General features: G+C 46.8%; 1 protein-coding gene across 6 annotated transcripts; it reads right to left on the bottom strand.

Moving 5' to 3' along the window:
- Nucleotides 1–3,056: 3,056 nt before the first annotated feature.
- Nucleotides 3,057–91,630, bottom strand: NFATC2 (nuclear factor of activated T cells 2). 6 transcript variants are annotated; one of them, XM_031616020.2, is made up of 11 exons: nt 83,557–84,042; nt 75,336–76,347; nt 74,806–74,974; nt 61,637–61,839; nt 60,113–60,285; nt 50,444–50,584; nt 35,975–36,030; nt 34,954–35,080; nt 32,690–33,385; nt 12,223–12,308; nt 3,057–8,314 (listed from the first exon to the last, which is right to left on the bottom strand). In XM_031616020.2, the coding sequence occupies exons 1-10, from the start codon at nt 83,705–83,707 to the stop codon at nt 12,265–12,267; spliced, it is 2,772 nt and encodes a 923-aa protein (XP_031471880.1). In that variant the 5' UTR covers nt 83,708–84,042; the 3' UTR covers nt 3,057–8,314; nt 12,223–12,264. The 6 variants fall into 6 exon arrangements, with proteins under 6 accessions (XP_031471880.1, XP_031471890.1, XP_090008374.1 ...); XM_031616030.2 differs by lacking the exons at nt 12,223–12,308; nt 83,557–84,042 and adding an exon at nt 91,282–91,630 and having other exon boundaries at nt 75,336–75,830; XM_090152248.1 differs by lacking the exons at nt 12,223–12,308; nt 83,557–84,042 and adding an exon at nt 91,282–91,358.
- Between the last annotated feature and the right edge of the window lie 13,612 nt (nt 91,631–105,242).

The following is a 105,242-nucleotide window of genomic DNA, read 5'->3' as shown; positions in this document are numbered from 1 at the left end:
GCCCTTGTGAGGCCCCATCTGGAGCACTGTGTCCAGGCCTGGGCCCCCAGCGCAGAGAGATGTGGGGCTGCTGCAGCAGGGCTGGAGGAGGGCATGGGGATGCTCAAAGGCTGGAGTTCTTCTGCCATGGAGACAGGTTGAGGGAACTGGGGGTGTTCAATCTGTGGAAGGGAAGCTTCCAGTGAGACCTCACTGCAGCCTTCCACTGCTTAAAAGGAGGGAGACTGACTTTTTACAAGGGCTGATGGTGACAGGACAGCAGAGGGGCCGTTGTCTGCACCCATCCTTCCCATGCTGGCGTTCAGCAGCTGCAGTGGTGCCTGGCAGTGCCCCCAGCTGCTGCTGGTACAGTTTTCCCATCTGTGAAATGGGGCTGTTGGCTGATGGGAGTGTGAGTGCTGGGAAAGTTGGGATGTCACCCACTGCCACAGCAGCTGTGCAAACACCGGTTTAATAAAGAGCTGCTGCAGCTCTTAATTCCTATTTTATAATAGGAGAGGCATCACCCACTGTGATGGCTGGCTGTACGAAACACAGCAGCAGAGCTCAGCCCGGGGAAGCCCTCAGTTTTCTTAGCAGGGAACCGAGCGGTGCGCGGCGGTCCGAGCTGCGCGGAGGGCAGAAAAACGCGGCTTTGCACACAACATAGCGGGCACAGCCACGACCTTCTGCTCCTGGCAGTGCGAGAGCCGGGGAAGGAGGGCTGGGAACCGCGGCGGGGCCACGGGAGCGGAGCGGGGCGGTGCGGGAGCTGCCCTGCAGGTGGCAGCGAGGCTCCGCTCCGCACGCGGCCGCCGCAGCGCCCCGTGTTCTCTTCTCGCTTAGAAGCAGCACCTTGAAGAGCCGCTTTGGCGCAGGCAGCGCTTCGGCCCCCGCCCGCGGCGCAGAGGGAGCGGTGCCGTTGTGAGGCGCAGCGTTAGCGATCCCTTCCCGTAAGGAAGAGTAGAAAATGTAAGATGTGTGGGCACGGCTCAGTTGCGTGTATTCCTCCCATTTATTTCTTATGTTATGTGGCCTTTTTTAAAGGTAAGTGAAGCCAAAATGCTTTCTTGCAGTGCTGTGTGTAGGTGGGCAGTGAGGATCCTGATTTGCAGAATTGTTTTAGAATTGGAAAACTGAAAAACAGTAGGAAAGGCACTTTGCTGCTAATGCCAGTCTGAGCTGCATGGCGGCCACTGCAACTCAAAGGAAAGGCTCTCTGTGTCCTTCGCCTTCCCTTCAGCAAATCCTAACGTGAAAGCCAAGAAATTAAACAGCTGCTGGCCTCGGATTTCAGCGCTCCTCCGTGCCGTCCCCATCAGCCTCCCAGGGAGGTCTTCGTGGCTCTCACAGCTTCCAGCAGCGTTACAAAAAGCGACCATGAGAAATTTTCTTGGGCAGACAGAAAGCCTCTGGACCCTTCATGTCAGCAGCTTCCATCCCCAGCACACACCTGGGGGAGGGTCACAGCAGGGAGCTCGGTATCACCGAGTGCCAAAAGGAACCGCCACTTCTGCCCTTTTAGCTGGGTTTCTCTGGAAACTGACACGCTCTGAGTCTCAGCCCCACTCAATAAGCTCAGGCCTCTGAGCCTGCTTCATTCAAAAGCCACGGTAAGCTCTGGGTGTTGAGGCCATCAGGCTGCAGTGCACAAACAGATCAGTGTCCGTGCATCTGCAAAGCACAGGCAATGCCTGTGCTCCATGCACTGCTGTGTGCTGCCTGGCTGAGCAGGGCCAGGGGCAGGACAGGTGGATGGCTGCGCACTGCTTCCCAGCAGCCACCTGAAGGAGACAGTGGTGATGCTTTTAGAAAAGAATCTGGCATGAAGCTGAAGGGCAGCTTCTAAAATTGAGTAAATTGCATCCGTATTTAAAAAAACAAAGGAACCTACTTGTAAATCGTGTATTTACACAATTGAGCACGCGAACAAGCGAGTCCTCGTACGAAACCCAGATGTTCATTAGAAACGTGAGTTGGTCTCCTTTGCTGCTACCACAAGAAGTAAAATGGGAAAAAAGTCAGCTGTGTTGAAGGGGCATAAAGGAGTGAGTAAAACCTACAAAATCCAGGAAATTTCCTGTTGAGGCTAAAAATCTGGGGTACCATTGCAGTCTTTTTCATTTGGACCCAAGATATAAATTAAAGCCAGAGCATCAGCTCAGGTGCTCAAGTTCTCAGCCCTTAGCTGTGGAATTTCCAGGTTAAGTTACTTAAATTTTCCTGTTGCTGAATAAAGCTAAAATCCTGTGTGCTGTATATTTGCTCATCATAAAATGTTCTCCCCCAGCCAGTAACAGCTTCTTTGCTGGCAAAGCCTTCCTGGTTTATGAGCTTCCCAGCCTTTGTATGGAGCACTGCGAGTTAAGAACTTCCACATGGCTCTTTCTCTGAGGCTTCTGTGAATAAGCAAAGCAAAGTACTTGCTCCATGTCCAACAAATGCATCAAATATGGTTTGAAATCTCTGTTTTTAAATGCAAAGGATAATATTGATTTTGTTAAGGTAAATGTCTTTAATTGTATGCTGTATAAACTCAACTCTTACTGAGACATAATGGGCTCTGGGCATCCTTCCAGAGGTACGAAAATGCATCTTTAAGTGTCTCCAGTAGAGAAATGCGGAACAAAGATTTAGATGAAGAAAAATTAAAGAGAGCACATCCCTGTCTCCAAAAACCATATACTGCTGGGGAAGGGCATTTACTCGTTATTATGAATGAATGCTGTAATGAGAGGGAAGCCCTGCAGAGTGCCTGTTGGTGGGGATTGTCTGCTGCTTTTTGCTGGGGTGGCAGTGAGGGATAGGGAATGAAATGAGGGAAAGCAGACAATACCAGCAAATGAAGAAGTTCATTGAGGTATCGCTGTGCGAATTAAACTCGTCTGCAGAAATGGAATGGGATCTCAATTCAAGGGGGTGCCAGGCATCTCATTTCCAAGGAAGCACTGCGTGCTCTGAGAGCCTTACGTGTCATTGTATTCTGGGGGGAGATGGGGACACGTCTGGGGATCACCCCCTCAGTATTTGTTTGTCAAGGGAGAGAAAGGTGTTTAAGAACACACCAAACGCTCGTGCAGCAGATGATATCCTCTCATTTATTGCTAAACTACCACAGTACAGGCAATATATAAAAATATTTTACAGACGATAGCAAAAAATTACATTGGAGGTTAACCATGTTGTTGTAGGAATGTAAATGATATGAACTCTTTTTCAGTTCTTAAAGTTAGGCTTTTGAACAAACAATTTGATTGAAAAGACATCTGCTAGAATGATCTGAGAGATGATTGCTTTCTTACATGTATATCTGCTCACAGGGCTTTGCCTGGGCACAGAGAGTGTCTGCAAGGAGACCTGGGTGTCCTGAGCCAGGGGAACACAGCATCATCTCACACACACACAGGTCCCAGCCAGGACAGCAGTGCCCCTGTCTGGTACCTGGCTGTGCCTCCCAGCTCTCACCACGCTGCTGTGCACAGGGGCTGGCAGCACTGCCACAACAGCAGCACTTCAGTCCTTGCAGCTCTGGAGGAACGGCTGCTCATCCCACCAGCACACAGCTGGTGACACGGAACGTTATTCATTTGGTGACTCAGCCATTCTAGAGCTTTCTTCCCCATTTGGCTGTTTTAAGTGAGTTACTGGAAAGAAACACAAACTTTTTCCCCAGGTTCCACTCATTTGATCTATTAGAATGTCAGCATCTTCACTTCCAGTTTGCACTGCGATGCTGGTTTGGTCCCAATTTATTTATTTCTGTATACCAGGAACAAGGAAAATGGCAAAACAAACGGCCCTTAGACCAGATGGGTTTGATACTGAGTGGTTGTTAAAGGAATTCCTACCGACTGTCACCTGCTGCACTGATAAAAGTAGCAGATGAGAAAGACAGATGCCAGCGTCCAAAAAGCTGGATTACTCATTTGAACTGAGATGAATGAAGGGTTGTCACCCCCGTGTCACAGCGGGCACTGTGGGATGGAATCAGCGTGATGTAAACAATGAGGAAAACAGTCAATTTCTGGGGAATCTGCAGTTCACCCAAATGTCATGTGAATAACCCAGAGAACTGCAGGTAAATGGGAACACCAGGTGATTTCATGTGGTGTAAGCTTTATGAAGATGTGAATCAATTCAAAATCTGAAAATAAGATGAGAGTCATTTTCTTGAATCCCACCTGGCAGATAATTGTTCTCTATTAGAGAGCAATTTGGACAGATATGGGGACAAAAAGATTGAAATATTTAGAAACACGCTTTGAAAGTGTTTAAAGCTGTCTTTGAAGTCTTTGGAAAATGGATCAAATACGACTTTTGGGGGCAATAACAATTCCACAACAATTGCATAGAAAATTAATGCACATCAACAAATGAAGATCCATCCTTTATAAATACGATCCTTAATCCAAAAGGCGTTGCATATTTGGCCAGACCAAAAGCATAGACACTTTTTTTGGTAAAGATACGGATTACAAAATACATTTTAAAAACATGCTAGCTAGTTTGAGAACTGTTTTAGATACGTTATCAAGCAGCAGCATTTTATACAATAGAGAATAACATAGTGCTGTTTTTGGAAATATTCTACATTCAGAAAATGCTGTATCCCTACAAGAAGAATGGAAGTGATACATATTTACATGGATACAAATAAAGCAAGTGCAAAACCCATGGCTCTTCTACATTCTTTCTCCCAGTAACAACACGTACATTAGACACCTCCATCCCACCGCAGCTCAGATCTTCCACTTTGCTTATTCTCACGGAGAAAAACAAAACCGGGACCTCGTATTTCATTGCAAGTATCTTCACGAGCAATTCCTCTCCTGGCAAACTGTGCTTCCAACACTCGTAACTGACACAAAAACATCTCCCTGGTATCTGTCCACTCCCATTCCACTCTTAGACTGTTTACACATCGTGAACGATGGTTTTATTTTACGCATTCATATATTTGATGCAGACGTTTATAGAAGCTCATCCTGTACTTGCAGCCAAAGCTCGGATGGAAAAAACGAAGTAAAAAAATGCACACGCACAGAAAAAAAAAAAAAAAGAGATGAACTTTGAGTTCCAATGAGCCCCACGTACTTCACATGGTATAACTTTGATGGAAAACGCATTAGAGTTGTACACCCTGCACACAAGGAGGCCTTTGGTACAATGGCAGGAAGGCACTGTGGTGAAACATTCAGATAACTGAGGAAAGACAGAATTTCCTCATGTGCAAATATGGCTATCTTCCAGATAAAGTGAGAACAAATTGCTCACAGAATGGCATTAACTCTTCCGAGGTTAATCTAATGCTTCTACAGAAAGAGAGCGAGGCGTGTTATGCCACAAGTATTAATACTGGAGGAACACTGCTCAGCGAGAACAGGAAATAATTTATACTGCATATTCTGAAGTTCTTCAGCCTAGCTATATATCTGTAACATATCTGTTTTCTTTTTAAAAAGAGACAACAACGTATATCGCTATGTCTGAGGATACTCCTTCTCTCCAGAAATAAATATAAAGTGGTTAAAGCTGTTCTATGTAACTAATTTGATGTAGAAGCAGGTAAGAGTAGCACAGCCTGACCTGACGTAGCTGTAAATAAAACCACTAAAATTTAGTCTATATTATATACATCATAGGAACCCTCGCTCCAGCAGCTGGCTTTGTGTGGCAGCAGGTCTGCGTGGCTGCAGCCAGCTGTAGGACTGGTGTGTGTGGTCAGAGAGGAGCACAGATGGATGTGTACACATATATATATAACCATCTACACTCATGTGGTTACAGTATATAGGCAGACATGTATATGCCCCTACACTAACACACGTCCAGATTAGTATCTATGCCTTTAAAAAGGAGGAGGAGATACAGCTAGTGCAAGCATGAGTAAAGCACGTGTAGCATATATTAAATATATATATATAAACCCCTCTCCTGCTCTCCAAAGCAAACTGCAAAAAGAACAGCCCAGAGCAGCATCTGCCCTTCCCGTTCATGCTCAGGTAAGGGCACATCCTGCTCAGGAGCCCTGCAGGGCTCAGCTCAGCCTGCGTGGCTCCTGCTGTGGGCTCGCTGCCTTCTGTCAGGCTCCGTGCCTTCTTGTCTGCTTTACACGGTTATCCCTCAGAGCAACGAGGGGAGAAAGATATTTAAATGGTCACTGGGAGACAAAAAATGGCAATTAAAATCAGTCATCAGCACAAACACACGTAGTGCAACTCACGCTGCAGGGAGGGGGGATTCGGTGTGTGGGGTGTGAGTGAGGGCACGGCCATGGCCAGCTGCACTGACAGCCACCAGCAGAGCAGCAAGAGCTCCAGACTTGGAAAGAAGCTCACATTCTTTCGTATTTCATTTGAGATCCAGCAAAAGAAATGTCTCTGTCAGTTATTTGGGGACTTTGGTTTGCTCTGAATGGATTTTTGTTTTTACTTTTTCATTTCTCCTGTCTTACCCTTACAGGCTGGATCAGGGAAAACAAAATGGCCATTTCTGGTACTTCCAAGCCAAGAGACCCGTTTGGGCTCTCCTTTTGCTCAGCTGCAGTAAAGAATTTCTGACAGGCAACTGTTGGCATTAGCAAGTTTTCAAAATGAAAAATCCATTAAAACGCATTAAAAACACATAATGGATGGTAGATTCCAACAATATGGCAGGTAAAAACAATTGAAAAAGTAGCTCATCTGAGGTGTGTGAACCAGCCGAAGTGCTGTGCAGTATAAATGCTGTTTAACAATAACTGAACTATGCAGAAGGCACCGCAGCCTCTGTTTTATTCCTGCAGAAGTCTGGGATTGGTGCAAGCATCCTTCTTGCAGTACTGGGGAACAAACCAGGCAGCTGCTCTGCTGGTCTTCAATATTCATATGACCCAGAGGCTGCTGTGACACGTGGGCACACTGCTGAAGTCTGCTGTGAAGCAGCTGAGAACAGGGCAGGTTTGCTGTGTTTTGTACAACGAGCTCAGGCTCAGTGCCCGTAACAGCGCAGCTTTCCTCACTCACAAACCACTGCTGCCCACGGTGCGGCAGCCTCTTACTGCAGAGATCAGCCCCTCCAGGTGTGCTTTCGTCCCACCGGGGCACCACAGATGCACTGATACGTTACGAACTTGCCAGCTGTACGGCTGCAGGCTGCAGGTAGCTCTTATCATGACAAGCATTTGTCAGTACACTGCACTCAAACACACAAAGCAAAGCACTACATGCTATCTCACATGGAATTTTAACCTTCCCAGAAGCTGCTGGTAGCTTTGCAGTGCCAAAGAGACAGACTACCTACAAGTGTATACTTTTTCTGGAACATACAGCTTCTGTGAAATGCAATTATTTTCCTCTGCAGCTTGTGTGGTTAAACATTACAGCTGCTATGAGACAAGGTACCAGCCAACAGCGGGCTCTGCGTGAGAAGGAGAAACAGCAGCAATTTATTATGGAGAAAATATGTAAGATGCGTTCGTACACTGCCTAAATGAGGATGGGTCATAGAATATTTGGGTTTACTGTGACTCCTATACATTCATCTCTGTTTACGTGGGTTTCATTACCTTGAGATAGGTGTAACAGCTGCTGAACTGCTCTTTTCACTGGCTCTCCAGAGCATCCTTCTCCATCAAATCCCTGTTCATTCTGACAAGAAAAAATGGAGAAAACTCCCGGATTCTGTTGACATCTACTGCTTGAAATACTGATCACGGTGCTCAGGGTCAGAAAATACAACTTCTGCTCCCAGACTGGATAAAGGCAGAGTGAGCTTGAGCTGCCTCAGTTTCCTACAACAGAATTTTTCAGAAGGGCTTTGCGACCTGGAAGGCAAGTCACTGTTAGTGAGCTGCACAGCGCTGCTGCTCCTTCACGGAATATATTACTCTTTCTTCCCTTGTTCCCCACCCCACCCCAATAAAGACTAATATATAACCTCCCCTGCTTTGCGTGGCGTTCAGGAGTGCCATCTTACTTCTCCCTTATTCTGAGATAGATGCATCGATACACAGCTAGATTTTTGCAGCAGGCTTGAAGTGTTTCCTCAGACAGATGCTCTGTTACATGAGAACAATGCGATCTTTGGACGAAAGGAAGGGTGCCCTTTTCCATGTTTACAGAGAGAGGTGGCGAGTTGCTTAGTCAAGGCTGTCAGCTTGATGCCAATACATTGTTCCTTGCATTGAACTGGTGCCTTGAGATGAACAGTTAAGGAAGCAGGAGGTTGCAGGGGCACTGGAAGGATCTAAGAGGTCAGTTATGGAAGGATTTGGTAGAAGCTGTCTCACAAATCTTCTTCTATGTCTGATTTCTGGCAGGGAGTCCAGAAAATTCCTTCCTGATAATTTCGTTAACTGTGAAATAAAAGAAAGAGGAAGAGATGTTAAGAGCACTTCAAAGTCACGAGAAGTAAAAGCAGTCCTTGGGCAGTCCGCCGCTAATTCAGAACATCCTCTCTCTATTCTCACTGTAACTTTTTGATTGAAACTAAAAAAAAATGTTGGCCAAATAATCCATGCCGCGCACTTTTGGTAAGCAAGAGGGAAGGAGAGGAGAGAGGGGGCTGAGGCGGTGTTCAGCATGCTTCAAGTGCCACGAACACACAGCTGACAACCTGTCCCATGGCCCTGGCACACACTGCATCATCCCCTGTGCAGCACAGCCCTCCTTCACAGACAGCTCCAACCGAAATCCAGGTGTAAGCATCTGAACGTTTAGCATTGCTCTCTAGGATGAGATGAGAATATTCTGAGAAGGGCCTGACTTGGCGGAAATAAAGTGGGTAGTGCTGAAAAGACAGAGGCTGCAATTCAGCTGTTGGCTTTTTTGTGTTTCTTTTCGTTTGAAACACCTCACTGGTGTCTCTGTTTGGTCCACATTTTTGTTCTTGTTTGTTTGCAGGCTGCAGCAGAAACAAATTTCAATGCACTGCTCTAACAGTCTGAGAGGCTGGGACAGGCTTGTCAGTAAGGCTCAACAGAAGACACCGAATCACTTCATTCTCTGTTTAAAACAACCTGAACAACAGTGCCAGGTCCCTCGTAGCACCACCTTTCTATCTAGGCAGCAACTGTGTTAGGAGAGACCTAAAAGATGAGTGCTTTGGTGCCAAACTCCAGAACTGCCTGTTCTGGGGCTCTGTTTCCATGCAGCTCCTCAGTGCTGTATATATGGGGATCCTCCATTTGGAAACTGCTTATTTTCTCTGACAAATTTGTCTTAAAAAAATGAAAACAAAACCAACCAAACAAAAAAGGCCAAATTTTCTAAGGCTTCAGACTCCAAATCTAAATTATTTTTCCCATTGTTATTTCAATGCTAAGCCACAGACTAATTCAAAACAAAGCAACTTCTCGTCCAAGCCTGACTGACAGGTATGCAGCTGTCAGACTCCACAATTCTACAAATAAACAAGAAATGTTTATGCAAAGTGATAATTTATCACTAATATTGTGCCCAATCTCTTACTATCTCTGGGAGAGCACATGCAATAATTTGTAAGAGGTATGACTATTAGTTTGAAATCTCTCCATAAGCAATGGAACTTATCCCAGAAAAAAATAAAACATCTGCTTAATGTGAAGCTCCATGTTGCTGCTGTACACGTCTGCTGTGGCTGCCTGTACTCCTCACAGTCTGAGAGCTGCCCTGGTTTCTGCTGCACGCTGTGACACAAGGACGGCACCTTCCACCCTCTGCGCTCAAAAATCCCTGTGCAAACAGCCTGGACTTCAGCTCTTTCTCATTCCAGCCACGAGATGCCTGATTCCAACTAGTTGGTGCCTGCAGCAGAGCACACGTGCCAAGAACAGCCTGCCCTCTCCTCTGCCCAGCTTTCTGCTCCGCCCCAGCCGGCGGCGTGCAGCCGTGCGCACGAAGCACATCGCAGCAGTGCTCCGTGTGCTGCAGTGCAAGCGAGCAACCAGGGGGAGGTGAGGTTGGTCTACTTTCGGGCCCTCCTGCGGCTCAGTCAGCAGGGCTTCCTGTTTGCTCTACCCAGGAAATGAGAGGAGCAGGTCTTCAATGGAAATTTTTCAGCGTCTCAGCTAAAAATAGCAGTGAGGTAAAAGAAGTGGGCACCCACTCTCACAGGGTCATTTCCTTTCTAAAAACGAGTGGGCTGAGACTGCAGGGCGATTTATTTATTGACACGCCAGCGTTCCAAAAATGCTGTGCAAGTTTCCTTTCTTTCAATGCAGCCACGACTAATGGAAACATCAGAGCCAACAGTCATCTTGGTCTAAGAAGGGTTAAATATTAGATGAAGGTGCAGGTAATTAAGTGGCTTGCTAAGCCTTCCGCGGGGTCCCTTTTTGGTTCTGCTTCCCAGCCTGAGCGTGGTGTGAAGTGAAAGCAGCAGCAGCAGACCACGAGCCTGCTGAGTGCGGTCCAGCTCGCAGCCCCAGGCAGTGGGATGGTGCAGTGATGGCTGACCCAGCCTGCAGGCTTCACTTTCCCTCCTGCGTGCTGCACTGGGGGTCAGCGGCAGGTTTTGTGGGCTGAGGTTATAGAGGGACAGCAATCTGAAAAGAGCTCCAGTTGCAGCAGGACGGTGTGGAATGCAAACTCTGTGGATGTGCTGCAGGACCATGCTCAAGTGCACAGCTGGGTTCCTTCTGAGGGAGCTGTTGCAAGTTGCAAATGGGATTTTTGTTGTTTCTGAATGATAAGGCCAGTCCCTGTTATCAGTTGGCCTCAATGTCCTGTAGGCACCCTGAATTCCTGCTAAATCCATGTGGCATGGGAAAGAGGGGCAGTTAAGGCTGGGCAATGCTAGAGCTCCAAGGGAAGGCTGTGTAAATCCAGCAAGGAAAGTCCTGATTTACAACCAGAGCCCCTTAATCTAATGAATATATGCATGTTTGGAGAAATGTATTCCAAGACTGCTTGGAGTCACTACCACACAGTCTGGTGGCATCACCCATCTTCAGATTTTGGGAGCACATGGATCCAGACTGAGGTGTAATCTTAGTGACTTGGGTTTCAATAGCAGGGTAAACAAAACGAGCAAACTGAGATGTATCTACATTTCAGAGGAAGCTGAGATCATGCACTGGACTTGCTATTCTGAGATCCCATAGATCTCTTTTCAGTAGCATGGTTAAAATGTCTCTCAAGTGTAAGTTAGAATCACAGAATTTCTTGGGTTGGAAGGGACGTTAAAGCCCATCCATCCAGTTCCAATCTCTTGCCACAGGCTGGCAGCCACTGACCAGATCAGGCTGCTTAGGGCCCCATCCAGGCTGGCCTTGAATGCCTCCAGGGATGGGGCATCCACAGCTTCCCTGGGCAGCAGTGCCAGGGCCTCACTACCCTCTGAGTAATTTCCTCTTTACACGTAACCTAAACCTCCTCTCTTTTACTTAAAAACTGTTCCCCCTTGTCCTAAGCACTCAGCTTTGATGGGTTAGAGTCAGTCTCTCAGGCTCCAGTCCTCAGAGATGTTTAAGACTCTAATTTGCATCTTCTCAGATAGAAATCTGGAGAGTATTCACTTGCGGGATGATAGTGGGTTGTATTAAATCCGAGCTTCAACTAGTAGTCCAGAGACAGAGAACAGTCTCCAATTTTAGCTGGCAACGAGTCAGGCTCCTAGTAATTGATTATACATGCACACACACTCATATGCATGCGTGCACACACATCCACAAACACATTGGAATAACAACCTTACTGTGTCATTCCGCATGTGTCTGGAATAACACCAGTGGAGGCAGCACTGTCACTGCACTGTGTCCGTGGCAGTGTCTGGGGCTTTAGGATCCTGCAGCAGTGAGGGTCCCATCAGGGGCAAAGCTGACCTCCATGGGTTCCACCCTGCACACACTGCTGGGCAGCCATCCCAGCTATTCCACATTTGCTCTGCTGATAGTCATGAAGCGTTTTACATGCGTGCAGCACGAGACACGTGGAGAAGGCCTGATGGCATTTCAGGGACCGGAGAGTCGGACCCTGAGCTTTTAGTGTGCCATGAAGACGTGAGCAGGCAAACCACGTCCTGCTGCCTGGGAGCAGCAGGATGCTTCAGCCCCGCATGCACAGCCCCCTCTCTCCTTCCCTGCCCACCAAGGCCCAGCTAATTCAGGACAGCTCCGTGGTACGCATGTGGGGAAGAAAAAGAGTGAGAAAAAAATTAAATGAAGTGAGATTTTAAACTCTCTACGCCAAATAAAAAGGGGCATGACTTTTTAATTGAAAAAATAAATAAATAAAGGTTAAGAGAAACACACAGCTGGAGAAAAGGCAGAAAAATACCAATTACCTTTCTTTTTGATTGCTTGGATCAAAGATCAGTCATTCTTTTTCATATAATGTTTTGTATCCAGCTAAGGTGTGTATCTATCAGCTCTGAAAAAGATTTGCAAAACCATTTTTGAGAAAAAAAAGTAACCTTTGACCTACGTTGCAAGGCCAAATGCTAGCGTTCAGCTACTCTTTCATTTTGTATTTTAATTTATTAAAAGGACATTTCAGCATATACAATACATAAGGCAGAACTTAACCGCTGACCTTTCTGTTTGCTCAGATCCAGCACGAGGTTTTACCTTTTTCCCCTCTTTTCTCAACTGATATTATCCAAAAATAAGTATGCCAAAAAATACAGACCTGCACTGATCACAATACAGAAGAGCAATGCTGGCCGTTTGGCCCGAGGCCCCAGGAGTGCAGGAGGTCGGAGTGTCTCCTAAGCCAAGTCAGAGAGCAGTCGCTGCCTTTGGCACAACTCACTGATGGGATCATCCTCGTGGCCAAATAAAACGTGACACGTTTATGCCAGACCAAAAGTCAGTCCCTTCTTTCAAATAAGAGATCTAAGGCTGTGTAAATTACACCTTGCTTTGATTGGAAAGAGCAGGAAAGATATGCCTAAAGAAAGGAAAGTTATGGTCTTTCCTTCAAACACAAATAAAAGTGATTTTTCTTCTCATCAAATGGCAACATTAAAAATTCTGATGCTTTTTTCTGTCTAGTCTTTTTAGATTTAAATTTATCATGAAAGCATTTGGCACTTCCTCCAAAACCATGTGGAAATTAAAAAAATATTCCAATAATGAGGAGGAAAAAGTACATGTTAAGAAGTAAGCTAGCCTTGAGTACAGGTCTCAGATGTGTCTTTGCTGCTGGATTTCAGGTGACTATATATAGAAGAGGAATATTTTAGTTGGCTCCCTCAGACTGTGCAGCCACGTATCAGACGCTGGAACCTCTACGCAGTACACAGCCTATTTTATACTCTGTGTGCTGGAAAATCAGCCTCTGCACATGCAAGCAGAGCAACTAATTGACTGGTAAATACAAACTTAGGTGTATCAGGCACAAGGAGCCCAAATCCTACAAACTGGGGAAAAATAGGAGGGTGGGGAGGTGTCTTCATAAATCAATAGCAATGAAAGGCTTTTTCTGGAAAACTGGAACGTGGAACTGCCCAGGGGTGCTCAGCTGTGAGGTTTAACCTTCATTACATGTCTGCCACTCTAACGATTTTCATTCCTTATTAAAATAATGTCAGTAGAAGCATCCTGGAACTTTTCTGTCCTGTTTGCAATCTGTGATATCTGTGTAAACTATTAACTGCTTTAGCACCATCTGGTTCAACAGCAATCGTGCCATCTCTGTTACTAATGAAGATGGAAGAAGTTGGAAGAAGTTACTGATACCAAACTAGGAGGGCTCCAAATTGATTTGAGTCCTATGATGGATGCATGCTATAAGAGTTTCAATAGACTCAAAACTCACTGGCATCCTTCCATGAATTTAACATCATAATATAGATATCTGATGAAAAACAGGATCTAAATAAAATACATACTTTTGGCTGAAGCCTGTCTGAACTGAAATCAACAGCTAAACTCTCTGTGATTTGCAGGATCTAGATCACACTCACAACATTAAAAAATCCTTCCCTTATATTTCAGTGTGGTTCCAGAGTGAGATGCTGTAGTGGAAATGCTGAGTCACAGCCTGAAGCAGTGATGGAGCACCTGGAGGGAAGGCAGGGCCAGCCCAGGGCAGCTCAGCTGCACGCAATGTACTGAGTGATGGAAGGGCTGGAGCCAGGATCCACCCCTTGCCAGCCCTCATTTAAGGGTTGGCAGTGGAGGTGAGGGGATCTCCCAGGAAATCCCTGTGTACTGGAGGCCTTCAAAAGGTAAGCAGTTTTTTTTCCTTTGTTTCTGTATCCAGAGCTGCTGTATTTGGGCTTGTTCTCATTTGCTGAAGCCAAGGGTTGTGCCACTCTGCTATTATTGCTTTGCTTTTCACGTTATAGCATTACTGATGCAAAAAGATCAGTATCTATGATACCCAAAATCTTTAACAGGAAGTTGGGTGCGTCTGCAGCAGAAGAGCATTTAGCATTTCTGCTAAAAATAACCACCCAGTGTCCTAAATGCACTGTACACCAGAAGTATCAAGAAGGAAATACTCAGTGCACAGATCTGTCTTGGCACCACCCCAGAGATCTTACAGATCTTGAGTGCTTTCACTGTACAGTTTCTTTTCCAGAAAAGATCAAAAGCCAATTTCTATGCTATGTCTCTGTTAAAACTGAGCAAAAAGCATGACTTAGTGGTTAGTACGTGGTGGGACAGCAGGATTTCACTGCTGGAAGCACTGCAGTGCCCCCACCTTGCTGTAGGGCCCTGGTCATGCCCAGCATACCCCCAGAGGATCAGATCTAGTCCAGGTCTACTTGAGGCTGAAGAATGCAAGAAGACTGTGAAGGTCACACTTAGAACTTAAACACAACATGCCTAGCTAATAGAAAAAAGAGCTTGAAGTGATGATGACCTGCCAGAATGAGCCTACACTGAGAGTGTGGATATAACAGAGTGTTAAAGGGGTGTTTTAAAGCCCTTAGGTAGCTTGAATCCCAATCTACAAAAGGCATGAGGTGCTGAGCTCCCTGAACATCCTAATAGGCACCAGAGTCAGACACCAACATAACATCTTTAAACCCATAATCAAGGTTGGAGCACTCTAAAAACCTTGAGTATTTCAAAGAATGATAGAACCATAGAATGGTTTGGGTTGGAAAGGGCCTTAAGACCATCTAATTTCACCTCCCTGCTATAGGCAGGGACACCTCCCTCTAGACCAGGTTACTCACAGACCAGGCTGGATTTCTATTAGCATGATCAAAGTTGAACCAACCAAGAGCACTTGAAAAATCATGATGTATTCTGACTTATTTTATGACACCCAAAGCCAGCAGACTGAGGAGCAGCCCTACCCTGGGGATGCTGTGTCCTGAATACGCTGAGTACCGCTGGGAGGAGCAGGCAGCCACCCCAGGAGCACAGGCAGCCCGAGAAGTCCTTTCAGACAGACATCCCTCTGCATTTGTTTATTCACACACAATCCTTGGGCAGAAATTGTTACTCTGCAAACTGCTCCCTCCAGGAAACTTTTCCTCAGCAATACAAAGCAAAGGGGGGTGCATGGGTGGAGGTAATGGGAAACCCATGCTGCTCTCCCTGTGCCACATGCCATGCATTGCACTGTAGGGTTCCTGTCCTGTTCTGCCATGCTTCACTTCAGCTTGTTACACAAATGATTACAATCTTGCAAATCAGTAATAAATTGCACCTGAACCTGTAAGTCATCAGTAAAAAACTACTATACTTCCATGGCCAAAGGACTTTCACACAATTAATCAGTAAGGAGAGAACTGGGTGTTAACAGGTTGTTGAATTCCCTGCTAGACCAGTTTATGGAGACCCCCATAATAAAGGGGCTGAAACCAGAAGTGCAGGAAGTGCACAAATGAGACACTGTCCTGGAGAACAGGTGCCAGACATCGTGTTATGGTGAGCTGAAGGAAGGGACTGTAAGGTTCATCAGGTGCCATGCAGGTTTCTGCTGTTTAATTCAATGGAATCCCTGTGCCAATCTATAGAAACCATGGAGCTGAGCTTCCTGGGCACTGTCTCCAGGGAGCAGGTTGTGTGATATTTGGAGGACATAGGCACACAATGCCCTGGCTTTCTCATTCTGTGACTCACTGTGGACTGGAGCTGCAAGAGAAAGAACTAATCGTGCTCCCAAGTGTGATTTCCTGTTTGCTTGATGGATTTCAGTACCCAAATATCATTGTTTTTAATCTGAAGGTAGTAAGATAGGTGCAAACCCTGTCTATGTTACAGAGGAAGAATCTGTACAGCTGCCTATGAGAAAAGTATACCTCCAGGTATTAAATTTGCTAAGAGGATGATAGATAATCTATTTAGTTACTAGGTCAAGCCTTTGTCTGCTCAGTCACTAAGTAAAGCACCACGGGGCTGCAGCAGGGCCTGACAGCTTTGTGCAGCTCTTCTGTGTCAGCAGCCACTTTGGGAAGCGTACCTTGATAGTGGAAAACTAGATCAGCCTGGGTGTGATGAGGAACTCCAGGCCACCGTGGGTTTGGTTTGTAGTAGCTTTCCATAACAAAGTCTTTTTTTAACTGACTTTCTTTCTGCTCACATATATTTAGATATGACTTTCATTCTGCAGTACTCCAATGCCAGAGAGTTTTGGCTGAAATCGTAAGGGAAGGACACGTGTTTGAGTCATGCAGTTGGCTCTCTCAGTTGATAGTAACTTACTGAGAGAAGATGAAGTTTGTATTTAGTTTGAGTTAATGTGCAATGAGACCGAGCAAAGTATTCCAAGCAGAAGACTCGCATCATAAATAAATATACAAAAACTGGTACCAGAAGGAGATGAAGTTCATTTTCTTAAACCATACTAGTTGGCTAGTGAATACAGAAATACTACACTGATGGACTGAGCCTTAAGAAATACCAGGCAGCAGTCTCTGCTTGCTCACTCCTACCTCCTGAGCTCACTCTGGCTGCTGCGAAGCTCCAGGCTGAGCTGTGCTCACATCTATTCTGTCTGTGCACGCTGGAGCTCGTGAATTTGCTACATAACTGCTGAGGAAAGCAGTGCCACTTGGTACTAACATACATTTCTTCTAGATTAGAAACAGCAAAACCAAAGGAGCTTGGTGATGAATTTTTCCTACGGCAGCTCACGCCTCATGGTCTGAACGCTAATGAAATCTTAACAGATACCACAGTGCCTCTAAATAGTAACTGCTGGCAGGAAGGGCCTGCGAGCAATAGCACTGCTTATTCACATGTCACTTTGCAGTTTCATCATTCTCCTGGATTTAACCTATTTACTGAGAGGTGATGTGAGTCATTCAGTGAAATGTTTAAAAAACAGAGAAAAAAAGAATGGATGGGAGAAAGCTGTATTTTTATTTTTAAACAGGAAATAAAAGGGGAGTAGGAACCAAAGAACAGTTTCAGCATGGTCAGGATTAGCTGAAAGTAACAGGAATAGGCAGTGCTGCTGCTTTTCATATTTCTGTCATAAAGGAACTACCAGAACAAATATTTAATTGAAGGGAAACAAGCCATTTAACAAATATTTAATTGAGGGGAAACAAAGTGCGCTACCCTTCCCTGCAGGCAGTTTTGTAGAGGATGAACAGTCAATAATGTAATCTATTTTCCTCCCTTGAGCACTAGTGCTTATGTCTATTAATCCAGAGAACTATTTACTGGCTCTGGTTCTCTGACATCTTATCTTTGGTGTGCCTTAACTGTGCAGGGCTTGTGGATGCTTGCAGAATCTGCTTCTGTCCAGCAAACCAGGTTTCCCTGTGAATGTGTCTGAATGTTGAAGCTGGTTCTAAGGAGAAAATAGCGGAGAGCCACTGTCCCAAGGTAGCAGGAGAGATGCACATGTGGCCCATGAACAATTTGGAGAGGCACTAAGCTTTCCCATGCAACAAGCACGCAAATATCCTTCTGCTTGCAATTACTTTGCTTTCACAAACCACTTAGGAACACTGAGTGTGAAGAAGGCATATGTTTTTGTACCTTATTTTTAAAGAGGATTTTTGGGCAGTAGGAACCCTTATTGAAAAAAACTGAGAATGGGAACATGAAATTACTTTTATGTACTACTACATATTACATATTTTTCTATCACAACTCCACATCCTTCAAGTGCCTGCTTGGAGGCAGGACCTTTTCCCTTTGCATGGAGGGGTGAGTTCTGTTCAGAGTGCTGCTCTGCAGGAGATAGAATGGTGTGGGCATGGCCAGAGGCTGGGGGGTCTTCATGGTGCCACTCCAGGACAACAGAACAAATAACTTTTTAAAGCTACAAGCCCCAAGTTCACTGGAAAGACCATTCAATATATTTAAGTGGTTACTGACAGAGTTACAATTCACATCAGAGTGTTAAGGAGGTGCCACACACAAGATGCTGCCTGCCTGCACACATCCATCTGTTAGCTTTTATTCTGGGCTTTGACTGCAAGCCCTGAGAGGCAGAACTTTTTCTCCTTTGGAGTCAAGGCAGTGTCTGTCACAATGGAGATCTCATCCATGAGGGGTTTTTACCATACCAAAATCTAATAATAAAAATAACAGATAATACTGTGGAGTGTATTCACAGTTCAGACTGATGAACTGAAAGGGAGAACTACTTTTAAGAGACACTATAACTAAAAGGAGTGCAAAAGAGTATGTGGAGCAGATGCTGTAACTGACTTTGCATCTCACCTCAAGAAGGCCAGGAGCCTCTGACGGGAAATAGCCTGAGAGCATCAGAAAAATGTGTCTGCATCATCCATAGACTTACAACTTTCAATCTGAGTCAATCGCGTGAGTGATAAATCTTTTGTTTTCAGTATGAGAAGAAAAAAAGGAGGAGAGGAGAACAGAGGGGTTATAAGTTACCAGAAATACTCAGAGAACTGAGTTCCTCCATATTCAGTGGCTGCTGAAGTGATTATCTTTAGTTGAGGTGCAGCCAGGGCTGTTCCTATTCTTAACACGATAACCTACACTTGTTCAAAAATGAGCCCTCAGTTATTGCAGACCTCCATCCTAATTCTAGATCAAGATGTAGGAACAACCACCCAATGAAACTGCCCTTGGGAATCCTTTCTGAGATCTAATTTCAATTGTGAGGTCTCTGAGCTGTGTGCATCCTCACACAACCCAGCCAGGATGCAAAATGCTTTGCTCAGTGCAACATCTCAGGAGCATGCTGCAAGTACCTAGCAAGACTGTCCTAATCCTTCCCAAGTTCTCATCAGCTGTATGACAACATTCTCCTCTACGCACGAGTCTGCACAGCCAGCTCATGAGCTCTGCGTCTGTAGCTCATATTGAACCTATTAGTTTGCATTCAACCACCCATTGCTACACTTCCTGGGTGAATTCCAAGCCAACGACGAAGGCTTTGGAACCGCACTATGATAAAACACCCTCTTGCCTAAAATAAAGATAAAACTTTCTTATGTGTGATGTGATCTCATCGGGCTACAGAACACATTCAAAAGCAATTGGCAGGCCATTCCTTCAGCTAGGAACACAGACTGAATGGGAACACTGTCTTGCAGTTGGCGAACTAGCCACAGACAGCTGGAAGACACAGCAGTAGCAAATCTGAAGGCCAAGATCACTGCACGTCTTTCTGAGTGGTGTCAGAAGGAGAGTGACTGCCAACGTGTATGAAATGCCCCAGCTAATACATACACAGCGTAATGAAACCAATATGAAGCCACGGGTATCTTCTGCAAAGCCAGATCTAAAAAGGTATTTTGTAGCTTACTCTCAACTAAATCACTGTGGATGAGGTATCTGCCCAATTTAAAAATTACACAAAGACACAAGGAGACATCACCTCTCAGAATCTGGCCTGGGCTGTACTGGCATTTCTCTGACACAGAAGGTAGAAAAAAGTTTGGCAACCAACAACAAAGGGAGTCTTACAAAAGGCATCAGGGGTTGTCTTTTGGGATGCCCAGAGCTGGGATGGTGCAAGGGCTGATTTGTTGGTGGGGTGGTCGTGCTGCCTTCTGCATCACCATGCGAAGGGCTCCCAGTGCATCTGTACAGCACCATGATGTGACCTTCCTGCTGTCACCACTCAGTGACACTGCATCATGCTGCCAGCCTGAGCCCAGCATCAGGAAAACACACAGGTACTCAGTAAAGGGGAGAGAAGATTTTATGTGCTACAAAACATCCCCTCAAGAGACCTAAAAATGAAAATGATCTACTCAAGAGGTTGGGTCCTTCCCCTTCACAGCCAAGAAGATAAATCTTGTTCAAGTTTAAGCAGGCAAAGCCATGACCACTTCAGAGTAGGCTCAGGCTGCAGTGGGTTCTGGAAGAGGGCAAAAGGAGCCTTGCAGAGCTGACAACTGCCCCATGCCTGCTGACAGCCCTGGGAGCAGATCCATCCCATGCCCCAGCCAGGTGCCAGCAACCCAGAGGGGCTGTGGGCATGGAGGCTGCTCCCCTGCCTTGACACTGTGGGCTATCTTCCCTGGGTTCCTCCAGGTACTGCTGCAAACAGCACTGAGAATAAAAGCACAGCTCATACTTGGGCTGTAAATCACCACTGAATTAGCAACAGCCAGCTGACGCTGCAGGGAGGGTTTGGTCACTGCTGACCCTGTCGGAGATTGGAAGGGTCTGAAGATACAAAGGGCTGCAGCCTTATGTCAGCTGACAGAAGCAGTTTTCATGGTTTCAGGGGCTGGCCATCTCTGGTGGGGATTTCCCCTCCCCCAAAGGGCACCCCAGAAACACCCCCTGACTGCATTTCTTGCTCACTGCCTGTACAAGGCACTTGATCTGGCCCCACTGCTGCACAGGGGCAGCATCAGAACAGGGAGAGAATAACACGAGAGTGGTTGGTTTGGTTGTGTTTTGTTGTTTTTTGTTTTTGTTTTTTTTTTTAAATTCTGTAATGTCATCTGCATCCAGCTGTTAGTATTTTGGAAATCGCATGGGTTTTGTTTTCCTTGCGTGGTTCAGCATGCTGATGCTCCAGCTGCAAAACCTCAGTGAGTCTGCTTAAAGTGGGACAGTCCATGTCCTGGCCAGCACCTTCCCCCCTTGGGGTCCTGAAGGCAGCTTCCTCATCACCCTTCTGGGAATTCCATCATAACCTCACCAGAGGAGAGTGTGGTGGTCAGGACCTGCACAGGCATCTAAATAATGTGGCAGACAAAACATCTTAGTTGCAGCCAACTGCATCATCTTGACTCCAACATGCTCCAACTGCTTTTTCTGAAAGTATGGCAATGCCTACACCACTGCCTTAAAGGTTAGGAGCAAGTGCTGAGGCTTACCTCCAAGGAAAGAACTTTTAACAGGGTCTGGATTTTACAATGATATTAACTGTGGTTAACAGATAGTGCTTTACTTCTTAAACCATTCTTCCATTTGACAGCTGAATCCCACGTCTCCAATTCTTGTCCTCACAACTCTAATTCCATACTCAGTAAGTTGGACAAAATCTTCCATGACTGAACAGTCAGACAGAACCACTGCTCAGTGCAGTAACTGGCACTGCCAAGCAACGAGGGAAACAGTGATAGGTGATTAATAACCCCAGTGAGCTACAAAAGAAAGCATAAGCTCTACAGAAGTGCATTTGTTGCAGAAGGGATGTTTAGAAGAATGCCAGGGAAAGGCTTGGTGGAGGGAGAAAAGGGAAGGATGGAGGGGCAGGGAGCTGGGATTCTGGACACAGCTCCTTGGCCACTCATAACCACAGGATCTGTGAGGGGCTACAAAACTCACACAGTCCTACAAACCAGCATGAGAAATACTGGGAAAAGAGCAAAGAAAAAGATCAAAGTCTGTGGGGAAAAGGAGCAGACAAAAACACTCTTTAGAGAATCCCAGAATCCTACAGATGATAAGTATATCATAGCTGAAGATACACAAAGCTGAAAGTAAATGCACAAATATACAGCGTGGGCTGCTTGGAAGGTCACTAAACCAGAGGAGAAGGGATTACTTTAATTTCCCCTTTTACCTGGAAACAAAAATAAACCAAGAAAACAAAATAATCACACTATCTCTTTAAGGGGTTGGAAAAAACCCGTCTGAGAAGGGGGGAGGCTGGGAATGCCTGGCTGAAGGCTTGCTCTTCTCCACCCCCAGCAGCAGCACCTCGTGTGTCTGTTACCAGGCTGCTGGATGCATGCACAGTGTGGGAGAGGCGGGCTGAGGAGAAGAGGATGTGAAGTTTGCTGTGCTGTCCAGAAGACGAAAACACTAGTGCTGTTTATAGAGGGAAACCCAATTCGTCAGCCCAAATGAATTCCTGTGCTAATCCATGCAGGCTTCATGTTTTCCACCAGCCCCAGCCACTGTAAAGACTATCTTTAGGAGGCACAGTGTGTTTGGAAAGGAGCAGCTGGAAAGAGGGGACGCTTATGCCATCTTGGAAGGCTTTCTGGTATGGAAAAAGAGGAATGCTCTCTTGGGTCTCCCCACAAAATTAAAGCATCTTCATCCAGAGCAAAACGGTGCCAAGCACAACAAACAAAAGCGGCTTTCCCCAATTCTCCTGGGCAGCCTCACTGCAGGGTTCACAATGGTTTCCATAGAACTTGTTTTGCTATCAAAACAAATTCCATCCATCCAGGCATGATGGCTGGATGCTTTCTGAAGACAAGAAAGTTAATTTTCTCATTTCTTTGTCTGCCAAAGCATTTTTGCCTGTGTGCCACAGCCAGGGAGTCCCTGGATCACTGTGCATCAGCGTGCGTCCTGAACAGAGACATCCTCGAGAGGTTCTGGTGAGGACACACAACGAGCAGAGCGACCTCTGCAGCGAGGCTGGGGCACACACAGCCCTTGGCTGCCGCTCCCATTCCTCAGCCCAGAGCCACCTGGGTGCAGTGTGGCTGTGTGTGGCAGCAGGAGGCTCCTGCAAGAGCCCAGCCATCGGCTGCACACACCTCTCATTGCATGCATGGGAGGAACTGAATGTCTTCCTATTGACCACAACCTGACAAAAGGCTTGTAAATATTACAGTCTAACTGGGATTAATGGCTACTTGGTTTGCACTGCTGGGGGATGCTGCCTATTGAGAATGTTGCATGCAGAAGAGGTTTCTTCCAGCCTTGTGCACAGCCACTTGCCCTCGATGGTGGTTTCTGAAGAGCAGAGATGCTGTTCTGCATGACAGAATTGGTCAGAGGAGCACTAAAAGCTACTCCTCCTCCACGCCAATCCTCCTCACTAACAGCCCCCTTGGCTTGTCTGCTGGCTGACAGGACCTTGGTACTCCTTCCAAGAAGGAAGACAGCACTCCACTCAAAGCCAATGCATACGTGTAACGAAGAAACCAGATAAGGAAAAACTAATGCAATTTTAAAGAAAAAAGACACACAAGACATAATGTAATTAAAAACTATAAATCTCAGAAGTCTTCTCTGACTTGCCCTGCTCCTCTGATTCAAGCCATGCCAGTCTGCTCTGTGGACCTGCCCAGTGCCCACGTTTTCAGACAATTTCCAGCCTTTAGCAAATATCAATTTGTACAAATACACAGTTACACCATATCCAAGGGCTTGAAGTGAGGGACACACCTAAGCCAACAGGACAGCTAGACAGTGACCGTTACCTACAGAAATGCCAAGCCTTACTCTGGGGTGATGGGGCAGAGCTGTGACTCGTGTGACTGCAGCTCTGCACACAACATCCGAGGGCAGGAACTGCTCAGCACCAGCACCTCCATGGACACCTTCAGAGCCCGCTCCCTCCACATAGGAATGGGAAACCCCAGGGGGCTGTGAGCATCCCCCAGGCAGCAGGAGGGATCTGGCCAGGCAGGAGAGCAGTGCCGGGTGCATCACTTTGCCTCCTCTGGCCCTGGGGCTACTGAGCCTCCTGGAGCTGGGCTCTGACAACATCTCCAATGCTGCATTGCTCATAATGACAGCTACTGAACCCAGGGGGGTTTAACTGTCACAATACTTTCACCATTGACTCCCCTTCTTTTGAAGTGGCTCCCCCCTCATTTAGTCATTCTCACTCTTTCCTAAGAAACTTAGAAACCACCTAAATAAATCAGCACCGATTGAGACACTGCAAATGTCATAAGAGTCATTCATGTGTCTCACTATTTGTCCTACGTTTGACTTGATTCATTCATGAATGATGAAGTCATTCATCATTAAGAAACTGCACCAAACCACACCACCCTTTGGGAATCTCTGACTTGGCTCCCCTGGCACAGATAATCAGAGGGAATGATTGCAAGCTCACACTCCTCTAATTTAGTGCTTTTGCGCTGCTCCAAATTATCCTCTGCATGTTAAAAACAAAGGCTCAGCATCCTCGCACGAAGGAAGAGCAAGTCAACACAGAAGCCCTGAAAAAGGATGAAGCCATACAGTGTCAGCTGCGAGATCTCCCTGCCATGTGGTGCAACCTGGTGCACACCAGATCTGCCGATGCCTCCCTGCCAGGAGCCAAAGCGTGCCCAGAGTGCAGGATGGGATGCTGTGCCCTGTTCTCCCCTGTCACACCTGCCAGTTATCCACGTGGGAAATTCTCCCTCAGATGCAAACCTATCACTCCAGTGTCCATGGGCAGAAGCCAATAATATTCTTCTCACTAAATCTAGTTCAATGACAATTTCACTCTAAATAAATGGTGTTTGTTCAGCTGAGGGCAGATTTTATTCCGTTTTGGAGTGCAAACAGTTTCCAAATTAAAAAACCACAAAAAGACGTGTCTTGATTAAAATGGGAACTGTGTGGATTAAGAGAACCTGCAGGGAGATGGAGAGTATTAGACCAGTTTCTCACTTAGTGAATTAGTGCTGCTCTGCTGAGTCACATGGGCAGCACCCCCGAAGTCCTTTGATCCTCATTGCTTTTGCTCTAGGTTATAGTAGCTGAAGATTTAACTCCTTTATATCTAACATAATCCACTGCTTAAATCTAATTCAGGTCCAAGTTTGTTTTCAAAGTCAATGTTATCAGACCATTAGTCATGTGAATATAGAGAGGTCAGAGTCTTAACTGCCAAGTACACTGCAGAATCTGTAGTAGACAAGCACCTATACTGAAGAATGGGACAGTTTCCAAAGCTGGGAATAACTGGATTTAGGTTTTTGCACAGACCCCTTTAGAGAGAGGATCCATCTGTGAAATTCACAGCTGGATATACGCCCAGACTTCTGTGCTTGCAAAATTGAAGCACGGGGACTTGGAGAGATGATTCAGACACAACTGCATTGTTTACACATTTTAGGCTGGCTTTTACCTTTTTCTGGCTTCTTCTCGGCAAACACAGAAAAAGTTATATTACAAAATGAGGGACTGTGACAGTTAGCAGCTGGCTGAACACTCACATTAGAAGCTAGCATGCTGGGAAGAGAACATTACAGTCTTCGAGCATTTGCTTTCTTTCCCCAATCTCTGACGTCCCTGATGGCGTGACTACAGATGTGCTGCTTGTTTTTCAAATCGCAGAAGTAGGAACGACCTATTGGGTCACTCAGTGCCTCCCATAGCCAATGCAGGGCTGTCTTGTGCATTTGTCCAGTCTGCTCTTACACTTCCTCAAACAGCACACTGCATCCAAGCTAGAGCATACAAGTCTCTGGGAAACTGGTGAGTAACTAGCATTACAAAGTGACTGGGTGCTGCAAGGCCATACCAGCTTCTGCTGGGCAGAAAAGCAGCTCCTGCTGCTCAGAGTTGGTATAAGAACATTGCCTTTGACAGGAAATTCAGATAGTTTGCCCTTTTTATTTTAAATTGCTAGGGGTTTATAAATAATGGCATTTTTTAAGAAATAAAGTATGAAAAGCTAGTGGCAGAAAAATGAATTTTAAATTATTCACCGAAGGGCCTCATTCTTGTGAGAGACAAAAAGCTACAGGGCCACAGGTGTCCCAGCAACTGCTGTGCTGCCTGCCAGCAACTGCCCTCAGCTGCAACAGTGCTGCTGGTGTGAAACATGCTGTTCTTCTACAGCAGAAGGCTTTGCAACTGCCTTTCACTTTGCACCACAAACAGGCTGTGTATCTTCAAGATGGTTACTTTCTCCAGGCATCTTACTTCACACCAGCTAGAGTAAATGTTCAGATACTGTCCCAGCCTTCCAATGCAATGGGGCTCCTTACAGCTGCCCGCAATATTTTGGAAGCGCAGTTTGAAAACTGCCCGAGCTGCCTGCACCCTGACCCGCACAGCAGGATGGCAATCCGATGGCAATCCTCCCATTATACTGGGATTCCAGGGGAGAAAACATCTCTACTCTTTTCTCACTTTCTTGCATTCTTAACACTAACAACATTTGTAACAAATGAAACTGTGAAAAGCATCAACACCAAACACAGGTGCTGAAGGCTCGTGAGTCATTCACCTAATAACCATGAGATTGGTTTTAAAAATGGGCAGTCAATCCCTGCTGCATCCTTTTTGCCGCCCGGATTCTGGAAGACTGAGACACGATCATAGTTTTAATGTTTTGTTGCTTTTCTTGGATCAAACTTGAAAAGATCACTAAGAGAAAAAAACCTCATAGTTTGCTGCAGCTGCCTGCATAGGGACTTTAAATCACTATCAATATTCCAAGACTCACAATGAAATTACAAGAATTAGCAAAACCTTTGAGCTGCCATGTGGACACAATGCAGATCACCGGTTACACTTACACCAACTACAAAGAATTGATCTTAGAGGGGAGATAACCAAATACACCATGAGGACCAAATACACCAGCAGCATGGCTAGCTGCTGGTGTAGCTCCCAGGGGGAACAGTTCCCCCCAACAACACATAACATAACAACAACATAATAAATGAATCCAGCACATCGCGTCAGCTATGCAGGAAGTAATGGCATCAGGATTCATTTTGAGGTGGTAAGCGTACAAAGCTGAGCTCGTGCAATTATTGCCCATGTGAGAATCCATTCTATGACACGGGCTGCAGCTACAAGTCCAGGCAGCTGAGAGGCACTGGTGCTGCTGGTGAAGCCCTTCCTGTGCAGCCTCAGCCATGCTGGTACAGAACCCTTCCGCAAAGCAGCTGGTGGTGCTTCCCACCTTGGCACCAGACGTGCTGATTGCAGCGGTTTTACACCAACAGAGCTGTGCCTGTACAAGGGCTCTCACCAAAATAGCTGTGTTAGCAAAAGAACAAAAATCAGCCACCTCGACCAGCAGAGTTATGTGGTGAGCTGCCTAAGACAAGCCTTGTGAAAGGTTTCCAGAAAGCACTCCTCCAGCTCAATGCAAAGTGGTAACTCTAGGAGTTAACCCCCTTTCCGGCTTTGCACATTTTTGTTATAAGCCATTTCCTATCTTCACATTTCTCATTTCCAACAGCCTCCATTTCAACAAAATGTTGTCAAAACAGTTATGATGTTGACTGAACTGAAAGACTCTGTGCATAACACTCAGTGTCACCCCTAGCTGACAGGAAGACCCCTGACTCATTTTTCTTACACCCTGCACTTGCTTTACGACAGCTTTGCTCTTTCTCTGCACTTTTTAGTGCCGTGCACTAAGAAACGAGGGTGTTTCTAACAGCCACACCTGTTCTCAGAGACGGGCAATGTATCCCTGCCAGCAGTCAATCATTCAGTTCTATAAAATGGATCGTATACTTAGACAAAAACAGTCAAAAAATAGTGAGTTTGCTGCAAAGACAAAAAGGAGAGAGCAGCTCTGCCATTCCTCCTGTTGGCACATGGGAGCTGTGCCTTCACTGTCTCACTGCTACCCCTGTGCCTGCATACAGGACATGGCTCGGGGTCCTGGCAGCCTGGATCCCTCAGGCCAGCTGCTGTTTCACCAGTGGCATTCTGCATCACCTTGGGCAAATCTCTCAGCAGCTCCGTGCTCCATCCATCTGTAAGAGCAGGGGAGAAGCCTTGCCTGCTGCTTTCTGCAGTGGAATTATTTCAGCTTGTTACCGTTCCTCTGCACTGAACGAATAATGTCACTGGACTGAAAAATGTTACTGTTGTTATCCCTTTAAACTGAAAGTGGATGTAGCCTATTTTGGCAGATGTCTTCCAACAGATGGGTGTCTATGGTCTTTATAAGAGCTGTCTGCTGTCTGTGATTCAGACCATCTAAGGAATGCCACGAGCGTGGAGCAAATGGACAGCAAGTCTGGGAAAGGACTTTATTGTGGTTTAGAAGCTCTCAATTCCTAAATGAATGAACAAGTTCTTTTTTTCAAATGACTCTGCCAGCATTTCAAAACTATCGCTGAGAATTGCTTGATGCCTTCTGAAAACTAGGGGCTTTCTGCTGATAACTGCCCACTGGTTAAAGTCTTCAAACAGCAGCAAATCGTGTGGACCAGGGTTTACTGCCTTGGTCATCAGTTCCTGGTGGGACTCTGCCCATCAAGGCACCGAGAGAGCGTCCACACACCCATCCTGACTGTCAGTTCTTGGCAGCTGTGCCCGTGGTCTCCTAATGGAGCCTGCATGTTCTTTTGAACAGGAAACGCTTTGTAACACAACTTGCCTGTGGGCATTTACTGCACCAATTACAGATTACTGAGCTTGAGAACAAAGAGGTGCCAGTGGAACTATGGTTTTAATCACTCGATTCATTTTCTTCCTTCCTCCACTGCTGATTTTAGATGTATGGGTTTTTCTTTTTCTCACTTAGTTTTCCTTTGCATGTTTTTAGGCAGCAGGACAGTCACTCAGAAAGTCTACTGGGAGAGGAGCGGTCTTGAAAAGGGGCTGAATTTTCAAACAGTGACACAACACAGGAGACCTGCCTCTTGATATGGCAATCTTTCTCCTTCCACCTTTTTGTTCTTTTTTCATATCACACCCAGCAAAGCAGGACTCTGGCATGTGACAGCAAGACTTCAATCCTAGCGTGACACAAACACACAACAGCAGCAATCCAAAAACGAAGCATGCAGTGTCCCCTGCGAGTGGTGTAAGGTCCCAGCAGAGAACAGAAAATCTGTAATAAAGTCAGTCAGAGCATCAGGAACGAGTCTGGTGAATACACAGCTCTGCTGGTGTGTTTGAGCAAAACGCTTCACATTTGGTAAAACCCTGTCTGAGCAGAAATGACCACACCTTCTATGAAAAGTAGTTCTAATTAAAAACAGAACATGGCTTTTTATGATGCAAATTGCTGCCCTCACTAAACCGCAGCTCATTTGTAACATGCAAATTCACTCCTGTCTAAAGCATAGGGAAACAGGGACATTTCCCTCCCTGCCTTGGATCACTCTTTTTCTCTGTGCATTTCTCGAGTGCAGACACACAATGAAGACAACTATAAATCAAACTAAAGCACCTCCAACCACCTTTTGTGAAGAGAGAGAAAAGCTGCTCAGGGAAAAATCCTCCTGTCCATGGAGGAAAGAATTGCATTTGATTTCAGACCCTGGATTTTCTAGTAGTTGAATCACAGAACACAAAAAGAAAATGTAGAGGTCTTGCACACTCCCAAGTAAGGGCAGTGGTTACTGTGGTGGGGACGAACGCGTTGCTCATATCACAGGGGAAAGTGCCGGTGAATTACAGGCGTGCCATTGCACACATTCTAAGAACTTTCTTTTGCATGTGAAATTTTCTCTGGAATACATGAGTTCACTATGAAACACCTCTGCCAATCATCAGTCTGATTGCACTACACAAGCATCTGCCTCGCTTCTCCCCATTAAAGATTACTGGTGCACCAAAAATCACTTAACGATGCTATATCAAGCAGACAGCTCTGAGCATCAGATGTGGTTAGATAGTTACCATCTGAATAATGACAACCACTTTTCTTTGTAAAGCAAAAAGCACACAGTGTGACAGCTAAAGCTAAAAGAAGGACTAAATCTGGGGCAGGCAGCTTGATAAAACAACAGCTTTTTGTTGTTTTATCCATTTATTTGTATATGGAAAGACCTAACACCACATTTACACTGAACCTCTACAGGACACTTTCAGACCACGTGGCATCTGAATGCTTTGCCTGTGATACGTTCACCCTCCTCCTGCTCTTCTCACACCATCGCAGTATCTGTGTGGCAGATGGGAGCTGTGGCAGGCAGCTGAGCAGCTTCCCAGGGCTGTGCAGGAAACCCCTGGTTCTGCAGCAGGAGCACAGCCAGTGCCCCAGGCCGCAGCCACTCCTGCTCTCGATCTGCCCTTGTGTGCAAGTCAGCACCAATACGTTCTGGATGGTGTCACAAATAATCCGTTTTTTACAACCTGTTCTGCAGCGGTTGGTTTTGGTGACGAGCTTTACAAAATTGAAGCCTTGGCTTAAACTTGATCTTTCTATGGTCTTCACCTGCATTTGGAACAAATCGCTTCTTGCCAGCATTACCTGATGTCCCCTGAAGGTTTTCCTGACCACTTATCTTCACTCCCAACCTATTTACAAGAGGAATGAATCTGTGAGGCAAAGATTTTGCTGCTCATTTTCCACCTACAGTCCCTTCCTCTGGGGATTCTTCTTTACACTAGTTCATCAGAAAGCTGTGTGTGTCTGTATATACATATATATATGTAAAATAATTGTGTTAAAGTAATTGTGTTATCTCTGAGATGTTCTTCCCTGGTCACATCCAGGAAGGCTCAAACACTGGGACTCTGTACTCCCTCTGAGAGGCGGCAGCTTCAGGAGTGAGAAGTGATGGAGCAGGGCTTGTCCCAAGGCACACAAGTTCACGGCAGAGCTCAGAATAGAAGCAAAGTCCAGAACATTAAGGCTGTGTGTTAGCCATGAAGACAGAGGACAAGAGGTGAGAAGAAGGGGTCAGAGATGCAGGAAGAGTCGAAAGCTGGACTGTCAGCAGAAATATGGAGAAAGAAGAACAAAGAGGAGGGAGGAGGAAGATGGGGGAAGGGAAGAGGACAGAAGGGAAGCGAGAGACACCAGAACAGTCATTGCCTAACATCTGAACATCAGCGACAGGGCAGTGCGCTCGTGCCAGGCCAGGCTGGGGAGCCATCACCTCAGTATCTGCCTGTGAAAGATTGCAAGACTAATGGCTCACTTTATCTCAGAAGAGTTTTCTGGATAAAAGGGATTTGAGGGCAAAGCCTCCATAATCCTTTGGGTTTGGTTTCTTTTAATACTATAAAGCACAAAAATAAACTTTCTAGCTAGGAAAAATATGGCTTTTGTTAAGTTCTGAGTCACTTTTCCCCAGCAGCAAACAAAGTGGCTTTTCAATTCAAGTCCTGAACGTTTCAGAATCAAATGTTTTGCAAAGTCCTAAAGTAAATCCTAAAGTTTTCCAAGTCACACTTCTAACTGATGTAAACTCACTGAAGTCACCTTGCTTGATTTGTGCAGAAGAATTGATATGTTAATCTCTAACTCTCACACAGAAGCCTGGAATTTCATTTCTAACTCGCTGCTATTCTGCCTAATGGCTCCTCTTGGAACAGAGGTCAAGCGCATCCCTTGTGAGCTGTGCTGTATTTACGTGTTTCTGGCCTGATTCAAAATCCATTGAAATTAATGCGGTCTGTTTTGGGAGTTCATTTAAGTGGACTTGGGCTCAACTAAAGTTTGCTAGCTTTAATTTCATCTTTCCTTCTTTCTGTTTCTCTTACAAGGTTTATGCCAAGTATTTCTATATAGAAACCTGGAAGAGCCCCTCAGCTACTCATATTAAAAATGCCTTACAACACAGCATTCATTTTTATCATCAGAAAGATCATCTTGCTTTGCCCCATTCTCTGAACGGGAAGTGGATTTTCTTAGCTGTTTTCATGCAGGTCTAGCAAATTTCCTAAATCATATTCACTATTACAGCCCAACTTGACACTTCTTTTCAGACAAAGAGATTGGTAAAACCTCTACAGATTTTACTGTCACAGCACCAAAACCATATCAGTCACATTTCAAACAGAGATCAGTGGAGTAAATAATACACGTTCTACCCTGTCCACAAAAGCAGCAGAACTGTGTGTGCCACAACCACAGAGCACTCAGTCCCTCAACCTGGGAAAAAAATTCCTTCATGCGCACAATTTTACAACTCTAGTGGGATACTGAAGGAGAAATCTCAAATCATGCATGCAGTTACCTAGACTGTGAGGATAAGAGCAATGAATACATGCAAAAATGAAGTCTTTACTTTGTAGGAACACTCTATATTAGCAGCAATACATCAAGCAATCTCACTCTGCTCCAGTATAATCAGTGTAAGTTTTTTTAATGGCCTTCATAATTGCAGCAGCCAGCAGCTAGTATTAACTTTGCATTGATTTCCTCTTGCAAGGAACAGTCCTACTATTTTAATAAAAGAACCAACCAAGCAGTTTGCCAGTATCTGCCTACCTAAGAAAAAGCAGGATATGTTCAAAGAAAGCTTTACTCTAACTTATATTCATTCCTAAAGGCTAAATCTGCAAAGCTCACAACAAAGAAACAGCATTGTTTTACTTATCAATGTCCTACTGTTCATCTAGAACATCTGCAATAGTTTTGCCTGCAGCACAACCCTATTCATTACAGGCCTTGATAGACTGTTCAATGGGGTTTTTTTGGTACAAAATGTACAAAAGCATTTTACAGAGTGGACTTTGCCCTGATATGAATAATAAAAAATAATTTAAAAGTGCATTTTGTTTCAATTTCTCCATTTTCCAAAGTAATGCTTGGCAAATGGAAACAAAATGGCAACAGCTTGAAACCTCACAACTCGCTCCATGTCACGAAGCAAGACAGAGGGTTTCTGCTGAACGCTGCGTTCTGCACAGCAGCCACAGCACATTGCCATCTACCAAAAACGCAGGGATAAAAGACAAAAAACGTATGAGCAAACAGCAAATACACACACTCATCAGAAGAAGGCCTCGTCATCGCTGTGCCAAGGAACAGGTGGGATTTACAAGCCGTGAACTTCCCCCCTCCCTCCAACCATCAGACCCGTACAAGAGAAGAGTGGTGCTTACCGTCATCCAGGTACGCCTGGTCCAAATTCTGCTCCTGCTTAATAGTGACTCCAGCTGGTAATACTTCTTTCTGGTCGCTGACTGGTTGTCCATTTTTTGCTGCCCGCTGGCCTGAAGCTGTCTGCTGCTGGATCACAGTAGGATATGAACTGGGACTTAATCTTTGTGCTTGACTGACTTGGGGCTGGCTTGGTCTTGCAACACTGGACGTAAAATTTTCACAGCACATAATGTGCTGAAATTCCTGGTGACTTCCACACCTCAGCTGCTGGTTGGTTGGAGAGTAGTGAATCACTGGAGAAGATTGCTGGTTGCCTGGAGAGTGGTGGAGCACTGCTGAAGTTTGGCCTGGGGAACCAGCATGCACTAGCACTGACCTGTGGGCATCTGAAATAGCAACCGGTGCAGCCATCAAACCGGACTGTTGGTAGCCCAGCTGGCTTGGGCTAAGGCTCTTGCTTCTTTGGTATACTACTGCAGCTGGATTCTGCTGATGGTATCGAGAATCAGGAGAAGAAAGGCTCGAGCGCAACTGCTGGCAGGGAGCCATAGTGGCCACAAGACAGGAAGGGGATTCGGTGACCATTGTGTGCTGTGAATAGTACGGCTGTGTTACTGTTCCCAGACCACTGTGTACTGTATTGCAGATTAGGGCTGGATCATAGTCATCAATGGGCTCTGTTTTGATTGATGGTACTACAATAAAGCATGCAAAGGATGTTATTCGTAACAAGCTGATGAGAAACAGAGAAGTTTTCCTTGAAGTAAAAAGAGATTTAAACCGTTTACACGTTCAAGCTCATATCGCACAGGCATTAAGTTTAACAAAACATATATATGCAATTGTGGGAGGCTCTCACTTGAAAGCATTTTGTACTAAGATGTTCCAGAAAGTCTTTAATCAATTATTGAACCAGAAATTTCTGAAAATTGAAAAATACAATATTTTAAGTCACATATTAATTCATTTAAGAGCCATTCTGGAACATAAGCAAAATAAGAAACACCATAGATAGGTGTTCCATGTAATATTTGCATCTGAAAAGAAGAGCGAATGAACAGTCATTCTGTGACACATAGCAGTGCTTCACTTTTCTACCAAACATTTAGCCAGTGACCAAAGGCAGTGCTGAACTGCTTCAGGGCTGTCTTTCAGGTCTTTTGCTACAAGTAACATCCTCAGTAGAAAGACCACCACTTGGGAAAAGTGGCCTGAGTCTTGGTATGAATAAATGATGGTCTTCTGGTCTTCTACAGATAAATTCTGACATTTCTAAGGCTTTTTTTTTTTTTTTTTTTTTTTTTTGGTTTAAACCCTTCCCAAAGCTTACTATAGAAATATCATACAATGGAAACCATATAAAGGTCAAGCAGCAGTGTTATTTCCTTGGGAAGTGTAAGCTTCTCTACTCTGAAGCAGCCTGTTTCAGAGGTTGTGTTTAAATTGTACTTTTCAATATTATTCAATAGGAGAACAATTTAGCACTGCATTAAACCTTTGTGTCAGTGATATCCTACACAGTTCATACATCTAAGGAGAGAATCAACAACTGATAAGTTGGAGCAGATTAAAATAAAACCAGGATGAATGTTTGCTTGCTCTTAGAAACCAGTCAAATTAAGACATCATTTTGAAGCTTGAAAAAATCTGGTACTGTTATTTTATGCTTTTTGGTTTCCACAAGCACAATACTCTGATTTTCTCACAACGTTTTTCTCCCAGCCAAAGCTAAGAAATTCTGGGAATCTCATTAGTAATCCTGTTGCGTTTATTGTGAGATTGCTCACCAATTCCCAAGAGTTGAAACATCACAAAAACACTCATATTTTTCTCAACAACTCCATTCTGAAGACTATATATTACTCTTCTTCCTCCTTACCAAGCCCTGTTTAATTTTCCCAGATCCGATGTTATCTTACTGTTGTACACGTCAGCTGGGGCAGGCAATGCTCATTGTTTTCACAGGGTCAAATCATGTCACAAACTGAGTCTGCTCCCACTGAAGTTGTTGGCAAACTCCCATCAAGTGAATGAGGCAGAATCAGTCCGTGGCCTACGTAGCTGCCCCCTTAAGATTATGGGAAATTCTCAATCTGAAATCACATGCATCCTTCAAACCAAACAGTTGTTGAGCACTTATTTGCAATTAGCTGAATGAAATTAGTAAAATTTAGACCCTCATACACTGGGGAAGCAACATAGTGGAAAATAAAATCTTGCTCGTGAGAACGAGGCAACAACTTGCACTGCCCTTGAGAATTACCTGGGTGATAGGTAAAATGCTGGGGTTGGCTTCTTTTTCTTTTACCATTGATGACATAGAAATTCACCTTCACAGGAGTGCGGATGTGCTTGTTCCGGTACTCCGGTATTTCTACGAAGAGCATGCTCTGCGAAAGGGGATGGTGTAGAATTAGTAACTGAGGCCAGCAGCAGATTGTGGCGTGCATCCCCCCATTCCATGCCCAGGGATCAAGGAAGAGAAACCTTCCAATTCATCCCTATCAAGAAGATTACGTGAGGAAGAAAGGAAAAAAGAGCAGATGGCGAAAAACAGGAAGACTTTAGGTATTAGGAAATCGGTTGGTATGCACTGTATCCTCTCTGGTACTTGATGTTGTCCTCAATTTGCGGACAGAGTTCTCAGCTACAAATAAAAGACACAGAATGGGTGCTTGATAAACAATTAAGTATTGTAGATTTCCCTCTTTGTGTTAGAATAAACTTGGTTATTCTATAGGCTTCTTACTTACAGCCAGATCTTGATTCCACGGAAATTAACAGTGAGTGCCCCATTCTCTTCCACAAGGGCAGGCATGGCCCATGGCAATGCAAGTGCCAGCTGCTAAAAGTGCTGAGCTACTACAGTACAGTCCCAGTAGCAAAGTGAACAATGAGACTCATTCCCTTGAAAGACCAATGTTAATTTTAAATACTGCAGTGCAAATCCTGTCCTGCACAGTACAGTGCACCCAAGACTTCCACACAGGCAAAAGGAAGTCAGGACAGCCAGCATCCTGCCGAGGACTCTTTCAAAACTGTGCTGATACAATAGTGTCTTCTGCAAGAACACAAAATCTAGCAGTTATTCAATTTGCTGTGGGTTACTGCTAAATGAATAGTTTCTTTCTGCAGCACATCTACTACTGAAGCATTTGACATTTGTGCCTCACAGCAGTCAGATAGCAGCTCTTTCTGTTGAGACACTCTTTGGAAACTACCCCTGAATACAAGTGCTGTCTGAGAAGCTCAAGGAGAGGACATCCAATGTTTTGCATACTTACAGGCTGGCTCTTATCTTTATCCACTGTTGCCTCCATTTCCCAGATCTGCTGCCCATCTAGAAGAACATTACAGTATTAACCTAACTGTATTGTTTTTAAATCATAAAGCTGAGGAAAAAAAAAGCAACAAATTAAGGGCAAAGCTCTCAAAATGGACTTAATTTCAACCAAAAGGAACAGCATTTAATTTAAATACATCATTGAACACTTCTCTCGCCAGGAAAAGACTTACATATTAAAATTAAATGTTTATGTCGAAATTAAGCAATGAAATATTCCACACAAGTGCAACATCTGCTTTTTAGCCTACTTGATTTCAGCCAGCTTGACTGAAATCAAGGGGCACCAGGTCAGATACCTCCTTAATGGTCACACTGGGTCAGGGGCGCAGCAAACATTCTGCTGCTTTAAGCTAAAACCACACAGTTCCCCACCAGTGTAATAGGGACAGTGTGGGTGAGGAGGTGAAGGAAAGCCTAAGTAAAAATTCAGCTCTGGTGCACAGAGACTGTAGCATGCAAACCGAGTGACTTCAGGGCTGACTTCTAAAGGTGCTGTACTGTGAAGCTGGCAGATGCTCTGAGCATAGGTTTTTTTCTAGAATTAGTTCATCAGGGACAGATTCTTGATGTAACTGGGAAGTCAGCTATAGAATCGCAGAATCTCAGAAGTTGGAAGGGACCTCTGAAGATTATTGAGTCCAACCTCCCTGTTAAAGCAGGTTCCCCCCAGTAGATTGCACAGGAAGTTATCCAGATCACTTCTGAGTATCTCCACAGAAGGCTCCAGAATCTCTTAGGACAGCTGTTCCAGAGCTCACAGTAAACAAGATTTTTCTTATGTCCAGATGGAACTTCCCGTGTTTCAGTTTGTGCCCACCTACCCTTGTTCTGCTGCTGGGCACTGCTTGAAAGGAGGCTGGTCCCATTCACTTGACTCCAACCCTGTAGATATTTATTAGCATTGCTAAGATCCCTTCTCAGTCTCTTCCAGGATGAACAGTTCCAGTTCTCTCAATCTTTCCTCGTAAGAGAGACACTCCAGGCTCCTAACCATCCTTGCAGCCCTCCACTGGAATCTCCCTAGAAGATTCCCGTCTTTCTTGAAGTGGAGAGTCCAGAACTGGACACAGGACTCCAGGGTGTGCCCTCACCAGGGCAGAGTAGAGTCCCCCGCACCCTGCTGGCCACACTCTGTGCAATGCACCCCAGGGAACCATTGGCCTTCCTGGCCACAAGATCACACTGCTGGCTCACGGGCAGCCTGGTGTGCAGGGCCTTCTCTGAAGAGCTCCTCTCCAGCAGGACAGCCCCTAACCTGCATGAATGCAGGTGTAGGATCCCTACACTTGCCCTTATTGAGCTCTGCCCAGCTCTACAGTTTGTCCAGGTTTCACTGAATGGTAGCACAGCCTTCTGGTGTGTCAGCCACTCCTTCCAGCTTTGCATCATCTGCAGACTTGCAGAGGGTGCATTCTATCCCCTCATCCTGGTCATTGATGAAGATGTTGAACAAGACCAGATGCTATGCAAGATACTTGACTTCTGTTATACATGCCTTCTTACTATACATACTTATTTCTTACACGTGCAAAATAAAACTTCGGCACATGATAATAAGAAACACATCTCCTCTGACAGAGGAACAAGCCGAGTACCTTCAAAAAAAGAGCCTCTTATCTTTCTGAAAGTTTCATTTTAAAATGAGTAGTGATGACATATACAAAATATCATGCTCTGTAATACTGCAGCCATGGGGCTGGCGTCTGCATTAGAGAGGGATGAATTGCAGGGTCCCCTCCTGCATGCCCAGGCCTGGTAGCACAGCACAAAGTCTCATAAAAACACTTCTTCTCAGAGGACTCGTTATTTTTCCTGATTCTTGGAAATGCTGCAAAAGCTGCTTTTGTCCTCTGTTATTTAAGTACTTCTGCTTCTGGCAAAAAGGGAAATGAAAGAGTATTTTTAAATGCGTTTTGCATTTCTTCTGTCGCTTTCTCTTTGTTCTCCCCTCCACAGACATTGAGCTAACAGATGTGTCCAGCTCTCAGGGTATCATCTCCTCGGGAAGGGCTCATGCTGCTGCTGTGCCCCATTGCTTCAGCCCCAGGGTCCCAGCATGCCCCGTGAGCCCGGCAGGACCATGCCTTGCCTAGCACCCCCTATCCAGGAAACCTCAGCTACATTCTGGCCCCTAAACACTCACAAGGAGGAGGAGGGCTTCCCTGGGTGTCCACAATGTGCCCCTTCTTCTCTTTGACCTTGCTGGGTCCCCCTGTGTTTCCCTTGGCTTGCTGCGTTTCTTGCTCTCATGCATACACACACATCAGCGCTGCAACGCAACGTCCAAACGCCTCCCTCCAGCACTTGCCACAGCATTTTGTTGCAAGGAGGAAACACAAAATGTCTCTGGCTTCTTCTCTTTTCAGCATTTCAAGTCCCTCCCCAGCAAGTCAGTTGTCTTCTCCACGCTAGCATGTGGATTAGTGGCGGGTGGCGGGGAGGAGATGGCCAGAACAAGCGGAGTAATTGGAGCAGCAAGCTCTCATCTGGCTGCTGTTAGCCCTGCCATCCCAGAGGACCGCTGTGCAAATGAATGGAAAGTATTCTGATAGTTAATAACAAGCATTTGCTTTGGCCACTGCTCTGGGCTGTTGCAGGTTAAATCTGTGCCCCTATTAATGTAGCTAATGCTTTGCTATGGCTGCAATGGTAAACACATCTGGGGAAGCGGGAGGCTGCGGGTTTAATCCCGCAGATACCAAATGCATCATCTGATGACAAGGCAGTAAATACTTAATGGGGGGATTCCCCTTTGAGGTGACTCTTATGAAAAGAAACCATTGTAATAGGTACTAAGGAACCTTACCACATATGCCAAAACAACTCCAAAAGAGCAATTTTTGTAGCCCTCTGAGGAAAAGAGATGGTAAAAGGAAACAGGAAGATATGAAACAAGAAGATGTGACATAAAATCCTAATAGAGACATGCACTAGGAATAGTCTCAGCAATGCAATGCGAAGATGTCCTGACAAGGCCCACCAAGTGGGAACACTTGACACTGTTTTCCCTCCAGGCAGTGTTTTCATCTTTGTTTCTACACTGTTAAATTTAAACAGCCTGCGCAGATGCAACAGCACTAACTTTGCATAGAAGGCAGATATCAAAAGGATTTGTCAGTCCAAAATGCAAAAATAAAAGAGAAATAATTGCAAAAGTCATCTGCCATATTCATGAGGCCTGTGAAGCATATGTAACCACAACCACAGTTGATTTGATTTAGTAACCCAGCCACTGAAATCGCACTAAAAGCTAATGAAGCCAACCATAAAAATCAAATGATGTTTAGGCTGAGTCCAAAGTCTGAGGAGAGTAAGAGTGAGACAAAGCCCAACTAAAGAAATAACTGTATTTGGGGTTATCATTCTAACGATGATGGATGCATCTGTTTGGATATATTAATGCTTGCAGCAGCTAAACAGGATCCTAACAAATCTGTCAGCAGCATCAATCCCTGTTCCTTAGGCACCAAAACCCTGTTGACAATAAGCACTCCACAGCTCACTTGCTGACCTTAATGCTTAAATTCCAATGATATGGCTCCATCTGTCTAATGTGTCACTTCCATGGTTGTGAATGCATGAACTTTACTTCAAAGTAATCAATATCTGGTTTCCTTTTAACCCCCGTGGACAGGCATACTACAATGAGCTTCTGGCATATGCTATACTGCAATAGTGCAAAAACTGCAATAGTGCAAAAACTGCAACAGTGCAAAACCTGCAGTAGTGTGACAGCATCATTTTTCCTGAAGCATTTTAAAGAGGCAAGGTGCAGAGCTGTGTCAGCAGCGACACGCACCATGCAGAGCTCTGCAGGACATCCCGGTGCGAACACGGCCCATGTGAGAGCTCAGTGTCAGCTCCACGTGTGTGGTGCACCTCAAATTCAACCTCCTCAGTGGGAATTCAATCGGTGGCTCTGAACAGAGTAGTGGTAGTTCCACTCAAGATGATAAAATACTTTTGGATGTAGACCCTGAGGTCTTACCAGCCATGGCTGCCTCATGCAGTATTTTTACTGTTGTGGTTCCCTGCTCATTTAATGGTTTGTCTTAGTTGGCAAGTCTTTAACACCATAGGTCAGTGAAACGTTCAGGAAATAGAGATTTTTGTGCTGCTTCAGGGTTATGAGACATAGCATTAAACCCCGATGAGAGATCTGATTGTGTCAGCACTCTTTGGAGGAATGAATGAGTTGTTGGAAGAAAGTAACTCTACCCTATCTAGCTCAAACTGTGATCATACCAAAAGTCTTGCTTCAAACTTCAGGAAAATCAAAACGTCAGCCTGCATTAGGAACATTTTGGGTGATTCTCTGCAGCCCCTTATAAGGCTTTTTTTAACTAGCCAATTAAAGGTTCTCTGAACCAGTTACAGCCTTTACACATTATTCACAATCCTTTGCTCATGACTTTGGGGTCAGTAACTAGCAGAGAAACAAACTTACTACTTTATTTGAACAAGCATGACTGATGGGCTGAGAGGTTCAGGAAATTTTCTTTGCAGCTCTCTCCAACTGCAGACTAAGTGTACTATTGTGCCGATTCCGTACGGGATCCTGCGCCTGCATGTGATTTTATGCCCGAAAATGTACATTGCTTTTCAGTCAAGCATTACACAAATTACTTAATGAACAACCTGTTACCTTTTTCCCAGGCACCAAACCATGTGAGTTCCCTGCAGAAACTGAGCCTGGTAGCTCGTGGGGCAGCTGCCCTCACCACGCGTTTTTGCAGTGTTCCCTTTGGGCTTGCAATGAATTGTCCCAGTTCAATGTGTTTCTGGGAAACTCTTCCAAAAACACCCAACAATTACCTCTGTCAATTTTTATCAGTACACAACAGGCAACTCTGGAAACAACCAAGGCTTTTTAAGCCACCTCAAGAACAAAGCAAATAACAAGGGCTTTCCAGCAAAACAGTCACTTTTGGGATGTAGAAACCTTACAAATGGGGGAAAACATGCCGAAATCTCCTGCTATTTCTGAGGACGAATTCTGCTTTTAGCCGGGAAGTCATTCTGGTTCATGTCAGAGCAAGTTTGCTCAGTGCTCAGCACCCAGACCTAAGCAGTTGTGGCCTCCTTTTACTTTAGAACAGTTGCAAAACTTTAGAGCAAACACAGCACGAATGAAATTACAACTTGCAAAAGAAGAGCGACTGACTTCTTCACCGAGCTTGATTTTTCTTTCTGAAGCAGGACTGCCCACTGCAGTTAACGGAGCTCTGTTTATAGGGAGCTGAGGCCAGCGCCTTCATTTAACTGAGGACGTGGGTTTGAGTCACCAAGGCCAAAGATACAAGTCAAGGTCTGGGAGGTAAAAGGCCAACGCATTAGTCATCGCCATCCAGCCCAGCCCCACATCTGACATTTTGCACAGTGAGAATGAGTCTAGAGGAGATTTCTCCCCAGCTATTGTTGAGGAATTCAATTCACACTAAAAAGAACCATACAGACAGTAGTTGAGCAGCGAAGCAGCAGAGGCAGCCTGTCATACCAGAGCTCTCCCAAATAACCCCTTATGCCAAGTCATCCAAATAGATTAGTTGTTTTCTTAAGATTATATGTGTGTTTGTATGTGTGTCTGTGTGTGTGTGTGTATAAATTATTAAACAAAAGCTCCTCTCAAAATAAAACCACTGGGAACCTCCATGTAATAAAATGAGTCACACCAGGATGCGATGACTAAGTGGGAGAATAGGGAATTCCACTCCCTGTGCCAGCTTTTTATATGATCGATTTTCTGTCAACAGGTGATGGGAGCTTGTCTCTCTGCCATTTGTTTATTCCCAGAATTATTATTTTTTAATTTTCTCTTTAAACAATTAAGATTCAGAGCTGAATAACAAGGACCAGGCATGCTGCCACCAGGCGCCCCCATAGCAAACAGCGAGCCAGGGAATCCAGGCCAGTAGGGGCTGCCTGTGTTAATAAGGATTTACCAGCTGTAAAATTCCAAAATCTTGTGTCATACGGGGAAACCTTCCAAAACACTGGATTCCACCCTGTCTCGCTGAGCCTCTGACAGCTATGGCAACTCCATTTCTGCAGCCACACACTCTTTTGCATTTTTGTCTGTGTGATCCTTAGATTTTTTCCTGTTTTGCAGTGTTTTTCTGAGATCCCCAGCTTCATGTCTAACAGCCGTCCTGAGGGATTACAAGCACACCTGGCTCCAGCAGCACATTTGGCCACGTGGTAAACCTGTGCACAGAAAGATTTGCTGGGCTCTCGGCAGCTACGGTTGCAAGAAGCAGCAACAGATGTCCTGTCTGAGACACCCCAATCAGCTAAACAAAAAAGGACAAACTCAAATCTGCCTGATTAACACTTGTTACTCTGCAGCGTTCATAAATGATATCTGCTGGATGTCTTTTCTTTTGCTCAGAAAGAACAAATAGAACAGAAGCTCAGAGAAAACAACCCCTCCCCCCCAAACCTTCCTAGTTCTGACTTTTTTTTGCAGCAACAACTACCAAGCAGTCAATACAGTGCACTGCAAGGCATAGTAAGGAGCGGAGATTCATCTGTAAGGTGATCACTTTCAGCTAACATAAAAATCAGACGGGTCTCCTGACACAGAGAGCAATAATGCACAGCCCTGGGTCATCCCATCCATCGCTCCGCAGGTCTGCAGTTGGATATGTGAATGCAGCTTTTAATGCTAAAGTCTAGTCACAAATTGAGCAGAGCAGAAAAAGTGCTAGTAGTGCTAGCGTGCTTTCTACACCATCAGGAAAAGAGAAAGGTAGCAAATTTGTTTCATATACTATCTGCAGAACTTCACACACTGTGAACAAATGGAATTATTTCAAACTACAGTACCACTCTTCGTTTTGCTAACTCCATAAACACCCCCAGAGATTTGTGCTTTCTTCCTTAGCCTTTTCCATAACAAAATAAACAGCAGTTTGTTGGTTTGTTTTCACCATTTTGTCTCAGATTAAGATACCTTACAAACCTACACCGTGATGGACATCAGCAGTGTGTGTGACTGAGTTGTGACCCAGGTTCTAAAGATAAGTTCTGCTCCTCTCAGTTCTCCACCGCTTAAACCTTCTATTTCAGTTCACTGGTTCAGAAATCCAGTGAGAGAGCTGGAGCTGCCAGTTTGCACGATAGCTTTAAGGTTGTTTGCTGAACCAAGATACAAAACATCTCTGTTCAATGCATATGGGGAAAAAAAATGGAAGTTTCAAAATGTTTTGAGTTTCTCTTTTATCTTTGATTTGCTGACTAATTTGCATCAATAATTTTGCATCATTAAGTTCAAAGAGAAACTTGTTGAAAGTCGTCAATGATCAAAAAGACATTTTTTGATCACTGACAAAATCGTCAGACAGATGACTGCCATCCAGTCCCTGGTCTGGGGCAGGAGGAGGTGTTTCAGGCTTGTCACAGCAGAAAAGGAGAACATTGCTCTAGATGATCTTATAATTTCCTTTCACATCTCCCACAAAAGATGCCAATCTTCAGCCCCAGCTCCTCACAGTTACCAATACACAAGCCAACTTCTGTTCACACTTTGTGTCATAATGCCCTCCCATCACAGTTTTCTACAGCAAACTGCACTGCCCAGAAGACTGTCTCACATTTCAAGTTGAGCAGATAAACATCAACTTACACAATTACAACAAGTATGGGCTGCAAAAGGCACTTCCTGCACTTGCAAGAGTGTCAGCCAGTACGTGCCTGGGGATTCACAGATGTGAGGCAACACTGACTCTGGACTCAGCCTCCAAAGGGGCTGCAGCTCAAAAACACATCATCCCTTGTTCAGGCTGCCCTACTGCTCCCTTTGGGGCCTGGCAGCACACAGCTGAGAGATCAGGATTCACCCCATCTCACTGGACATTTTGGATGCTTTTCATAAGCAAGTCCCCCGATCTCTTGCTACAGCTGCAGACCATTCCCAGAAGGGTGGGATGTAAGAAGCTATAAATTCTTAATTTCTTATGTTTTTATTCTATTGTGCATTTTAACTAAATATATATGTAACAAATAATCACTCTTTCCATCAATTTGTAAATATACATCAAGTTGTAAATATAAAACCTTTCTAGGGAGCTGTGATTTCCTTTTAACTTTTGCAGGGAGTGGTGCAGGAAGATTGATAGCATCATTGGGTCTAACTTATTGTGCCTTACAAACAAGAACTTTTCTAGCAAGTGGAAATCTCAGAATCTGCTCCCTCGCAGTACAACAGCAATACTGAAAGCTGAGTTTGAAAGCAAAATCCCTACAGATCCTGCTTGCTTGCTTTTAGAATTGAAAGTAGTCTGTTTCAAAGAAACGTAATGATTTGCTCAGAATTAAAATAAAGTATGTGTCTACAGTAAGAGATGTACAGAAGAGCTGGAAATTGGAGAGAGAGCATAAGTCATACATATTCCATTAGAACAGTTATTGTCATTGCTATTCTAGTGATGGGCAAGTCATTGCAAGGAATGTAAATGTAAGAGACTGAGATAAAACACGGCTGCTTCCGAGCACACAACCCACTGCAGTTAGTATAGCTGGATGTGCAATGAGAGCCTATCTCCTCCAGCCACCTCCCATGGACAGCAGCACAGAAATGTGCACATGAGAAGCACAAAGTGCCCAGCCTTAGGACGGGCACACGCTGGAGGCCAGATGCTTCACCTGAAGCTGCAGATGAAGGCGCGTGCTACTGCTGTGCATGGGCATGGTGGTGACACAACAAACCGTGAACTGTGTTCTAAATGTTTTAGGAAAGCTGTCAGATACGACAGAGGGGGTAGAGGATGGAGCTAGAGGAAGTACAGGATAGAAAAGAGAGAGGAAAGAAGAAAGGCTGATGGGATTTTCCACTCCTGCTGTTCCAAGTGCTGGCACAGGCTCCGTGGCTTGTACCTGGGGTACGGAGCTCAGTGCCTCCATTCACACACAGCATCACAGGCACTGCACAGAAGAAAGATTCAACTCACTGCTGTCACTAATTCCCAGGGCAGACTGGCATGCACACTGAACACAGCAGTCCTGACCCTGCCCTGCAGTGAGCTCTCCTGAAAGCATCAGATGTTCAGGTACGCTCAGATTCATCTGCTCAGATAATAGCATCCTAAGAAACCACTGCCATAAAAATTAAATTACTGAGATAGACACGTAAAAGAACTCAAGGGAAAACAAACCAACAACAACAAAATCCTAGAACTCTATTGCTTGAATCTGGAGGCTGGAAAGATTTATTTTTGTTAAATGGACTTTGAATGTCCATGCTTCAGAGACCTGACAGCTGCATCAGTTCACAGGGCACAGAGAGCACCACCTCCTCTCCCTGCACTGCGCCGCTGAACTGGAAGATTTACGGTGGATCTCCTCCAAAGATGAACGCTTTCTGTTTGGGTTGTTCCTCCACCACCCACATTGTCCTAGCGATGATTCATGATGTCCATGTGGCCACCATAAGAGTTTGGCACGGGAAAGCCAGTTCATTTGCACTTTTCTCCTGGAGAAACACGGAACTTCTCTATCACTCATAGCAGAGCAGCAGTAACCAGTATACAAATGGGAGTAAACAACGCAACCAACAGCATCTGACTTGCAAATTATTACATGATAATTAAAACAAATACAAGGGGGGATTCCCAAACTGTTGTGTGGTTTTTTTAAACTGCATTGTAAGATCTGGGCCATAACCAAACAACAACACCCCTGACCTTTAGCATATTCAAAGCCCTCGATAGCCACAGGATTGCTTTCCCAGCTCTCTCTTCCAGATCACAACTGAAAGAATACACACGCTTCAAAAATTTCTATCTGGATAATCCCACCCAGTAACTTCCCCTGACCTATTTTTATTCAGATAGATAGGCTCAGTTAGGTTTCTTTGAGTTCAGATCTTGAACCCAGCTCTGCTTTGTGTGTGCTGACTGGTTATTTCTAATGCATGAGCTTCCCTGCCCTACAGCAGCTAGAGATTACAATCGCTCATCAGGAAGACGCAACCTTAAAAAGAGCTTAGAACTATAATGCTTGCATGTTGGTAAACCTTAGCATTAAGAAAATGAATTGTATGTAGGCATCAGCGGTTCAAACACAAGCACTTCATCCCCTCCATCACACACAAAGCACTGAGCTCCAGCCTCTTCAGTTTGTTTCCTGCTGCCATTTCCTGTGGCAAGCCTAGAATGAGTCCTTTACAGACTTCTTGGTGGCAAGTTAATTGCACTAGCTTGTAGTTAGCATACAAGAAGGCAGCTAATTTCATAATGAAATCGCAATGTAATTTTGGGAGTATTCTTTATTCTCCAGGTATTTCTAGGGGAAAAATGACATCTATTGTGCTCTGTAACAGAAATGTAAAAACTGTTCATTATTGTTCTCAGAGTCATGTTTCTCTGTGTCACAATAATGAGCGAACAATTGCCTACAAAATCCAGAGGAAATTGAAGAATACTTTAAGTATCCATCTGAAGAGAAAAACCTAACTGACAGCTGTGAGCCCCAAGAGCAAATTACTCCGTTCTGTAAAACTCCAACACCGGCACCTGGCTCGCTGCAGACACCTCCATACCCCAGGCCCTGGGTAGACCCAGCTGGTGGAATGTCTGTGAAACCCTAACAGGAGAACACCTCACTGCACAGATCTACTTGCACAAAAGTTTTTGGGAAAAGAAGGGATCTTGCTACTCTAATCTTAAATCCAGACAAACAAGCCAAACCAAGAACATCAGCAGAGTACAGCACGCCAAAAGCCATTAGATACTTGTCCACACCGCTGTTCTCACCCTTGCTGTTACTGGTAGAGCTAAACCTAGTGGCAAAGGTGGGAAATCAAATAGCGCTTGCTGGCACAGAGAAGGCTTGTGGCTGTTAAATGAAACTCAGAGAAAACTGTGTTTCCCCCGAGAGCTGCTGCATGTTCCTGCCCTCACAAAGGGACTGCTCTTACAGAGGCTCCCCGGGGCAGCATCACGAGCTGGGAGAGGACGCGACAGGCAGGGTCACGCGAGCAGCGAGCAATCCACCCACCTTCATGTTTATTGTGGTTTAGTTTGCTGCTGAGCAGCTTATCAGAGCTCTCTGCACACTGCTGTGCAGACAGAAGCTGCAGCAAGCAAACTCTCCCGGGTGAGTGCAGTATCCACCTCCTCCTTGCACCCAGCGGCATTTCTAATTGAGAAACTCGGCTGCAGAACCGGCCTTTTTTACTGTGTTCATGCAGCCTAACACAACAACAACCAGGCACGGAACTGTAATAATAATTTGAATAGTCCACAGTTCATAAAGGGAGAAGCTGAAAGTCACAGGTGAGTAAGATCCTAACTTTCAGACTGGCTGGGACACACATTAATCTGTACAAGCCCCGCAGAAAGGCTTTATTCTCCATCTACTGCATTCAGCCCCTGCACAATTTGCATATCCAGCTCATTTTCTAAACCTTCCTCATCTTAACGGGTATCAATTAAAGAAAGAAACCTTCACACTAAAAGCACTTCAGGGCATATCTGAAAGAGTTATTGCTGAATTATAAAGCAGTGCATGGACACACGCAGAACTACTGCCAAGCTTGCAGCAGGGCGCAGAGTCCCTCAGACACACTACAAACCACCAAACTGCGTACACACTTCTGATCCAAACAAAAGGTTTAAGTGTAGGCTTCCCAGCCTCCAAACATCCCCTCTGCCAATCATTTCTCCAAAGTCTAGCAGCCCGAGGTTGGCTGCAGAGGTAGCAGGGGAGCAGTGCAGGATATGGAATGCCAGCATGCAAATCCCTGCTCCAGACTGAGCGCTGCTGCTGGGCTAAGTCATGGCTCTCCACTACCAGGAGGTAAAAAAAGAGAAAAAAAAAAAATGCAGTTTCCCCAGTAGTGAAGAAAAGCTTTAGATTTAGTGTGGAAAATGTTGTTGTCCTTCTTACTTTCTAACATCTATTCCAGACAGAGCCTTCTCTACTCTCATACGGAAATAAGGGCTGGGCACTTCAGATGTTTCCTCGAAATGGCATTAAGAGCTACCTCCTTTTTAGTGTATCATCTCCTTTAGTTACTGCACAGCATTCTTGGGACAGGTACCACCGCGGGCTGCCAAGCATGTTCCCATGCACCTTCATGATTCGCTGACATGGACGGAACAGTGGCAGCATAGAAGGAAGGAATTAATACACGGGCTCAAAAGGAAACCAAGAGTGCCAAGAAAACTGCACTGACTGCAGAGGCTCTTCGGAGCCTTCACAGCTCAGAGGCCTACTGACCCTTACTGAGAAACAGCATGCCTTGCAGATGCTGTGAGAAGAAATCGGGCCCCCAAGCAGGCTTTTTGGCCCCCACTTTCACCAGTGGATGCCCATATACATTAATGCTTGGTTTGATTCTTATTTTTTGCCAAAATATTTCCCAGTAAATCACACATATGCAATGAAATTCCTTAAATCCCTTCTTGCCAGTCACTCGATGTAGTGCTTATGCCTTCACTGCCATAGTTCACTGACAGGAAACGTAGGAACAGTGTTTTCTTTGCAGCACAGAGACTGCAAAGTTGACCTAAAACAAACTCCTGCTTTTCAGTACTGCTAATTCCTTTGTCTCACTGAAACCAACAAGAGTAAAGGGTGGCAGAGTCTGGCCTTTCATACTGCTAAGTGCTTTTCTGTTCCCTGGCCACAATACTCGCAGAGCATATTATTCAGAATGCAAAAATCAAGCCTAAGGAAGGGTAACTTAAACAAGTCCAGAACATCTACAAATGAACAAACATCACTTTGTAAAACAGCCTTAGAAAATCCAATAAAATACAAATACTGCTTAGTCAGATGAGATGAAATGCCTGCCAATGCATGATAGAAAAGAAACAATTTCCGCTCCCAGAAAACACGCTACTAACTACGGCAGAATGCTGGATTTCTGCTGCCCCCTGAGCTATCAGACCACACAAGTGTACTTTGTGGGGTAAGGCACTCTTTGAGTCAGAAATCAAGTGATATTACGGCATGCCATTAGGAAAACACAATAACACGAACTCAGCAAAAGCAGCAGAGGTGATGCTAGGCAATTAAATAACTCCCTGTAACCACTCATTATTCTTATTATTTATATTCATCCAACACCAGCCAGGGCTCGGGATCATCTTGTACTGACTCTATGTAAGTCAAGCAAATAAATAGCCAAGATGAAAGGAGAAGAGAGAGAATTTAAAATCTGCAGTCATTCTCCCTTCACGGCTGCCCAAGAGCTAGCAATATCACCTGAAAACTTTGGCAAAACATGATTTAAAACATGCAGCTCTGCTGAAAAAAAAAAAAAATAGTATAGTGCTGTAACAGGTAACTTCTCTCTTTGATTTGTTTTGCTCCAGCCTGAGCAAAACAGGTTTTTGTGGGTTCCTGTCCTGAGGATGCACTTGTGCCCTGCTGTACGTCTGTGTGCAGAACGCAGTGCCAGCCCACCCAGCAGGGCACAGCACGGATGTGCACAGCTGAGATGGTTGCATAATTTAACCCAATGCCTCAGCTTACCACGGTAATGCTGGGGTGATGTAAACCTGCACGCATGGAAGCAGTGCAAATTTCAACTGTCTTGAGGTTAGAGACAAATTCTTCAGAGAGCTCAGCAGCTGCCTGCCTGGAGATAACAAGACCTAAGAGAAAGGCCCTTACAGAAGCAAGCCCTTGGTCAATACAATATATTTTTATGTTTTGCAGCATTTTGGATTATTTTCCATTTAATTTCAGCATATTTCAACAGTCTTGCACTTCATTTGCCCATGGAGGCACTGTTGCCCTTCACACTGGGGAAATATGTGTTTTTGCTTATGCTTAAAAGGGTTCTTTCTAAGAAGTGATGTGGAAACAATCAATGTAACAGTATCTGAAAAAAATGTAAAAATATCTGAAAAAATACAGAAGATGAAGTGATGCACTCTTGTATCTCACTATGCGTATAAAAATATTTTGCTTTGATACCAAAATACACATCATGCACATTTTTCCCCCATAGACTTCTAAGGGCAGAAAACCCAACCTCTGACTGCAGTTCACTGCAATAAGAAATGCTCGTTTCAATTATTATTTCTACAGTATTGTTCACTAAACATGAGATTAAACAAGCATAAGGAGCACGTAGCGGTCGTCTCATTTCTTTGATAATGCATCCTTTTTCCACTGATTCCCAGTGCCTGTATTCTTGTGAGCCTTCCCCACGACGTGGCTTTGATTTACTTTCCAACAGTGCCTGCAAGGCCAGCGATGCAGATGTTTGCTCCCAGGACTAATTTCATTCACATGGTTAACTCAAGTCAAGAGATTTGGTTTTACTTAGCACAACCTGAAGGGGATTACTCACTAGAGTAGGGTTGAGCACAAACCATAGGACAATACCACGAGACAAACAGTACTGCAGATTTGCCTTATCTCATTAGGGAAAGTGAGGAAAAAACTGCCTTACCTGACGTTTTCTCTGTGAACACCACCTTGGACTCTGCTGTGAAATTCTGTCCTGTCAGGATCATCTGTTGCCCTCCATACACGAGGCAACTATCAATGTCTTGTCTTTCAACCATCGGAAGTTCATGAGCAGATCTTTGGGCTGTGGACAAAATACAGACATGAATGAAATCAACTCTGTTTTACCAGCACTTTCCAAATCTGCCCAGAACTATCCACAGATTGATCTTGTCATCGTTACCATCCGCTGACTGCCAAAGCAGCTTCTCCAGGGTGCTAAATTTAGGTTCGAGAGGGAAAAATAAACTTACTCAAGGCATTTTATTTGGAAACATTCAGGAGCTGGCTGCAGCGTTCAGCTGTGCTGGCCTTACTCCTTGTCCTTGAAAAAGGACAGCTTGGATGAATGAGCTGGAACTTGCCCATGTCTGTTTCCAAATAAATGGCCAAATTTTCAAGTGCAGGCACACTACAGCACTGGAGCCCAAAAATTCCACCTGCAGAGAGGATTCCACTGGATAACACCAAATTCCTTCAGAAAAAAAAAATAAAAATAAGCCTTTTCTACAAACACCCACTGCCTCCCACAGGCTGTGCCCAATGTCAGCCCAGCTCCGCGCGGCTGCCACAGCAGCACTGTCTCCATGGGCAAACACTCAGAGCCCACACGTGGCGGGGGCAATCACAGAGCGTGGGGCACAGCAGCCCCAGCTTTTTGTGATTCTCTCTATCCCCACTCAGAAAACCTAGAAAGCACCACCTCTCCTCCTGTGTTCCTTCCTCCCGTTAAAACAACCATGTGCAGGGGCAGGAAAGCTTCAGAGGGTCGTGCTCACCTTCCCTGCGAGCCCACCTCAACCCTCTGCTCACACACAGCAGGAGCCGAAGGAAGCAAGGCGAGAATCATTCCCTGCAACACAGACAGCTGGAAGACATCACGAGCTCCCTGTGAGCAGACCAGGTGGGCAGCAGTTTGGGGCTGGTGAACTGCGAGTTCGTGACCTGCACTCAAACTCCTCCAGATTCATCCACCCAACTGGAAAGGCCTCCAGAGGATGCCGCTCATCTATTTAGCAGCTGCCTTGGCTGGATTTTAACTTTCTGTAACAAAAAGCAAGTTCCCAAGAGGCCCTGAGCACTTGTGTCTTGCCTGCACTGGACAACAATCACCGCCGGGCCAAAAATAAGGAAATGTTATCCTACACACTCAGTGTTGGGCTTCCACTCTCACATGGGCAGAGCTGTGGTGCAGGCATCCTTTTCATCATTTACTGCTCTGCAACTTACAAGAGCCGAAAATCTGACAGCTCTTGGCTGCAGAGAGAACTGCCCAAATTCTCGCACTGCTGCAAAACAAAGTTGGTATATCTGGGGGGAAAACACAAGCACTAAACTATGCAGACAGCCATGCATGGGAGAGGAGGGCAAGTTTTCTATAAGGATAAGCTCAGTGGAAGCTCTTCTGCAGCCTGACAACTTTCGCCCTTGTTAGAAATACAAATAAGTCAATATCTGCAACTTTCTTATGCCGTTCAAAAGGCATTTTTAAAAATCTATTTCAAACAACCTTATGACTCATTGTTCCCTTCAAATACATTACAACAGCTGGGCTAAGATGCTGCCAATTAAGAATATATATTCAGATTAGTTTCACAGAAGCTGCTAATTTCTTTCACATGGCTGCATGATTAATTCCAAGACCTAAATCCTCACACTTCTGATGAGTTCATAATTGGATTTATCACAAAGGTTTGGAACCTCAAAGGCTTACGAGTTAACAGCAATAACCAAGATCGTGTCTATAACACTCAAGAGAAAATGTAGTTACACTTTGCCTCAAACAATGTTTATTCCTATTCAATCCACAGAGTTCACTTCCTGAGTGTCCCAAATTTTCAAAATTGCAGATTAATCTACATCTCCTACTGACATCAGTGACTTAACAGAGCGCTTTGCAACCTGCCATCCCATCGATCAGTGGTTTGCAAGGCTTTTTCAGGCTGAAGGAGGACAAATTTTAGCCTGGAAATAACCATCTGACTCATCTTAATTACATTTGGACCCAGGCAAGTTGGAAATGGCTGCTGAAGACCAAGTCTCTGTCCAACTTCCATCCAGCACAATGTTTGTGCGCACTGTGACAACCTACCAGGGAGCTGGGCAGGGCTGCAGGTATACTGGGGAACCCCGATGCCATCCTCAGCCAAGCAGGGCAGCTGAGCAACGCTGCCTGGAGTCTGCAGTGTGCACAGGAGTTCTGGGGTTTCCTGACGCAGCCCCATACTGGCCAGCAGCAGGCTGGGGCGAAGCTACATGCAGGCACAGCTACAGCGGGCGTCTCCAGAAGAGCTCTTAACCAGACCCAGAATTAACGACTTGTAGGTGCACAAAACCCACACCTCCTTTAAACGTGCAGCAGAACAATGTCAGTTAGAAATTTTCCAGTTGAGTTTCACAGTGTAGATATCATGTCAAAGGGAAAGGTGGAGGAATTCAGGTGCCTACTGAGCACCCGGCTTCCTCTTGCATGTTTTGCCGGCACTGTTCTCCTCCCACTGGGTGGTTTGCAAACCATTTTCTAAAAAAACAGTTTTAATTTTCCAAGATCTTATTTTTCACCCAGGCCTGCAAGAACATCTCACCCCATTCCCCGTTTTCACTAGAAGGGAGGCTCAAGGTTCAGCATGGAGCTGCCTCAATAGGATTACTTTATTTTCCTCTGCAAGAAATATTAATTGCCAATAAATCCCCTTCCTCTATGGCTCATGATGGGTGGACTGTATGCAATAATTTCACACTATTCCCTCTCTTCCCCCAGGGGTTGACACTTCATAAAGTGACCTACAGCTACTGGAGTTTATGAGCTTTGAATAAACAAAACACTGTTGATTTAACCAGTTGGGGTGTTTACTTTCAATAGCAACAGTTACTGACATAAGGCAGCAAAGCAAATGCTATAGAAATACTCACACTTGGCCTGAAGCAGTGTGTCAACCTATTAATAGGGGGCATTATTTTTCTATTTTATTTGACTGTCTGCAAATCAAGATGTCATGGATGCACAGTGCCAAGAAACACAATGCACACAGTGACACAAGAGAGAAAGGCAGCGGCTGTCCCAGCCACTGCACCACCTCTGGGCAGCCTCAGCTGGAAGGGATGCAGCCCCTGTGCCTCCCACCCTGCATGCAGCACCTGGGGGCCCACGTGCTGCTGCCATGTCACACAACCTGTCCCCTTAGTCTCCCTTCCTGTGCCAGCTGGTGGACGAAGGGTAAAGACTACCCAAACCTCTGTGCTGGTGGGCTGAATGCTGCACATGGAATGCACAAGCTGTGGGCTGACCATAAGCAAAGTGCCAAGGCAGGGAGAAGGTTTTTCTTTCTCCCTCACCTGCCCACAGCACCTACAATTGATCCTTTTTTGGCAGAGAGGCTTTTGGATTTTTAGGAAGAAAGGGTGTATTTTGAGACAGTGACTACCTGGAAACATCTGCTGTGGCTCCAAATGCCCCCCAGGTAAGCGTTACTCATACGAGCCCCGTAGGAAATCTCAGCTCTGCCTGAGACCCCTCTGTCTCCCCATCAGCCTGACTCCTCCATGTATCCCCTGGACGAGCAGCTCAAGCCCTGCCTGAGCATCGTGTTTCCTTCCACCGGTTTGGAGGGTTTCCAGGTGCTGCCTTGTCTTGCCCAAATGCTGACTCGTTTTATGAGGAGTCTTAACTGAAGCTAAATGTATCTTAACAGCTTCCAGAGAGGAACTGTCTAGGCAATCTCTCTTCTGCATGAGCAATGAGCGAGGGCCGGATCCGGGAAGGTAGGCAAAGTGAAAACACCGATGTGACCTGCCGCTGGGGAGGAAAAGGCTTGTGAGCTCTGCACAGAGCAGCGCAGGTCTGACAACTGCTTGCAGGGCAGGCACTCCAGAGCCTCCTTCTATCAGCGCAATTTTTCAGTGCCTTATTCTGCCGCATGGCTGAAGGCTTCCATGCAAATTTCTGTGTAGTAGAGGCCAAAGAATAGCAGCTCTGTGCTATCTTGCTGACACCTGCTGCAACTCTGGATCCAGAGCTTAAACTGCCCCGCTGTCCCTACATCTGATCCTATAGCTGAGCACAGTTAGAAGGGATCTTATCCTGGGTGATGAAAAGCAGGACTGAGGACCACCCACAACTCACTGAGGACAAAGCTGGCATCACCTCTAATTACCTCTGTCATCACAAGCCAAGTAAACTAAAATCCAGATACTGAAAGAGGACTCCAGACCTGCACCCCCAGCATAGCAGTTGTCCCAGGCCAAATGTCCAGGTCTCTCTTTGGGACCTCCTGCTCCCACCACATCCCCAGCAGCCCCAGCTTGCTGGAAGCCTTCACACCATGACTCACCAACCCCAACATGACTCTTCAAACCCCCAAAGGCTCCTGGCTCAAGCCACCGGTTCCTGTTGGGTTGGGGAAGGGCAAGGAGAGCTGCCTACCTGATGCTAAATAAAATCCTAAACCCTAGAAGCAACAGCAGCTCCTTAGCAGCAGCATAATTTGTTGTGGGATTAATTCTTCCACCTCAGTGCAAACCTTAATGAGCCAAAGTAAATATCTCTTTCCTCCTGTCACTCTGTGTTTATTTACTGCAAACTGCTTGCCTGTGGGAGGATTGATAGGAGCAGCACTCCTGTGCCCTCTGCTTATCCAATGCATTAATGCCCTGAGAGACTTTGATCCCATTCATCACACACTGAAGCACCCTGAGCAATCTGGGTGGGCAGAGAGGTGAAGGCTGGGAGCTGCACTGTGGGAGCTAGGAGAGGACCAAGGACAGCAGGGTAGGAGGATTTACCTCTTGGTAAGAGCACGGGGCAGCAGAAGGCTTGAGTGAGAACCAAGTACACAAAGCAGATTTCCAACCATTGCGATGTGAAGCCTTGAAATGTGATCTACATGCTACCAAAAAAAGAACCCAGGATGGGATGACAACAGTTTCCAACTTGTTACCAGCACAACTGAATAGCAGCTTGTACAGAGCCATCCAAGAAAAAAAAGAACCAAGAATAGAGGACTTTTCCCCACCTCCTTCTCTGCACATAATTTACTTTATGATGCCCATGTGAAGAAGGACTGACAAGCACTGATGGCAGCAGTGTCAGATAAGTACGATACTTTCTATGAACTGCAGCCAGCTCAACAAACCGGTGTGTGATTAATGACAGGAAAACCATGGCCTCGGTTCACTTCTCTGTCGATCATCTCTGCGGGTATGCACAGCATTTCCCTTTAATCCCTTGTGGAGGAGATCTGCTGAGCTTAAATTATGCTCAGAAACCCATGGTCTGCATAATAGGCTGTGCCGCTTACTTTTACCAACAGCAGTACTGCAAAGGCATAAACTGAAGGCTTGCAGCCTGCAGAAAGGGTGGGCATTCTCTTTCTGACTCAGATTTTCCAGATTAAAATCTTCTGATTGCACACTGAAAGGGGCAAAAAAGATGTCAGAACTAACTGTTAAATTCTGTGCTTTAGGAGAGAGACAAATTTCACTTTGGGAAAAGCAGCAGTTTTTGTGTGAGCTGCATTATGGAGAACTGCACGACTGCCTTGAAACTGAAGTGAATGGGGGAGATCCCTGAATTCAGCTGGAAACCATGCTACTCTCATAGTAATCTCATTTCTGGTTAAAATTGCAGATGAGTCTCTCTCAGGTGCAAAGAGACCATTTGTATCTATGCTTTTATCTCAGTAATGCAGGGCTCCTTCTTGCCTGCCACTGTGTTCCAGCCAGCACAACTCGCGGCCGAGGAAAAGCGCTCGCTGCTTTGCCAGGACAGCATTCTTTCAAATGACTAGCTCTTTCCTCTGGAGTTATTAATGTGTCAAATATCATAGGCTCAGATTGTCTAATATGGGAAAATCTACTAGAAGGAGAGAAAAATAAAGGAAACTTCCAGGGAAATTGATTGAAGGGAAATAAGATATTTGACCCGATTTAGTGGAACAAAATACTGTCAATAATAGAAACTATTTTAAATTCCTTAGCTGGACACACTGTTCTTCAGTAATAAGCTTTGTTTGTTTTGTTTTTACCACCGTGGAATATCTATTATAAGAACAAGGTTTTAGAATTTTTCTCTCTCTCGTGCCAAGTGTCATCATTTGCATTTTAAGGGATTTGTGAGCACAGCTTAGTTTCAAATACAGTTTATATGAAACAAGAACTGTGAGATGCTTTGGGAAGCTCTGACCACGATCCACTAAAATTAAACCTTGTGACACTGTGAGTGGGAATCCCACCCTTACACTCACATCTCACAGACATTCGCACTGCCCACCGTCAGCAGCACAAAGGAAAGCAGGCAGTCTCTCTCAGGTGCTTTTGTGGCTGCTCTGAAACGCCTTCAGTGCTGCTCCTTCCCCACCCCACGGAGTTCTCAGCCAAGGAGCAGAGGTACAACTCCAGCAATCAACCACTCACCACGAAACAAGCTTCAGCTCGTAGGGAGCAGCACATCAAAAGAACCAAACAGAACCAATATTATAGATATTGTTGGAATGGTTTGAAAATAACAACCAGGTCTGCAAACACCAAAATTCTCCAGGGGCAACTCACTGCGCGCCTTGTTGTTGTAATGGCTGCATGAGAAGGGCCAAGTTAAGCGCAGGACTCTTCACAACTGAGATTTCACCCCCTTGTGTGACAGCAGCTGTGTTTGCAGCTCTGCGATGGCTGCTCTGATCTCAGACGTGCTGTGGTGATGACAATGCTGTATTTTGGCAGCAAAGGACTGAGCAACTGAGAACACTTAGCTCTAATTATATTCTCAATACTTCCAGAGATTAGGACTCATGCTTAGGTTCAGATTTGAGGTCAGCAAGGAGCAACGATCGGAAGAGATTTTCTCACCCTTCAGTGCCACACCTCCAAGACAGCAGCTTTTTTCTCCTTCCTAAGCGATAGCCTGTTACAATTATCAGAGGGCCTTCAGATGCCTTTGCCTCCTCAGAGGCTTCGGAACAAATCAACAGGCAAAAGGAAGAGACCTCTGTGAGCTGCTGAATGTGCAGGCATGTCTGGATCGAGGTCCATTTTGAGGCATAACTGATCATTTAACAACGTAGCACCTCTGTGTTCCTCCCACACAGCTGCCTGGGGAGGAACTTGCTCCGGATGGTGCTTTGAACCTGTGAAATCCCCTCCTAAAACCTGTCAAGTGCTGAATGTGACACAGATGAGGCAGAACCAAACTGCCCCCTAGAAAAGCAGATACTTCACAGTTCTTGCTTCATTGCAGCTAATGATCTGCTGACACCAGTGGGAGTTTCTAGCCGGGATCGGCTTCTGCTGAGGACAGCACTCAGATGTTCTGTTGGTAGCAACAGCGCTCTCCAGGGAACCCCACTGCTGGGGAAACAGCAGTTATCTGTCCTAAAGCTGCTACTTACTGAGGCTTTCCCGGTGAGACATCATTAACTGCTACCAGACAGAAGAGATCTTCCAGGGGAGGCCGTGGGGAGAAGAGCTCCCATGCAGCCACGTCAAAAAAACAAACAAAAAGCAAACAGTGGTGAAAAAGAGAATCCCAGCAGCACGGAATGGCGGAAACTGGGATGCGAGGAGGAAACACCTTGGAGCCCCCGCGTGCTCCTGCTATACCACAGTTTGTCAGGTTGCCTGAGCTTGTGTGAGCACTGCGACGTGAGCAGGCTGTGAGAAACTCTGCCTGCCACCTCTGTGTGATCCAGTCCGGGTTAGTAGTGCTGGCTGAGCCAAGCCATGGTTTTAACCATCTTCCCAGAACTGGGCTGCCATCAGGAAGCGCTACTTAAATGCAAAAGCCCTGTAAATATGTAACACACTCTAAATGGAAGAGGCTTACTTCTCCAGATCGCTGCACATTCTATTTCCCTGAGTTCAGGAAAATACATCTCTCGCACATCTTTCTTATCTGCCTAACTAACATGTCTTATGTTCAATTTAATTATAATAAACTTATTATTTAATTATAAGAAAGATATAAATAGACCACTTGAATAGTATCTTCACCTTAGCCTTTTTTATGCCTCTAGGACTCATCTCAGTAAGCACATCTCAGAATGAATGCCTAGACATCTTAAAGAAGCTGGTGCAAATAGTCATTGCACAGGCAAATTAGGTGTGCATGCATGGTTCAGAAAATGCAATCTTATTCGGTAAACCATGACTGGATTTCTGCTTGAATGCTCACCAGTGATGGCCACAAATACAGCGTGCATTTGCAGAAGGCTCTTAGAACTGCTCAGCTCACTCTTTGTGAAAGTGGTGTTTGGTTTTCTGGTAGGAGGACTGGAATAACTGCGGTGTCAATGGTGAGTTCACACACAACCCAGGTCCATTCATCTGGACCTGTGCTATTTGTCCGCACAGCTGACGTACGTTACACCCACAGGTTCCCCACCTGAGTAGGTCCCCGTTACAAGCAAAAATAGGCTATTTTCACTTGGAAAAGAAGCCAAGGAAGAAACCAGGTGATCCTTTCCTGCAATTCCTTTCTGCCCACAGAACGTGCAGTTTACTGAATGCTTCCACTAGCAATGGGCCTCTGTTTCAGCAGGGACACACCTGGGGCCACTATCACTTCAGTCATTTGGTCACACAGAGAATCCTGTCTCCCCTGGAGAAGCTGGTAGTTACTCTCACTGCTCTTCACTCCCATCACAGTGCCCAGAAACTTTGCTTTGATGGTAAAACACTCTGGTTGGCATTCTCTCATAAAAATTGCCAGGAGAATGTAGATATCCATCATTATCTCCTTTTAAAATTAACTTTTACTGGTTTGTTGCTTCTTTTTTTTTTTTCCCAATGATTCCCTAGTTACAGTTTGACTTGATTTTTCATCCAAAGTTATCTCCTCTCCTAAGTAGCTGTTATTTAAGCAAGACTGCACCTCAATAAATAAATAAAATGCACATGAGAAACTCTTCAATGACTTTAACATGATTTATGGCAAGACAGGTTCTGCTAAAGGGGTGAGTCATACAGCAAAGGAAGAAGAAAACTGTTCATTTTGTATTTGTGAAATCCCCAAACCTCAGAAAAGACACCATTTACCAACAAAAAGCATCACAGGATGCATGTAAACCAGCAGAGTGGGTGGAGCCCCTCCAGAAATGACTGTGACCCTGGGGGCACCTTGCTGGAGGCCTCTCTTTCTCAGGATCCAGTATGTTATAACAAGTGGGAGGTGCAGGTTTCTCAGCTTACACACTTATAGAATATGCCCCTAGAAATCAAAACTGTGAGTTTTCTTCTGCCTCTCAGGGGAATACCAGAATAGCCTGGGCTTTCCCTGCTTCAACTGCAGCCTACCGAGCAGCACACACCTCAGCATTATCACCTAGAAAAGACAACAACCAGCATGGGCCCAAGCCTCTACACCCAACCTGCACTCTAGTTCATTCGTGCTCCCATCACAGAGCTGGGACCCAACCAGGTCCGGATTCCAAGCCTCCAACCACCAGCTTGCAGACAACAGGATCTGGCTGCACCTTCACCCTAACAACCACTCCTCAGAGCGCTGCACAAACAGCACGATGCACAAACAGCACGATGCACAAACAGCACGATGCACAAACAGCACGATGCAGACACGCCCCGGGCGCACACCATGCAGTTCCCAGCAGATCTCGGGGGTACTTACAGCACTCGATGGGGTTTGATGCTGCCTGCAGAGAGATGATGCGGCCGCTGGACTCAGGGATGTGCACGCGGAAGACAAGCCGGACGCGGGTGTTCTTCCTGCCGATGTCCGTCTCACCCTTACGCAGCTCAATGTCCGCGTTCCTCAGCTTCAAAATCCCCGCGCAGTCAATGCTGCCAAACATACAGGCCATTCAGAGCAGGCACAACACGGTAAAAAAGAAAACTCTTCTCTGCTCCCATTCACCAAAGCCCTGCACAAAGGGAGGCTGACCGGAGCAGGAGGGGGCAATGAGGGGATGAGGACCGCTGTACCCAGCGCCGCTGCTTAACACTGCGTGTTTATGTGCAGGCTGACTTCTAATCAGCCCAGTGCAGCATAGCAAACCTGCCTGCTTACAGCAGAGCCCAGGCAAGAGGAAGTGCCAATACGTAGTTACAGGATCTGAATTCTTCAGCTCCGAGGGTGCACTGAGTGCTGGTGTTAACGGGCACTGCCAACATGTTTTTGTATCCATTTGAAAGATAGCACACATTCCATATGAATGAAAATCACATTTTGGGAGGATAAATCCAACTCAGTTTCTTACCCCCTCACCACTGCTTATATGCAGGAGTTTATTATTCCAGGGTTACTTGTTAGGAAGAGACAGTCATGTTCCATTTAGCACTTGGCTGCTTACATTTGAAATACAGGCTTTTATTTACTTCTTTGGATGCAGAGGGAAGGAGAGGCTTAGAGGAAAGGGAGAAATTAGGTATATATTCTATTAAAAAGAAGATATATAAAGAAAGAATGTGGATTTTGCAATGACGCAGGGGGGCTTAAAAACAAAGCCTCTCTGCCAAGTTTGTCAGTATCCTCTGAAGGATGGAGATACAGCTCTTCCCTCTGCAGAGCAATCACTCTCGTGCAGTCTGGCAAACATTCAAGCCCGAAGTTTCAGACTGGTGCCCACTTCATCCCTCTGCCTCCATAAAACTGCAAGGAATAATACAGAAAAGATGTGCCTGTGCTTGCCTTTCTGGTAACCTATTACAACAGGAGAGTGCAATTTCATGGCCAGAGCACTTGGCTGAGCTCAGGAGAGATGTTTTCTATTCCATTAACTTGTTGTAAAATGAAATGTATGCTTTTGTTCCGCTGTCTACTGCTCCTTGTTCGCATCCCTGTGGCATAAGGACTTGAGATCTGAGTCTCATTTCCCCCAGCGCCATACCGAACCATTCTGACTTTGGATACAACGGGCAATGACCATACAGTTACTGCAGCAACTGGGGCAAATAACAAAAACATGTGCGTGCTTAGCTGATGAATGATAACCCTGTTATCAGCTTTCTCCCAGGTACTTGTAACTGTCTGCTCAAACTTTTGAAAAAAGGGCCTTACATTCATGTATCATCCAAGTGCCTTGGAAAGGGGAGTCTTTCCAGGACAGACATCTTTATCCATTCAAGTTCCTGCTTTCCATGGGAGGAAGAACTTAACATCCACAACTTTGCTAATAAAAAGAAATATGCTTACGTTGCTTTCATGTTGTTTTTGGGTTCCAGTGGGATCTCTAAAACTTTGGTGTTGCCAATAATTTTTTCATAGCTGGTGGTGGTGACAGTTTTTCCTGTAATGCGATGGACTTGATAGAAAGCATGAGGTTTGAGTATCCGTTCATCTGCTGTCCCAATGAAGATCTGAAGACCCAAGGGTTTGTTCTCCATGTAACCGTGAAGCTGGCAAGACATTCAAAATCAGTTATCACACACACAGCTTGCAAAACCCTCATTTCAGGAAACGAAGGTACTGAGATGCTCACAGATATGGAGGTCGGAAAGTAAGCCTCTCCAAAAGTAATGCCTCCTATTTATTTCCATGGAAACTACCACAGATACAGAGAGCACAATAACACTGCTCGATAGAGAAATTCTTGGCTACAAAACACTGTATTTTCCAACTTAGTCATCATCATTAGCTGTGCATTTTCACCAGTGATGAACAGGAGTCTGCAAGCTCCACTCATAAACATCTGCATGGCCATCAGGAATGTGGCTTGTCCTTCACGTCACCGCTGCTGAGATGCACCACCCACTGCCTCACTGTGCTCACACACTGTTTGCTCACAGCACTGTATTTTCTGCCCACCATCTTCTTCCCCTAGGGAGGATGCTCCCTGTTAACATCTACATCTCCACCCTACAAAGCTCTCAGTCTGCAGAATTCTTTAATAGTCTTAAAAAATATATAAGTTCTTGTTCTTCCAAACTCACTCATGTGGGGTTGATTCCCTGCTCATTGAAATTCATCCCTCCCCCATTTGCTGGGGAAGGATGTTGCCTTCAGCCACTCTTTTTGCCTTCCACTAAATATTATCCGCACAGATAGAGACAGTCTTTTTGTTTTGTGACACAGCGAGAACTTGGCTGAATTAGAGGTAAGACCCTCTACAGTTCAAAGACATAAACAAACCCTTCTATAATAAATAACATGTTCCTAAACAGTATTTGCTTCAAGAGAAGCAAGAAAGCCAGAATTTCTTTGTAGGCCAGAAGACAAAGAAATATCATCTTCTTCATTAACATTCAAAATTACAAATCAAATCATCCTAAATTTCTCACATAACCAAAAATGAAAAACAGACATTTATCTACCACATAGCTAGTGATCTAGCTGAAAGGGAACGTTATAGTCTGAGACACACCAAATTTGTTTTCAATTATTCCATCCACATACAAGAGCTTGATGAAGCTGTGCAAAGCAAACAGAACTAGAAGATCACAAAAAAAGGAAGATTAAGCTAATGGTAATTATGGCAAGCCTTTCTCTTTTCTCCTCTTTTCTTTCTTTTTTTTTTTTTTTTTTCTCCTTTTTTTCTTTTCAGCAGTCAGCAGGAGGTATCTTTGCATAGAAGGATTAATCCCCCCCCCGGAAGGGGACCACATGCAGCATCAACACGATCCTGGCAACCTTCCTCCAGTATGGCAAATGTAAAGCGACACTCACTCTGCTAAGCTATCATTACTCATCTAGCACATATTTGCAAGGCACACAAGGATGATGTCCGTGCCCCAGAGACCTTACAACCTAAAGCTCCACTGAAGCCAACAGACTTAAGCACGGGTCATGCATGGAAGAACCTCACAACCCAGCCCAGATGCAGCTCAGACATCTACAATAACTCACTCACACAAGCACTCTGCTACGTTGTTAGGAGGGAATTTAGGGTCTGAGGCTCTGTGCCAATGTGCCAGTTGGCAGCGAGGCAGAGGAGGAGCAGAGCTGGGCTCCAAGAGCTGCTGGTACTGGAGGAGCAACACTGCTTAGAATGTGCTAAATATGATGGCAGCCATGAGGAGGTTCAGAAAGAGGCAGAGCGAGGCAAAAAGACGACAAAAGGCAACAGAGGTCTGGACGACAGGTGTATTGGGAACAGACCTGAGCGTGCAAATCATCCCCCGCTTACCCATGAGGAGGCCCACTAAGCCCAGGTCCTACGGGAGCAATACTGAAATGCAGCCTAAGCACAGTTCTTCCAAAACCCAGGATTTCCTGGCCTTCAGCAAAAAGCCATTGTATGACAAAAAGCCATCTTGTCTTTACAAGGGGAGAGGGAGAAAGAGAAGAGAGGAGTTTATTAAGTACGGAGTACAGTTATCATCATGCCTGACAGCACAGTTCCTTGTGGGCCCAGCTAGGACAATGAGAGTGCGCCTTGGGCTGGAGACTGGCTGCAGCAACAGCAATGCAGCATTTGCTCCACCTATCAACTTGCTGAGCAAAACCCCAGTTATCACTGGTAGACTGGAACAGAGGAAAACAGGTAACAAATTACAAAGGAAAATTTGCCCCAAGTGAGGGCAGTCAGTAGCACCTATAGCAGAACTGGCTCCATACACAGGTGTTAATACTGACCACCTTGAAAATTAATTGTAAGTGGTGGTTTTGCTCATGTATAGAGCACATTCCCAAGGTAAAACTATTCCTGGTCTTCTAACAACACACATATATGTAGGTGTACACCCATCTAAATGCATCCACACTTAAAAAAAAGAGGAGTCAACTGTCTGTTCATATGGCAAAGTTTGTGTCACCTGAGGGTCGAGGGCAGTAAAACACATCGTAAAAGACCTCGTCCTTCACAGGACCAGATTTTAAATAAACAGTTTCATCAGTGGAAGAAAGTAAAGTAATTACTTGGTATTTTATGGCACCACGGCAATGCTTGGGGATGACATCATTGTAAATCAAAACAGCATTATATAAATCAAATACAATGAAAAAAAATATATAAAAGTGTTCTGCATCCTAATTTAAAAATGCATGTCCTTATCTTGAGTTAACTGCTTATATTTTACATTTTAAAGGATTATACTGGTGATCATCTAGCACAAGCAATTCCATCTGCCACTCATACACCAAGAACAGACCAGGATGACTTAGGAACAAAACTGAGGATGGACAGCTCACAGAACTGCTGTAGGCACATGAAAGTCAGAGTTTTACACCAAAATTTGCCACTAACTTGCTGCACTGCTTTGGTTGTGCCATATAACCTCTCTCCATCCATAACAGGGCATGGGGACAGGAAGGAATTGATATTTCTTCTTCACAGGGACAGGAAGGAATTGATATTTTGTGCTGCCATTTTCATACACAGAAATGCATTGTGAACTAGAATGAAAGAAGACATTAAAGTTTTGTTTCAGGTACAGCTTTCCTCAAAACTGAGCTGGATGAGACTGGCAGCCTGCACAGACACTCACCTCCTCTGTGCTGGGCATCTACCTCACAATTTAGCAGAAAACTGACATTTCCTTTGAAGGCACAAAGAGGGGGCAAAAGAGGCTCTCAAAGAACCCTATGGAGAAGTGAAGTTTCTAAATAGTAACTGTGAAGTTCATTTTTCCTCTCTTAGCAACAACCAAGCTCCTCTAATGCCTCGGGATTTTCTAGTCCCACTCCTCTGCTCATCCCTCAGAAGGGCAGAGCACAGCTGGCACTGCGGAGCTGCAGCTGCCCAAGGGCAGGGCGCAACGCTGCGCTGCTCAGCTGCAGTGGGAGCACAGCAGGAATGAGGGCAGAGGACCAGCCCTGCACCAAGGTGCTGTCTTACTGCCTTTCTCACTTCTTGCAGTGATGGAAAAAAAAAAAAAAAAGATCTGGATTTCAGTTTCGAGAGAGCGAGAATTGAGAAAGATTTATGAATAGAGAACTCTGGAAGGAAATATGTTTGTGTATTATAAGGTGAGCTATTCACAATAAAACTCCCCCAAACTGTATACAGATCGGGCTGGAAAAAAACCAACTCCTTTGAGTCACATTTGCCACAAGGGGAAAGAGAAGCCAGACATGATGTGTACCTTTCCATACTCTATTTTGGGATTTTAAGATCCTATTTCTTTCAGTTGAAAGATTTTTCTTAAACTTTACTTTTGCATAACTCTTATAATATTAACATGGCCAGACACGGGCTGGTCTGTGACCTGAGGAAATGCAAAGCACTTCGGCAGATAAACAAATAACATCATTCAGAAAACAAGGAGACTTTTCTTGTTCGGTTTTTGCTGTTACGATTGGATTTCTAAACAAAATGGAAATTTGTGGTATGATTAAAATCATCAGCTCACCTCTGCATAAACAAAATTCCTTCATTCTGCACTCCATTCATAGATCAATAGCAGTCAAATTTGGAAGAAGGGGTGGTTAATTGCCATTTTCAGAATGGCACATGTAACTCCACATGCAAAACACATGCAGATGTGCCATTAGAAGCTGTGTATGGGCAGCCCAGTCACCCACTCAAACACAATTCCTGAGGTAGCACTGGCAGCTGCAGCCACTGAGACCATGCATTGGGCACATGAGAGAAGGCATTATTTTTCCTGAATTATTCTGAATTATTTTCTGAACGTACTTCTGAATTATTTCAGAACTCGGATCTTATAAACAGAGGAGGCAGACCTGAATACACAACGCTCACAGAGCGAGTTGGAAATTCAAGTCTAAATCAGTCCCTAACTCACAGCGTTCAAATGAATCAACCCTGCAGCTGCACGGTCTGCATAAACTCTGGCTGCAGTATTTTAAAACACCACTTCACCTCTGCAGCACCGTGTAAATAGCAAATCTCTTTGCAAAGCAAAGCCTGCAGCACTGCTTGGTTACGCTACCTGGGAACGGAGTGATACATTGGCAGCAGTCAGAAAGGTGATTCCTTACAGATTCTGTAGGCGGTCAGCCGCAGGTACAACATATGCATACAAAGAGGGAATTCAGAGAAACCTTTGGAACTCAGATTTTTGAATATTGCATGTATTTACTTGAATTTAAATATTACTGCAGTTTATATAAAACCGTATTATGATCAGGAAGTAGGAAGAGCAGATGGGGAGATAACTGTTCTTAAACAGGGACTCCAAAGCAGCGAGGAGCAGTGACATGCCAGTCCCTACAGGCAGTAAGCACAGTGAGAACTCATCCCTCCACACTCTGCCTCGCTGCAGGGGTTGCCAACCTCTCTGTAATTAGCACTAAACTCCTCTCACCAGCTACCAAGATCTTGGTTTCTGCTCGTATTGAAAGCTTCTGCATTTGCTTTTTTCATTTTTCAGGACTTCAAGTTGCACATCTACTAGCCAAATACCTGGTCTGCAAGCAAACAGCGATGGGCTTTGCCACACAGCAGCAGGAGCACCTTCAAGTCTTAAAGGCACCTCTGGAGAGCCCTTTGAGGACCTGTGTGATGCAGGCTGCGTGATACAGACACTGATGGCCTTTGAGAGCAGAAGGGAATAATTTGTTTCCCACTCATCCGAACAGAACTTTGCTTGTCAAGAATTGAGGCCTTTCTCCCCTGGGGGATATAAAGCTACACATCTTTAAAGATGATTTTGCACATCTTCCTGTCTAGACAACGCAAGCTACTGCCAGGAAGAGAGTATAAAATTGGGGAATAAGGACATCGAGCCTAGTGAATTAATTTGTTTGAAATAAATCAGCTCTTCTGCTTGTTTCAGCTCATCGTAACACAAGGCTCAGTTATTAACTGCTGCATTCTACTTGCTATCTCCTGGTGGAAGTCATTTCAGCTTCCCACTGAAAGGGGTGTGCATGTGTGTGGCCGTGGTGATTCAGAGGGGCCACCATCAGGCGTTGGTGGAAAATGGGAAAACAGAGCTCAACTGGCAGCGCTTAATTAGAAGCAAATAGAAAGCCGCGTGAGAAATCGCTTCCTCCTACTGCTTCCCTTTTCCTGCTGTACACGAGGAGATAAGAAAGCACTCACAGGATCGCCCCTTGGTGCACACAGGGCAGCATGCAGGCTCAGCGCTGGCTGCCTGAGGAAGGAGCCCCGCTCCCCCAGCTCCCACCTTCCTCCTGAAGCAGCCAGAGGCAGCGGAGCTAAGCCTGTGCCCTGAGGGCTCTGACACCAGAAGTTATTTCCCCGCTCACACTACATCTGCCTGGAGGCTGCTTTCCACGCCAGCATCTTAGGACAGCGTGCAGCAGAGCAGAGGAAGAAGTGCTTGTCTGAACAGACCCTGCTTGCCACAGCTCTTCTGCAGTGCCTGGTCAGTTTGTATCCTGGTTGAAGGAACTTGTGTTTTGGATTTGATCATTAATTCCCATCATTAATACTCTCTGGCTGCAACACTTCCAAGGATTTTTTAGGGGAGCCTTTATTCAACAATACTCTGACCAAGATGGAAAAGTTATTGTCTCAGGGAGAGCACCATCCCAATAGCTGTCAGTAATTAACAAAAGACCTCCTCCAGACACCATACCACGTAGCGGTTTGCTCGTCTGCTCTCATTAGAGCTGACATTGAGCAATAAAGTTGAAACTTGTCACGTTTCTGTTCAATTTGATGTACTTGGGACATCACAAAAGAACAGAAACCATAAGGAAATGTCCAAGGACTGAATCTCATTTGTGCTGCTCCTCACCATGACAACCAAGCTCCCCATATGTAACTGGGCTCATTAGTTCTTACCAGGATTTAAAATAGAGGTCCAGGGCAGAACAGACAGGAGGAAGAAACTGAGAGTCAAAGTAGGCTTTAGTTCTTCGCTGCATTGACACAGGCCATTCTATAACACAGGCAGGTTGTTGCTTCTCTGTGCCTCAGTTTTGCTACCCCTCTCTTAGCACATCACCTCTTCATGAGGGACAGCATCCCTTTCACTGGGACAAACAGACTCAGCTTGATGACTTTAAGCAACAGAGAATGTAGTTCATATTCTGGTAAATTTTCTCAGTAGCTAATCATCCTCACTGTCATCAAGTAGTTCTCTTTTTGCATTAGTGTTAGCAAATGCATGAGTCAGCTCTTCCTTTAATTTTGGCTTATTAAGTACCGTATTTAATATCTCTATTATTCAGTCCAATTCTGCATCTTAACAAAAGTCAATCTCAGTTTTCCTACCCCACCTCTGAATTATCTAGAACTTTCATTTCCTCAGTGGCTCCAGTGAACTTTCAGATAGATCCCAAGGTACAGTCATGCTACCAATATACACCAGGACTGTGTGAGGGTACCAACTCATCTGCCCTTGCATTTGATGGGATATTCATTTTGAAGAGAGTTTGCCAGACTTATCTAAAACCAAGGTCCGCATTCTCAGAACTGCACATCAATCCCTGCAATAGCTCGTGTAACCACAGTAAATGGATGCACGAACCAACAGCTCAGCACTCGTACAATCACCACAGTTGTGCAAACAGGCTCAGTAATCCTTCAGGTAAATTAGGCATGAAACACACAGACAATCTGTCATACATGGTGATTTGGGGGCAGAATCCTCAAGGTCCAACAGCCAGGAGCCTGTGCAAGGCTTCCCTTTGCTACGAGAAGGAAGTAAAGGCAACGAGAGCACACAGAAGCATGGCACAGCACAAGCCAGCCTTGCTGCACGCGCCCAGCACAGCCTACAGGGGCCAAATGCTAGGGAAGTGCAAGCACCAGCACCCAGCTTCATCCCAGAGCTCCAACTTCCCCTTCCCTGAGCAGGGGAACAGGCAGAGAAGGCCAAACTCAGCTACCCCCATGTGCCCCCAGCACAGAATCCATCCAGCCCTGCTTGTGGGAGGGTAAATTACGATAGCAAGCTGTGATTTGGCTTTGAGTTTCCATCAAAGGCTCTGGTTTCACTAATAAGCAAAACAATTAGTCGACTGTTGGAAGTCACACACATTTACAAGCCAGAACCCCATGGGAAGCCTAATCTAGAAAACAAAGTCGTCTTTGACTTGGAAACCACAAGAAAACACATAGGGCAAAATTCAAATATAAAAGGAAAGTGAACATACGTTTGTCATTGTAAAGCAGCTCCTGTGTGTTCCATTAACAACTCCACAATTACCGCTTCTTTTTGATAAATAAATAAATGAGGAGGCAGTGAAAGTCACCACAGTGTTAGAAGTGACCACCCAGGGGACGGCGGGCTGCGCTGCTGTGCCACTGCCATGCTGGCACCTGGGCAGCACCGCGGCACCGCACAGAGCTCAGTGCTCGATAGTGCCTGTCGTCGTGCTGCTACAATCAAACCCACACTGAAGATGCAGTTGTGGCAGTGGGATGGAAGCTCATACCAGGTTACCCCTCCCCTCGGCTTCCGAAACGAGACTGATGTGGACACCCCAGCTGAAGGCTCCTGGGACTCACAGAAACCACCAACAGCTTTTGATGCTCTCTGTGCCAAGAACAGAGGAGGCTGAGGACCTGATCAGCTTTAAATAACTACAGCTCCCAGGTGATTTCAGGGCACTGGCAGCAGGCAGGGGCTCCAGTGTTAGACTGCCTGAGGTTCCTTCTGCTCCAAGGACGAAATGGGAGAACGAGGTGGCCCAGGTGCTCCAGTCTGAAGCACAGACCCTGTGCAATTTTCTCTCTCTCAGCCTTTCTGCTCAGTTTAACCGACTGCCTTCAACTCAACCCTGACCCCAGCACTTGGCAGCAGGGGAAGCAGTCGCAGAGAGCTGTGCCCCGTGGGGTGAGGGCCCCGAGGAGGCAGAAGAAAGCCGCCTGGGGAACGCGTGCGATGTCGCTGGGGTCTGCAGCAAGCAGGGCCCAAGTGTGGGGCTGCCACTTCCCGGTGAGCACCCAAACCACTGCAATGCTGCTACAAGTGCTCCTGTCCTGTCCTCTGATGCTGCCCTCACAGATAAACCACCAGCTGCTCTCTGCAAAGGTTCCCGGTGCCCCTGAGCACTGGGTAGGCCCAGCCCACGCCAACTGTGGCCCTGGCTGTCCGTCAGCTCAGGCTGCGCGCCATGAACCAGGTGCTGCCTTTATAAATCAGAGCCCCAGCAACAAGGGTGCTTGGATACTTCTGCAAATTGCAGTCTCAGGTTGTGCTGAATTGACTGAATTATCTGACACAAGCAGTAGAAAAGACAGCTTTGTAGATGAAAAACTTAACATGGGGAGAGTATGAAAAACTAAATGAGAGATGCAAAGAAGTTACTGACTGCTTCTGTGCTTGTTTTCATTCAGAAAGACTTGAGCCTTTTGTAAAGATAAATTAGAGAAGCAATCTATCAGGGGAAGGCTTTGCTAAGATGGCAATAAAAACAAAATGTCAGAGTTAGGCACGCTCCTTTGAGAAAATTACTACAAATTACTGTGCTGAAGAGCTGTGTAAAACACAGCTTCCCCAGGGACTGCTTACAGCAAGCTAAGTCCAAAACACATGGGCAACTGGGAAAAAAAAAACTTAGAAACAAGTTTCTCAAACAGATTCTTAACAAAATAATATCTCTCGGCCTCTCTATAGACTGTGGCAGATGCACAATGGAAACTGATGCCCTTTGTCACTACTCTCAATTGCTTTAGGTGAATGCAGTAAAGCACACAGTTATCTATCTGACCACCTACAAGGACCTAAGTGTTTCAGAACACAACTATTTCTAATGAAGCAAGCACAGATCCAACTATCCAGAGCGCGTGGATAATGACCTGCACAAATCAACTGCTCATCTTCCTTTTAAGCTTTTCCTTCTCCTTTCTCTTGCCTTGAAGGAAGGACAAGGGCTCTACTTAGAACTCCCCAAAATATCACACAATTACGTATAACTTCAGTTCAATCATGAAAAAAGTTTGCCTTCATGCAAAGCAATGGGACAAAAGCAGAACCACTGAGCTTTCTAAATTTGTATGGCTTTTAAGGGACCAGAGACTCTTCTTGACCACAGGCTCATTCATACCCAGCCTTTCCTATCAAGCAGGTCATATCTTTTCATCACCATCTCTGCTGAAGAATTGAAAATCTGTCTCCCTGAAGCACAGAGGTTCTTATTGCCACATTTTCCCATGTGCAAAGGAGAAAAACACCTATTTGGTGTTTTGGTACGTGCGTGCAAACTTCTGCTTTGTCCCTGCTACTCCGGATTTCCTTGCTGTTCTCAGTGATCTGACATCCAGGGGACACTTAGACTAGAAAAATGTTGGCATTCAACTAACATCTCTAAAAGGCTCAAGTTTCACTTTAGTTGACAGCAAGCTGTAGTTTCCTTCATAGAGTGATTCAGAACTGAACTGGGAGCCTTCACTTCTCCATGTCTCTAGATGATCTCTGAAGTTAGATGTTGTGAACATTATATGGGATTAACGCCTTCTCTCTTCCTTCCCCAGGTAAACAAAGCAAATGGCCTCTTCTGCTTGGCCCATCTAAATTGTCACTTTGATTAATCGGACTCTTCTCCCGCCAAAGTTGGACTGCACAACTGGTGCAGAGCACAAACTCTCGGGGCTAGACATGTGAAGAGGAGGAAGCAGCATCAGAAAGATAAACCACAAGATAAGGCCTGGAGGATGTGAGATCTGCTGCTTTGTATCTTCAGAGTGCCCAAAAGAAGAAACTTGCATGCAAAATTAGTTTCCAAAAAATAAATATTGCAGACCAAGATCAAACTGTGAAAACTAACCTGCATTTCCTCCTCCAGAAGGCTCAGTTGCATAATGAGCCACACAAAGGGTTAATTTAACAGGAAATTAGAAAAATATATATTAAAATTTAGAAAAAGTAATCAAAGCAGATGAATAGCAATCTATCAAAAGCGGTGTAAAACGCAGTAACACGAATGGGATGGTCACTCTTTCTATGAATACCACCGTGGGGCTCAGGGACCCAGGACACGTTTGGCTCTTCAGTGTTTAAGTCCAAAAGTTTAAGAGACAGTGCTGGACTCAAGAAGGTTGGCACAGAGGGGTCTGAGTGCTCAAAAAAACCCCAACCAACCCAAGAGTGGTTGGTGTGCTCAATAATGACATCTCAAAAGCACGCCCAGGTCCCAGCGCCAGGTCTGAAGGCCACAGTAGTGCAGCCCTGTCATCCCCAGGCAAACACTGCATTTCTGCAACGGGGCTGAAAGCAGACACAGCTTGTTGAAAAGTAACGTAATTCAATTTCCTTGCAATCGGTTGCCTGAAATTCATGTGCACTTTGCACAGTGCTAGAAATCTCTTCTGTTTCATTTTGTCTGTGGCTGTAATATTGGAATCTGACTGGAACACGAAAGTTAAAATGCACTGAGGGGGAAGAAGGAAAAAAGCCTTGAAGCCAAATAACTTATGACATGAAAGCTTTGGATTTTACTAGCCTTCATGAGTTTCAGATGTCATAAACTGTACAGGTGCAACTATCTCAGTGCTCTGTACCCATATGAACTCTGTTACATTCAAGTGAACAGAGATCCAACAAATACTTCCAGGTTTACAATAAACCTTCATAAAAAAACTGTCCATATTTCCCCCATATGCAGGCACAGCTGTGCAGAGGCACATCTGCTTGGGAGACTTTAACAGGGATCTTTGATTTCACAGTTTAAGATCCTTAAGCTTGACGGCAAATTATGATAAAAGTAGGAATATCAGTTCCTGTCTCCAACAGAAAATATAAAACCCTCTTTGATTAATATTGATTACAGGAAGGAAACAAAACACTTGTATTTACCCATGTGACAAGAAACTCATTCACTGCAATAAACATCCAGAGGTTAGAGACATCCTGGGAAGGTAAATGATACTGCTTGTAAGCAACTGAGAAACGACCGAGTGCTGACTGCATGTACAGTTCACACATCCACGGAGCTGCCAACACACCACGGTGGGTTATGAGCTTGTCAGATTTATAAATTAAGAAGAATCTTGCCTACTAAGTTACGGCAAATTTGATGGTGATATGGTGATTGCTTTTTATTATCACGCTGTACCCTTACGTATCCAGTTTACATACACAAGTCCAGCTCAACCAAAGTAAACACATTCATTGATTTAACAATTTATGGCTTGATTTTAAAAGGGGCTGAGCCTGCTGAGGGTAATATTTAACATATCTTTGAAGTCAAGCACAAATCAACCCTCTGAAATTACTAGTATTAATCACATGCTTAAAACTGAGCAGAAACATAGCATTTTCCTGGCCTGGGCTTCTGTAGCAAGTCATGAGTGCAATGGGAACAGCTGTAGGATGCACCCCAACTTTGCTTATTGAAAACTGTAGCTGTGGCTGTGCCAGACAGGTGACATGCAGTTACCAGCAGTATCACACCAATACGGTGCAACCCTGACCAAAAGCCTGGCTTTCCTTCCTGAAGGATACTGCCTGAAATGAGCAGGAAATGAGTGAAAAATCTGATGTGGCCCCAAATGGCTACAGTCCAGCTACTCAGCCATTTCTTTACCACAGACTTTGCACAGTGAAGAAGCCCTTCCATGGATCAGCTGCAGCTAAATTTGGTTACCCTCACCCCTATCAGCCTGGATTTGGCTTGCTGATTTCAGTAGCACTAATTCCCTTCTCACAAACATGGGTAGGACCAGAACCAGAGTTTTCATAGCACTATAAGCAAAGTCTCAGAGATAGAAAATTTTGTGCCTGTACAGAAGTCAATCCAATCCAGGAGGGAGCTCCTGCATAAACTCATTCATCCTTTCTCTGTAGAGTTACAAAGCTGGTCAACACATCCTCTCTATAGCCACAGCTTTAAAGAGGGCGTTTTCTTCAGCTCATCCCCCCTCCTATCTCCTTATCACACCACAATTACATCTAGTACCATTTCCTATTGGTATCACATATCCAGGACAAAAAGGTTACCACAGATGATGAGCAAAACTATCATTAAGTTACGTATAAAGCAGGTGCTAGACTGAAAATAATGTAACAAGTGCTTGAATCACACACAGGTGAGGTTCTCTGACCTGCATTTCATGGGAACTTGTTCTGCAGGAGCCCGGGGCATCAAGGCTCTGAAACATTCATCCAAAGTACTGCAAATCTAACACAATCTGCTATTGATTTCAAATCTCAGCTTGGTTGGTCTCTGAGCTTGAAAGCCAGGCATGATATCTTTACATCTTGAGCATCTCAAAACACCCTAACCAACAGAGAGCTGTTTTCAAGGTAAAATGCGCTCAGTTAGAATTTAGGTCATCTTCACATCTTATGACAGAGCTGGATCACAGGAATTCAACGTTTAGCCCAGAAAAAGTAGCAAATATTTTTGTTCAGTTTCTGAGTTTTCATAAGCCAATCCAAACCAACTTCTCAAACTTCCTTGCCACCATCCAACTTCAGGCATTTCACGCACATCCACAATCACACACAGAGCCACAAGCTCCCCGTTTCCGGGTCAGCCCCCGGCACAACTTTCCACCACAAGCCAGCCCGTTTTTCCCCATGCATTTCTTCTCCAGTCCTTACCTGGACCACAGGATGGCCTCCAGTCGGGGCCTTCACAGCCCCGCGGCTCCCCTCTGTCTCGTAGTGCGCGCGGTGGTGGGGCTTGGGCTGCACCTCAATGCGCAGCTCGTAGGAGCCGGACTGGCTGGAGAGCGGCCACTCGAGGGGCGGCAGAGACTGGACGGGCAAGCTGGGCACAAGAGACAGGCAAGCTGAAGCTTTCAGCACTTTACTTCTCAAAGCCCTGATACATTTGCCCATCAAAGACCTCACCAGGGCTGCTTCCACTTTTTATACAGTTAGGCAAACTAATGTGAATTTTTTGCATGGCGCAGTACCAATGAATCACTCCAACAACGTTTCTTCAAACCCACATCTTTCATCCCCCGCAGTCATAATGAATTGGACTGCCATTAACCTTCGCTGCCCCTAAGCACATAACTCTGCTTTACAGCAGGATCTGCCCAGGGAAATACTCCCTAGAGATCACCATGCATGGGATAGGACACCACACCATCAGACAACCCACAACCACGAGAAGCATTACATACCTGCAGATAGGTATTGCTGGCATCAGTTGCTTTGTCCAGGATGGAGGAACCAACAAAATCGATTCTGGAGCTGAATTTCTCCTGTCCTCCTGCTCGCAGGGCCCGTGGAAGTCAACAGTCTGAAAGACGTGGCACGGAATGCTGTTTTTGTGGGAAGGCATTGACGAAGGGTCAGGGCTGGTTTTCCAAATTTTGGTGGGAACGCCACAGGAAGGATCTGTAGGAAGGCTGTTCATAGCATCCATGGAAAGAGGAGCGCTGGACAACTGCGTGTAAGTAAGTGTAGAGCTGTCTTCCCTCAGGGAGATGCGTGGAGAGGACTGTGGAGAGGGGGTCCTTGACTGTCGTGGAGAGGTGGAAGGCTGCTGAGTGCAAGAGTACCTCCGTTTTGCACCTGGTGATGAAGACCTTGAGTTGGGACGTGGTGATGGTGAATGTTGTCCCAAGCAGGTTTCCTCCGTGATGCTTGTTCGTGGTGACATTATTGGAGAGGTTCTAGGAGAATAATGAGTATGGATGTTTTGAAACTGCGGACAAAGGTCATCACTAGGACCATTATTTGGTGAAACACATGGTGATGTGCAAGGAGATAAATTTGTCTCTGAAATGAAACTTGCAGAAGAGCCGCTACTAGCTGGGCTCAGACACAGTGGTTCTCTGTAGCCCTCATAGCCAGGGACAGGCAGGGTAACCCTTGGGCTAGTGGTAGCTGAGTTTGACTGATGTTCTACCAAAAGAACATCTGTGTCTCTGCTGCGGAAGGGACCCCCTGAATTAATCAGTTCAGGATATGAAGTAATTTCAATCCTAGGACTCGGAGCAGAGGCCCCTGCGGCGCTGGCAGGGTGCGTAGGTGCTGTCCCTATGCTATCTGGCTGTCCATATCTGCCCATGGGATCTGCAGAAAGGCTAGGAAAAGGCAGGGGGCATGGCTTGAGGCCACAGTCCAAGACATCATGAGCGTATGCAACTCCAGAGGGTGGGCTGTTGGTTATATGTGGAGTCGGTTCTTCTGGAAAAAGAAGGGTCTCTTTAAGACTATAAATATTATTACAGAAGCTGAGCAATCGCGGATTAAAAATATGCAATATTTATATACTGCTTGTGATCAGATATTAGGTAAATATTTGTTTAATTATTTTTAACTGCAATTAATACTTGTGAAAAGTACTGGATTAACAGCCAGGGAAGCTCAAGAGCAGATGAGGCACGGACAGAAGCACTGCCAGCACCTCCACGCTGCCCTGTGGGCTCCCACGACCCGAGCCCTGAGCTAGAGGGGTCACCTGGAGGGGTACACAACACATCAGCTTCTCTGCTGGCCTCCCTGTTCATTTGGACAACTATACCCATTAGCACCAATTGGGGCGTTGTGATTCTGGTCAACTTTTATCAGCTATGAGCTGGAGCGAGACCATCACATCGTGAAACCTTCCAAGTAAGTCTACATAAAACCAAAATGTTGAGGAACAGCTTTCAATGGAGAGAAAAATATTTCTTACACATCAAAACAAATCCCAGCAAAAAAAAAAAAAAGAAAAAAAAAAAGACTTCATAAAACCAATGCTGAGTTCAAGTTCTTACAATAAAAAGCCACCTGTTTAAGTCCATATTACCCCAATGAGTTTTAGTGACAAGTTTAGTACAAGGAAGCACGGGACGATCAGAAATCAGTATGTGTGCCACACAAGGAGTGCCTCGCTGAAGTATTCAAATAACAGCTCCAACATCTCCACCTCCCACCAGAGAGCATTTCCCATGAGCAGTGCATTGCATGCAGAGCCAGGTTGAAGACAACTGCACTTTGTGCAAAAGCAGAGAAGCCCGTAGTGATGCTTCCACAAACAATGACCGTGATTTAATTTCAGGAGTTTTCTGTTAGTTTTCACTACTGAATTCTTCTGAATGCAGAAGCAAAACCCTCCACAGATGGGTTTGTAGCAAATGTAAGGAAAAGTTCAAAGCCACCTTTACTTTTTGATGATGAACCCCATTTTCTCCTCCAAAATGACAGCATTTCCCAAGTATGGGACTCATCAGCTTTTGGTAAAATGAACTCAGCCTGAAGAGTGTGCAAATGAAGACAGAGCCTCAGCACGGACTGCTGCTGCTTTTTGTGCTGAATGCTGAAACTCTGTTTAAAGAGCAATTTCACAGGAACTGCTGAGCATAGTGTTTATTGAAAAACACCAACAAGACAACCAACCACAGCCACACACAGAGTCTACACGGGACAGAACCAGAGATGACTGGGAATCCAGTCTGCTGAGCTTTTAAGGTTCCCTCTGGCACTTAATCCTGGCCCATCGCTCTTGGGGGGGGGGGGGTAGGGAAAAAGCAGCAAGTAACTGAACTTGGAGCAGCACACTTCTTCGCATCATTATCTCTCTCGTGGGAATTCACGTGTCACTCACATCACCCAGATTCTGTTGCATCATACCCAGATATTCGTGTGGCTCATCCCCCCTTAGGGCTCAGTAGAGCAGCACACCTCTTGGCAGTCACAAAAACATCACTCCCACTCTTTCAGAAGAATAACTCAGATTTAAATTGGTGCAATAAAGCAAAATTAGCACCAAACAGAGCGAGGCTTGAAATGAGATTCACACCGCCATGGTACTCGCAGCTTCAGCCAAGGATGAGAGCCGCCCCGCTCCCCGCAGCTCCAGCAGCAGCTGCCCCACATCCGCTCCTTATCTGTGCCACGGCTGCTGGGCAACACGCAGCAGGGACAGCACTGCAGCTCCTCACAGCTCGTGCCAAGCACTGAGGCTGGTGTGTTGGGACTGGCACTGGGGTGTGGGGAAAGCAGCAAGATATTTGGATGTGCATGTGTAATTTTAAGGTGTTGCAAACAACCCCCCCCCTCTTTCTGTTCATTAAAAATCAGCCCTCAAATGACTTTAGCTTTGCTTTTCACTGAAATACTGTGTCTAAATGAGCACTTTCACCATTCATATTCACCCTCCCAAGGAAGATCCATGCTCCAGATGTCAATAACCCCACTTATGCACCAACAAGCTGCAACAGGACCGTGCCTCCACATGGCATTCCTCACAGCACTGCAGCGCTTCGTGGCCACGCAAAGCCAGATTGCTCACACTGCTAGCAGGGAGAGAGCACAGCAGGCACCCTGTGCCAAGCAGACAACACCCACAGCCTTCCTCAGAGCAAAAATATTTCTCTACCCCCACCCCCACCCCACCATCAAGTTATCAATACAGCAGGCAGCAGCACTGGGATGGGACTGGGCTGCAGGCAGTAGCTGGGCTGCACGGGGCTGAGGCTCAGCGCCGGAGCTCCAGTCCCTGCAGGATGAAGGCTTTTTGGGAGAGTCCCAGGCCCTGCGTTCCTTCATTGCTGTGGCGAAGTCACTGTCCCAGGCACTGCTGCCCACGCCTGTGATGCTACAGCGCAACACTCTGACTTCACCGGGAGGGAAAAGGGGCGGCTGGGCAAAGCAGCAAGCGCTGCATTCCAGAAATAGAACTCTGCCACTGAAATCAGTAGTTTTGGTTTGCGTTGCAGCAGGAGCAGGGCTGGCTGCTCAGCTCACTGCCAAAGCACTGAGCAGCCTGAGCTGTGGGACCCACGTACAAACACCACGGGTTTGTTCTTCCAAACAGTGACAGGGAGAGAGAAAGCGGGGTGTAGGGAAAGGCTCCCCTTCTGCCGCACCAGCAAGAACGTGCAGCAGCCCGGGGAGGCAGCAGTGCCCGTGCATCTCCACGAGGTGGGGAGGAAAAGCTGCCCCCAGGAGCAGAGGGCAGCAAACCCCGCCCAGAGGTGGCGGGCAGCAGCCCCGCCGCCTCCCAGCAGGAGGTGAGGGGCCACTGCATCACCTCCAAGAGGGCTGTTGGGACCAAGAGAACAATGGCGTTTTTCAAGAACGTTTTTCAAGCTTTAAAACCATCACGTGGGAACTCTGAACATGCAGTTTTGCACCCCGGGTTCTGCCATCTCCAAGGATGCATCCGTTCCTGCATCCCAGCATACAGACCAAGCTCCTCCTGCAGTCAGCTTTTTGACCACAGTTGGACAGACGTCACAGGGAGCGACCAACTCCTGTGGCACTCCACGCCACACGTGTTATTACAGTGCTTCCCCACCTCCCCTCCCCTGGGCACTTCTCAGCCTTTGCTTTTGCTGCTGAATCACCCATTGATTCACCAACAAAACGTCCTTCTCGTTTAAAGGGAGTTTAAGGAAAGCTTGACATCCAAGCAACACTGCACCTCTTCGCACCCCGTCAGCTTCAGTGAGAGCTGTCAGCAAACTCCGTCACACCCCCTCTGGACCCCCAAGGCTCAGTAAGTCCCAGCCCTGCTCAGGATGCTGCAAGCCCCGCAGCACTGCACCCACGCTGACACTCCATAGCTGCCGCTCTGCCCCGCAGTCTTTACGCACTGTTCAAAAGACGGTCTTTCCTCCTCTCACAATAGCAAAAGGAAGCAGAGCTCTGCATGCTCCCATGCAATAAATAAACAGCACACCAGACGCTGCAGACACACGACTGCTACCAGCAGCTCAACTACCCAGCACGTGGCCCCGCAGTCTCCCCAGGTGCTCTCATCAGATGCAATTAACAAGGAGAGTTAAAACACGGGTGGAAAAGATCAACGGACTGAAGTTCCAAAGGATTTCACCTTTTCACACGCAGTGCTGGGACCTGCCGGCCCCGAGGCATTTCTGAGTCCCTGTGCGTGTTGATTCGGGGTGGCAGTGGCCCACCGTCTGCTACTTTTTTAAAAGTACACAAGGCAGCAGCCTCAAAGCCATTCTGTCAGCCAAATGCGACCTCCCCAATTAGCATGAAACCAAGGATTAACAGATCATCAGAGCAACTGCATTCCACGATGGGTTTACACAAATCATCACCTAACAAAGGCTGAGGGTAGCAGCTGTGTGCGGGAGGGGGAGTCAGGGGAGAAGCACAGCTTTGTCCTCATCCATTTGCAGCAGCGCATCTCCTGTAATTTAAATGAAGTTACTTATTTGTAAGAGAGTCCAAAAGTTTTTAAGCTGCATATTGTCATTTCAAAGGGCCAGTGCCAAGCTCGTGGCGGTTTTCAAAAGCTGAGCATTCTGCTATTTACACTGACTGCTTGGAAGCTCGAAGTGAAAGTTGGTTTCCTGAGTGAAATCTGGTATTCTCTGCTACATGTGCATATTTGCTTCCTTACTGAAGGGCTGCTGCAGAACACTGTGCCCTGTGTTACCCAGCCAGGTGCAGCACCGAGCTGCAAGCCCTTCTTCCCCTTCTGGTAGCTTTGTACTGGGGAGGAAAGGAAGGACTATCTGGGCCGTGACACCTACCAGAGGTGGCAATATCCCTGGGTCTGTCTATGCACAAACAAACATTTAGAAGAACGGTAACGTTTACAAACATTCCCTGCTTCCCCTCCATGTAGGATACGCACACAGCCGCTTCCTCATAGATCCTTATTGCAACATGTAACAGCAGCGCTGCTGAGCTACAGGCAGGGCTCGGTCCTGGCAGGAAAACTTCCAGCTGCTGCTCTCACCTGTTGTCGTGGAACCTGATTATAAGGTGGGTTTTGTTTGCATTTTGAATTTCAAAACACCGCTCAAAGGATCACTCCACAGTAACCTCAGGTGTAACAAATGACACACTGGTTTAACTCTCATCCTGTGCATCATCCCATCTACGGTGAGCACAGACCAAAAATACAAGAATTGACCCAGAGTGGCAGTCTGGCTTTTCACTTCTGTGCCTCTCTTAGTGGAGAGACAGCGTGGGAGTGCTGCACAATATGCAGAACATCCATCAGAACGTGTTCATGTGGGAACCCCGTGCGCAGGAGCAAGCTCAAGCTCTCCTCAGCTCTGCTGTGCCTCTCGCAGGGAGCTGGAACCTGCCTGCATGCTCTGAGGAACACTCAGCTCCTCTCCAGATTGAAATAAGATAAACCTTGGGATGCCACCAGCAGTACCTCCATGTGTCTCTTGGAAGGAAGCGAATCTAACAGGTTCTCTGACAGGACAGAAAGCATCTTCCTTGCCCAAGTGAAACCACGAGTCCCTGGCAGCTGGGATAGCCGCCCCGCAGCTCCAGCACCACGTCCATCCCTGTCCCCATCCCCATCCTGCCTGCCTGGGGAGTGCAGCAGATGTCTAAACCACATCTGGCAAGGATGGGAAAAGGCACATGGAAAATGGCACCGGGTACAAGGCTCCTGCTTATGGAAACAGCTGGCTTAATGAGGAATATCTAATATTAATAATATTGACCGTAGGGTTTTTATTGACTCTTTTTCCCCTGTTGCTTTTATAGCAGTCCCTGTTCCTGTTGTCTCAGGCACACATAAGCACTCCTGAACGCCAGCAGCTTTCAGTAAGAATATTTCTGGCATTCCCATGACAACAAGTTGTGATACAGATCCTACCTTTAAAACATAAGCTTAAGTGAATACTATCAAATCACAGACTTTGAAAACATTCACCAGAAATGCTTTTCTCTCCCAGCCCACTCCTAGAGCCTCATGGTTGCTGTTGTTACTTTAAAAAAAAAAAAAAAAAAAAAAAAGACGACTTTGAGCGTGTTTGCAGAGATTTGTTATTGCAGGAGCTGCGAGGTGGGTGGAGCTGCCCAGACTCGGAGGAAACCGGGGCCGCTCAGACGGGCTCTGAATGCAGACTGCAGCACTGAGATCCTCAGACACTCCTATGGTTTTGGTTCCATTTTGAATCCTCCACAGAAAGGACTTGTTTTCCCAACTGCAGTTCAGATGAGGCCAGAATCTCACATGAACAACGAGCATCATTTACCACCAGCATGTGGACAAAGCCCTTCCCCAAAATTTGAACATTTTCTGTTCTCGTGTAAACACGCTTTAATCTTTTGTACATGAAAGGTCACGGATGTATACTGGATTGCTTACAGACTTTGCCTGGCGCTTTTCAAAGCGAGAGAGAGAATGCTCTCCAGATTACAATGCTGGTATATATGGTTGTGATTTTTTTTTTTTTTTTAATGCTAATGATTTCCATCTTTGGAACAAACAAAATTACTATTAATTATGGTTTCCAGTCATTCAGATGGGGAGAAAGCAGGCTCAAGAAGGAAGTTACTTCTACTCCAAGCATACATTGCTCCGCATTTATGCGGTTGAGAAGATTAAAACTTTCTACCCCCCACCCATGCATTATTATGTGCTGTGGAACTTCCCACTTCATGCCCCACAGCAGGAATCTATACTGAAGAAAGAATAAAAGTCGTGAAAAAAAAAACCAAACCAAAACCAGTATCTGAAGTTTTCACTGAGATTGAATGTATTTCCATTAAAATCTCTGACCTCTTCCCATTCCGGATTTCTTTCAGTATGGTTTGATCTACATCGAACCTCAAAACAACACTCAGCTTTGTACATCTGCTGCCATCACCCACCCTTCCCCAGCTGCCATGCTGGCACAGACTGTGTGTGTGAACAGGTGAGCAAAGAGCACCTCCATAAGGACTCTCCATTTCACTAAGGACAGCTCAACCAGGCCTAATGGTCTCCTTCCACAAACGCCCTCACAAAACACCTCCTCAGCTCTGCAGAACCACAACCAACATATCTTACAAACGACCTCCTGGCAATCCATCCCCTGGGTCCTGCCTCTTTTGGCTTCATCTGCTCCACACAGACCTGCATTTCATGGGATAGGAAGCACTACTTTTTAGTACCATTTAGAAAGCCAGGGAACACATCACCGTGCTGGTCATACCACAGACTTGCATCAGCTCGGGGAAGTAGAACAGACTGACTTTTCTTGTTTTAAAGCTGAAGTAAGTGTACGGTGTTTGAACCCGGAGCAGGAGCTGACTGCCCCCCCAGGCCGCCGTGCTCCCGCCCTGCGCCGGCTCCCAGCACACCCGCCAGCACGATGACGACGCTCACAAGGAGACCAACCGAGCCGAGTGCTTCTGCTTCGTCTCTCACCGCTGGGCTCAAGTTCCCACGTGCACCAATTTTGTAACTAATAAGAAATCCATCCCCCAGCTGCTCGGTCACCCTGCAGGGCTCGGGGCAGCCACCGCCCGTTGGTGCCAACTGCGGCACCGCGCCGCCCCACGAGCACCGCGCCGCGCTCCGGGCTCCTGCCCAGGGCTGACCCCGCGGGGGGTCGGCAGCGCCTCGGGGACCCCCGAGCGGCCGCGGGCAGCGCCCGGCTCCGGCAGCGGGGCCCCGTCGGGGCGAGGCGGCTCCTCACCAACCTTCGATCGGCTTCAGGTAGTCGTAGTCGAAGAGGATAGAGAAATCAAACTCCTCCTGCGGGCTGCCGTCCCGGGCCGGACCGGGGCCGGGGCAGTGCCCGGGGGTCCCGTCCTGCGGGTCGGGCTCCGCAGACTGCGCAGCGGCGCTCATCGCGGCCACCCCCGGCGAGCGGCGGCGGGGCGGGAGGCTCGTCCGGGGCTGGCCTGCTGCGACAGGAGCCCGAAGGGCGATGGGAACCGGAGGTATCCTTCCAAGTGCAAGTGGAGAGGAGTCAGGGGAAAAAAAAGGGGGTGGGGGGAGAGAAAAGGGCAAAAAAGAACCAAAATAATAACGTCTTCCAGGGGTCGCCGAGGCCGGCTCCGCTGCCCCGACGGCGGTCGCACGCGAGGGGGATCAGGAGCCGAGCGGTGGCAGCTTCCTGCTCTCGAGCAGCCACCTGCCGCCCGGAGCCGCCCCCGGGGAGGAGGAGCCCTGCCCGGCCCGTACCGGCCCCGGGGAAAGGGTGGCTGCTGCGAGAGGATGCTGGAGGAGCTGGGGAAGTGAAACGAGAAAGGGAAGCGCAGGGTTGTGGGGGATGCCGATGGCCTCGCACAGTGCTGGGGGTGGCGGTGGTGTGGGGAACCTCGGGAAGTCTCACTGAGCTCCCACGGGGTGAACCACCCTCTGCGCTCTTACCCCACATTGAGCACGGCTTCGTGTCCTGCATGCAGCCTCTCCCATCCCAGCCATCAGGCCATGCTGGTGGGGCCTGCAGCAGCTCCAGAGCTCAGATGCTGCCCTTGCCTTCTCCAGGCGCATTGCATCCCATGCCTCGTTCTCCCTGATCTCTCTGCAAGGCACCAGCAGGCAGTTTCTGGGCACACCTCCTCCTGCACTCACAGGGACTCCTGCCTCTAACTGGGAAGCCCATAGAAACACGAAGCTCACCCTGCACAAGGCCTCTGTTCTTTCCCTGCCCTGCTCACAAACAGCATTTCTCCAACAAGGTCCCGTCACATTCCCCACTGACCACACTGCTAGCACTGCCAGCCACCCCACTGCCCCTCAGTCACCACCGCCACATTGCCTCCATTCATCTGCACCTTCTGCAGGCACTGCCCCACATGCTGGCCCTGCCTGCCAGCAGCCCGCTGCCCTCCAACAGCTGCTGCCACCAGCAGTGACTTCACCTGGAGATCCTAAATTTGTGTGTTGGCAGCATCTGTGGTCAGAGGACTTTGTTCCCTCGCTTACCTGTCCGTACAGTCCCTTTTACTGGTGTGCACATTGCTGTCATTGGGTCTGTGGGTTTGAAAAATGCTCTCAGTCTGTGGACAAAGTGGAGTGGCAAAGGCAGAGGGACCGAGACCATTAAAAAAGCGTAGTAGCATTCACTTCTATCTGTTTGCATTTGCTAAGCCTGTTAGCAGGACAACATCAATTGCATTACAAATCTGACCTCAAGCTGCTGGCTAAACTCATTGAAAGCCTCTTACATAGCACACATCAACAGGGATCTCAGCATAGAATCATAGAATGCATCAGTAGCATGTAGGCTTGTAACCTGTCCCCTTTATCAGTAATATGGCAGCCAGGGAATGACCTCCTCATCACACTGTTTTTCTCCGTCCTTTGCCAGTTCACAGCACCAGAACTGGACTTTTCCTACTATTTAAAATCAGTTCCCCTTCTGAGCTTCTGCAGAGCGCTCAACAAGCCCCGTGCCAGCAGCTCCGGGATGCGTTAGGGGCACCTATTGGTGAGTGCAAACACTGCACGACGCTCCCTGCTGTGGAGGGAAGTAAGGGCAACTGCAAGGGCACTGCTGTGGGAAACCAGGCCTTACTGACATTAGTTCTTTACTTGAATGTGGTTAGGGATAGGGGAAGCAACCTTCCAGAGGGGCAGGTGATCCTGCAGACCTGCTGCGCTGAGGTTTATTCTGAGACCTGTCCAGGGGGAGATGGTTAGCTGGAAATAGCAGGAACCCTACTGCTGTGTTCTGTCTACACGTGTACAACTGCAGCGTGATTTAAAGAGAGAAGCTGTTATTCCATATTCACAGCCACCAGATTAACGAGGGATGTCGCTGCAATCAGTGCCATATTAAACTCAGCAGAGACTCAAAGAGCGATGGCTTTTGCTTTTCTGACGGATGTATATATACCCAGTAATACAACGGCATGCTCGCGTCACGCTGTCTGAACTTCCCCCACAGCAGCCAGGAGCAACAAGGAGTGGGGTTTCTGCATGCTCAGTACACAGCTGTGTGCACACACGTGTACGTGTGCAAGCAGCGTGCAAAGCCCGGGGCTGCGTGCATCTCCTGCGCCGTGTGCGGCTGCTCCCGCCCGCGTGGCTCCCTGCCTGCCGCGGGACTGCCGGCGCTCCGCTGAAAAGGATCCAGTGTCTCTCTGCGGTTCAGCTGGAGACCACAGTTAAAGTCTACCTCATCTGCTGCAGCGATTCCTAATGCTCCACGAGGCACTCGTGCTCTGGAGTTCCTTACCGTCTGCTTCGGCCAGAAACGGGCTGCGCTGCCGCCGGGTGCAGCCAGGGAAGCTGCACAGCCGGTGATTAGCGGTCATGGCTACTGGGACCCAGAGCTGGGCCCCCCCAGAAGGCTGCAGCTGGGCTCAGCTCCTGCCCTCAGGAACGTGCGCAGGGAGCGGCCCTGCGGGGAGCGTGGGCTGCTGCGTCTGAGGGCTCCACTCGTTCCCCAGTGTTTAAATTTGAAGAACAAAATATATTAAATTGGCATATTTATTTATCTGTTCTGAAATGATGCTTACCATTTGCTGGAGCACTAAGCTTTTATCACTGGCTGTTCTATGTGAAATTTGTAAGAAAAACCAAATATACTTGCTGATCTTGGCTTAGCTCTAAAGGGAGCTGTCAGCCTTCCAGCTCACAACACATGGAGCACGAGTGGATAACATCATTTATATTAGCCACAAAAAGACAAGACACAAACGATAACATTGGCCTTTCAAATTAAGATATGGGTGACTGGCAGAGAGCATGGGGAAATGACCCCCTCTTCTGCTCTGTCTTTATCCGATCCTTTATCCTGTGTTTCCTAGCTGGTCTGCAACTCATTAAGAATGTAAAGTTTCGAAGTTATCCTTAGCTACTCCTAGAATTAGTAATACTCCACAAATGGAAAATGTACCTTCTGCTTTCCAAGAGGACCATGTCATGCGAAATAGCTTCGCTGCTAATTCATCGAATCATAAATTCTGACACTGGCGAGGAATTAGGGTGACAAGACAGCAGTGAGAGAAGTGTTGGAGAAATGCAGGGATTAGCTCAGTTTGTAGGAGTCGGCTCTTCTGCCCAGCAGACAACCTGACAGATGTCAGGGAGCTGCAGCCACCAGGCACACCTCTGCGTGGCTTCCCCTGCTCTTTGTGTGCACACAGGGCACGTGAGGACACTGGTCATATGGCAATAACAGCTCCCACAGGCTTCCAGTGCGCAGAGGTGTGAGTTACAATGCTGCACCCGTGGGCTGTGCTGGAACTTACCAATGTGTTATTTTGAGCAGAAGTGATCTAAATCCACAAAGTGCAGATCTGGCCTAAGTAGAAATGCACAAAACCAACCATCAATGGGTGCAAGCAGCTGCAGCACACAGACTGAGTGACAGCTGCAGTTTTTGGAGACCTCTGAGGACTGAGTTTAACTTAAACCCGAAACACGGGTTCTTAGGCGAACAGTTAGGAAAAGATGTTTGAGCTGTTACAGCTACATGACTTACAAATACTACCCAGTGCACCATTAATAATTTGCAGTGAAGAAAAGGCAGGAAAACTGCAAGGCTGAAGCAGTCTGTGGGCTCTTCTGCTCAATATGTACACTCAGAAAAGGCATCCAGCCACTCCAAATCAAAGGAAAAACCCAAACAACGTGACAAATGCTTCCTAATACTTGTTTTCCATTAAGACTGGAGAGAAAGGCTAGAATGCGGCGTGCAAGGACCAGAAATACTACTTGCTTTCCCTAACTCCGTCTTTTCCACATAAGAAACACTTCCTCCCCACAAAGCTCCTCCATCTTTGCTCCCTTCAGTTCTCTCACAAGCAGTGCAGCCCCCAGCCCCCACCAGGGCTCCCAATGGCCACACCGGAGCTCTGGGACTCGGCACCAGCTCCTGGTTTTCTATAACACTGCTCTCATGAGCCAGAAAGGTGTTTCAAGGAGTTAAGCAAAATCTGTCCTTGGCAGCAGGAACAAAAATTGCAGCCACGTATACTTGCAGCAGCCTCCGCACAGAGCATAACTGGAAATACATTGTGTTGCCATTTCAGGGAACTGGAGAATGGAAGGACTCCTTTTCCACATAGTTGGACGAGAGCTGGCCCTTGGCAGCACTTTGCTTTCATAAACTTCAGAAGTATGTGAATGCTGGACTACCTGGGTACTTGGGGACGAGAAATCCAAAAACAAAGCTAAGAATACTTTTTAGTGTAATACAAACTATGATTTAAAAAGCGCTTAGCGTAACTCTCAATGTTTAAATCTACTGCAGATCTAATATCTCGCTTCCAAGTTTCAGTTTCTCCTTACAGTGTCCCATTGTATTCCCTGCACCGTAACGCGGGGCGTCGGATGATGTTCCGAGCTGAAAAAAGATACAGACACTCTTCTCAGAACTGCACTGACTGCTAATTGTCGGTAGGACCACACGGCGTGTAACCACATCTGTAAAACTGCAGCACGCTCCTATTAAACAGTTCTAAAGAAAAGGAGGTAGGGAAGGGTTTATTAAAAATGCTGCACTTCAGCAGCTGAAACTCAGAGAAAATACAAATCCGTGCTGTCTTAAAAACCAAAGAGTCCTGACGGTCCATGTGGCAAGCATCAGAAATTTAGCAGGCAACCAGGACTTGCACGTGGACTTTATCCAAGCGCTTTCAAATGAGCTCAGACTGCAGTGGATGAGCTGCTCAGCCTGAAGTGCGGGGAGTGCTGGGAGAGAAGAAGGAACGGGAGGCGGTGGAGGGGGGAAATATTCCGGCACTTCCTGTAAGGGACGCACTTGCACACACTACCATTCAATTTTGGGGTCAGGTTGAGTCAGAGATATTACCCCCCAATTTCAGGCTTAAAGCGGTTTGGCAAGAAAGGACAATGGAAAAATTGCTCATATCTCCACGTTCCCATTAAGTTCTGTAGTCTGCTGTGCAAACCAAAGGAATGCGGGTATCATAGTTTAAAAAAATAGATTAAGCCAGTAGTGGAAAAGAAGCTCTAGGATATTATTATCCTTGGCTGTTTCCAAAAAATGAATGATGAAACATTTCAGTTAGAATATCTATTGGAATGTTATAAAAGAGTGCTCCAATTATGTCAGTGTCCCATCTGTGAATGCAATTTCTGCCCTGTAAGAGAGACTCGGAGGTGATTCACTGGCTGTGTGCTGCTGTAACCGTCTCGCCACGCGTGCTGGCCTGCAGGAAGGGGCTGCCTCGAGAGGCAGAGCAGCAGGAATGTGGGAAAACGGGATGACAGAGGGACTCAGTCACCTGATGAAAACCTCTGCTGTGTCCGTGTCCTGCTGACATTTGCAGAAGCTCAAGGGAGCACAGCCAGAGCAGCACCATCCTTTTGCAAACAGCCACGTACAGACTTCGTTCCCCACTCTGAGCCAGCTCTAATTGCAAAATGGGGCTAGAGCCCAGAATTATTAACGCTTTCTTACACACCCTACATTAATGAAACTCCTGCACTGTTTTGTGGGTGCAGGAATCTTCCCAGACCCAGAGCAAGATCCTGAAAGTGCCACGTGCTATTTATTCCCAGCAGCTTCAAGCAGCTGTATCTTTATGGATGGGTTGGGAGCAGAAATGACACAACGGTGAGTTGCTGTCAGAATCCACTCCCACCGCCGCCGCTGTGCCAGTGACAGGAGCAGGAATTTTGCCTAAGGAGAAATAGGAACCCGGGCCCAGGAGTGCAATCCCAGAGCACCTCCTGGCTCTGCCGTTGACTGCGCTGCTGCAGTGGCTGCCGTGCTCTCAGATATTTGATCTGGAAAACAACTCAGTGCTTTTTGTTTCGGTCTGTGACAGCAGGGCACTGCGGAGCAGTACTGCTGGGGAAAGTGGGGCCGCGTGCTAATAGGAGAAATTGCGGCAGCTGCTGTCAAAGTGCTGCTTTGTGCTGTGGTAGGTGGCTACCCTACAGCAGGTGAGAGTGTGGAGAAAAAGGATCCCATCTTTCACCTTTCCTTCTTTCTCTGCAGCAAAATAAGCTCTCCGGGTTGTTGTGAGAGTGACTAAGAGCGGCTGAAGTGCTCGGGAGAGAGGGAGTTGTGGCCGGAGAAAACCGAGGACCCAGGAGACAAAGCGATGGCCTGATCTTAAGGCGGTGCAAAGCCCGTCAGCGCCTTTCCATTGGCTCTACCGAGTTCTAGGATGAGCCCTTTCGGGTGCGTGTATTAATGAGTGTATTTTGGCAGGTGCCTGGGGAGCTTGCTAAGGCAGGAAAAAAAAAATAGCCGCTACTACGAGCCCTGCCAGCACAGCCCCGTGGCAGCGGCCGCGTCCCTCCCGCGCATCCCCGACCCCGCACGGGGCGGCCGCGGGGCTCAGCGGGCACAGCCAGCGGCGGGGAGCGGAGCGGGACGGAATCGAAAATGGAACGAGTCCGCGGAAAAGCGCTTCCATCCTCCACCTCCTGCCCCCTAGCGCAGCTCCGCTATCAAAAATAGCGACTCACCTGCGCTCCCCTCCCCGCCCGGCCCTCGGGGTGCGGTGCCGAGCGGGCAGGGGGCTGCAGGGTCGGGGGAGCAGCCAGCGCCACGCGTTCCGTACGAGAGCCGGGCTGCGGGCGGCCGGGCCTTTCCCAGCGCGGAGCATCCTCCGCCCGGCTCCGCTCCCGGGAGCTCCGGGCACGGCTGCGCCCACGGACGCGCTCCCTGACAGCCGCAGCCCCCGCAGGTCCGCCCCGCGTTCCTCTCCGCGTCCCCACGCACGGCCGCTCCCGGCGCCGCGCCCTCCCCCGGGGCCCGCGGCCGCGCTCGCCGCTGCGGGGGAAGCCGGAGCGTGCCGCGGTGCCCCCGGCCTCCACCCCTCCAGGAGAGGGGGGATCTCGGCGGCGGAACCGGGTTGGCGGCTCGGGGACCGAGCGGACCCCGGCGCCGGCGCTGACAGCGGCGCAGACTCCTCCTCTCGCCGCGCTTAACTCTTCCCTCCACCGGCGCCGAGACGCCGCGGCGAGGGGGGTGGGAGCAGAGCGCGTCCCCCCGTGAATCTCCGGAGCCCTCGGGCCGACTCGCCCCGATCGGGGCCGCCCCCGGGAAGCTCCAAGCCCGCGTCCCCCCGCGTTCCCCGCCCGCAGCGCGGCCCGGAGCCGCCCGTCCGAGCGCAGCGCCGCCCCCGCCGACGGCGGACCCGGAGAAGCCGCCTGCGAAGCCCTGAGATCCAGCCCCGGGCAGGGGGCGGAAGGGTTAAGCGGCCCGGAGGTTTGACAGCGAGCCTCCTCGGGTGATGGCTTGGAAGAGGAGAGCCTCTCTGGCTGAGGTTTAAAGGAGGTTTCTCCAGACAGCTTTGTATCGCCTTCAAACCGGACCCAAACCCCGTCCGGTCCCTTCCTGCCACGACCCCCCACTGCCCACCCGGCAGCGCTGCCCGAGGCAGAACGGAGCTCCGGGGCCGCGGGGTGAGCAGCACAGCGCTGGGAAGGGGAAAGGCACAGGGACACACACAGCACACAGACACAGCACCCCAGCGAGACCCTACCTTGATCCATAGACCTCATGATGTGGTGGTAACGAAGCAGCCTGCAGGCAGTTTCTCTCTGCATCGGGAATTTAAATTAAAAAAAAAAAAAAAAAAAAAAAAAAAAGTATCAGTTAAAAAAAGAAGAAAAAAGTCTTCTTTAAACCATGTTCGACCGGTGCTGCCCAGACAGAGGGAACCCCTCCTGCTTGCCTCCTCTGTAAGCGTTTGGAGGTGCTAAGAGGGATCCGAACTGGGCTGAGCTTGTTCCTGAAGTGAAGTCAGTTCTCTGCTCTGAGATGAGGGTTACTAGAGAGGGAAAGGCCACTTCCTTCCCTGCTCCGAGTGTTTATAGTCTTTGAATGCTGTAAAATAACGGGATTCCCTCACTGTTTCCTCCTGTTTATCCCAGTGCCATGGAAACCCCTGGATCGCCTCCATCTCCCAAACCGAGGGCTTTCCTGCAAACTTCACACTCAGGAATCCATGACGTCTCCCAGCTCCGGGCCAAGGCAGCTCTGCGGCTTTCTCAGTCTGCAGCACAAGCACTTAATTGTTGAGCAGAAAGCTAGAGAGCGAGAAAGAAAGAAATATGGATGATGTTAAAAATCCCAGTGTGTGCTTTTTAAACAAAACTCGCAGGCACTGCAAAGCCTTTCAAAGCAACGGGGCTTCTGTGCAGAAGTTTTCCTTCTTCCCAGCAGAGACAAGCTCAGGCTGCTGCTTTTACCTTTGAATAAATCATTGAGAGAACTCGAATCCCAAGCTCATATTTATGACTTTTAAATTTGCCAGCACCCTATTAATACCCATCAAGTCTTTCTTCATACAGAAGACGAAAAGAAAAAAGAAATAGGGATTAATTTGTTTGGTGGCGTTTCACAGACCTCTCTGCTTCTATTTTTGGATCCATTTAGAAGAGAGAGGAGCAACCCCACAGCTTTCCATTGATACACGTGGAGCTCAGCAAGAAAGAAATAGCCAAGGAAGCCTCTGAAACCAAGACAACGCGGGTGTGTTTACACGTACTATGTATAAACAGGAAAATAAAGCAAAAGAAAACAGGAAAATAAAGTCAAAGATGTTGCAAGCCATGTGCTGCCTGCAACGTATAGTTTTCACTGCCACGTTAATGAGCATCTGCCTCTTCGTTCTGTGCTGGTGCAGTGCCTGCATTGCCGGGGCTCGCATGTGTTTCTCCCCAGAAGCGATGCTGAGCTCCCAAACAGCACCGCTCAGCCCCACCGCGCCGTGCTGCGAGCCGGGGTGGCTGCCGGGGTCAGCTGGAGCCCTGGGCAGCAGCGGGGAGTGAGTCACTGCAGCGGGACTTGGCCGGCGCAGTGCAGAGGGCTGGCTGGCACCCGCGCGCCGTTTCCATTTTTCACTCCCTGAGTCCCAAAATCGACTCGAAGGAGGTATCACAATCAAACTTTCTGCTTCTCTAGTTTGTTGTCTTGCAGGCTAGCAACTGCAGGCAGGCCAGGGAAACTCAGCGCACCTCACTTTCCTAGCCTTTGTCATTTTTGGATGTGCAGGGGCGGAAATACTTTCCCCAGCTCTGCACCCTGTAAATGCAGTGTGCTGCCACTGAGCCCAGAGGGTGCTGGGGAGCGCCGTCCCACCATACAGTCACCCCATGGGGCCGAGCATCCCTCCTGCACGCACACCTGAGGGCTCAAAGGGAAACCTGTCCTCTCCCCCCTGCAGAGGATGAGCCCATCGCTCCACTGCTCTCTGAGCACCAATGTTGTTTGCAAGTCTCCCCTTTGGGCTGGTTTCCCTTCGCAGCCCACCCTGCACAGCAAAGGCACCGCTGAGCATAGGGTGCACGATGCAGTGCTGGAGGAAGGAGCAGCCAGGAGGGCAGCACCACAAGGCTGCCATCGCACCTACAGGATTTGCCCTTTCTCAGCCCTGTGCATCCCTGGCATTGTGTGTATTGATAATACACCACTGGAGCGGTGGGTGTGGGTGCACCCCAGGCCCCACACAGCTCCCCCTCGGGATGGAGCTGGTCCTGCTGCACCCAGTGACACTGCTCTTTTTCAGACCCCACAGGTTTCACCCCAAAGCCAGCTTAGCACGCTCTCCAAGCCAGTTCCAGACCAGATCCCCCATTTGCATCACTTGAAGCAAAGTCAGAGTTGCTAATTTTCTATTTCCAAAAATTAAGGGGTATCTGATAGCACTGCCCTGCTTGGACAGAAGTGCAGCATCACTAGTTCTGCAGTGTTCACCATCATATCCCTCCCTGCAGCACTGCCTGCTCACCCCAGCCCCTCTCACTGGGGTCACACCGGCAGCTGAGGAGGAGCTGGGGGGGCTTCAGGCAAAATGCAGCCCTGCAGCAGAGGCAGGGGGGCACAGGGTCCTGCAGCAGAGCAGGGGAACGGGAGGTGCGGGGAAAACCTGGGGGGCCCCTGCCAAAGGGTATCCCAGAGCGAGCGGAGAATGGGCGACCCCAGTGGAAAGCTTCACCTCATCCCACGCTGAGCTATAATCGGGGGAGCAGTCACGGCTCAGCAGTTATGGCACACAGGTTGGCTTCCCTAGTCTGGACCGTTTAAAAATACAATGTCTTTCTTTTAATAGCTCAGTTTGATCGGCTCCCGCTAGTTCACATGACAGGGTTTTCCTAAAATATCTTCTTCCACCAAGTTTTTTCCAACTTAAAAATGCTGAATCCTGCTACCCAAATTAAACTCAGCTCGAAGCGAAAAAAAAAAATAAATAAAGAATGAAGTGAAAGAGGGCTGGCGGCTGCCTCCGGACTGCTAGCATTCCCCAAACCAGCATATGACACAACTGTAAGATTTCCAAGTCTTTTGGAGAGTTCAGCGAGAGAATCCTGTCCTCCACTGGCTGCAGCTTCCCCGCTGAGTTAAACTTTCCTGACGGAACCTTTCTCCATCTGGCTCTGCTCGCAGCGCGTTGTGAGCGGCCGCGGAGGAGAAGGGGGATATAGTTCAAGTCTTATATAACTGTGCAGGCTGGATGCGGGGGCAGAGACTTTCCCTAGAAACGAGAAATTTTTATATATATATAGTTATTTTTAGCTTTCTTTTCAAAGGAAGGCCAAATACCTCCGACTTTCCTTTGCTTTCTTATTTTGGTATCACTAAGGGATTTTATTTTTGGAGGTAAGGAACTATTAATAGCTAATATTTATAACTATTTATTCCCTCTTTAGGAGAATACTTCCTCTTCCTTTCAGGGGCATATTCCGGACCACATCCCTACCCCCCAGCGGCAGCCCCACCGCATGCATGGCACCCCGGGATGCCTTCAGCTTTGGGGATGGAGCGGAAGGGACACACATCTCCCAGCCTTGGTCCATGGGCCAGTTTGGAAACTGCTGCAGCCCCTATGGGCCAGGCACACAGCCGAGGAGCTGAGCAAGGAGCTCCCTGCTTGGCATGGAGAGCTGCGGTGCTGGGCAGAGCCGGCAGCCAGCCGGGGAGCAGCGTGCTGGGTGCCAGGCCAGCCACCCCCCCGTCCCCCCGCATCATTCCCTGCTGGGAGCCACGTGGCCTGCCTGGCTCTGTGCCATTAATCAGCAATAAAAACCAAATTGCTTGTTTAAATAAAAAAATTCACATGCTCTCTTGGAGATAAGACATCAAGGCTTCCTGAGGATGTGCTCACGGGCCATCAGGGCAGCTGCCGGAGAGTTTATCATAATAGACTTCATGGAGACATCTCTGTTTTCCACTAGCAAAGGTATTTCAGGCTCACAACAACAGCACTTTGGACAAAAGCTGATCGTCCTTCCAAGGTAAATACAGTCCTCCCCACCACGTACAGGACACACCGGGCGATGTGCTGCGGGCACAGCCCTGCGCGGCCACTGGAGTCAGGCGCCGGCTGTGCCCTCACCTCTCCTCACCAATTGAGCACAGGCCGAGCAGCCCAGCACCGCAGCACAGCCTGCCTGCTGCTCGCTGCATCTCTCTCCATCTCTGTAACAGCCCGGAGCACCGTGACACCAGCAAGCACTTAACCAACCAAAGCCTGTTCTGACAATGCACTTGTCTGAATAAAGTATTCGCGCACCTAATTAAGTTGCAAGCAGAGTGTCTGATCTCCTAACGATCTCCACGTGGCTCAGCGCACAGCTTCGCAGGCTGCAATCAGAGCTGCTAGGATTGTCCTCATCTGAACATTTTCTCCAAAAGAAAAATAGCTTTTCATCTACAATGAAAACTGCTCGATTTCTTTTTTCTGCAACATCCAGCAAACTGAAAGGCTATTTTTTGAGTCACAACGATTTTGTTTCCTAAGAACTGGCCTTTAGCAAAAGGATTCTGTTTGTGAATATTAAAACTAATTTTTGTAAATAAGGAGTGATTTTTATTTTTGCCCCTCAACAAAGGCAGCTTCAGCAAACAAAACCACAAATAAGAAAGATGTTGAAGAAAGTGTAGAGAACATTCTTTCTCTTCCCCCTCCCCTCAAAAATTTCCTGTAAAGGAAAAAATAAATGTCTTTCTCCTCACTCACAGAACAATAGGGCCCCACTCTCACTGCCTTTAGCCAGGCAGCTCTTGAATTAGCATCCTCTTAAGGGACGTGAGGATGTAATTATTGCAGCTGACCCCATACAATCCCATCCTAGGCTGCAGTTTTCCGTTTTACCCATTACTACGTCTGTCTCCTACACTTCTCAGGATTCCAGACGGAGCAAAACACATTTGCAAAGCAGTCACCCAGCAGCACAACGCCGTGTGCACAGCAGTGCCCACCATCCCCACACCAGGCTGCAAGCGAAAGTACCACCAGATCTGCACCTGCAGCTGCACCAAAACCTGTTCTGAACTTCAGCCTCCTGAAAACCCATCCCGGTCTTTTCCTTTTTTCTTCTTCCAGGCGAAAGCCAAACCTCTTTTCTCCAAGCAGCATCACAGGCCCCGTTCCCCAGGGCCCCATGGGCACCCACACCCCACAGGCACCGCAGGGCCCGGCCCGGCCGCTCTGCAAGGAGCCCACGCTGGGTCTTGAATGAGGGGTGTAGGGGCGTGTGTCAAGGGAAGGGGGAGGCGCAGGTGGAGCAGGAGCTGTGCAGGCAGCACCCAGACACAACAGCTTGAAGACAGGATCAGTGGATGGATTTACTGTGCTGCAAATGGCTCTAGGTCTTCTCCACAACCGACTTCTCCTGGTGCGCTCAATTAGCAAAATCGTACGGCACGGATGTTTATGCACCGTGATTTACGCTTCTGTCCAAACATCAAACACTGCTCTCAGGGAACACTTAAGCCTTCCACATTGGCACTGCCTTACAAACCATATCAGTGACGAGGTTAGCAGCTCCGAGGCCCTCTGCAAGCAAGCACATAGGATAAAACTGAACTTCCTTTTAAAAGCAAGACTAACCAAGCAATTAAGAGCCCGGGAAACCATAAAGATGCTGGTTTCGTGCCAAAGACATTTGCTCGTTAGGATTATAAAGCCATTGGGTGTTCTTTGTTTTTGTCTTCCAAATTTTGAAGGTGAGGTTGAGAAGAGTGAGAGAGCTGAAAGGAGAGATTACGCACTGCAGTAACTGGGAGGAACATTAGTCACATCTGGGAGTTGGAGAGGTGCTTCTCCGCGCAGGGAAAGGCAGCAAACAACACGTTGCCATTTACCTGCTCCTTTCAGTGCTTGGGCTGCACTCTGAGATTTTCAGCCAACAGCTGCACAGGGAGCAGCACACCTCAAACCCCGCCATGCTGCTACCTGGGAAGTTCCCTTTGCTGGCCAAATCAGGATTAGAAATGTTCTTAACCTCCTGCCCTGCACAGTGACAGCAGTGCACAGCGGAGCACAGAGATCCCATTCCGGGGCGCTGGGACCCAGCAGGAGCTGGGGCAGCAATGCTGCAGAGCTGCTGGGGAAGGGAACCACCGAGGGATTCTCCCGTGCAGTGTCAGAGCAAGTCGTAAATTGAAGTGGTATCTCACACCTAAAGACAACTGCTGGCAATAACACAGCTGTAAATAGGTGGCATTTATTACATTAAGGCAGAAGTTGGTTTATTAATAACAGCAAACTAATCCAGGTAGGCACCTGCACAGTGGGTTAGGGATGGAAACACTGATGTGGTCATTTACTATATCACACGATGGCTAAACTAAATAATGATAATGAAGAAAGGCTATGCAGGTGGTTCTACACCTTCAGTATCACCACCAGAGTTGGGAATCTGATATCACATCCCAGGCACAATTTACGACTCATTACTGGAGCTCTGGCCACACCCGGCAGCTAATCTAAAATTTCACACGTTTAATGAACTTCATACTTGAAATATGTGGTCTGTAAAATCTGATTTACACCGTTGTTAAAGTGGTTGGTGTTTGAAAGAAAGTGTATTTTTAAGTGTGTATTTGTGCACAAAGATTTTTTTCCTAAAAACCCCAAACCCAGGCACTAATTTACTCCAAAGCATATAAAACGTTCCCTACAGCGTAATTTCTAGTGCAGTATTTCTTTCAGCACCTCAGATTTACTCCCTATGTTCCTTCAGGAGCAACTGCATCCAGTTACAGAAAGGAGCAGAAAGCACTCGCAGTGTCACTGCAGGTACTTGGGGCAGTAAGTTAACCTGACAGTCAGCTCGTGATGGAGTCCAGGGGCTGTAATTAGTGCTTACCTGTCGCCGTCATAAAAACGCTGCATTTGGTCGGTTCCTGCCTCAGCCATACAAGAGGTACCTCGCAATCCTGGTTCATTCCACCGCGTTAGCTTTTTATTGGATGTTAACACCTGATATTTCCTTCAGGCTCTGGTTTTACTGAAGGCTTTGTCACATTACGCTCTTCGAAGGCAGAATGGGAACAGGAGCTGAAATAAAGGGGAGAGGGAGCACTTATAAATCTCTGCCCGCACGCATCCTTGTGGGGAAAGATCCCAAAAGACGCAGGCTGCTGAAGGAAATAGCTGTCACTCAGATGTGAAATACAAGATGTTTCTTTCTATTGAAGACTATTTATGGTGAACAGTGCACCTGTAAAAATTAGTTCCACACTTCAGTAACAAGGAGAATTAGGCTGGGACTCCAACAAAAGCTGCCGGGTTCCCTGGAGGTGCGGAGCAGCGCAGCCCCAGCAGAGCACACACTGCATGCTTCTCTCCATCTGAGTTCAGAAGGATTTTCTCCCTGAGGCCTCAGCATTGCAAATAGCAATTTTACTTTACAAATTTGTTTCCTGGATCGTTTCTCCTTGTGTATAGGAAAGATCAGATGTCAAAATGCAATCAGCAGGAGGCCCGAGGCTGCCTAGGAGCAGAAGTGGGCAGCTTTGAATAACACTTCTGCCCAGAGACAGCTGCCTGATCAATTCTGGGACAAATTTCAACCTAAAATGCAAACTGTCACACTGGTTTGGTTATCTGGATCCAGCTAAAAGGCAGCAGTGCGTTCTGACAAGCAAGTAAAAGGATGCTGAAGACTGGCAAGAGGCGTATCTGGAGAAGGAAATACAGCTGGGCCCTGATAACATCTAACCCAGGTCTTTCTAAAACATCTTCATTTTACAGCCCAGCTGTCAGAGTGGAGAAGGTCCAAATTCCTGTGCCACACCGCACATCACTGATAAACGCCTCTCTGGAATGGTTCATTTGTGCCCATGGTAGCAAGGGGTCCTACACAAAACTGGTCTTTTCCTCCAGGGATTTTATGTACCTTGGGCACAGGCAAACAGAGATGAGAGGAAGAACGGTGTTAAGCTTCCAGCTCAAACTTCAGCAGAAAAATTGCTTGCCCATGTTTAATTTCATTCACCTCTGCCTTAAAATCACTTATCTGTTTGTCACCGGTCTTGAATTGCTGCAGGGTAGAATGAAGCCAAGATGGCCTGTTAAATATTTAACGAACACTGGGATGCGACTGTTCCGATTACTTTCAAAAATTAAGGAAAGGACTGCGTGTGCAGCCTGAGTGATTTGTGACCACCTGGGTGCTCTGTGGGACCGGAGGGCAGCGAGCATGGCTGGGTTTCCCTGCACTCACTCACCACAAGAGCAGCTCCAAAAGCACAGCTCTCCTTGCTGGCTCATGCTAAGGAAGCCTTGGCAAGAGAGAAGTTAGAATGCTGGCTGCTCTTTGCCGGAACTCTGAAGCTCCACAGCTCATGGCTGCTGGATGTCAAACGTAAGAACAGGATGGAGCCTAACAGAGACATGGCTGGGAGATCTGCAGATGTTTGCAGCACTACCTCCATGGTGAAGGAGAGTCCCACCTCAGCGGACACCCGCTGGCAGCAACACCACTGCAACTCTGCTCTCTTCTCAGAGGTCAGGTCCTGCAGAGTGAGATGGAAGGGAACATGATGTTATGAGAGCAACCTGTTCCAGCTCCCAGCTTCGAACCAACCCTGGCTGCAAGGGGAGTGGGCTAACGTGGGGCCTGGCCCTGTAGGCAGAGAACAGCGAGGTACTGGGGAGCACAGAATCACCATCTGCAGAGGTAACACTGATCCTTAAAAAGGGGAATCCTGCATCCCCTGCCTTTTCCGTGGGCTCAGCACAGCTGTGTTCATGGCAATGCTGCTGTTGGGACAGTTAACACGCCCCGTCAGCACCATTCTGCAGTGCTTTTTCTAATGGCTACACTAAGCCTCATTTTAAATATCCGTAGCAATTTGCATCACTTTTTGACAAGTCACACATTGCTGAAACCCAGCACTGTACAAAATGAATCAGAAGAGCCAGCACAGGACAGATCCGTGTCCAAAGGCAGAGAAATATAACGCCTACAGCAGAGCCGCAGCACAGCTCGTTTGGAGCAGATGTGCAACACATGGGTAAATGTTCCGTGTGGTGGAACGATGAGCACAGAGCTGCCCCATCCCACGTGCCCTGCAAGGTGTGTGCTGCAGGAGTGCCTCGGCACGGGGAGCAGGAGCACGCAGCACCATCAATCCACCTCTCTTCATGCTCTTAATTTATATTGCGAGTAATTCGACTTTCGCCCTGGTAAACAAGTTTCTGGATATGGTTAAGCTACTCAGAGTGTACATTAAAATAAAATCTGGTTCACATAAAAGGACAAATGAGAATGACTATTACCCCCATCTTTAATGCGCTAAATTCTTTTGCACAGATTGTTCTTGTTACTACTTCTTTCTGTGAGAGGATCTGAACAGCACACAATATTTCTCCTTACGTGCGCAGTTCCAGCAAGCCCGGAGAAGGAGGCTTTAAAGTGGGAATGCAATGATTTGAAAGCCCTTTTGTGTAACCCGCTCAGTCAGTAACAGCTAGGTCCTACGCCACAAAAGGAGAAAGAGCAGAGAGGGAAAAACGGTGTTCTGCAGGCCAGGTCTTGCAAGTCAGTAACCATCTGCACCTTTAGCTATAAGCAGCAGAAACTCAGAGATTCAGAATGTGACCCAGAAACCCCCCCAGCCCAGGGCTTCTGGGCAAGGAAATGCTTGCTTGTGGCCCCAGAAAGCCACGGCACCCAGCAGGCATTAGGCTGATGCCAGTTTTGGTACTGACCTCACGTGGGATGGACCAGGATTCAGTGCTGCTAATCACTGCTGTGTACAATGGAGAAATGCAAATTTTTCCTCTCATTACACCTTCTTGCAGCTACAGCAAAGCCATTCCTGCAGGTAATTGCTGCTCGCACTTCTCAAGCTCACCGCCTTACCATGGGGTTGCAGAAAATTGGTGCAGGCTCCATTTCAAGATGGAGAAACCCAGCAAAATGCAGCCATTGGATTGTGATTTATCAAAACTCCATACAACAGAACAGCGATTTGTTTTGCTTTAAAGCCTGCAATCACATTCCTAATTTAAAAGCAAGCATTTGGCTACTCTGTGGAGTAAGCATCTTTCCTCTGAGATTCACTTTAAGGTGAGAAAGAAGCCTGATAATCAAAACCAGATTTGCACTCCATGCTCCCATGTGGGTGTTGGGTACGGCCCAGGGAGCCTCCTCTGCCTGCTCCCATTTCCTACCTGTGAAACAGGAAGAGCAGCACTACCTTCCTGGTAAATAGTTGTCATGGCAGGGATATTTAATGCCTTGCTAATGCAGCAGAGATGCAGAGTGGATGCACAGCTGTCACTACTGAGCCATCAGAAGGGCAAGAGGGCACACCGACACGCTTTTCTTCTCTAAGAGTGGCTGAAGGTAACGTTCTACAGGTTCTCATGCCACACACCAGGCTCGGGGCCGCACTGTGATACCCAATTACCAGCCAGCACCTTTTTTTTCCTCCTCCTCCCTTTAAAAGAAAAAAAAGACACAAGCGTATAATAATACAACCACAATTTGAAAAATCAGGCCCCTGGCATCCTTTGGTGAAGCTTAGGCTGAAAACTTATCCCAGGATGCGTGATCTTCCAAAAATCTGCCAACCCCTGCAGTGTTCAAACTGCTGGTATGACCACAGCCACATGAAGAATGAAATTAAACCCCATGGAAATCTTTGACATTTCTGCTATTATGCAATGTTTGGGTGAAAAAAAAAATGGAGAAATTCTCCTTCCCTTTCCAGAGCAAGTTTAGAAAAACTATTTCTAACTTTTTTAAATTACACATTTCACCATTAAAAGAAACCATCCATAAATTAAAAGAACCACTAACTAGGGCTTATGTAACCCATTTAGGGTGGGAAATTGGGAACACTTGGGAGAGAAGTCTGTTCTGTAATTCTGGAGCCTACCACATTCTTCTGACGTGCACAAACATCAGAGAAATTGCTGATTTAATATTTGCATTAACATTGTACACAAGGGGCTCATGTAGAGAGAGGGTGTGATGCCGGTATCCGCGTCCTATAGAATCTAAAGGGAACCTTTTAATATAGATGTAATTGTCTGAGGGACAGTTTGTTACAGATTTACTTTATCTGTTTCTGATATGAAAGCTGCCTTTCTTTTTGCTTGAAAGAATGCTTATAGCTTGTGGAAGGATCTCACCCAGCCCGACTCGGTACACCACACCTGGCATATATGGATGAAATAGAGAAGTTGCATAAAATTTATTTTTCCGCCTTGTTTTACAACATTCCCTTTTAAGTTCTTACACATCTGCAACATACAACTCCACAGAACAATAAATAATTGGCATTCATATTTCTCTTGAACAGAGTATATTTACACATTGTTTAACTAGATGACAGGTACAAAACATTGGCATCACAGTAAATATCATTTTGACACCAGAATCCATCTCCCCCAATTAAAAATTAAATTAACATTTAATTCTTAACAAATTTTAACAATTAGAAATGTTCTCAAAGGCATATAAGTACACAAATTGTAGTAGGCAGTAGTAATGGACCATATTGGCAAAGCTGTAGAACCCAGGATTTCATGCAAATCAAAGGGTTTATTAACTCTGCAGTAACTAATAGTAAATACAAACTAAATGAGCCCATGCAGCTCACGCTGAAGGTCCCAGCAGGCCCTGAGATGGCCCTCACTACGCAGCCGTGGAGATGCACCAACCCACCTGAAGGGCTGTGTGCAATAGCACACGACAGCACCTGCCTGGTGCTGAGCACTGCTGGTGCAAACAAAGGATTTACGATGCATCTTGTGATGCAGCAGCTCTCTTTAAAAGATAAAGCCAGAAGAAGCTGTAGGGATTCACACATCTAACTCACCACGGTCCCTGATGAACCATAGCAAAATTCCCTTCAAGAGTTGCAGAGGGCAAAGGAGTTTGTCATAGCATTTAATTGTGATTTTGCAGCAGACCACAGACAAACAACCCTTGGTGCTGCTGAGTTCGATCCAGCCACAGCTGCAGCTCTCAGCACGTAGCTCTCAACGCTGAGAGGACACCAGGGATGTCACTCATCACTCAGCTCAGTTCTGATAAGGCTGCGCTCAGATTTAAATGCTGCTGCGGAATAAAAAACGCTGCAATTCAATTGCAATATGAGCTGAGCAGAACGAGTGTTTGCAAAGATAACCTGAGGCAAACCATGGGAAATGCATGTGAGAGTAAAGGGGAAAAAAAAAATGAAAAGGGTTGCAACACACCTGGAATTAGTGCAGCGATGTAGGAACAGAACAGTGCGTGGCACACGACCTGCACACCACTAAGCACAGCACAGCTTCCCCACAGCAGGCAGGGGAACAGGAGCACCCAGGCACTGCCATCCCACAGCAGCACTCGGGGCGCAGTCCCAAAGCTCACACATTGCACAAACTGCTGCAGCACACAAACCAGAACAACAAAAAGGGGAGGGAAAAGAACACTGATTGAATCTACGCACAAGGTACTGCATACCAGAAGGAAACAATGCTTTGCTTCCAAGAAGCACAAATTATCATCACACTAGATGAAAGAGATTAAATTAAATTTCCAACAGAGAATGCATTTATTCATGTGTATGGTAAGCAGGAACATATTTATTAAACTTTGCTTTTAAAAAGATGTTTAAATAACTTAAGAAAAATAAACTGCAGACGTGAAGTGCTAAACTTGAAAAATACAAGAGTCCCTCCTCCCTCCTGCTGTTCTTGAGATGGCAGTTTTAATTTTCTGGTTGCTTTAAAAAATGCAGCGTCTAACCAGAGAGAAATTTCTTCCTGGATTTACAACCCTGTGCAAAGGAACACCGCCTCCACCCCAGGACACGGCCACAGACTGCTCCCACTGCCACCAAACGGGCCTCCAGCATTAAGGCTGTGATGCAATAAACGATACTGAAATCACAGGGCACTCCCTTTCTTGGTGTAAGCTGATATTTTGCAAATATGGTCCACTCAGTGTAAACTGTACTGACTTTGGGAAACAGTGAATTCTACCACAGACACAACTCAAATATTTACAGGCGGTAGCGCAGCACTGCTGTCCCCGTGGGACACACACACAGGGATGGGGGTCCTACACAGATGCGTACCACGATGTATCTTCTGAAGGACAAGAGGGACTTCTTAGCGGCAAGAAACTGCCAAAGAATTCTTGATTCTCGTTCTTATATCTACTTAAATCAGATATTGACGGGGACTCAGAACATCCGCACGTCTGACACCATTCAGGAATTGCAGCAAGTCGCAATGAAGGGAACGTGAAGCACCTTTTGGCGCATGGCATCATTCACAAAACGCTGCCAGCCCAACTGCTCCAAAACGGGGCTGCACAGACACTGCTTTTTATCCTTGGAGACGAACCAGCGAGCGCTGTGGGACTCACAGCACCTTTCCCAAAACAGCCGTGTTTCAGAGGGGTGGAAATGCACACTGTTATACTATTATTACTTTTAGGAACAATTTAGAAGAGAAGGAATGAAAGGCAACATTTTGAAAACATGCCTTCCTGAACGCAGGGGGTTCTCCTCACATGAAATAACAACAAGGTCATACGAACTGCTGCTTCCCCACCCCCCAGGCTACACAAATTTTTATTTCTTCTCTAAATCCTTTGGAACTTGCTTCCCTCCTCTTTGATATTTCCGCTCCACAACTGAGAACAAGGAAGGCTGCCCAGGTTGTCCAAAGCATTCCTCAGAGCAATCACCACACAAGCCACAGCGATCTTAAACTTGAAAACCCGAGACGCACCACCATGGATCAGCAGAGACTCCAGCTCTCCTTTTGAAACAACGCTCCCATTTTCCACTGCTTTTCACACCAGAGCTTTTCATGCCGCTTGCGACAGTGGCTGTGGCAATGGCAGTGGAAGCTGGCAGCCCATGAAAGGCGCCCTGCGTGGCACAGAGACGACAGGAGCGTCTGCTCCGTGCAGCGCCCGGGCTGGACGCGCTGCCCCAACAGCCCGAGGTGTGCAGGCACACAGCTCCGCCATTCCCACCGCTCCGACAGCCGCCCTGCAGCGGCGCCAGCAGTGCCAGCCACCACTGGTTTCTGTGATGTGGGAACGAGACAAAAAGCAACTAATTTATCACAGACCGAACGGCCATTAGATGAGGATGGCTGCCACTATACAAGCTCACCATGATTGATGCACAGCCCCAGCAGCAAAAGGTTCCTGTGACTGCCGTTCTCCTGAGCTGTCTGTGCATGTGCAACCA

Source organism: Phasianus colchicus, chromosome 17, assembly GCF_987193195.1.
Source record: "Phasianus colchicus chromosome 17, bPhaCol1.hap1.1, whole genome shotgun sequence".
Lineage (NCBI taxonomy): Eukaryota > Metazoa > Chordata > Aves > Galliformes > Phasianidae > Phasianus > Phasianus colchicus.
The sequence above is the reverse complement of the archived record's forward strand: the minus strand, read 5'-3'. Positions and strand labels throughout refer to the sequence as shown.

Coding starts and splice junctions, on each gene's coding strand:
- NFATC2 (XM_031616009.2), bottom strand. CDS start 83,707: ATGAGCGCCGCTGCGCAGTCTGCGGAGCCCGACCCGCAGGACGGGACC. Junction 76,348..83,556: donor CTACCTGAAGCCGATCGAAG/GTTGGTGAGGAG, acceptor TTCTTTTTCCAG/AAGAACCGACTCCACATATA. Junction 33,386..34,953: donor GCATTTTACCTATCACCCAG/GTAATTCTCAAG, acceptor GCTTTATTGTAG/TACCATCAATCAAAACAGAG.